We start from the raw sequence: 115710 nt of genomic DNA on the forward strand, positions 1-115710 counted from the left end.
CGCTACCCTCAGCCGCGTCTGCTGTTAATAACCCTTTGGATGCCATAGGCAGGCCCAGCGAGCTCCTTGGGGTGAGATCTGGGGTGTGAATCGCCCTGGGACTGTGGCTGCTCCCTTGGGACTGGGAGAGCCTGTTGGGAGGTGGGGGATGGGCTATAACCTCTCCCCTGTGTGAGGTGGGGCTTGGGGGGGCACAGGGAGCACTGGGGTGTGTGGGGGAGGTGGGGGATGGGTTAGAACCTCTCCCCTGTGGGGTGGGGGCTGGGGGGCACAGGGAGCACTGGGGTGTGTGAGGGGAGGTGGGGGATGGGTTATACCCTCTCCCCTGTGGGGTGGGGGCTGGGGGGCACAGGGAGCTCTGGGGTGTGTGAGGGGAGGTGGGGGATGGGTTATACCCTCTCCCCTGTGGGGTGGGGCTGGGGGGCACAGGGAGCTCTGGGGTGTCCGAGGGGATTTGCTGGGGAGGCTCCCTGCTGGCCGGGTGGCGGCTGAGGTGCTCGGTGCTGTACAGGGCAGGGCTCCGGGCGTGGGATGGAAGTAGCCCTGGGTCTGAGCAATTTGCCCTGCCTGGACCCTGCGGCCCCCCCGTTATTTTCCACGGCCCCTCCCAGCCCACGTGGGATCCAGGGACCCAGGCCTGGTGCGCTGGAGCTGGCGAGCCCCAGGAGCGGGGGCGATGAGGAGACCCCGGTCACCCTCTGGCAGCTCCAGGGGGTGGGAACAGCCTGGCAGTCGCCCTGGGCAAGGCAGGCGCTTGGCAGGCAAGGCCAGGAGGGACCCGCTGTCACGTTGCTGAATTGGAGGGAAGCAGCCAGATCGCTGCTGCACCCCTAGGTGGGGGTGTTGGCCCCAGAAATTGGTGTGGGGGGAGCCATGTGGGGTATTGAATGGGAGATTATTGTTTGTTGATCTTATGTACACTATTTATGTGAGTGTATAATGTCTGTGTGTGTAGGTAGGAATCTGTAATCTGTGTGGAAGCTGAATATTTCTGTGAATGTGGTTGAGCATGGCTATGGACAGGCTGATTAGTGAGGCCCTGTGGGACAATGGCACTTGATGGCCCAAGGACACACCTAAAGCAGGAGGGCGGAGACCCAAGAGCTGCCAGCAGAGAGAGGCTGAGGGCCAGGTGACCGGCTGAGACCAGAAGAGGCCAGGAAGGAGGTATAAAGAGGCCATGTGGTCGATGCCATTTTGTTCTCAGCTCAGCACTTCATCCCAGAGGCAGCACTGCAGGGATCGAAGAGCCCGGAAGACCTGTGAACCCATCCTGATGCTAGGATGTGCAACAAGAACTTTTAAACCAGCAGCTGTAACATCTCTGCTAGAGCCTGCATCGAGAACTGGGAGATTCGGTGCATGTAACGTACTGTACTTTAATAACCTTACTCTCAGGCTTTTCTTTCCTGTAATAATAACCCTTTAGATATAGATTGTAAAGGATTGGCCCAGCGTGATTTGTGGTAAGGTCCAGAGGGTAAATTGACCAGGGATCTGTGGCTGGTTTCTTGGAACCGGACAGGACTTGTTCGGGGTAGGTGGGATTGGGTGCTAGGACCCCTCACCTGTGTATGAGGCCCGGGGCCATCTGGGGCACGGATATTGCTGGGGTGTCGGAGGAGTTTTGCTCGTGAGGCTTCAGGCAGGCTGCTGAAGCGCTCTGTGGGACTGGTTTGTGGCCTGTGTGGAGAGGTCACCAGTCGGGGGCTGTAAGAAGCCCCGGATTTGAGCAATTCGCCCTGAGCGGACGCCCTCAGCTGTGCCCAGACACGGCCTGGTCCGTCACACCCGCAATGGCTGCTCCGCCTTCCCAGGGACCGGGTGGGCTGCTCTGAGCGGGACTGGGCCCGACGCCCGAGCCTCAAGTAGCTGCCAGCCTGCAGCTGCAGGCCCCCCACCGGGATCCTGTTCTACGCCCAAGGTGGCTGAGTCCCAGAGCCAAGAGAGGGACTCATGGGGCACAACCCAGCGCACAGCCGGGGGGCAGAGAGGGACACAACCCAGGGCACAGCCGGGGGGCAGAGAGGGACACAACCCAGGGCACAGCTGGGGGGCAGAGAGGGGCACAGCCGGGGGGCAGAGAGGGACACAACCCAGGGCACAGCCGGGGGGCAGAGAGGGACACAACCCAGGGCACAGCCGGGGGGCAGAGAGGGACACAACCCAGGGCACAGCCGGGGGGCAGAGAGGGGCACAGCCGGGGGGCAGAGAGGGACACAGCCTCTCCCCTGCCGCAGGCCCGGCAGACACAGCACCAGGAACACAACACAACGCTCAATAAATATGCAGCTTTATGTACACAGGCCGGTAGGCTGGGAACTGCAGGGTGAAGGAATCTGCCACGCGGCCCACGCCCCTTCCCACTCTCCGCCGTGCCAGCCCCGGCTGAGAGCAGGGAGCCCAGCCAGGACCAGCCCCCCGCTGCAGTGGGGCTCAGCTTGTTGCACTGGCCGCGGGGCGCGCGCTCTGCAGGAGCTGCCTGCTGCTGCTCCAGAGCCCGGCTTGGGCGCCACGTCTGTGCACAGCGTCCTGGCAGTGCCCCCTCCCCGCACAGCGTGCTCTGCCCAGCATGGGGGAGACACAGGACCCTCCCCTCCCGCGGGAACGCTGGCCAGCACAGGCCCCCCATGCGCCCTGGTCCACAGGGCTCCCTGGGTCCGCCCCACACCCGCCCCACAGCCTCCCAGAGCCCTGCCACATCTTCCTGCCAACAGGCCAGGCTGCTGGGAGTCGGGAGCCACGGGGCTGGCGGGCCCCTCCCTGCCCACATCCGACCACCCCCCGTCAGAGTGACGCCCCAGCTTCCCCACCTGCCTAGCCCTGCGACCCCGCCATGCCCACGACCGGCGGGCACAGCACCCACTGCCCCGCCTCTCCCTGCAGCCCTCCCGCTGCACCTCTGCCACCATTCTCCTCCCACCTCAGGACCCAGCGCACGTCCCTGGTGCCAGCCCCCATGTCCCCGCACAGCCTGGAGGCCAGGGGGCGGGCGCCTGGCTCGGGCCTTGCAGCCACTCCGGGGTAGCGCGGTGCTGCCGGACGGGGGCGTATGCTCTTGCGGGACGCTCGCCCGAGCAAGGATTTGTGGGCCACGGCTGCCACCTCCGGGAGAGCTGCTGGTGGGGCCAGGCCAGCAGAGGGGCGGGGGCGCGGGGCCTTAGAGGAAGGGACAAGCTTGGCTGCTCCCCTCGGCCCTTTGCGACGGGCTGGGCGGATGCAGCGTGCCCCTCGGCTCCCCCGCGCCGGGCCCTCGGGCAGGGCTGGCCCCGCTAGAGCCGGCTCCGCGCCGTGGGTCCCGGCCCGGGGAAGGTCGCTGCTCTCTGCTGCAGCCCCGCCCCGCTCACACGGCCCAGCCGGGGACCCAGCCCGCCCAGCAGGGCTCTCCGAGGGCTCGCTGCATCGTCCGGCCGGGACTCGCCATAGCCAGCGGCGCCAGAGCAGCAGGGGCCCATCAGACGTTCTCGGGCGCGGCGCCGGGGCCCCGTGCAACCTGGCGCCGGGGATTCAGAGGGCAAAGGAGCAAACGGGGCCAGCCCCAGGCGGGACAGTTCCCTGCCAGCCCCAGGTTCCTGCCTCCAGTGAGTCTGCCCCAGGCCCACGCACACCTCCCACAGCACACATGCTCTCACTCCCCAGGCGTGCACACTCACTCCCCAGGCGTGCACACTCACGCACACTCACTCCCCAGGCGTGCACACGCACGCACACTCACTCCCCAGGGGTGCACACTCACGCACACTCACTCCCCAGGGGTGCACACTCACTCCCCAGGGGTGCACACTCACGCACACTCACTCCCCAGGCGTGCACACTCACGCACACTCACTCCCCAGGCATGCACACTCACTCCCCAGGCATGCACACTCACGCACACTCACTCCCCAGGCGTGCACACTCACTCCCCAGGGGTGCACACTCTCGCACACTCACTCCCCAGGCGTGCACACACACTCCCCAGGCGTGCACACTCACTCCCCAGGCGTGCACACTCACACACACTCACTCCCCAGGCGTGCACACTCACTCCCCAGGCGTGCACACTCACGCACACTCACTCCCCAGGCGTGCACACGCACGCACACTCACTCCCCAGGGGTGCACACTCACGCACACTCACTCCCCAGGCGTGCACACTCACTCCCCAGGGGTGCGCACACACTCCCCAGGGGTGCACACTCACGCACACTCACTCCCCAGGCATGCACACTCACTCCCCAGGGGTGCACACTCACGCACACTCACTCCCCAGGCGTGCACACTCACTCCCCAGGCATGCATGCACACTCACGCACACTCACTCCCCAGGCATGCACACTCACTCCCCAGGCATGCACACTCACGCACACTCACTCCCCAGGCGTGCACACTCACTCCCCAGGGGTGCACACTCTCGCACACTCACTCCCCAGGCGTGCACACTCACTCCCCAGGCGTGCACACTCACGCACACTCACTCCCCAGGCGTGCACCCTCACTCCTAAGGTGTGCACATGCACACGCTCTCCATACGCCCACATGCACTCCCGATACGTGCACACACGCACATGCCCATATGTGTACATGCACAAACATGCACACGCTCCCCATATGTGCACACACGTGCACAAACGAACACTCCCCATGTGTGCGCACACGCTCCCCGTGGAGACGTGCACACTCCCTGCGCCGTCTCGCCCCTGTCCACACACAGCTGACAGGCTGCTGCCTTCGGGGCCTGCCCACTCGCCTCTCCCCGTGGGGCAGCCGCTCGGCTCCATGGTGGGGGCAGCAGCCCGGCCCGCCCTGGCAGCCCCGCTGCTGCTCTCAGACCTCCCTGCAAGAGAAGAGGGGCAGAGAGGCGCTCTGAACCGCGGGCCCTCGGGGCGCCCCCCGGCTCTCTCTGCGCAGGGACGGAGGGGAGGGGACTTGGGACTGGGCCCAGAGGCTGGCCGGCCCCCCGGCCCGGGGCACTCACGAGGCGGTCAGCGTGGAGTTGAGCAGCAGCGTGGTCCTGATCCTGTACAGCTGGGCCAGGGTCAGCTTGCGGTGCTGGGCCGCCTGCGGGTCCGACAGGGTCCGGTGGGCCAGGGGGGTGCCAGGAGCCTGGCTGGGGGGGGCCGGGGATGTCGCGCGGCTGTCGGCGGGGCGGGCAGAGCCCTTGGCACATCCCATCTCGCCGGGCGCTGAGAGCTCTGCGCTGGAGCCGCTGCTGCTGCTGCAGGTGCTGGCGCAGAGGCTGGCGCGGCGCGAGCGGGTGGCCCCGCGAGTCCTCGGCGAGCCGGCCCGGACGTCCCGCCGCGAGCGCCTGCGGCCGGGGGCCGAGACCAGGTCGCAGAGGCTCTTGCTCTGGGCGAGGGGGGGCGAGGCCGGGACCAGCTGCAGCAGGCTGGCCTCCGACTTGGACTTGAGCACTTTCGCCTTGCAGGGCAGGCGCTGCACGGGCGTCCTGCGGCGCAGCCGGGGTGAGGGGGGGCGCTGTGCGTGGGGGGGGCCCGCCTCCGCCGCCGGCTCCAGCTGCTGCCCCGCAGCAAACTCCTGGAGGGAGGTGGGGGAGAGGGTGCCGTAGGCGCTGTCGATGGACGCCGACCGGCAGCCGCTGGGGTCCAGCGTCAGGCCACTGGAGCCAAGTGGGGGGTGGGGCTCGGTCAGCTCCCCGCCCCCCTCCAGGAGCTCCCGGGTGGGGGTGCTGGAGGATGCGGTGGTGCTGACGGAGGTCTCGTCCGACTGCGAGCTGAACGGCCCCACCTCCAGGTCCGGGAAGGAGAGCTCCTCGCCCGCGTCCACCGCCACCGCGATGGTCTCCGTGGAGCTGTCTGAGGGGCTGCAAGAGGAGTGCGTCAGCGGGGGGCCAAAGGGTGGGAGCAGGGCAGGAGTGAGTCTGGGGGGAGGGAACGGGGCAGGAGTGAGTCGGGGGGCAGGGGGCAGGGCAGGAGTGAGTCTGGGGGGGAGGGAACGGGGCAGGAGTGAGTCGGGGGGCAGGGGGCAGGGCAGGAGTGAGTCTGGGGGGGAGGGAACGGGGCAGGAGTGAGTCGGGGGGGCAGGGAGCGGGGCAGGAGTGAGTCTGGGGGGGAGGGAACGGGGCAGGAGTGAGTCGGGGGGGCAGGGAGCGGGGCAGGAGTGAGTCGGGGGCAGGGGGCAGGGCAGGAGTGAGTCTGGGGGGGAGGGAACGGGGCAGGAGTGAGTCGGGGGGCAGGGAGCAGGGCAGGAGTGAGTTGGGGGGAGGGAACGGGGCAGGAGTGAGTCGGGGGGAGCGGGGCAGGAGTGAGTTGGGGGGAGGGAGCGGGGCAGGAGTGAGTCGGGGGCAGGGAGCAGGGCAGGAGTGAGTTGGGGGGAGGGAGCGGGGCAGGAGTGAGTTGGGGGGAGGGAGCGGGGCAGGAGTGAGTTGGGGGAGGGAACGGGGCAGGAGTGAGTCGGGGGGAGCGGGGCAGGAGTGAGTCGGGGGCAGGGGGCAGGGCAGGAGTGAGTTGGGGGGAGGGAGCGGGGCAGGAGTGAGTCGGGGGGGTGCAGGGAGCAGGGCAGGAGTGAGTTGGGGGGAGGGAGCGGGGCAGGAGTGAGTCGGGGGGGTGCAGGGAGCAGGGCAGGGCGAGCAGAGCGGCCTGGGGCCATGACGGCGCCATGTGCCATCGTGCCCCGCGAGCGGCCCCGTGCCGGCCAGGGCGGGGCCCGTACCAGCGCTGCGAGTCCAGGCTGTTGCTGCTCCGGCGCAGGACGGTGGGCGAGCTGGCAGTGGAGGCCCCGCTCTCCCCGCTCTCCCCGTCCTCCTCCGCCAGGCTCCGGTGCCGCTGGCTCCGCTGCCGCTCCTGCTCCTGGTCCCGCAGGCGCTGCAGCAGGTTCTGTGGGCAGGGGCAGGGCTCAGCGTCGCCCAGGTGCCCGGACAGGCAGCTCCCGTCCCCGCCCCGGCTCCAGGCGGGGCACTGCCCGGGCCACGGCCCAGGTCCAGGCAGCACGCGCTCAGCCCGAGACACGCTGCCCTCGCCCACCCGGCTCGCTGGCACCGGGGGAAGGGAGCCGTCTGCGTGGCTGACTGGTCAGATGGCAGCGAGAGGAGCGACTGCCCTAGCCTGCTCCGGGGGACACAGGCAGCGCGGGGGGGCCATGGGGGCCGTGCTCACACGGCCTGTGTCTCCCGTGCACCCGTCCCCACGCGCTGCAGGCAGAGCTAGGAGTGCCCGGGCGGGGGCATGATGCTGGGCTGTGCTGCCGCGTGGGCCCAGATCTGAGCAGGCTGGGCCAGGGGAGGCGTCTGGGGAAGGCCGGTGCCCTGCTCCGCGCTGGGGGCGTCCCGGAGGCGGGCGCCGGCCTGTCTGAAGGGGCTCCCGGCTGGAGGCAGCGCCAGGCCGCGCCCGTGGGGAGGGGCGACGTGGCAGGACCGTGGGGTTGCCAGGTGACACCTGAGCGATTCTCTGGGAGCCCCTGGCAGGTGGCCCCGGCCCCTGGCCTGAGCGGGACGTGGACAGGTCACGTCGCCATGTGACACTCCAGTTTGGGGGCCCATCCCACCGCAGGAGGGCGGGTTCCCCGCCGCGTGGGCCGGGGGCAAAAGGATCCTGAGGCGCCTCCATCGCTTCGCCCGCCCTCCGCGCCACACGCCCCTTTGCCGGGGACAGAGGCCGGTTCCAGGCATTTGGCCCCGACTGGACCCTCCGCGGTGCCCCCGGCCTTTGCTGCGTCTCCGCTTCCGCTCCTGGCCCATCTCTAAGCAGGCTCCGACCCTGAGCTGCTAGCGGAAGCCCCGGGCTGGTGCCTGCACCGGGATGGGCCGGCAGGCTCAGGCCGGTCTCAGCCCAGGCGCGGCGGAGGGGCCTGTCTGCTCACCTGGGCGTTGCAGAGGGCCTCGACCCAGCCGCGGCACAGGGCCTGCCCGCTGGCCTGGAAGGTGAAGGCGCCCACGGCGCTGCGCAGCTCGTTCAGATAGATCAGGAGGAAGGAGCCTGCGGGGACAGGAGGAGCAGCCAGTGTGAGCAAAGGCAGCAGCGGCCGCCCGGGAGCACGCGCTGACGCGGGGCCCAGCGCGGAGCCGTGCGCCTCAGGGGGGGCTGGGGCTCCGGACGCAGCCGGGAAGGCCCCGGAGCTGCAGAAGGAGCAGGACTCAGGCTCTGGCGCCGCCCCAGCAGAAGGGAGCCGGCGCCTGGGGCAAACGCAGCAGCGTCTGGCGGGGGGCAGGGGGGCAGGGCAGAGCGGTGGGGGCCAGCGGTGCTGAGGGAACCTGTGCAACTTCCTGAGGAGGCGCAGGCAGGAGCAGAGCACTTGGGGGCGAGTCCCTGTGGAGATGGAGGGAGAGCCCTGTGCCGGGCCTTAGTCTGCTGGCAGGGAGGGGCCGTGGGGCAGGCCGGCAGGGTGGGGAGGGGCTATGGGGCAGGCGGCAGGGCGGTGGGGGCGAGGAGCAGGCCGGCAGGGCAGGGAGGGGCCGAGGGGCAGGCGGCAGGGCAGGGAGGGGCCGAGGGGCAGGTGGCGTGGCAGGGCAGGGAGGGGCCGAGGGGCAGGCCGGCAGGGCAGGGAGGGGCCGAGGGGCAGGTGGCAGGGCAGGGAGGGGCCGAGGGGCAGGTGGCAGGACAGGGAGGGGCCGAGGGGCAGGCCAGCAGGGCAGGGAGGGGCCGAGGGGCAGGTGGCAGGGCAGGGAGGGGCCGAGGGGCAGGTGGCAGGGCAGGGAGGGGCTGAGGAGCAGGCCGGCAGGGCAGGGAGGGGCCGAGGGGCAGGCGGCAGGGCAGGGAGGGGCCGAGGGGCAGGCCGGCAGGGCAGGGAGGGGCCGAGGGGCAGGCCGGCAGGGCAGGGAGGGGCCGAGGGGCAGGTGGCAGGGCAGGGAGGGGCCGAGGGGCAGGTGGCAGGGCAGGGAGGGGCCGAGGAGCAGGCCGGCAGGGCAGGGAGGGGCCGAGGGGCAGGCGGCAGGGCAGGGAGGGGCCGAGGGGCAGGCCGGCAGGGCAGGGAAGGGCCGAGGGGCAGGCCGGCAGGGCAGGGAGGGGCCGAGGGGCAGGCGGCAGGGCAGGGAGGGGCCGAGGGGCAGGCCGGCAGGGCAGGGAGGGGCCGAGGGGCAGGTGGCAGGGCAGGGAGGGGCTGAGGAGCAGGCCGGCAGGGCAGGGAGGGGCCGAGGGGCAGGTGGTAGGGCAGGGAGGGGCCGAGGGGCAGGTGGCAGGGCAGGGAGGGGCCGAGGGGCAGGTGGCAGGGCAGGGAGGGGCCGAGGGGCAGGTGGCAGGGCAGGGAGGGGCTGAGGAGCAGGCCGGCAGGGCAGGGAGGGGCTGAGGGGCAGGTGGCAGGGCAGGGAGGGGCTGAGGAGCAGGCCGGCAGGGCAGGGAGGGGCCGAGGGGCAGGTGGCAGGGCAGGGAGGGGCTGAGGGGCAGGTGGCAGGGCAGGGAGGGGCTGAGGAGCAGGCCGGCAGGGCAGGGAGGGGCCGAGGGGCAGGTGGCAGGGCAGGGAGGGGCCGAGGGGCAGGTGGTAGGGCAGGGAGGGGCCGAGGGGCAGGCCGGCAGGGCAGGGAGGGGCCGAGGGGCAGGTGGCAGGGCAGGGAGGGGCTGAGGAGCAGGCCAGCAGGGCAGGGAGGGGCCGAGGGGCAGGCCAGCAGGGCAGGGAGGGGCCGAGGGGCAGGTGGCAGGGCAGGGAGGGGCTGAGGGGCAGGTGGCAGGGCAGGGAGGGGCTGAGGAGCAGGCCGGCAGGGCAGGGAGGGGCCGAGGGGCAGGTGGCAGGGCAGGGAGGGGCTGAGGGGCAGGTGGCAGGGCAGGGAGGGGCTGAGGGGCAGGCGGCAGGGCAGGGAGGGGCTGAGGAGCAGGCCGGCAGGGCAGGGAGGGGCCGAGGGGCAGGTGGCAGGGCAGGGAGGGGCCGAGGGGCAGGTGGCAGGGCAGGGAGGGGCTGAGGAGCAGGCCGGCAGGGCAGGGAGGGGCCGAGGGGCAGGCCGGCAGGGCAGGGAGGGGCCGAGGGGCAGGTGGCAGGGCAGGGAGGGGCTGAGGAGCAGGCCAGCAGGGCAGGGAGGGGCCGAGGGGCAGGCCAGCAGGGCAGGGAGGGGCCGAGGGGCAGGTGGCAGGGCAGGGAGGGGCTGAGGGGCAGGTGGCAGGGCAGGGAGGGGCTGAGGAGCAGGCCGGCAGGGCAGGGAGGGGCCGAGGGGCAGGTGGCAGGGCAGGGAGGGGCTGAGGGGCAGGTGGCAGGGCAGGGAGGGGCTGAGGAGCAGGCCGGCAGGGCAGGGAGGGGCCGAGGGGCAGGTGGCAGGGCAGGGAGGGGCCGAGGGGCAGGTGGCAGGGCAGGGAGGGGCTGAGGAGCAGGCCGGCAGGGCAGGGAGGGGCCGAGGGGCAGGTGGCAGGGCAGGGAGGGGCCGAGGGGCAGGTGGCAGGGCAGGGAGGGGCTGAGGGGCAGGTGGCAGGGCAGGGAGGGGCTGAGGAGCAGGCCGGCAGGGCAGGGAGGGGCCGAGGGGCAGGTGGCAGGGCAGGGAGGGGCCGAGGGGCAGGTGGCAGGGCAGGGAGGGGCCGAGGGGCAGGTGGCAGGGCAGGGAGGGGCCGAGGGGCAGGCCGGCAGGGCAGGGAGGGGCCGAGGGGCAGGTGGCAGGGCAGGGAGGGGCTGAGGAGCAGGCCGGCAGGGCAGGGAGGGGCCGAGGGGCAGGTGGCAGGGCAGGGAGGGGCCGAGGGGCAGGTGGCAGGGCAGGGAGGGGCCGAGGGGCAGGCCGGCAGGGCAGGGAGGGGCCGAGGGGCAGGTGGCAGGGCAGGGAGGGGCTGAGGAGCAGGCCGGCAGGGCAGGGAGGGGCCGAGGGGCAGGTGGCAGGGCAGGGAGGGGCCGAGGGGCAGGCCGGCAGGGCAGGGAGGGGCCGAGGGGCAGGTGGCAGGGCAGGGAGGGGCCGAGGGGCAGGTGGCAGGGCAGGGAGGGGCTGAGGAGCAGGCCGGCAGGGCAGGGAGGGGCCGTGGGGCAGGCTCTGAGGAGAGGAGTCCGGGGCCCGGCACGGCCAAGGCCCCGCGCTAGGAGCCAGGCCTGGGGGCTCCTCACCGGGGTCCTTGAGCTCCCGGCAGATGATCTTGTCCACGAGCAGGGGCTGCCGGACGACCTTGGCGCGCTCGGCCTTCTTCACCGGCTTGGTGATGAGGAACAGGTCCGTGAAGAGGAAGCAGTAAACGTCCATCTGGGGGGGCGAGAGCAGAGGCCGTGGGCCTGCCGGGCAGGGGGCGCTGGGCGGCTGCGAGGGGGCCAGGCCGGATGCCTGCCCGCCCCACCCCCGGCCAAGGAGGCCCAGCCGAGGGATCGGCAGCTGCCCCGGCTCTCCCCGGCCGTGCTGCTCACCTTGCTGTCCTTCCCTTCCTTCATCTTCAGGGCCCCCTCCAGGAGCAGCTGGCGCGTGTCCTCGGGGGAGGTGCCTGGGATGGGGGCCGTCAGGTCCAGGCGCAGGAACTCCTTCAGCAGCTGGGCAAGAGAACGGACACGGGCACGGCCAGGCCGGTCAGTGCACCCACTGCCCACCCCTCCTCCACCTGCTCCCTGCCGCTGCCAGCCCAGAGCCCCCATTATCCACCTCCTCCGTGCCACGGCCCCTACCTCCTCCACCTGCTCCGTGCCACGGCCCCTGCCTCCTCCACCTGCTCCGTGCCACGGCCCCTACCTCCTCCACCTGCTCCGTGCCACGGCCCCTACCTCCTCCACCTGCTCCGTGCCACGGCCCCTACCTCCTCCACCTGCTCCGTGCCACGGCCCCTGCCTCCTCCACCTCCTCCGTGCCACGGCCCCTACCTCCTCCACCTGCTCCGTGCCACGGCCCCTACCTCCTCCACCTGCTCCGTGCCACGGCCCCTACCTCCTCCACCTGCTCCGTGCCACGGCCCCTACCTCCTCCACCTCCTCCGTGCCACGGCCCCTACCTCCTCCACCTCCTCCGTGCCACGGCCCCTACCTCCTCCACCTGCTCCGTGCCACGGCCCCTACCTCCTCCACCTCCTCCGTGCCACGGCCCCTACCTCATCCACCTCTCCCTGCTACGGCCCCTACCTCCTCCACCTGCTCCGTGCCACGGCCCCTACCTCCTCCACCTCCTCCGTGCCACGGCCCCTACCTCCTCCACCTGCTCCGTGCCACGGCCCCTACCTCCTCCACCTCCTCCGTGCCACGGCCCCTACCTCCTCCACCTGCTCCGTGCCACGGCCCCTACCTCCTCCACCTCCTCCGTGCCACGGCCCCTACCTCATCCACCTCCTCCCTGCTACGGCCCCTACCTCCTCCACCTGCTCCGTGCCACGGCCCCTACCTCCTCCACCTGCTCCGTGCCACGGCCCCTACCTCCTCCACCTGCTCCGTGCCACGGACCCTACCTCCTCCACCTGCTCCGTGCCACGGCCCCTACCTCCTCCACCTCCTCCGTGCCACAGCCCCTACCTCCTCCACCTGCTCCGTGCCACGGCCCCTACCTTATCCACCTCCTCCGTGCCACGGCCCCTACCTCCTCCACCTCCTCCATGCCACGGCCCCTACCTCCTCCACCTGCTCCATGCCACGGCCCCTACCTCCTCCACCTGCTCCGTGCCACGGCCCCTACCTCCTCCACCTGCTCCGTGCCACGGCCCCTACCTCCTCCACCTGCTCCGTGCCACGGCCTCTACCTCCTCCACCTCCTCCGTGCCACGGCACCTGCCTCCTCCACCTCCTCCGTGCCATGGCACCTGCCTCCTCCACCTCCTCCGTGCCACGGCCCCTACCTCATCCACCTCCTCCGTTCCACGGCCCCTACCTCATCCACCTCCTCCGTGCCATGGCCTCTACCTCATCCACCTCCTCCGTTCCACGGCCCCTACCTCATCCACCTCCTCCGTGCCACGGCCCCTACCTCCTCCACCTGCTCCGTGCCACGGCCCCTACCTCCTCCACCTCCTCTGTGCCATGGCCCCTACCTCCTCCACCTGCTCCGTGCCACGGCCCCTACCTCCTCCACCTCCTCTGTGCCACGGCCTCTACCTCCTCCACCTCCTCCGTGCCACGGCACCTGCCTCCTCCACCTCCTCCGTGCCACAGCCCCTACCTCCTCCACCTCCTCCGTGCCACAGCCCCAACCTCCTCCACCTCCTCCGTGCCACGGCCCCTACCTCCTCCACCTCCTCTGTGCCACAGACCCTACCTCATCCACCTCCTCCGTTCCACAGCCCCTACCTCTTCCACCTCCTCCGTGCCATGGCCCCTACCTCCTCCACCTCCTCCGTGCCACGGCCCCTACCTCATCCACCTCCTCCATGCTACGGCCCCTACCTCCTCCACCTCCTCCGTGCCACAGCCCCTACCTCCTCCACCTCCTCCGTGCCACAGCCCCAACCTCCTCCACCTCCTCCGTGCCACGGCCCCTACCTCCTCCACCTCCTCCGTGCCACGGCCCCTACCTCATCCACCTCCTCCATGCTACGGCCCCAACCTCCTCCACCTCCTCCGTGCCACAGCCCCTACCTCCTCCACCTCCTCCGTGCCACGGCCCCTACCTCCTCCACCTCCTCTGTGCCACAGACCCTACCTCATCCACCTCCTCCATCCTGCTGCCCACGCAGCCCCTACCTTATCCACCTCCTCCGTGCCACCATCCACCACCTCATAGGAGTCGATCCGGCTGAGAATAGCCACCAGCCTCTGCTGCTCTTGCCGCTGGCGCATCCGCGAGTTCACGTGGTTAATAAACCGCTCCACGGAATTGATCTGCCATAAGGGGAGCTGTCAGAGGCGCCTCGGGGGAAGCCCCCGCCCAGTTGGCATGGTGCGGAACCACGCCCCGTGCCCTGGCCCAGCCGGCGCAGCGAGGAGCCGTGCCCTGTGCCCTGGCGAGGAGCCCCGTGGCAGTGGAGGCTGGAGACCCTGCCTGACCCGGCAGCCCCTCCGTGGGCACATTCGCCGTGGCACTGCATGCACCCAGCCCTGCGGGGGGCCCATGGGAGCCGGCGGCCAGCCCCGAGCCAGGGACAGGGCTGCACGGCCGGGATGGGGCTCACCCGGCTGCCCAAAGAAGCAAGGCCCCGCCCCCGCACGCCCGGGCAGGTTACCATGGTGATGATGGCGTCGCGGGTGCCAGGCTCGTCTGTTTTCTTCAGCACCGACTTGAGCAGCAGCGGGTACTTGGTGAGGCGCTGGTGCGGCTTCACTAGCATGTCGCTCAGCTTGAGGCGGCTGCACTGCTTGTGCCGCTCTGCCCACTGCAGGGAGACGGGCGGGGCACGCTGCTGGGTGGGGCTGGCACAGGCAGAGCCGGGTGGCCCCCGCGGCACATGCACCCCAGATCTGAGCAGGCTGGGCCAGGGGAGGCGTCTGGGGAAAGCCGGTGCCCTGCCTGCGCTGCCCGTGTCCTGCTCCGTGCTGGGGGCGTCCCGGAGGCGGGCGCCGGCCTGTTTGAAAGGGCTCCCGGCTGGAGGCAGCGCCAGGCCGCGCCCGTGGGGAGGGGCGGCTACGCGCTGAGGAGCGACGTGGCAGGACCGTGGGGTTGCCAGGTGACACCTGAGCGATTCTCTGGGAGCCCCCGGCAGGTGCCCCCGGCCCCTGGCCTGAGCAGGACGTGGACAGGTCACGTCGCCATGTGACACTCCAGTTTGGGGGCCCATCCCACCGCAGGAGGGCGGGTTCCCCGCCACGTGGGCCGGGCGCAAAAGGATCCTGAGGCGCCTCCATCCCTTCACCCGCCCTCCGCGCCACACGCCCCTTTGCCGGGGACAGAGGCCGGGAAGGATTCCCTGACCCGTCCCGCACCGGAGGGGCCCAGAGACTGCTCAGCCGGCAGCGTGTCCCCCCCCCCCCCCCCGCTCAGAGCCTGCGCCGAGCCCTGGGGACGGGGGGATGCGCTTTCCCCAGCCCGCTACCCTCAGCCACGTCTGCTGTTAATAACCCTTTGGATGCCATAGGCAGGCCCAGCGAGCTCCTTGGGGTGAGATCTGGGGTGTGAATCGCCCTGGGACTGTGGCTGCTCCCTTGGGACTGGGAGAGCCTGTTGGGAGGTGGGGGATGGGTTATAACCTCTCCCCTGTGTGAGGGGGCCTGGGGGGGGCACAGGGAGCATTGGGGTGTCTGATGAGAGGTGGGGGATGGGTTATAACCTCTCCCCTGTGTGAGGGGGGGCTGGGGGGGCACAGGGAACACTGAGGTGTGTGAGGGGAGGTGGGGGGATGGGTTATAACCTCTCCCCTGTGTGAGGGGGGCTGGGGGGGCACAGGGAGCATTGGGGTGTCTGAGGGGAGGTGGGGGATGGGTTAGAACCTCTCCCCTGTGTAAGGGGGGCTGGGGGGCACAGGGAGCACTGGGGTGTCTGAGGGGAGGTGGGGGATGGGTTATACCCTCTCCCCTGTGTGAGGGGGGGCAGGGGGGCACAGGGAGCACTGGGGTGTCTGAGGGGAGGTGGGGCATGGGTTAGAACCTCTCCCCTGTGTAAGGGGGCTGGGGGGGCACAGGGAGCACTGGGGTGTGTGAGGGAAGGTGGGGGATGGGTTAGAACCTCTCCCCTGTGTAAGGTGGGGCTGGGGGGCACAGGGAGCACTGGGGTGTCTGAGGGGAGGTGGGGGATGGGTTATGACCTCTCCCCTGTGTGAGGGGGGACTGGGGGGGCACAGGGAACACTGGGGTGTCTGATGAGAGGTGGGGGATGGGTTAGAACCTCTCCCCTCTGTAAGGAGGGCTGGGGGGCACAGGGACCACTGGGTGTGTGAGGGGAGGTGGGGGATGGGTTATAACCTCTCCCCTGTGTGAGGGAGGGTCTGGGGGGGCACAGGGAGCACTGGGGTGTGTGAGGGGAGGTGGGGGATGGGTTATAACCTCTCCCCTGTGTGAGGGGGGGCTGGGGGGGTACAGGGAGCACTGGGGTGTGTGAGGGGAGGTGGGGGATGGGGTATAACCTCTCCCCTGTGTGAGGGGGGGTTGGGGGGGTACAGGGAGCACTGGGGTGTGTGAGGGGATTTGCTTGTGTAACTTCTTGCTGTCCAGAGGGGCAAACAGCAGCGCTCGGTGGGGCTGGTTTGGGGCCGTACAGGGGGGACCCCAGTCCTGGGCTGTGCCCTGGTTCTAGGCAATTGGCCCTGATGTGCCCCCCCCCCCCCCAGCAGTGCCCCAGGCCACCCTGTTCTGTTGCCACGAGCAAGTGGGCGTGGCCCGGTCTGGCTCCGCCTACCGTCACGTAGGCCCGGAAGAGCTCGTTGTCCTGCAGCAGCGTGCGCATGTACTCCAGGCAGCCCTCCTCCTCCATGCAGTACCGGACGTAGGGCTGGAAGAGGGAGCCGAACTGCAAGGCAAGCCAAGGGCCAGTCAGAGCCGGGCGCCCCCCCGGCCCGGCCCGAGCCAGACACCGGGATCTCACACCCACCATTTTGAATCCCTTCAGGAAGCCCACAGGGTCCAGCAGCGCCTTGGTCTCCCTGGCCTTCTCCAGGACTGGGGCCATGACGCCGCCCCACAGGGCCCGGTGCAGCCGGATGATCTCCTGGATATTGCTGAACAGACGCTCCGCGTCCACCTGCAAGCACAGCGAGGAGTCACGTAGCTGGAATTAGAGAGCCTAGTCCGAACTACCTACTCCGTGCCGCGCGTAGCCGCGTGTAGCCGCGTGTAGCCGCGCGTAGCCGCGCGTAGCCGCGGGCCTGGAGTCCGCACTACCGGGGATTTAAAAATGGCGGCGCCCGGCAAGATGCAAATGAAGCCCGGGAAATTCAAATCCTGGGCTTCATTTGCAACTTCGACTGACCACATTAACCACCCTAGTTCGAACTAGGGGGTAGTGTAGACAGACCCTGAGTCTCTGCTGCAGCCCTGGGAGTCTCCCACCCCCCCACAGGACACCTCCCGCCCTGGGGCCCCACCTCAGCACCAGTCCCACAGCTGGGCAGAGCCTGCCAGCCAGGGAGCGCTTCCCAGCAGGCAGCGGGGGAGTCTGCCCCAGGGAGCTCCTCCCAGTGTGGGGTCAGGGAGGGGGGGTCCAGGGAGCTCCTCCCAGTGCAGGGGGATGGGGGGGTCCGGGGAGCTCCTCCCAGTGCAGGGGGGGGGTCTGGGGAGCTCTTCCTAGTGCGGGGGGGTGGGGGGGTCCAGGGAGCTCCTCCCACTGCGGGGGGGGGGCAGGGGGGGTCCGGGGAGCTCCTCCCAGTGCGGGGGGGGGGTGGGGGGGGGTCCGGGGAGCTCCTCCCAGTGCGGGGGGGTGGGGGGGGTCTGGGGAGCTCCCCGTAGCTCAGGGGATGCGGCTGGCTGGGGGGCGGGTTGTGCCCACGAGGGGCCTGCAGGCAGTGGGTAGCTGGGCCCTCACCTCCCAGAGCAGCCCCGACTCCTGCAGGTTCAGCAGGCAGCAGAGGAAGAGCTGTGAAGAGAGCAGAGAGCAGGCAGTGCAGAGCAGCCACGTCCCCCCACGCACCCTCCTGCCTGGCCCCGGCCCACGGCGCACGCAGGCAGCAGCCCCGTCCCTCCCAGACCGTGTCCCCACGAAGCGCAGGCTGACGGACGCCGGGCCCGCCGGGGCTCTCACATCCGGCTCCGCTGTGCAGCCGAGAGACTCAGCTAACGGCCCCGGCGCAGGCGTGGGCCCGGCTCGGTCTCCTGGAGGCGGGGTACCACCTGCGAGCCCCCCGCCCGCCACGGGGCCCTGGCAGGAGCCACTCACGTCTGCGATCACGGTCAGTTTCCGGATGTAGGTGGCTTCCGTGTGCAGCAGCTCCCAGACAGCCTCCTGCTGGTGGCACTGCCGGCGCGTCAGGGCCTGGAGAGGGCAGGAGGGTGGCACCACGGGCAGAGGCCTTGCCCCGAGAGCCGGGCAGGGAGCGCCCAGCGCCTCCCCCGCCAGACACGTCGCATGGGCTCGGGGATCCCAGTCCCACCAAGGCAACATCCCAATGGCAGCAGAGGCCAAGGGCGCCGAAATGGATCTGGAGGACGAGGTCTGGCTCCCCCCTCCTCTGCCGAGCCACCCACTGGGGGCCCAGGAGCAGGGGGCCCTGGCCCAACAGCCCATGGGTGGTATGGGGATCCCAGGAGCAGCGTAGCGCTCTGAGGGCTGCTCTACCCCAGGCTCCTGGGAAATCTCAGCCCTGGATCCCGAGCCCCACTGTCCCCAGCGTCACCTCCGTGCCCGGGACGATGTCCTGCCAGCTGCCTTCCAGGCACAGGCTGCTGTCGTCCTCCTCCTCCTCCCACGAGTCCTGGTGGAAGCGGAGCTGCTGCGGCAGCTTGGGGAGGCCGAAGAGGCTGTAGCTGTGCAGCTTGCTCTCCAGCTGCTCCATCTTGTCCAGTTCCTGGTGGGGAGGAGCAGCGCTGGCTAGGACGGCGCCCGGCGCCCAGAGCCCGGCGCCCAGAGCCCAGAGCCCAGAGCCCAGAGCCCAGAGCCCAGAGCCCGTCGCCCAGAGCCCAGAGCCCGGTGCCCAGAGCCCGGCGCCCGGCGCCCAGAGCCCAGAGCCCGTCGCCCGTCGCCCGTCGCCCAGAGCCCGTCGCCCGGCGCCCGGCGCCCGGCGCCCAGAGCCCGTCGCCCAGAGCCCGGCGCCCAGTGCCCGGCGCCCGGCGCACAGAGCCCAGAGCCCGTCGCCCAGAGCCCGGCGCCCAGTGCCCAGCGCCCAGAGCCCGTCGCCCGTCGCCCAGAGCCCGGCGCCCAGTGCCCAGCGCCCAGAGCCCGGCGCCCGGCGCCCAGAGCCCAGCGCCCAGAGCCCAGCGCCCGGCGCCCAGAGCCCAGCGCCCAGTGCCCAGCGCCCAGAGCCCGGCGCCCAGAGCCCAGCGCCCAGAGCCCGGCGCCCAGAGCCCAGAGCCCGGCGCCCAGAGCCCAGAGCCCGGCGCCCAGCGCCCAGAGCCCGGTGCCCAGCGCCCAGAGCCCAGCGCCCGGCGCCCAGAGCCCGGCGCCCAGAGCCCGGCGCCCAGAGCCCAGCGCCCAGAGCCCGGCGCCCAGAGCCCGGCGCCCAGCGCCCAGAGCCCGGTGCCCAGCGCCCAGAGCCCAGCGCCCGGCGCCCAGAGCCCGGCGCCCAGTGCCCGGCGCCCAGAGCCCGGCGCCCAGAGCCCGGCGCCCAGAGCCCAGCGCCCAGAGCCCGGCGCCCAGAGCCCGGCGCCCAGAGCCCAGCGCCCAGAGCCCGGCGCCCAGTGCCCAGCGCCCAGAGCCCGGCGCCCAGAGCCCAGAGCCCGGTGCCCAGCGCCCAGAGCCCGGTGCCCAGCGCCCAGAGCCCAGCGCCCGGCACCCAGAGCCCGGCGCCCAGAGCCCGGCGCCCAGAGCCCGGCGCCCAGTGCCCAGCGCCCAGAGCCCGGCGCCCAGCGCCCAGAGCCCGGTGCCCAGCGCCCAGCGCCCAGAGCCCGGCGCCCAGAGCCCGGCGCCCAGAGCCCGGCGCCCAGTGCCCAGCGCCGCAAGGGCTGCGGAGCTGCTGCCGGGCGGGAGAGGCGCTAAGGGGACGGGGCAGGTGGCTGAGGGGTGTTTTAGCTGTTACTGGGCCTGGTGCCGGGACGCTTGGCGCGGAGCCGGAGGCCAGGCCGTGGGCAGGCGGGGCAGGCCCCTGGGGAAGGCCTGATTGACTCCCTGTGGGGCCGGAGGCCAAGGGGCACTGGGAGCGGAGGGCCCTCTCCCCACCCGGCTCAGCTGCCTGCCCCAGCCGTAGGGAGGGGACTGAGCAGCCGCGTTACCTCGTGAGCTATCGTTAGTCCCCCGTTCTAGAGTCCCGGGGCGGGGCCCTGCCCTCCTGCTGCGTGGGGAGCCAGGTGGGCGTGGGTCTGCGAGGGGAACCGGGCCGGGCTGCCCCCCCCGGCTCCTAACACACTTTACATGCAGAGCCGCAGCGGGGGAGGGCCCAGACCCCTCGCAAGCCGGGACTGAGCCAGGCTGCTACAAAATGTCCCGGGGCGGGATGTGAGGAGCCTGGAGCAGTAACCTTGGAGCTACTGGCCTGCACTACTGCCCCCAGCCAGCCCCGGGGGCTGTGCCCCACTGCCGGTCTGCTGCCGAGAACAACTCCCCCGCCCCTTCCTGGGCCTCGGCAGCGCCCGGCCCGGCCCAGCTGAAGGAAGCTGGATCGAGAGCCACCAAAGCCTCCTGCCAAGCGGTGGAGCCAGCTCCGGAGGCTGGCAGGATGCCTGGGGGGAGGCTATTTCTGCCCCCTGACCAGCAGGCTGCGACCTCCTGCTCCAGCACAGAGCTCGGGTCAGCCCTGCCCAGCGCGAGGGGCACTGACCACGCCAGCGGGGGCCTGGCCTGATGCTGCCCCCAGACACAGGCGTGGCAGGTGGCATCCCCCCAACCCGACCTGGCAGCTGGGAACTCCTCCCCGGGCAGCCAGAGCGCTCGGAGCGCGCTGGGCAGTGGGCGGAGCCAGGCCCGGCAGCGACATACCCGGCCGAAGGGGCCAGTGCCAGCGCCGGAGCCAAAGAAGCCGCTGAAGCGGCTGGCGGCCCGGTTCTTCCACGTCTCGGTGCCGTTGCTGGGCAGAGAGCAGCTGCAGTGCTGCAAGGGGTCCTGGCCCGGGATGCTGGCGTCGCCCAGAAACTCGCTCATGTTCTTCCGCCGCCGCCCTGGGGCCTGCAAGTCCAACCACAGACACAGATGGCGGATGAGCGGGGTGCACCCAACCCGCTGCCCCCGGCCCGGCCCTGCACCCAACCCGCTGCCCCCGGCCCGGCCCTGCACCCAACCCGCTGCCCCCGGCCCGGCCCTGCACCCAACCCGCTGCCCCCGGCCCGGCCCTGCACCCAACCCGCTGCCCCCGGCCCGGCCCTGCACCCAACCCGCTGCCCCCGGCCCGGCCCTGCACCCAACCCGCTGCCCCCGGCCCGGCCCTGCACCCAACCCGCTGCCCCCGGCCCGGCCCTGCACCCAACCCGCTGCCCCCGGCCCGGCCCTGCACCCAACCCGCTGCCCCCGGCCTGGCCCGGCCCAGCCCTGCACCCAACCCGCTGCCCCCGGCCCGGCCCTGCACACAACCCGCTGCCCCCGGCCCGGCCCAGCCCTGCACCCAACCCGCTGCCCCCGGCCCGGCCCTGCACCCAACCCGCTGCCCCCGGCCCGGCCCAGCCCTGCACCCAACCCGCTGCCCCCGGCCCGGCCCTGCACCCAACCCGCTGCCCCCGGCCCGGCCCAGCCCTGCACCCAACCCGCTGCCCCCGGCCCGGCCCTGCACCCAACCCGCTGCCCCCGGCCCGGCCCTGCACACAACCCGCTGCCCCCGGCCCGGCCCAGCCCTGCACCCAACCCGCTGCCCCCGGCCCGGCCCTGCACCCAACCCGCTGCCCCCGGCCCGGCCCAGCCCTGCACCCAACCCGCTGCCCCCGGCCCGGCCCTGCACCCAACCCGCTGCCCCCGGCCCGGCCCAGCCCTGCACCCAACCCGCTGCCCCCGGCCCGGCCCTGCACCCAACCCGCTGCCCCCGGCCCGGCCCTGCACCCAACCCACTGCCCCTGCCCCTCCCCTAACACAGGCCAGGGTCAGACAGCCAGGCCAGCTGACCGGGAGCTGGGAAGAGCCAGCCGACGGGGAGCCGGGAAGAGCCAGCAACGGGGAGCTGGGAAGAGCCAGCCGACGGGGAGCTGGGCCAGGCGAGACCTGTGACTTCCTAAGTTCACAAGCATCTCTCTCCTCCCTCGCCCTGCAAAGCCAGCGCCCCCCTTGGCTGGTCTCTGCAGGGCTGACTCGAGTATGGCCACGGTGGGCAGTCACAGGGGTTCAGCCAAACTTCTCCCTGTGGGGGTCCGTTCACTCCCTCCTGGGGCTGCCCAAGCCTGCTCTCTGCCCCACTCCCATCTCCCCTTGCCAACCACAGGCCCGGCCCCAGGATGGCCAACCCAGGGCTAGCCTCCGACATGGGGCGTTCAGACCCCGGCGCTGCCCATCCAGGCGCTTTGCCCCACATGGCCCTGCAGCTGTAATGTGGCAGGGGCTCTGGGCTGCCGGCGAGGCCAGGCCCTGCCTGCTCCTGCTAGGCAGGGAGACGCCAGCGGCTGCATTTCCTCCCACTCCTGGGGCAGACACCCCCCCCCCCTTGGCCAGCCCCAGGCGTGTGGCCGAGTGTCACCACAGCCAGCGCTGGGGAGCCAAGGCCCTGAGAGGTGGGGGGCGCCCCAGGTCAGAGGGAGTCCGGGACGGAACCAGGAAGAGCCACATTGCGCGAGGGCCTGCCCCAGGCCCCACTGCCCCAGGCCCCACGCCCCACTGCCCCAGGCGCTGTACAGAGCCCCTCACCCAAGAGGTTCCAGTCTAGGCCACCCTGCCGTGCCGTACCCAGGCGCCCACCCTCCCTCCTGGCCGTCCCTGAGCAGCCAGGGGTCCCACCAGGCTCTCCGCCGGGGTCGGGGACACACCGCCCCACACCCCGCTGAACGCTGAGCAGAGACCCAGAGCTGCAGCCCTGCCCGCCTCCGCCCGCCACTCACCTGGAAGCCCGCGTCCGTGGGGCAGACGGAGAGGACAGCCACGCCTCTCTTGCTCCCCGAACACAGGGGGGGCCAGCTCCTCCCGGTGCCAGAGGCCATGCTGATGCCCGGGGCTATTCTGCGCCCTGAGCAGCATGGGGCAGGGGGCCAGGCAGCACAGGAGACGAGCCCCTCTGGGGCCAGGGCTCCCTCCAGAGCTCCCACTGAGGTGGACTAGGCAGGCTCAGGGCGAACGACACAGCCACAGGTCCCAGCGCGTCCCCAGCAGCCCAAAGCGCCCGAAAGCAGCTGCTGGCCAGGCCAGGGCTGTGTCTGACCTGGGCCCTCCCCCTGTGCAGGGGAGCTGAAGAGATGGGACATGCAGCTGCTGGGAGGGGTTCAGGAGCCTGCTGGGTCCTGTCAATCAGCCGGCCAGGCAGGCGGGAGCCAGGCGCAAGCCCGGGCCTGCAGCTCGGGGCTCTCCAGGTGCTGCAGGAGCAGGGGGCCGGCCAGGGAGCTCCGGAAGGGCCCCGGGCGCCCGGCGACGGCAGCGCTAGGGGCCTGGCTGCCTGCCAGCGACCGCCCGGGCTGGGGGAGGAAGGATGCAGAGGGGAGGAAGTGGGGAGGCCGGGGCTGCCTTGGCGGGTGGGCGGGGGAGTAGTGAGAGCACGGCGGGGGCGGGGGGAGCACCGGGCGGGGGCGGGGAAGCCCGCAGGGAGCCCCATGCTGACTCAGGGAGCTCCCTGCCCAACTCATTCGGGGCGTGGCCTGCACCCACCGGCTCCCACGTGCCCCTCCCACACGGGCGCCGGGCTTTGCCGATGCTCCAGCCTGAGCCCCCCACCCCGCCAGGCGCTGCATTGTAGGGCCAGATCCTCGCCGCCACGGGCCCCAGCGACACAGCCAGCTCGGGAGGGACTCCTCTCTGGCGGCTGGCACGTCCTGGCCGGGGGCAGGGGGCCCGGTGCCGTTAGCCAGCTGAGAGGGCGTTTCGCTCCTGTGCTCTCAGGGGGCAGGAGAGCCAGGCTGGGACGGGCGCTCGAGGGGCCTGCAGCCACCGGCCACGAGTGTCTGGCACGTGGGACCGGCGTCTCTGGGCGCGTCTCTGCGCCGGCGTCGGGGGCCGTTTCGCTGCCGGGCTGGGCCGGGGGCGCGCAGACTCAGTGCGCAAGACCCAACCCCTCAGTTCCTTCCCTGGACCGCGAGGGCCCCATAGCGTGGGGGGGGGCAGAGCACCAACCAGGCCTCATGCCCTCGCTGCCACGGCGAGGGACTTCTTCACGTGGTGCCCGGGAGCAGCAGGGCGCCGAGTCTAGAGGGGGAGGGGCTGGGGGCCCTGGCAGGGCCATCTTAGGGGACAGGACCGTCAGCAGCTGTTGCCGTTTCCCCCGGGCTGCGGGGAGGGTCTCTGGGCCTGGTGGCAGCTCGGCAGAAGAGCTCCCGGGACGGGGCAGGGCATCGGCCGGGGGCGGAGGCGAGCCCTGAAATTGGCCCCGGGGTCCCACTGCATGGGAGACGGAGCGGTGGCAGAGCCAAGGCTGCCATAGCAGGGTTGCCGGCAGGAGGCTCGGGGTCTCCTCTGTGCTGGGAGCAGGCAGCCGGCGAGTCCATCTGCTTGCCCAGCACGGGGTCTGGAGCCAGGAGCCGGAGACAAGGCCGCCCAGGCTGGACACGGGGATGGGTGGGTGCCGAGAAGCGGCCGTCGCGGTACCGAGGAAACTGCTGGGTCTGGCTGGCGGGGAACTTGCGCCGGTGCCCGGGTGCCCGGAGCCGCTGTTGAGCCGGGGGCACGGATGCGGGAGGCGGTGCTGGCGGCGGCGTCACTCTTGGCTGGGCTGTTTTCTGCACCAAGCTCCGCCTGGAGTTGCGGGCGCGGCGGCGGAGCGGGCGCCTGACTCCCAGCAGCGCTTGGGGCCGGCGAGGGGAGAGGCCGGAGGCGCCGGGGGCCTCGGCGAGTCAGCAGCGAGGCACAGACCTCACCGGGCAGGCGAGCCGGGGCCTGGCGGTGGCCGGGAGGTTCCTGAGGAGGCTGCCAGGACTTGTCCAGGAGCGTCGTTCTCAAGGGAGGCCCGCGTCCCCGCTTGCCCTGGCTCCGGCAGTGGGGCAGCGTCCCGGCTCCCTCGCGGTGCCGCTGTCCCGGGGGGCCCTGCCCCCATCCGCAGCCGGCAGGGAGAACGGGACACGGCCTAGGTCAGCCGTGTCCCAGGAACCGGGAGCAGTCAGTACAACCCAGCTTGGAGGTGGGGGGGGACAGAGCCCCAGCTCTGAGCCTCTGCCCCCCCCCACCTCCAGGCCAGCCAGGCTCCCTTCTCCCTCAGCCAGCAGAGAAACTAGCCCCCACTCCCAGCCACTGCTCCCAGCCCCCAGGCAGCCCCGCCCCCGCTTTGTCCTGCTCCCCGGACCAGGAGGTTTCTGCTGTCGCCTGGCCCTCAGGCCATGAGAGACTGAGCATACCTCCCCAGTGAGTCAGCCTGACCTTCCCTGCTAGTGCTGCAGTGCCCAGGGAAACTGAGGCACACACAGCGCTCCTCCAGAGCACAGGACAGTGGAATCTCACAGCACAGCAAGCAGGGCATGCAAAGCCAGAGAGCGCACGGCGACAGGAGTGGACGCATGCGCAGAGGGCTGTGCGGACGTGCACCACTGCCGGCTGGGGGCGCTCTGCTAATCAGCTGAGCGGCGCCTGAATCTCTCCCGGGCGGCCGCCCAAGCACCAGGCTTCCTGCCGCGCACACGGCCCTGGACGGGACAGGGAGGAGTGGCTGGCAGAGGCTGGCAGAGCTCACGGCAAGTCGAGCTCTTTAAAAGCAGGTGACTCTGGCCCAGCGCCCTCAGGGTCCCCGGGCCGAGGGACACAGTGCAGGAGTCGTCTCAAGAAGGGAGCCCTGCAATTGGCTGGACCCACTGAGGAGGACTGAGGGGTGGGGGCAGTTTGTTTTTGAAAAAGGCAGAACCAAGGAAACCAGGAAGCTGCCTGCCGGTCCCAGCCACCCTGCCAGCTCCATCCTGGCGGCGCTGCCCACCGTTCCGTCTGCAGCCGAACCGAGAGGCTCAGGTCGTGCGGGGCACCCAGGCACCCTGAGACAGCACGCACGGGCGCCCCGCCCAGCCCTGCTGAGAGAGGCCGAGAGCTCAGTGCAGCGCCCACGGGGACGCCACGCGAACCCGAAGATGCGTGGATGGGCAAAGGTGTCGCAGGGCCGAAGGCTGCACTGGGCCACTGTGTCCCAAGTCCGAGGGGCTGCCTGCTGACCCCTGCTGCTTCCCAGCCATGGCTGCCCCCCGTTCTCTCCTGGGACCCCGAGATCTCCCACGACACCCGTGGCTCTGTCACCGAACCCTGAGACAGGGCCTGGCCAGGCCGGCCAGAGAGGGACCAAGACGGCTCCCACTCGCGCCCCCGTACCCTGGGATCAGTGTCACTCCCAGCCCATCCTCGTGGAATGAGGAGTACAGCTAGTTCGGATTAGAAGCCTAGTCCGAACTAGCTACTCCGTGCCGCGTGTAGCCGCGCTGCACGAGGTTCGAACTAGCCGGGATTTAAAAATGGCGGCGCCGGCTTTATGCAAATGAAGCCTGGGAAATTCAAATCCCGGGCTTCATTTGCAAGTGCGGTATGCCTCCATTACCACCCTAGTTCGAACTAGGAGGGTAGTGTAGACAGACCCTGCCTTTTGCCAGCTCCGCCCCTTGGGCGCCCATGGGAGCCAGGAACAGCAAAGGCCCAGGCCACCGGAGGCTGGAGGGAGTTGGCCTGGGCGTGGGGCGGGGGAGCAGGCCGTGGGCTGGGCCGGTGGCTTCCCAGGATGGATCAGCCAGAGCCCGGAGCTGCGCTGGGCTTTTCCCTCCCCTCCCGCCCTGTCTGCTTGGTCTTGTCGGACACGGGACCAAACCTGAACGGCGCTGCCAGCCCAGCCCATCCCCCACAGCTTCTCTGGAGCCTGGCTCCTCCTGGGACTCCGGCACCTGCCCCTCTGGTCCAAGCCAGCTCTGGCCCAGGGTCCCCGCCCAAGGCCCAGGCCCCAGGCCCTGCACACGTCCGCAGACACCCCCACGCCCGCGTGGCTGTCGCTGGCGAAAGGACCCTGCCCAGCAGTGCTGCTGCAGCCCCGCCCAGGGCTCGTGGGCCGCATGCCAGGGCTCGTGGGCTGCGTGCCAGGGCTCGTGGGCTGTCCAGCACTAGAAAACAAGCCAGCGTCCTTGTGATGTAGTGGGGGGCGCTGTCCACCCTGGCTGGCCATTCCAAAGGCCCCCTTGTCGAAAAAACCACGTCGAATCTGCAGGGTCGGTTTTGAAATGGCGCTTGTTTGAAAGAGCGCCATGACGCCATTGTGCACGTGAAGCGCGGGGTATTTAAATCTCCACTGCATTTGCACTTTCAAAACGCTTCATTTACATCCCTCGGCTGACAGAGGGGTGTAGCTTAGACATAGCCACAGAGGCCCATTGCGATCCTCCCGGACACCCGCCTTCCTGAGCTGTGGGCTGGGCCACACCGGCGTTCCATGAGACCCTCCCCTCTCCACAGGCTGGGCCACGCCAGCGTTCCACGAGACCCTCCCCGCTCCACAGGCTGGGACACGCCGGCGTTCCACAAGACCCTCCCCTCTCCACAGGCTGGGCCACGCCGGCGTTCCACGAGACCCTCCCCTCTCCACAGGCTGGGCCATGCCGGCGTTCCACGAGACCCTCCCCTCTCCACAGGCTGGGCCACGCCGGCGTTCCACGAGACCCTCCCCTCTCCACAGGCTGGGCCACACCGGCGTTCCACGAGACCCTCCCCGCACCACAGGCTGGGCCACGCCGGCGTTCCACGAGACCCTCCCCTCTCCACAGGCTGGGCCACACCGGCGTTCCACGAGACCCTCCCCGCACCACAGGCTGGGCCACGCCGGCGTTCCACGAGACCCTCCCCGCACCACAGGCTGGGCCACGCCGGCGTTCTACGAGACCCTCCCCTCTCCACAAGCTGGGCCACACCGGCGTTCCACGAGACCCTCCCCACTCCACAGGCTGAGCCACACCGGCGTTCCACGAGACCCTCCCCTCTCCACAAGCTGGGCCATGCCGGCGTTCCACGAGACCCTCCCCGCACCACAGGCTGGGCCACGCCGGCGTTCCACGAGACCCTCCCCGCACCACAGGCTGGGCCACGCCGGCGTTCTACGAGACCCTCCCCTCTCCACAAGCTGGGCCACACCGGCGTTCCACGAGACCCTCCCCACTCCACAGGCTGAGCCACACCGGCGTTCCACGAGACCCTCCCCTCTCCACAAGCTGGGCCATGCCGGCGTTCCACGAGACCCTCCCCGCTCCACAGGCTGGGCCACGCCGGCGTTCCACGAGACCCTCCCCTCTCCACAGGCTGGGCCACGCCGGCGTTCCACGAGACCCTCCCCTCTCCACAGGCTGGGCCACGCCGGCGTTCCACGAGACCCTCCCCTCTCCACAAGCTGGGCCATGCCGGCGTTCCACGAGACCCTCCCCGCTCCACAGGCTGGGCCACGCCGGCGTTCCACGAGACCCTCCCCGCTCCACAGGCTGGGCCATGCCGGTGTTCCACGAGACCCGCCCCACTCTATAGAGGCCATGGTGCCCATCGTGCCCTGCAGTGTCAGCTCCCAGGAGGCGTGCCCAGGACGGTGCTGGCTCAGCACTGCTTGGCACCCACAGCCCTACCCACCCACACTGGCCGTCCTTGCTGCCCAGCGGCGCCCCAGCTCACCACGGGCTCCGTGCTCTCCCGACGGAAGGGCAGCTGCTCCGGTCTCTCCCCGGCGGGGGAGCACCGCAGGATGGGCAGACTCAGCGATTTGAAATCTTTCACCGCCTGCTCCACCTTGAGCTCGTCGCCGGGCTTGGCTGTGAAGGGAGCAAGTGCAGGGCCAGAGCTCAGCCGACGGGCACCAGCCCAGTTCCCCGGGGACGGCTCGGCTCAGCCAGGAGGCTGCCAGCTCTCCAGGGACAGACGCTGCTGCTCTGCTCCGAGGGTGACCCCTGCTGGCCACAGCAGGAACACTGGGCCCTGCCTCCTGCAGACGGACTGGAGCCACTTTGGGCAAACTCCCCCCACCCCCACCCAGCCAAGGGAGCTCAGCACCCTCGTCCTTGAACCACGGCAGCCCTGAATGGGACTAGGCGGCCTGAGAGGGGAAGGTCCCAACCGACCCATTCCCTAGGCAGCCCAGGACGCCACAGACCGAGGGGCCACAGCTGACACCCCCTCCCTCGAGCAACGTCCTGCAGGGCAGCAGGCAGGCTCTGTGCGGGGTGCGTCCCCTCCCGCCGAGCCATGGGGGGGGGCCGGCCAGGCGCACCTTTCACCCGCAGGTAGTGCCCCCCGAAGCGGTACGCCTCGAAGCCGAGCGACAGCGGCGTGTTGGACTGGTCCAGGTAAATATCCACCTTCGCCAGCTCGATGCCCTTCCTCTCAAACACCGGCAGCAGCACCTCCCTGCAGGGCAGAGGAGACGTCGGCCCGGCTCCCTCCCTGCCCGCTCGGAGTAGGGATGCTGGCCCGGCTCTGTGCCAGCCCGGAGCTCGGCGGGCAGCGCTGGAGACACACGCAGGGCTCCCGCCGCCACGGCCAGCCTGCTGCAGGCCGACCAAAGCACCCCACAGCCAGCTCCGCTGTGGCTGGGGAGCGGCCACGCCGGACAGGGCAGGGGCACGGCAGGGCAGCACGTCACTGCTCCCGGGCACGGGGCAGGGGAGAGGGCTCAGAGGTGATGCTTGGGGGCAGCAGGCAGGTGGCAGGGACCCGGGTGGGGCAGGCAGCTGGTGTCTCCGGGAGCACCCGGCAGAGTCACGTGCAGCAGCCTCCCCGGCGCTGGGTGACAGCTCTGGACACGCCCGGCAAAGCCCCATGCAGGGCAGTGTCAGTCCGGCCCCGCCAGGGCTGCCGTGCAGGGTGAGCCAGTGGGCACGGGGAAGGGCAGCCCAGGGAAGCAGGGAGGGGGAAGCGCCTGGGCACACCAGCTCTGAGTCTGGGTTGGAGCCCTCAGCAGCCCGCCCTGGGACCCGGCTGAGATGGCCTCTGTGGGGCGCCTGGAGTCCCTGGCAGGCTCCGTGCCCGCGCCCAGGAGCGGGCCCCACGCAAGCGCAGCCCAGTGCCAGCTCGGGGGCCATGACTCACCCCAGGGATCTCTTCTTCATGGCGGGGACGATCTCTGTTTCTACGTCCACGTTGAGATCGAACTTCAGGGTGAAGCACTCTTTGCTGGGGTCCTGGGGGAGGGGAGCACAGACATTCCCCATGTGCCTCGGCCAGGCGGCCAGCGCCCCACCTTCCCCCCCCGCCCCCCGCTCTCCCCACTGGCCCGCACGCCGCAGGGGCCTAGCCACACAGCAAGAGCCGCTGGGGCCGGCCGGGGCACAGAGCCCTGCTAGAACCGGGCAGCCACACTCTGCTCTCCTGGAGGAGCTGGGACAGATGGACAGACACGGGCAGCAGCGGAGCGAGGCCCCTGTGCTCCGGTCCCAGGCCCGTGCCCAGAGCCAGCTGCCAGGGCCGGCGCGTCACAAGGGGGGCTCCTTACATCAGTGTGTCTGCGCCGGGCTTTCTTCTTGGGGAGCTTCAGGGCCGGGCTCCTCTTGTCCCTGCAGGGAAAACATGGGTACAGGGTGCGCCGGGCACACGGGGGTCAGAGCCCCACCGGCCACCCGCCGGGCACGCGGGGGTCAGAGAGCCCCACCGGCCACCCGCCAGGACCCAGTGGCTGAGCAGACTCAAAGCCACAGGTAAAGCGGCAGCGGCTGCTCCCATTCCTGCCCCTGCCGAGTTATGGCAGCACGTCACCCGCCACTGCCAGAGGGAACGGACGCCCTCGCCGGAAGGAGCCCCCCCCCCCCCGGTGCCAGCGCGGGCTCTGCGGCTTCAGGGCTCCGTGGCAGCGAGGAGGGAGGGGGCGCGGGGCGGGTGGCAGTGGGGCTGGCGAAACGAGCCGAGGTCTCAGCCCCGCAGGGAGCCCGCCCGCAGCAACGGCTCATTCAGCCTTTTGCACGAGGCCCCGGAGCCCTAGAGCCAGTGTCACGATGGTGACGTGCAGCTGCCAGGCGCCTCCCCCCCCGGGACCCTGGGACACACTCACCCTTTCCCATCCGCCAGCCCCTCGTCCTCCTCCTCCACGTCGGAGGCAGGGCTGGTGCGGGGGGGGCAGGACCGCGTGGAGACGTTCCGAGCCAGAATGGAACCTGCAGCCAGCAGAGACGGAGGAGTCACCTCACCCAGCCACCGGGCCCAGATTGCCTCAGCGGCGCCGGGCTGGGAGCCGGGGGCCTTTGCAGCAGTGCAGGGCAGCCGCGCCGCCAACAGGCCCCTCAGCGTTCCCCCCACCCGCTGGCCATTTCCCTCCCGCCTGGCGCTCTGCTCCGAGCAGCCCGTGTGTCGTAGCGGGGGGGCCTTGCTGGTTGCTGTGCTGGGCAGTGGGTTGGGAGTGACCTCCACTGGCTGCAGCACGGCCCAGCAGGGCAGGGGATGAGTCAAGGGGCAAGGGGGCTCCGAACCTGTCTGACCAGTGATCTCCCAGGGAGTGGAACAATGGGGAGAAGGGGAGTGGAGCCCTGGCTGGGGGCAGGGCTGGAAGTGAGGGAATTTCTGTCTGGGATCATGGAGGAAGCAGCCTAGGCAATGGGCTGGATTTAGGGGCCCAGGCTCCCCCATCTCAAGGGGGGCTGAGGCATCCTAGGCCTGCCCTGGAACCAGATTCCATCTGTGCTGTGCTGTATCCCGGAGAAGCAATAAACTCCCTCTGTTCTACCGGCTGGGGGAGTCTGTTTGTGCCACTATGGGGGTGCAGGAGACGGGAAAACCCCAACGCGCCATCACACCCGGCAAGGGGCATTCGGCCTGGGGGGGCTCTGGAGGGGGGGTTCTGGGAGGCTGAGGGAACAGGCCCCCCGAGAGGAGAATGGGGCGAATCCCCACCTTCTGGGGCATAAGGCCCGAAGGCAGGACGGACGCAGCCCGTCCCGCCCCGCCCTGCCCTGGCAGGAGGCGAGCCTGAGGGAGGAGGCAGGCCGAGGCGGGAGCCCCATGCCGCAGAGGAGGAGGGCTGCGTCGCCAGCGGAGCGGCCGCTCGCTCACCTTGGGGGGGCAGGTCGAAGCGGATGTGCCCGTCGAAGTGCATGGTGCTGTGGAAGGTGCGGTCGCAGGCCTCACACAGGCTGAGGGGCTGGCTGTGGTTCAGCTGCTGGCACTCGGCATGGTGACACACCTGCCAGGGGGAGAGGCCATCAGAGCCAGTGGGCCGGAGACAGGGGCTGCAGAGACCCGGCTGCCTGTGGGCGACGTTGGGCCCCCTGGGGCAGCGGGGCCAGCCACTGGGCCTGCCAGCAGGCAGGGAGCCAGACTCCCCGGCGGGCCCAGGCTGTGACCACAAGGCCACTGCGCTGTGTCCCCGTGGCTGGGCAGGCGGCCAGGCTTCGCCCGCAGGGACAGGGCTGGGACAAAGCATCCAGCGCCGGGGCTGGCAGTGAGAGGGGCTAAAGGCCCCTCTGGCTGGCGACTGGGGAAGGAGCAGGGGGGCAGACCACGGCCAGCCTGCCCCGGGCACGAGGAGCCACGCCTGGGAGAGGGCCGGGGATTTCCCTCCACAGATGGCCAGGAGCTGCAGCGAAGGGGGCGTGCCGGGGATTGGGGCTGCCAGGAGCAGCAGCGCTAGCCGAATCTCCTGGGAGTTAGGGCCCCGGGAGACGCCTTCGTTTGCCTGGGCTCGTGGGACCCGTCCCAGGGGGGAAACTGAGGCAGGTTGCCTGTAGCGGGAGCCGAGGGGACATTCAGGAGGCCCGTTGACACCAAGCCACAGGAGCTTTCTGTGGGTCTGTGGTCTCACCCGTCTGTTCCCAGCCACAGGCCCCCTCCCCCACACAATGCCTCCCCCGGGGTCAGGGCTGGCCGGCCACACCAGGCCGCCCGCAGCCGGGCACAGCTCAGCCCCGGGCAAGGGAACTTTGCGCCCTGCAGTCCGATCCCCGGAGCCGTTAGACACTGCCCCTCCCTAGGTCTGGGCATGGCCCGGGTGCTGAGCCTGAGACCCACAGAGGAGCTGCCTCCTGCAGCCTCTGGGCTAGGAAAGAGCACCGCCCGGTGCCTGCCCCTCTCTCGGAGACCCTGCCCCGGCTCCGCGCCAGCGGGTCCCCAGCTAACAAAGGGCTCGTCCCCCAGGTGACTGACGGAGCCGCAGATGGGCGTGAAAACGTTGCCGGGCGCTCACTGGAGACGAGAGGAAAGCGCAGGAGCGAACAGGGACGTGCTCCAGGGAGCTGCCTTGGACCCCTGCTGTTAAACTCTCAGAAATGGGCGTGGACGAGGGGGAACCAGGGAGGCGGCAGCATTTGCAGATGACACAAAATTACTCAGAACTGTGCAGTCCAAAGCCGACTGCCGAGAGGTCCCCGGGGACCCCCCAGGACTGGGCCCGGCAGCTGGAATTCAGGGGTGAGAGGCGCAAAGCAAAGCACGTGGCAAAGTACAATCCCAGCTGCACATACAGCAACCATGGGGCTCAGGAAAGAGAGCGTGGAGTGTGGAGCGTTCCCTGAAAACACCCGCTCTGTGCGCAGCAGCAGCCCAAAGCTATCAGGCTGCTGGGAATCATTAGGAAAGGAATAGATACATAAGCACAGCCGGCTGGGTCAGACCAAGGCCCATCCAGCCCAGCGTCCTGGCTGCCCACAGTGGCTGATGCCAGGTGCCCCACAGGGAATCTTCCCGTGATCTGTCCCCCGTCGCCCATTCCCAGCCCTTGACACACAGAGACTAGGGACACCCTCCCTGCCCAGCCTGGCTAACGGCCATCGATGGACCCAACCTCCAGGAATCTCTCTAGCTCTTTTTGGAACCCTGTTAGAGTCCTGATCTTCACAACGTCCTCTGGCGAGGAGTTCCACAGGTTGACTGTGCGCTGAGGGAAAAAAAATTCCTTTTGTTTGTTTTAAACCTGCTGCCCATTAATTTCATTTGGTGACGTCCAGTTCTTATGTTGTGGGAACAAGTAAATAACTTTTCCTTAGTCACTTTCTCCATAGCTGTCATGATATTCTAGACCTCTATCACAGATAAGACAGAAAATATCATATTGCCTCTAGATAAAGTCATGGTGTGCCTATGTCTAAAGTACAATTTGCAGATCTGGTCACTCCATCTTAAAAAAGACATACTGAATTTGGAAAAGGTACAGACAGGGCAACAGAGATGACGAGGGGTAGGAACAGCTTCCATCTGAGGAGAGATTAACGAGACTGGGACTGTTCAGCTTGGAAAAGAAATGGTTAAAGGGTGGGGGCTATGTTAGAGGTCTGGACAACCAGGAACGGTGTGGGAAAATAGAATGAGGGAATGTCGTTCAGCCCTTCGCTACCTGAGCACAAGAAGCTGACCCAATGGAATTTATAGGCAGCAGATTTAACACAAACAAACCGAATTATCGCTTCACAGGCAGCTTGTGGAACTCGCCGGGAGATGGGGAAAGGCCCAAACTCTACCGGGCGGGTCCGTCAGCGGGGAGGGGTCCCTAGTCTCTCTGCCAGAGGCTGCGAGTGGGCGACAGGGGAGGGATCATGGGATGACTCCGTGTTCTGTTCCCTCCCTCCGGGGCTCCTGGCCCAGACCCCTGTCGGCAACAGGACCCTGGGCCAATGGACCTTTGGTCTGGCCCAGTCTGGCCGTTCTGATGTTCTTATACGGAGCGGAAATGGACCTGCCCCAGCTGCAGCCCACTAGGCCCCACCGCCCCCCCCGCCCTCCTGCCCCCTCCCTCTGCAGGTTAGTAACAAGCAGACACGACACTTGTCAGGGTAACTTGCCCCAGGCTGTCAGTCCGTGTTAGTGTCAGGGCTCAGGGAGTCCGACGTTATCGAATCGTCCGTCTCTTCTACAGGACTTGGATGCCGTGCGCCTGCCCGCTCACCCTACGCTCTCCGCCAAACCCAGCGTTTCCCGGTGCCTACGTAGCCCCTGGACAGCGGTGACTGGGACGTAGTGGGGGGGCTGTAACCCGGTGTCCCTGCCGGCTGCATCGTGCGCTGTGTAATTCCCACTGACTCACCCCACGTGTGCATTGGCCCGGACACCTAAGTGCCAGCCTGGGGAGATAACAACCCTGTTCCCAGAAGAGAGGCGGGGCCGGCCCCAGGCTGGGGGTAGGGCCGGGCGGTGAGTCAGTCCCGGCTGGGCTGGGGGGGGTGAGGATGTTTTACCCTCCCCCCAAGAGGAACAAGGCTCTGCCCTGGCTCCCGTGTGAGCATCGCTCCTACGCTGAGCTGTGTCTGAGAAGCAAGAACCCTTCTCCTCTGCTGGCCGGCGGAGTCACCTCTGGCTGCGGAGGGGTGCAGGGTCGGGGGCTCCCCGACGCGCCGTCACAGTGATGCGGGGGGGGGGGGGTCAGTCCTCCCAATTTGCTGGGTGGCTTGTTCTGAGCATGCTCAGTAACCCTGCTGAAGCCAGTGTCCTGTCTGCCCCCCATGCGCTCATTCTCCCCCCCAAAATCTGCAATGCTGCCCCGGCCCAGTGCTCTCCTGTACCCCGACTGCCCATCCGCATGACGCCAGGCCCTCCCTGCCCACAGCCCCTCGCGAGACCCACCCAGCCCTACTCACGGCCGCGGCAGGAGAGGCGCTCAGCCTCTGGTGGCCAGGCGCTGCCCCAGGCCGCTGGCTAGTGTATCCCCCGCCCGGAGCGGCTCTGGTTGGAAATAGCAGCGCCCCCATGGCTGGGCCACGGAAACAAGTGTCTGCAGTAAAACAATGCCCGCGCGCCGCTCCGTTTCCTGCCATTGTGCTGGGCCTGAGCCGCCGCGGGGGCCGCGTCACGGCGAGAGGGGCTATTTTTAACCCCCCCCCCCGAGCCCTGAGCCCCGGGGCCGGCGCTCACCTGGCCGCCCGCCGCAGAGAGAGGCTTCCCCTGAGGCCCAGGGGTCTCGGCAGCCCAGCCCCCCCGTCGGGAGGGCACCACACAGGGCTCAGGCCCAGGGACCCTCGGGGCGAGGTGCCTCCTGCCAGGGCCGGCCAGCAGTCCCCCAGCTGTCACGCTGCCTCAGGGAGCACTCCCCAGCCACAGGCAGCCTGGCCCAGCCCTACTGTCCCCCCCAAGCAGAGACCAGCCTGGGGGGTGGGAGCGCCCCCGGCCCTGCCCCCACAGTGGCTCTCATGGGCCCCCAGCTGCACGCCAGCCTCTCAGACCAGGGTACCCCCAGGAGAGAGGCGCAAGGCCGGGTGCCGTCTCGCCGCCCACTGCCAGCCCAGACAGCAGCCACGGCCCCCAGAGGCACCCGCTCGGAGTGTCAAACCCCCCAGCCCCTCGGCCATTGTGAATTAACACCCGGCAGAGGCCCCGTCCCAACCAGCTCTCTCCCCTTCCCCGGCGTAGCTCATCGGGGGCTCCCCGACAGGCCTCAGAGCCCCCCGGCTTTCACGCCACGAGGTTTCGCAGGCGCTGCCGTTTCCGCCCTTCGGACACCTGGGGCGAGGCCTCGGGGGCCAGGCGGCGCCTGCGACGGCTCATGCCCCTCGGGGCGTTTTCCACCTCAACTGGTCCCGCCGGGGCTGGCAGGCGGCTCGGGGCCATGGCCGGCGCAGCAGGACTGCTCGGTCCCCGGCCGGAGGCAGGACTCCTGCGGGGGGTCCTCTGGGTCTACGCGCTGAGGAAGGGGAAGGGTTCACCCCACACGCCTCCAGCCCCCCCACTTCCTGCCCCCGCCATGCACACGCTGACAGGGCTGCGTTCATCCTGTCCACTCCCTGCCGGCATGCTGGGGCAAGCCCAGGCCTTCCTGCACCCGCTGGGTGCGACTCAGGGCGGCCCCGCCCAGCGAGCCTCGGGCTGGGGGGTGCCAGGAAGAGCTGGGCCAGGCCAAAACCATCTTCCCCAGTCCGGGCGCACAGCCAGCTGGCTCCCTCCCCCCCAGGCTGGGTGAGGCGGTACCATACCAAGCCGAGCCCAGCAGGAGCTGCCTCCCTCCCCGTCTGGGTTGGGCGGTGGAGCCCTAGTGGACCAGACCGGACCGGGGGGAGCTGGGCTGCCTAGGAGCTGGGTTGGGCAGTGGAGCCCTAGTGGACCAGACCGGACCGAGGGGAGCTGGGCTGGCTAGGAGCTGGGTTGGGCGGTGGAGCCCTAGTGGACCAGACCGGACCGGGGGGAGCTGGGCTGGCTAGGAGCTGGGTTGGGCGGTGGAGCCCTAGTGGACCAGACCGGACCGGGGGGAGCTGGGCTGGCTAGGAGCTGGGTTGGGCGGTGGAGCCCTAGTGGACCAGACCGGACCGGGGGGAGCTGGGCTGGCTAGGAGCTGGGTTGGGCGGTGGAGCCCTAGTGGACCAGACCGGACCGGGGGGAGCTGGGCTGCCTAGGAGCTGGGTTGGGCGGTGGAGCCCTAGTGGACCAGACCGGACCGAGCGGAGCTGGGCTGCCTAGGAGCTGGGTTGGGCGGTGGAGCCCTAGGACCAGACCGGACCGAGCCTCTGGCCCCTCTCCCCGGGTCGCAGTGTTCGGACACACACGGCTCCGCAGCTGGGTTTCCTGAGCACCGTGTGGGGGCAGGGCCGGCAGGGAGCCCGACGGGGACCCGTTACCCGGAGGGTCCCTAGGAGAGCGGCTGGAAAGGGAGGGGGCGACGGGCCATGCAGTGCAGACCCCCGGCCCACTCAGAGCGCGAGGGGACAGCACCTCTGCTCACGCTGAACCCTTGCGAATGCCGCTGGGGGGGCGCGACGTGAGCACGGCAGCGCACTGGAACGCACAAGCACGGAGCTGCTTCACCCACCCCGGGGGGCACGGTGCACACGGCCCCTTTTCCTGGGGGCTGCGTCGTGCGCATCAGAGCACTGCATTCGCGCCTCAGGGTCGTGTACAAACCCCCCCAGCGGGACGTGAATGCAAACGCCCCCAGCCACGCATGCCAAAAGCCTGCTGGGGAGCTGCCTCAGGGTGCCCGCGTTCACTCTGGAGCCTAATGATGGCTGCCCAAGGTCGGCATTGCTAACTCCGTCTCTGCTGATCCGAGCCAGAAAGGACAATCCCTGTGAGGTGAACGGGGCAGGATGTTCTGCGCCTCCCCCACGCTGGCGCGCTCAGGGGTCTCCTGCCCCGGGTGGCACTGCAGGGTCGCAGTAGCAAGGTGGGTAGAGCGCAGGACTCCCGGGCGATAGTCTCAGCTTCGCCACAAATACCTTGTGTGCCCCAGGGAGGTGAGTCTGACTCCAGGGGACCGTCTCCTGGCGCCCTGAGCTCCTGCAGCGAAGGCGTCGCCCTGGCTACCTCCCCCTCCCTGCCCAGCCCAGTGCACTGCCAAGCACCCCCCTCCCGCCGGGCTCTCGGGCCAGCCCCCCCTCCCGCCGGGCTCTCGGGCCAGCCCCCCCCCTCCCGCCGGGCTCTCGGGCCAGCGCCCTCCTCCCGCCGGGCTCTCGGACCATGGTTCCCCGTCCTCCCCTCACCCCAGATGTCACCCAACACCAGGCCAGGCCTCTGGTGGGGGCAGCAGTCAAGGGATCGGATCAGCCCAGCCACCAGCTGGGAAGCCCCACAAGCCCGGATCTGGCTGACGGTTTGGCAGCCAGGGAGCCGGTCGCACTGCAGCGTACGAGATTCCATGCACAGCAAGGAGCCGGGCAGAGGGCTGGCTGGGTACGGGCACAAATATGGCCTCAGAGCAGCTGAGGGGGGCCCACACAGCTGCTGGGAGCTCACAGGCATCACCCCCCCCCCCAGCCACGTGAATACAGAGCACGGCACTGGCCCAGCTCACGGCTCTAGCTCATGGCACTGGCCCAGGTCACGGCTCCCACTCTAGGTGCTGGCCCGGCTCATGGCTCTAGCTCACGGTGCTGGCCCGGCTCACGGCTCCCACTCTAGGTGCTGGCCCGGCTCATGGCTCTAGCTCACGGTGCTGGCCCAGGTCACGGCTCCCACTCTAGGTGCTGGCCCAGGTCACGGCTCCCACTCTAGGTGCTGGCCCGGCTCACGGCTCTAGCTCACGGCACTGGCCCAGGTCACGGCTCTAGCTCTAGGTGCTGGCCCAGCTCACGGCTCTAGCTCACGGCACTGGCCCAGGTCACGGCTCCCACTCTAGGTGCTGGCCTGGCTCACGGCTCTAGCTCACGGCACTGGCCCAGGTCACGGCTCCCACTCTAGGTGCTGGCCCGGCTCACGGCTCTAGCTCACTGCACTGGCCCAGGTCACGGCTCTAGCTCTAGGTGCTGGCCCGGCTCACAGCTCTAGCTCACTGCACTGGCCCGGCTCACGGCTCTAGCTCACTGCACTGGCCCGACTCACGGCTCCCACTCTAGGTGCTGGCCCGGCTCACGGCTCTAGCTCACTGCACTGGCCCGGCTCACGGCTCTAGCTCACGGCACTGGCCCGACTCACGGCTCCCACTCTAGGTGCTGGCCCGGCTCACGGCTCTAGCTCACGGCACTGGCCCAGGTCATGGCTCTAGCTCTAGGTGGTGGCCCGGCTCATGGCTCCGGCTCACGGTGCTGGCATAGAGGCAAACCCAAACCCTGCCTGGCTGAAGCAGGGGAACGAGGCAGCAGCTCCAGCTTGTTTAATTTTTAAAGCCTGCAGCGACCAGGAAACCCAACACCGACTGCCCATGGCCCGAGCAGCGGAGCCGGCCCCAGGGCCCATGGAAACAACCACCTCCCCGGCGCCGGACTCACCTCTGCTCACAGCAGCCAACCAGGAAAGCAGCAGCTTCCGCTCAGCCAGCAGCCCAGGGTGGCTCCACGGGCCCCAGGGCCGCCGGCTTCTCCCACCCGGAGGCGCGCGAGCCAGCTGGCCTGTGTCCCGCGCAAACCCACCGGCTCATCGCGCGGGGGCTCCCAGCCGGGCCCCGCGGTGACTCAGCAGGTGAGGCCGCTCCGGGGCCGGTGCGAGTGAGGTTTGCAACGTGCTCCTCCTCCCTGGCGCCCAGCCCAGCCCCGGCGCGGGGTCTGCCGCTCCCTGCCCCCCGGCTCTTCCCTGCCTCCCACCCGAGAGGCAGCCGGGAGCTCAGCCTGCCGGGCTCCTGCCAGTCACAGCTCCCCGGCGAGCCGCGCCTCGGAGCGACCCCGGGAGCGTCGGGTTTCTGGCCACCCCTCAGCCCAGCCCCTGTGGCCACGTGTCTGGGGCGCGCCGGGCCGGAGCGTGGCCCCCGCCCGAGGGGCCATGGAGGGATCAGGTGACCCCAGGGCTCACGGCCTCGGTGCACGCGCAGCCGGGCGTCCAGGCCCCGAGGGAGCGTCGCGTGAGCCTCACTTTGCCCCGGCCTGAGCCTGCTCGGCAGCACAAGGGCACAAGCCGCCAGGGAAAGCAAATCTACCGGGGACCTCGCCTACCGGATTTCAGACAAAAACACCGCGTCTGCCGCGTCTCCGAGCCTGGCACGCGCTGTGCTGAGCAGCCGGGCCTCGCTGCCCCCGCCAGCCCCCGGCCGGCCCCTCTGCGCAGCCAGAGCTCGCTGTGCCCCCCGCCCGCCCCTCTGCGCCCCCGGCCGGCCCCTCTGCGCAGCCAGAGCTCGCTGTGCCCCCGCCCGCCCCTCTGTGCCCCCTGCCAGCCCCTCTGTGCCCCCAGCCAGCCCCTCTGCGCAGCCAGAGCTCGCTGTGCCCCCCGCCCGCCCCTCTGTGCCCCCTGCCAGCCCCTCTGCGCAGCCAGAGCTCGCTGTGCCCCCGCCAACCCCTCTGTGCCCCCGGCCGGCCCCTCTGCGCAGCCAGAGCTCACTGTGCCCCCCGCCCGCCCCTCTGCGCCCCCGGCCGGCCCCTCTGCGCAGCCAGAGCTCGCTGTGCCCCCCGCCCGCCCCTCTGCGCCCCCGGCCGGCCCCTCTGCGCAGCCAGAGCTCGCTGTGCCCCCCGCCCGCCCCTCTGTGCCCCCCGCCAACCCCTCTGTGCCCCCGGCCGGCCCCTCTGCGCAGCCAGAGCTCGCTGTGCCCCCCGCCCGCCCCTCTGCGCCCCCTGCCAGCCCCTCTGCGCAGCCAGAGCTCGCTGTGCCCCCCGCCCGCCCCTCTGTGCCCCCCGCCAACCCCTCTGCGCAGCCAGAGCTCGCTGTGCCCCCGCCAACCCCTCTGTGCCCCCGGCCGGCCCCTCTGCGCAGCCAGAGCTCGCTGTGCCCCCGCCAACCCCTCTGTGCCCCCGGCCGGCCCCTCTGCGCAGCCAGAGCTCGCTGTGCCCCCCGCCCGCCCCTCTGTGCCCCCCGCCAACTCCTCTGTGCCCCCAGCCGGCCCCTCTGCGCAGCCAGAGCTCACTGTGCCCCCCACCCGCCCCTCTGTGCCCCCTGCCAGCCCCTCTGCGCAGCCAGAGCTCGCTGTGCCCCCCGCCCGCCCCTCTGCGCCCCCGGCCGGCCCCTCTGCGCAGCCAGAGCTCGCTGTGCCCCCGCCAACCCCTCTGTGCCCCCGGCCGGCCCCTCTGCGCAGCCAGAGCTCGCTGTGCCCCCCGCCCGCCCCTCTGCGCCCCCGGCCGGCCCCTCTGCGCAGCCAGAGCTCGCTGTGCCCCCCGCCCGCCCCTCTGCGCCCCCGGCCAGCCCCTCTGCGCAGCCAGAGCTCGCTGTGCCCCCGCCAACCCCTCTGTGCCCCCTGCCAGCCCCTCTGCGCAGCCAGAGCTCGCTGTGCCCCCCGCCCGCCCCTCTGCGCCCCCGGCCGGCCCCTCTGCGCAGCCAGAGCTCGCTGTGCCCCCTGCCAGCCCCTCTGTGCCCCCTGCCAGCCCCTCTGCGCAGCCAGAGCTCGCTGTGCCCCCCGCCCGCCCCTCTGTGCCCCCCGCCAACCCCTCTGTGCCCCCTGCCAGCCCCTCTGCGCAGCCAGAGCTCGCTGTGCCCCCCGCCCGCCCCTCTGTGCCCCCTGCCCACCCCTCTGTGCCCCCTGCCAGCCCCTCTGCGCAGCCAGAGCTCGCTGTGCCCCCCGCCCACCCCTCTGTGCCCCCTGCCAGCCCCTCTGCGCAGCCAGAGCTCGCTGTGCCCCCTGCCAGCCCCTCTGTGCCCCCGCCCGCCCCTCTGTGCCCCCTGCCAGCCCCTCTGCGCAGCCAGAGCTCGCTGTGCCCCCCGCCCGCCCCTCTGTGCCCCCTGCCAGCCCCTCTGTGCCCCCCGCCCGCCCCTCTGCACAGTCAGAGCTCGCTGTGCCCCCCGCCTGCCCTCCACCAGCCCCTCTGCGCAGCCAGAGCTCGCTGTGCCCCCCGCCCGCCCCTCTGTGCCCCCCGCCAACCCCTCTGTGCACTCTGAGCTCGTGGTGCCCCCCGCCTGCCCTCCACCAGCCCCTCTGTGCAGTCAGGCCTCACTGCCCCCCGCCAGCCCCTCTGCGCAGCCAGAGCTCGCTGTGCCCCCCGCCCGCCTCTCTGCGCCCCCGGCCGGCCCCTCTGCGCAGCCAGAGCTCGCTGTGCCCCCCGCCCGCCCCTCTGTGCCCCCTGCCAGCCCCTCTGCGCAGCCAGAGCTCGCTGTGCCCCCGCCAACCCCTCTGTGCCCCCGGCCGGCCCCTCTGCGCAGCCAGAGCTCGCTGTGCCCCCGCCAACCCCTCTGTGCCCCTGGCCGGCCCCTCTGCACAGTCAGAGCTCAATGTGCCCCCCGCCCACCCCCTCTGTGCCCCCGGCCGGCCCCTCTGTGCCCCTGGCCGGCCCCTCTGCACAGTCAGAGCTCAATGTGCCCCCCGCCAACCCCTCTGTGCCCCTGGCCGGCCCCTCTGCACAGTCAGAGCTCAATGTGCCCCCCGCCCACCCCCTCTGCGCCCCCGGCCGGCCCCTCTGCGCAGCCAGAGCTCGCTGTGCCCCCCGCCAACTCCTCTGTGCCCCCTGCCAGCCCCTCTGCGCAGCCAGAGCTCGCTGTGCCCCCCACCCGCCCCTCTGTGCCCCCCGCCAGCCCCTCTGTGCACTCTGAGCTCGTGGTGCCCCCCGCCAGCCCTCCACCAGCCCCTCTGTGCAGTCAGGGCTCGCTGCTCACAGGTGACGCCCACCCCGAGCGCAGGGGCTCTGCTAACCCTGGGCTAGCGCCGTACGCCAGGCCCCCACCGTGGTACTAGAGCCCGCGTAGGTACCCCCCGCCTGCGGGAAACTGCCTCCCAGCGCCCCCACACCAGCGGGAACCTCCGCCCCGCCCCCCCAGAGCTCACCCAGCAAACCCTGCGCAGGGCAGTGTCACCCGCCCTTCCCGCGCACTCCCTGTGCGGCGCGCACACCCAGCCTGGCAGGGAGCCACAGCCCGGATTTCGGCCCCTCCTCACCAGGGGCCTTTCTCTCTCGGCTGTCGGCTTCCCTGCCCTGCACCAAGCTTTCCCCACGCCCCACAACCATGCCCAGCAGTGTCCCGTGGCAGCTGCCCTCTCGCCCCCAGCCCCCCCAGACGTGGGGTGTCCCCCCGCCAAGGCCCGAGCGTTCCCCCTTCGGCCCTGCGCAGCCAGCAGAGCGGCCCTCAGTCCGTGTGGACTCCCCCCCCCATCGCAATGCCCGGACCTGCCCCTCTGGCCACGGCGCAGCCACTGGAATTCAGCCTCGACCCCAGCGGGTGCCTGCACTAGCCACGGCCAGGCAGACGTGCGGGGTGCTAAGGCCTGGGCAGCCCTTGTGGGCCCAGCCAAACGGGGAGACGGAGACGGCCTCCCCAGGCAGCAATGCCCAGCTGTGCCCCACGTCTGCAGCCCCCTGGCCCCTGTGAGCTCGGGGAGGAGTGGGCGCTTCCCCGCCCCAGCCCCGGGGGGGTGATTTCACACTGCGGGCTGGAGGCCTGGCTAATGCCCCCCACGGACACGGCCGCAAGCTCCTCGGGGCCTCCCGGAGACTCACCCCGACCCTCGGTTGCTAGTAACCGTGTTCCCGGGGCCGGCAGGGCCTGAGCCCCCCAGCTTGCTGCAGCCACCAGCTCTCCTGGGCCCCACAGCCCCGGCTCCCATGGGGCTAGGCAGAGACCAAGCTCCGGGCCTGGGAGCTCCTGGGTTCTTGCCCAGGGCAGCCTGCTCGGCAGGGACGTCATGGTCTCCTGGCGTGCCGGGGCCTGCCCCACCGCCTCACATCCGGAGCGCCGAGGGGGCGGCCGGGGCAGGGAGCAGCAGCCCCTCCCTGGCCGGTGGGGGGGAAACGCGCTCCTGGAAGCAAAGCCCAGTCGGGGGGGGGGTCTCCCACAGGACAAGCCTCTCTGGCCGGCAGCGTGAGGAGAGAAGCCTGCGCCAGGGCGACACGGGGGCCTCGGGCGAGCGCGCCATGCGCCAGGGCGACACGGGGGCCTCGGGCGAGCGCGCCATGTGCCAGGGCGACACGGGGGCCTCGGGCGAGCGCGCCATGCGCCAGGGCGACACGGGGGCCTCGGGCGAGCGCGCCATGCGCCAGGGCGACACACGGGGGCCTCGGGCGAGCGCGCCATGCGCCAGGGCGACACGGGGACCTCGGGCGAGCGCGCCATGTGCCAGAGCGACACGGGGGCCTCGGGCGAGCGCGCCATGCGCCAGGGCAGCACGGGGGCCTCGGGCGAGCGCGCCATGCGCCAGGGCGACACGGGGACCTCGGGCGAGCGCGCCATGCGCCAGGGCAGCACGGGGGCCTCGGGCGAGCGCGCCATGCGCCAGGGCAGCACGGGGGCCTCGGGCGAGCGCGCCATGCGCCAGGGCGACACGGGGACCTCGGGCGAGCGCGCCATGCACCAGGGCGACACGGGGGCCTCGGGCGAGCGCGCCATGCGCCAGAGCGACACGGGGGCCTCGGGCGAGCGCGCCATGCGCCAGGGCGACACGGGGGCCTCGGGCGAGCGCGCCATGCGCCAGGGCGACACGGGGGCCTCGGGCGAGCGCGCCATGCGCCAGGGCGACACGGGGGCCTCGGGCGAGCGCGCCATGTGCCAGGGCGACACGGGGGCCTCGGGCGAGCACGCCCTGCGCCAGGGCAGCACAGGGACCTCGGGCGAGCGCGCCATGCGCCAGGGCGACACGGGGGCCTCGGGCGAGCGCGCCATGCGCCAGGGCAGCACAGGGACCTCGGGCGAGCGCGCCATGCGCCAGGGCGACACGGGGGCCTCGGGCGAGCGCGCCATGCGCCAGGGCGACACGGGGGCCTCGGGCGAGCGCGCCATGCGCCAGGGCGACACGGGGGCCTCGGGCGAGTGCGCCATGCGCCAGGGCGGCACACGGGGGCCTCGGGCGAGCGCGCCATGCGCCAGGGCGGCACACGGGGGCCTCGGGCGAGCGCGCCATGCGCCAGGGCGACACGGGGGCCTCAGGCGAGTGCGCCATGTGCCAGGGCGACACGGGGGCCTCGGGCAGAGGGGACGCACGAGGAGAGGGCGTGCAGGCAAAGGGGCACGGCTCCAGCTGGCGGAGGAAAGCGCTGCCCCAGGCCAAGACGAGGAATGTCCGGGCCGTGGAGAGCTGCACACGGGCCAGGCTCTCGTGCCCAATGGGCTGCTCTGCTTGAGGGTCGGCAGCCGCTGCCGTGCTCTCACTATACAGAACCACCCCGACTGCTCCCTCTGCCGCTGGGCTGGGCGCTCACCCGCATGCCCTCGGACCAGCCGGGACTAGCCCAGTGCCAGCCTGCCTTGCCCAGGCCAGCAGCTGGCACCTTTGGGCATGAACCCAGCACTCAGGAGCAGCTAAGGGGCCCACGCGATGGCCCCTGGGCAAGCTGGCGGGGGGGCACACGAGTGCCAAGGCCGAACCGTGGGCCAGGGCTGGGAACTAGTTGGCTGAGCCCTGCACAGGGGCAGAGGGATGCTGGGGGGGGGGGGTGGCTATCCCTCCCCATTGCTCTGGCGGCGCTGTCCCAGTCCCTTGGCTCCGGCTCTCCATCTCCGGCTTCTGTGCCAGCGGCAGAGACACGCAGCCCCCAGGCGCCGGAAGCAGGGGAGCGGCACACGCGGGTGCCAGGTGCTAGTGGAACCCACACACCTAGCGTGGATAGTGAGCAATGCAAGTGGTACCTAGACCACAGCAGACCTCTACAGCATGGGCTGGACACCGGCTGGCTTTGAGCTCGGAGGGTAGAGGCGCCTGTACTCCGCTGCAGAGAGCCCAGGGTCAATCCGCCTGGCGGTGGTTACACCAGGAACGTCCCAGCAACAAGCCCAGCCAGTCTCCCCGGGGGTGAAACACGCCACGGTTGGGCTGCATGGACAGTCGTGAACCCCAGGGAGCTGCAGGGCCCTTTGGGGAGCCCACCCCGGGCTGAATTCGGGGGGAACCAGCCATGGCACCGAGCAAGGTCCTGGTGGGACACCCCACACGCATTGCCCTGCTGCATCAGCCGCCCGGCAGCAGCCAGCACCAGCGGGCCAGAGCCACTTGGAAACGGGAGCTCGCCCGCCTCCAGAACGTGCTGGCAATCGGCTAAGAAAGGAGCCCCAGGAAACCTGACCAGGCACGCCCTGCCCGCGCCCGCCCGCCCCACGCAACGCGGGCCAGGCCCTGCCCTCCTGTCACGTTACTGGCTTTTAGGGAAGCAACCAGATCACATGGGGGGGTCCCCAGAAGTGGTACAAAGGGGGTCATGTGAGGTGTCAAATGAAAGCTTACTTGCTTCTGATTCTGTACGTGCTCTTCACAGACCTGTGCACTGTCTGGGTGTGACGTTATCAATATGGACTCTGTGTCAATATTGGAACCTTCTCTTTGTGGCTGAGCAATAGACGAAGAATGCTCAGCCTATGGACATGCTAACGAGCAAGTCTCCATGGAACAACGGCCCTCTATAGGGCAAGGACACACCTCAAGAATGGGGACTGATACCTAAGAGCTACCAGCAGGGGACACAGGGTTAGGCCACTAGGCAGGTGACCTGCTGCAGCCAAGAAGAGACCAGGAAGGAGGGATATAGGGGCCATGTGGCATCCTCCATTTGGTGCTCAGCTCAGCCCTTCATCCCAGATGCAGGACTGCAGGGAACGAAGAGCCAGAAAGAACTGTGGACCCATCTGGACAAGGATTTTTAAGCCAGCAGTTATAACATCTCTGCTGCAAGCCTGCATCGAGGACTGGGAGATTCGGTGCATGTAACGTATGATACTTTAGCAACCTCACTCTCCTGCTTTTCTTTCTAGCAGTAATAAACCTTCAGATTTTAGATTCTAAAGGACTGGCCCAGCGTGATTTGTGGGTAAGGTCCAGAGGGTAAATTGACCAGGGATCTGTGGCTGGTTTCTTGGAACCGGACAGGACTTGTTCGGGGTAGGTGGGATTGGGTGCTAGGACCCCCCACCTGTGTATGAGGCCCGGGGCCATCTGGGGCACGGATATTGCTGGGGTGTCGGAGGGGTTTTGCTCGGGAGACTTCAGGCAGGCAGCTGAAGCGCTCTGTGGGACTGGTTTGTGGCCTGTTTGGGAAGGTCTCCAGTCTGGGGGCTATAGAGAGCCCCGAATTTGAGCAATTCGCCCTGAGCGGACGCCCTCAGCTGTGCCCAGACACGGCCCGGTCCCTCACACCTCCCTCCGCCCGCACACAGCACGCCTTGCTAATGGCAGCGCGGCCTGCGAACCACGCACCCCGCCAGAGGCCCCTGGGGAGTCAGGGGCTGGGCCAGGCAGCTGGGGGCCTTGCAGACGGGTTCTTTCCCGCTAGCTGCCTTCCCAATGAACCGGTCTCTGCATGCGCTTGTTCCAGGAGAGCGCAATTGCCCAGCACACACCCGCTGCCTAGGCCGCAGGGGGTCCAGCCAGGGGTCCAGCCATGCCCATGGGAGCAGGGCGGAGCTGTACGGTTTGTGTCTGGAGGGCACCAGGGCTACGGCTCAGCTGTGACACACTCTGGGCCACAGGCCCCTCCGGCCACCTCACTGAGAACACCCTGGCATGCCCGCCTGCCTGCGCCGGAGTCGGCCTGCCTGGTAAACCCAAGCGCCACCACAAGTTAGAAGAACAAGGAGCCGGCTGGAGCCAGCCGCAGGCCCTTGGAGTTGTTGCTGATTAGCCTGGCATGGCTGCGGAGAGGAAGGGGCAGCCTGGGTGCCCTGCGGCAATGCAGCTCCTGAAGCCGGCCTGCTGCCCCGCTCGCTGGCCGTCGCTGGCTGCTGCCCTGTTCTCTGCACAGCCTGGAGTCCAGCTCTGGGCGCCGGCGAGAGAAGCCACCGAGACAGCAGCTCAGCTGGTGGCTGCCCTGAAGCCGCTCGACTGAGCCTGCTTCACCCTCCGGCACAGCGTCTAGCGTCAGCTCTCGCCCAGCCGGGCTCCCCGCCGGGGGACGGGGCATTGGCCCTGAGCCCGGGGACAGGGGCTGCCGCATGTCAGAAGAGCCAGAGAGCCGGGAGGTCCCCTGCGTGCTGCCGGCTGCCTTAGGAACGCCCGCGACCCGCTCTCTGCCCTTCCCACGCACCAGCCACGGGGACCCCCGGGAGCCCCTGCTCCAGCCCTGAGATGCCGGAGCAAGACCGGAGACTCACCGATCCACGGGGGTCCCAGGGGGGCTGCTCCGGCCTGTGCGCCACTCGCGCTCTGCCTCATGCCAGCGCTGTGCTGTGCAGCGCCGAGCTGGGGGGGCAGGCACAGGCGGGGCCTCAGCCCCAGGGGCCCCCTCGCCCGGGGCGAGCGCTGCACCCCCCTGCAGCCCCCCGTCCCACGCAGCCCGGCGGCCGGCAGGGACAAAGCCATGCGAACAGCACGGCCGGAATCTACCACCTCCGCCCGGGAAGAGGCAGCCAGCTGGAATGTACCATTCCTCCAGCAGCGTCTGCCTGCGGGAACGGGAAGAGCCGCAGGCCGGGGGAGGCGGCGCAGGGCAGCTCGGAGCAGCCGCAGCCCCGACCCCCCTGTGCCCAGCCCCCCGAGGGCCGGTGGAGAAGACAGGGCGGGTCGTTACAAACTCCTCACTCCGGGACCTGGGGCTTTAGGGACACCGAGCCGGGCAACACGCTCCAGAGCTGCCCCCAGCTCTGCAGGGGCCTGGCGCCTCGATTTCCCGGCTCCACGCCCTCCAGCCTGGCCAGCCAGGAGCCGCTGGGCCCCACTGGCCAGCAGGGGACGCACCAGCCAAGGCCCCTCCAGGCGGAATGGCAGCTCGACCCGGCACGTCCCGCTGCCCGAGCGCACAGCTCCCTGCCCCTAGCCCCATGGCACAACGGCCTTGTCTCCAGGCGGCAGCCAAAGCCCCCAGCTCCCAGCCCTGCACTCAGCCACAAGGCTGGGCTCCCCCTCTCCGGACCGTGGCCCCTGTCCCAGATGGGCCCCGGGCCCTTGCCACCCCCTGCGGGAGCCTGGGAGAGGCAGGAGCTGCAGCCCCCAGCGGAAACCCTCAGCACCGCTCCCGGGCTTAACAGCTGCCAGGCCCATCACCCCACGGAGCAGGAAGCAGCGGGACGGGGGACGGGCCTGGGGCAGGCAGCGCCACATGAGCCCAGAGGCCCCGGGACTGACCCAGGCCCAGGGAGCAGGAGTCAGGCTCACGCCCCATCGCGCTGCAGCCGCTATCTGGGGGGAAGTGCCCCGAAGGGGCTCTCTGCAGCCGGGCCCGGGCCGGATCCTGCCGCACTGAAGGGCTGGGAAAGCCAGGCCCCCGGCCCACAGCCCACAGTTTGGGAAACGCTGAGCTACAGGATCCAACCCACGTCCCCACCCCGGAGCAGAGACCCCCTAGGAGAGCATGGCAGCCCAGACGCCAGCGCCTCCCGCCCCGGGCACCACTTCCCGCCCCAGCCCGCAGCCCGAGCAGACCTGTCCCAGAGCCTTTGCCTGCTGCTGGGCCACGCACCATCGGGCCTCCGGCCGCCCCGGGACAGACACAGCAGCTGGTGACTGACAGAACCCGGCCTGCCGGCCCGACACCCCAATGCTGCCATCACCCCCGGGCACCACCCTCGGCCAGAGAAGAGCCGCCTGCTCCCTGTGGCCGGCTGCTTTGGGGGCTGTTTCGCAGCCTCCTGTGGGCAAAGGCTGTGCGGCGGAGCGGGGCTGGGCCGAGCGAGGGGCGTCCCGCACTGTGCGCCGACCGCCAGATCCAAGCGCAGCGCTGTCCAGTCACAGCCCGCTCTGGTCGCACCTACATCCCCTCCTGAGCCCCGCCGATGCAGCACTCACCCGGCACAGAGCGGCGAGCCGAGCGTGGGTCCGCCCGTGGCTCCCATTCCGGAGTACCTGAGCCCCTCAGACCCAGCGTGGGGGGAAGCCCTGATATCCCCATTATGCAGCTGGGAAACTGAGGCACAGACAAGCCGAACTGCGCCAAGTCCGTGGCGCAGCCAGGAATTGAACATAGTCTGCAAGGCCAAGTTCTCCCCCTAACCATTGGGCCATCCATCCTCTCGTTTCCCAGCCTGGGGCTCCACGCGCAGAAACAGCCAGGCCAGCCCCGGAGGCTGGGGCGAGGACAGAGGGGTCTGAAGCAAATGCTGGGGCGCGAAAGGCCAGGACCACCGGGCCCTCGTCCACATGCTGGGAGTGCAAACCTCAGAGATCGGCGCCCGGAGCCGTTCGGCTCGCCTGGCCCCTCGCAAGCCACGCAGCCAAGCCCAGCGACCGAGCCGCTCCGCCGCCTGTCTGGAAGCAGAGCTCCTAGTGGCGCTGCCCAGCCGCTAAGACTAAACAACAATCTCCCTTGTGGGGGGAGAATTCCCACCGCCCGGGCCAGGAGCCAGCGCACGGGAGAGCCAGCCCAGTGCCCGCCGCTCCCAGGCCTGGCTCTTCATTGTCTGAGCAGCCAACTCGCCCGTCGCCTTCGGGGGCGGCCGCCCACAATCCCTCCGCGGCCCCAGGCGATTTGGACGTGGAGCCCCGGGGGCGGCGCTCGTGCCCAGCAGGAGCAAGTGCTGCGGGTCGGCGGGAAGCATCCGCCAGGGCGATGAAACCTGCCCCGCTTACCTGGGCCACGGCCGGGGAAGAGCCAGCGCCTGGAAGGCCGGCAGAGTGCAGCTGCCTGCGGACTCAGCGCAGGGGCCCAGCGCTCCAGAGCAAGTCCCTGAACCAAGCCAGCTGCTTGATGAGCAGAGATAAGAGCCCTCAATCCACTCAAGCTTTACATTAAGGAGCAATTAGAGTAAGAGGAGAGCTCCTGGCAGACCTATTTCTGGGCTGGGCAGGTGGAGACAGAGGAGTGGCCGGGCCGGCCCCACCCGGCTGCGGGGTCCGTAACTCCCATGTGCCAGCAAGTGAACCATTCAATCAGCGACAGGCTCAGGGAGCCCAGCCCTGCCCGCCAGGCTGGGACCGGCGACCGCTCCCCCAAACGAGCCCCCAAGCGATGGCAGAGCTGCCGAGCCCTCGCCGCTCTGTGCCAGACACCCCCGCTAGCTCCGGCTCCCAGCATGCCCCGGCGCCCAGAGCCAGGACGGTCACACGTCCCAGACACGTGGGGAGAACTGCAATGGGGAGGACACGTGCTCGGGTCGTGCCCGCTGCCGCCCTTGGCCGCGGCCCTGCACCACACAGGCTGCCTGGGAGCGGCCAGGGAGCCAGGCCCAGCCCTGCAGCCCCTGCCTCTCCTGGCCCGCAGCTCTGGGGCCCTGCCTCCATGTGGCTGCACCTCGCACCCGGGGCCTGAAAACTCCCGGAGACTTTCCGGAGGCGTGGGGCAGGCGTGACAGACCCCGGGGCAGGGTGCGGCTGGCTCCAAGGCTGGTGCTGGGTTTGGGGGCTTTTCACTCCCAGGCGCCACCCTCTGACGCCCCTTTCCTTCTCCCCACTGGGCACAGAGCCCGGCACGGCCACGGGAATCCCGCCAGAGGAACGGGACACAAACGGGGAAAGCAACAGGCCTCCACAGGCCACGGAGAGCCCATCGGCCGCTCTCCCGGCTCCCAGCCCGGGCCCTGCATCTCCACGCGCCGGTGGGGGGACGGACATGGGGCTGCTTTCGGCTGCCAGGACACTCTGGCGAACGGGTGCCAGCTGGCGGGGGCCAGGGGGGCTGGTACAGGTGGCACAGCGGGGAACCCCGGCATGGGGAGGTTGTTGCTGCTTCGAGCCAGGGGCTGCGGCAGGGCGCCCCGCACCGTAGTGCCAGCACCGCGGGGGGCGGTGTGATACCGTGGAGCAGAGTCCTGCACCCCGTGGCTGGTGTCCAGGGGTACCCCCCTCCCGGACGTCCCTCCTTCGCAGCCCGCGGCAACACGCAGCTGATCCCCTTCCGCAGCTAACCCGGCTGAACAGGCCCAATTGGATTAGCTTGAACTCTATCGGCTCAGGAACAGCTGCCGGGGGGGATGAACTCCCAGCTGGGCTCCGGCGGAGCTCTCGCACGCCTGCCTGCCCTCCAGGGGCTGCTGCCCAGGCATCTCCCCGAGCACGGACACGGCACCCAGCGCCTGTCCCAGGACCCTGCCCGGCCTGGCCTGATCTCCGCCCTGGCCGGGGCGCTGGCAGCCCGCTGGGCCGGGCACCGTCGGGATAAAGGCAGGCTTCCAGCGCACGCCTGAGAGGAGCATTAGCTCATTGTCCGTCTCCTCGGGAGCACGGGAAGCAGCAGCCTCTTGGGAACGCTCCAGCCAGCCCGAGGAAGGGGCCTGGTGCTCAGTGGCCCCATGGGGCCTGGCCAGTCGCCTGTGGTCCGGGCACTGCTCCCCGCACGGGCCGGGCAGGGAGCTCCGCCCCCCGGCGCGTTCCCAGGCAGCTCTCCTGGGACTGGGAACAGGCTCCAGCCTCGCTGGTTTCCATGGCGGCCACAGAGCCAGAGGCCCGGGGCCGTGGCGACAGCAGGGACGTTAGATTTGATGACGTGGCTAATGGAAGAGCCAAGGCCATTTGCATCGACTGGTCGCCAGGCGCCTCTGCTGTGGGCTGTTCCTGCTCTTCAAAGGCGGAAGCGCTGCGGGAGCACGGGCCGGGGTCACTCAGGCAGCGCCCGCTGGCCCGTGCTCTGAGCGTTTCAGAGCGGCAGTGCCGCGTGGAGCCCGGGGTCCCCAGCTGCCGCTTTGAAGCCCCCTCCTCTTGGCCCCCCTTGAGAGAGGCAGCCGTGGGGGAGCAACTCGTCCACATCCCTAGTCAATAACCCGCCCGAGCCCGGGAACGTGGCCGCACTGCTATACCACGGAGGGCACGACCAGGCCTCGCTCCCCTGCCCGCTGCTCAGCCACAACGCTCACCCCAGCGCTGCTGCCCACAAGCCCCCTGCGCAGGGGGTCGGGGGCCTGCATCCCCAGAGCAGGGACCCGTTTCCCCACACTGCCATGCCCCTGCGGCGCGCTGGAAAACGCTCCTGCGGAGGGGCTAGCGGGCTGACCCAAACCGTGTGCCGAGGGAGGGGCCGACGGGCCCGGGGCATTCGAACTCTGCCCTGGGCAGCCCCCCACTCCCGCAGGGGAGGCGCGAGAGGCAGGGGTCTGCGGGCTGGAGGGGGCAGTGCTCCCGCGCAGAGCGCTGCTCCAGGCTGTCGCCCCGGCGCGTGGGAGGAAGGGACCACGAGCAGCCAAGAGCGCGCAGGCCTGCTCCTCGGGGCACTTCGCACGGCAGAGCGGCCGCCCGGCCCCAGACAGAGCAGCAGCCGGGCCAGCCCCTCTGGGCCCCAGGGAGGACGGCAGCGTCGTCCCAGCGCCTCCTGTCCTGCAACGTCCGCGCTGGAAGGGGGGCGCCAGGCTCGCGCTCCCCAGGTGCAGTCTGCACCCGGCTGTCAGCGGCACGACACGGGGCTGCTCACGCTGCCCTGGCCCCGCACCTGGCCTGCTGGCCGGTTCCAGTGCGAACGCGCCGCGAGCTGGGGGACGGGGCTGGCTGCGGCCTGCGCCTCGCGAGGGGCTGCACTTTGCACCCGGCCTGCTGGCCCCTGCCTGGCCCCTGCCTCCAAGGCAAGGTGCGGGAAGGCGGGCGGCGGCCTCAGCAGCCTGGGCCCCAGCCAAGAGCTGGCTTAATGCTTCCAGCTAACCGGCTCCTGGGGAGGGGCTGGCTGCTGGCAGCCTCACTGGCCGAGCGGGACTTCAAGGGGCCAGAAAGGAAGTGCAGGAATGAGTCGCTGCTGCCAAGCCCCTCTGGCCCCACCCGCGAGAGTTACGAACGGCCAAAGGCAGGGTTGCACCCCGGTCCCTGCAGCCGTCTGCCTAGCGAGTGCTCTGCAGACTCCGGCTCCCCCTGCCAGGCGCACGGAGGGCCACGCTCCACAGCCCTGGGCGTGGCACACGCACCCACCCAGCCAGCACCCAGGCTACGGCTGTCGACAGAGGGATGCAAATCAAGCACGTCAAAATTGCTAATGAAGCCAGGATTTAAATATCCCACGCCTCATTAGCATAAACATGGCCACCGCTTTTTTTCAAAACGGCTTTTTTCGAAATACAGCTGTGATCGACAGATCCTGTAAGCCTCATTTTTTGAGGAATACAGGATCTGTCGGGAAAGGGTTTATTTTTGACAGATCCACATCTAGACTGTGGGGTTTCTTTTAAAAAAAAAAAAAACAGTTTAAAAAAAAAGCAGCGGCCATGTTTATGCTAATGAGGCGTGGGATATTTAAATCCCGGCTTCATTAGCAATTTTGATTTGCCTAATCTACATCTCTCTGTCGACAGAGAGGTGTAATCTAGACGCACCCCCAGACGCCCTGAGCGCCTCCTGGCGCCCAGCCCCTCAGCAGCCTACTGCCCCCGGAGCCTGTCTCCTTGGCCACGGCCTGTCCCAGCAGAGAAGAGAGGCTGAAAAAATGGGGAAAACACGGTGGGAAAAAGTCCACGTTGTTGCTAGACTCGTTTTTCATTTTCCACATTTTCACAGTGTTTTAAGTGAATGTATCCAAAGGGTTTGAGATTGGATAAAGCAAAATGTCAGTTACAAAGTGCCCGATATCAGCAAATGAAACATTCCACAAGAGCTGAATAAAACAGAATGGAGAAACCACAGATGTGGCTGCCCACAGATATAAAGCACGTGGACAGCCGTGGATAGAAAGTGTGCAGACAGCCACGGATTTGCAAGGCTCTGTAGCCACCCTACAGCCACTGTCCTGCCCACATTCTCTGGGAGCCCTGGCTCTGCCCTCAGACCCAGCTACTCTCATGGGATCACAAAGCTCCATCAGGAATTTTGGAGATGGCCCCTTAAAAGCGAAAGCAAAGGGAACAGGCTGCCTGCCCCGGCAGGAACAGTCTCTGCTCGGCCGGCTCCAGCCAGAGGAGCCATCAAGCCCCTGCAACCAGTTTGAAATGAGTCATTTGCCAGCGGCCAGCGCCCGGCTCCTGTGCCGTTCTGTGGGCAGCGGCCCCAGGGGAGAAGCACGGGACGCGATGGAACCTTGATTTGCAAGGCCGGGAGGGGGTGGGAAAGGGAGACCCCCTCCAGCTGGGCCCGGGCTTCTCTTGGCTCCCTGGCTGGCTGGCGAGACAGACACGACCCTCCCTCACGCTGCCGAGCGCACGAGCGCTGTGGGAACCCACCGCAGGGTCTGGCAGCCCTAACTCCAGGGAGAAGCCTCGAGCCCGGCTCGCCCTTGGGAGCTGTTCAGCCAGACACCACGGCGGTGGTGCCACGGCTCCGGGAACCCGAGGGCTGGCCACATGCACAGCGCCCACCTCAGCCCACCTCCCCAGATGGCCTGCGGCTCCCCGCGCCCGGGGGCAGGAACAGGTGCCAGCCGTGTCCGTCACCCCCGTGAGCTAGAAATATCCCTGCCTCCCAGGGCCCCCCGTCCCCAGGGCCCCCCACTCCCCAGGGGCCCCCCCCTCCCCAGGGGCCCCCAGTCCCCAGGGCCCCCCGGTCCTCTGGCCCCCCCGTCCCCAGGGCCCCCCGGTCCCCAGGGCCCCCCGGTCCCCAGGGCCCCCCAGTCCTCTGGCCCCCCAGTCCTCGGGCCCCCCAGTCCTCGGGCCCCCCGTCCCCAGGGCCCCCCGGTCACCAGGGCCCCCCGGTCCTCTGGCCCCCCGTCCCCGGGCCCCCCGTCCCCAGGGCCCCCAGCCGTGGTACCTTGAGAGCCCTCCTGTGGGCAACGCAGCCGGGATTTTGGCAGCGCCGAGCCTCATCCTCGGTCAAGGTCGGATCGCCTGGAGGAGGGGGAGGGGGAGGGGGAGGGGGAGGGGGAGGTTAGCCGTGGCAGAGCGGGGGACGGGACGGCCAATGGGCAGCGCGGCGCCAGCACTCCGGCCCCCGAGCTGGACTAGAGCTGCCCCCCCCCCGGTCACTGTCCTTGGAGCCAGCCAGCCCCAGGCCACAGGGCCGTGTGCCCGCAGGGCTCCCTGGGAACAGCGGCAGCTTCGCCATGGGGCTCATCGAAAACCCAGCAAGAGCTGCTCCTACAGGGACAGAGCTCTGGGGGGTGGGGGTGGGGGTGGGGGTGGGGCCAGCTGGGAATCCCAGCTCCCCGGTTCCCGCAGGGACAGAGCTGTGGGGGGGGGGGGGGGGGGGGGGGGAGGCGCTGGCTGGGAATCCCAGCTCCCCGGTTCCCGCGGGGACAGAGCTCTGGGGGGGTGGGGGTGGGGCCAGCTGGGAATCCCCCCCCGGTTCCCGCAGGGACAGAGCTGTGGGGGGGGGGGGGGGGAGGCGCTGGCTGGGAATCCCAACTCCCTGGTTCCTGCGGGGACAGAGCTCTGGGGGGGTGGGGGTGGGGCCCGGCTGGGAATCCCCCCCCGGTTCCCGCAGGGACAGAGCTCTGGGGGGGTGGGGGTGGGGCCCGGCTGGGAATCCCAACTCCCTGGTTCCTGCGGGGACAGAGCTCTGGGGGGGTGGGGGTGGGGCCCGGCTGGGAATCCCCCCCCGGTTCCCGCAGGGACAGAGCTGTGGGGGGGGGGGGGGAGGCGCTGGCTGGGAATCCCAGGTCCCTGGTCCCCGCGGGGCAGACGGCTTTACGAGCAGGCCGAGAGCAGACCGAGCTCACACACGAGTTCCAGCGGAGCCCAGCTCGCCAGCCCCCGGCAGGGGGAAGTGCCTCAGGCAGTGGAGCCAGGGCCCCGCGTGGGAAGAGCTGGACGCGTCTCCCTCCCTCCCAGCTCGGAGCAAGCGACCCCCAGGCCCCGCAGGGAGCGTGGGAAGCAGGGAGCCGCAGCTGAGCTGGCTGAGCAGAGAGGCCCATAAAGTCGCCCCCCCCAGGCCCCACATCCGGGGCATGGCAGGCGGGGAGGCTCGCGGGGGTGGGGAACGGCCCAAGCACTTTGCCTCGTGGGGCTGGGCCATGGAAATGAGCCTACGTTGTGAAGAGCCGCTCCCCGCCGTGCGGCGACGCTGGAGCCTGCGGAAACGGCTGGGGCAGCGGCTCCGGCATGCGGCGCTCAGGAGCTTTGGCGCTCCTAAGGTGGCCCAGAAAGTGCCCCCAGACCGCACGTGAGCCCCCAGGCTGGGCAGCTGTAACGGGGGACAGGGCTGAGCCCGGCGCAGAGCCCACGGGGTGGGAGAGCTCAGCTAACCAGGTGCAGCCTGTGCCAGCCCCAGCCTCCCCCGCCGGCCCAGGGAACCCACGTGCCCAAAGCTGAGCTGCATGGTGCAGGGCTGGCAGGCTGCTCCCGGGCTGGGCCCTGGCGGCACCACCCAGTCCCGATTCAGAGCCTCTGGCTGCAGCCCTGCGCTCCGAACGAGCCGAGATCCGGAGGAGAGAGCGTGTAAAAGGCCGCTAGCCCGGCCCTCGGACAGCGCCAGGCCGCAGCCCAGCTGCTCCGCAGGACCGACTTGCTGCAGCCCCGCCCGTCTGCTCTGAGCGCCAGCTCCCCAGGGCCGGCCCAGGCGCCCCGCGCTCTCTGGTGCCCCCTCCTCGTCCCCCCCGCCCAGTGCCGGGCTGAGCCTGCCACGAGCCAGGCTGGGAGCAGCTTCCAGCAGACGCACGGGGCTCCCTGCTGGGCTTCCAGAAAGCCCTGGGTAGGGCCCGGCGGCTCGGCGCCCATCGGCTGTGCCCCCGTTAGCCCCGGCCCGGTGCCCTGCCGCCTGCCCCGCCCTCCGCTTGGCTCCTGCGTCAGGCAGGGCTGGCCCTCGCCCCGCCCCCGAGAGATCTCATCCTGGCCGTGCCTGAGTCCCTGCTCCCCCACCCCCAGCCGCCGGGTCCCTCTGGGACGCTGACCAGGGCTCGGAAACATGCTCAGCAGGTCTCGGGCTGGGAGGGAGGCTGCACAGCCAAGTGCTCCAGCCGCCCCCCACTCACCCCTGCCCCCAGCCCCTGCCCCTCTCTGCACACAGGGCTCCAGCGCAGCAAGGCCAGACCCCCGGGGCAGCCAGCGTCCCAGCCCAGCTGCAGACTGCTCGGGCCTGAGACTCGGGGCTGCATGGGCCTCAAACGGCCACATTTCCCAATGCCACATGCTAGGCCCATCAGCTCCTGGGAGCACAGGGGAGTCAGACTGTCCCCAGCCCTCCAGGTCACCCCGAGGGGCTAGCAGGCCGGGACGGATCCCGCACAGCCGCCAGGCGGTGCCGCGTCAGAGCCCCCCACACAGCCGCCGGGCGGTGCCGCGTCAGAGCCCCCCCCGCACAGCCGCCGGGCGGTGCCGCGTCAGAACCCCCCCGCACAGCCGCCGGGCGGTGCCGCGTCAGAGCCCCCCCCCCACAGCCGCCGGGCGGTGCCGCGTCAGAGCCCCCCCACACAGCCGCCGGGCGGTGCCGCGTCAGAGCCCCCCCCCCCACAGCCGCCGGGCGGTGCCGCGTCAGAGCCCCCCCCCCACAGCCGCCGGGCGGTGCCGCGTCAGAGCCCCCCCCCCCACAGCCGCCGGGCGGTGCCGCGTCAGAGCCCCCCCCCCCACAGCCGCCGGGCGGTGCCGCGTCAGAGCCCCCCCGTACAGCCGCCGGGCGGTGCCGCGTCAGAGCCCCCCCCCACAGCCGCCGGGCGGTGCCCGCGTCAGAGCCCCCCCCCACAGCCGCCGGGCGGTTGCCGCGTCAGAGCCCCCCCCCCACAGCCGCCGGGCGGTGCCGCGTCAGAACCCCCCCGCACAGCCGCCGGGCGGTGCCCGCGTCAGAGCCCCCCCGCACAGCCGCCGGGCGGTGCCGCGTCAGACCCCCCCGCACAGCCGCCGGGCGGTGCCGCGTCAGAACCCCCCCGCACAGCCGCCGGGCGGTGCCGCGTCAGAGCCCCCCCGCACAGCCGCCGGGCGGTGCCGCGTCAGACCCCCCCGCACAGCCGCCGGGCGGTGCCGCGTCAGAACCCCCCCGCACAGCCGCCGGGCGGTGCCGCGTCAGAGCCCCCCCGCACAGCCGCCGGGCGGTGCCGCGTCAGACCCCCCCGCACAGCCGCCGGGCGGTGCCGCGTCAGAGCCCCCCCGCACAGCCGCCGGGCGGTGCCGCGTCAGAGCCCCCCCGCACAGCCGCCGGGCGGTGCCGCGTCAGAGCCCCCCCGCACAGCCGCCGGGCGGTGCCGCGTCAGAGCCCCCCCCGCACAGCCGCCGGGCGGTGCCGCGTCAGAGCCCCCCCGCACAGCCGCCGGGCGGTGCCGCGTCAGAGCCCCCCCGCACAGCCGCCGGGCGGAGCCGCGTCAGAGCCCCCCCGCACAGCCGCCGGGCGGTGCCGCGTCAGAGCCCCCCCGCACAGCCGCCGGGCGGTGCCGCGTCAGAGCCCCCCCGCACAGCCGCCGGGCGGTGCCGCGTCAGAGCCCCCCCCCACAGCCGCCGGGCGGTGCCGCGTCAGAGCCCCCCCGCACAGCCGCCGGGCGGTGCCGCGTCAGAGCCCCCCCGCACAGCCGCCGGGCGGTGCCGCGTCAGAACCCCCCCGCACAGCCGCCGGGCGGTGCCGCGTCAGAGCCCCCCCGCACAGCCGCCGGGCGGTGCCGCGTCAGAGCCCCCCCGCACAGCCGCCGGGCGGTGCCGCGTCAGAACCCCCCCCGCACAGCCGCCGGGCGGTGCCGCGTCAGAACCCCCCCGCACAGCCGCCGGGCGGTGCCGCGTCAGAGCCCCCCCCGCACAGCCGCCGGGCGGTGCCGCGTCAGAGCCCCCCCGCACAGCCGCCGGGCGGTGCCGCGTCAGAGCCCCCCCGCACAGCCGCCGGGCGGTGCCGCGTCAGAACCCCCCCGCACAGCCGCCGGGCGGTGCCGCGTCAGAACCCCCCCCGCACAGCCGCCGGGCGGTGCCGCGTCAGAGCCCCCCCCGCACAGCCGCCGGGCGGTGCCGCGTTAGAGCCCCCCCCCGCACGGCCGCCGCGTCACAAAGCCCGTGATGTAGTGTTGGTACCTTGCTATTTGCTAGGCTTGGGCTGTGGGTGACCCCCACTGGTTACTGGCTGGACCACGGCCCAGCGGAGTAGCTGATGGGACAGGGAGGTGCCTGTCCGACCGGTTACCCCCCCAGGGAGAGGGACAAAGGAAGGTGCAATGCCGCCCCTGGCTGGGGGCAGGGCTGGAAGGGACGGTCTTGTAGTGTCTGTCTAGGAAGCAGGGGAGAAGGGGCTAGGGAGGGGGGCTGGGATTGTAGGGCCCAGCCACCCCCCATCTCAAGGGGGGGCACTGAGTCCTCCTAGCCCCAGCTGGGACATCGATCTCGTACCCCGGGGCTGCGCTGCTGGGCCAGCCCGTCAGCTGGGATATTAAATGTAGATGAAATAACTAATGCAACAGCTGATGGGATTTCCGCCGACTATTCGATTAGCTGATAAGGCACCTCACCTTTGAACTGTAGCAAGAGCCTGCTGGGCCCTGCCGGGCACTTGCTACAGTTCAAAAGCAGAAACTCCGCAGGGAGCGTCTGCAGGGAGCACGGGGCCGGCGGGGGACCGGCCCTGCAGGGGACACGGGGCCGGCGGGGGACCGGCCCTGCAGGGAGCCCGGGGCCGGCGGGGGACCGGCCCTGCAGGGAGCACGGAGCCGGCGGGGGACCGGCCCTGCAGGGAGCACGGGGCAGGCGGGGGACCGGCCCTGCAGGGAGCCCGGGGCCGGCGGGGGACCGGCCCTGCAGGGAGCACGGGGCCGGCGGGGGACCGGCCCTGCAGGGAGCACGGGGCAGGCGGGGGACCGGCCCTGCAGGGAGCACGGGGCAGGCGGGGGACCGGCCCTGCAGGGAGCCCGGGGCAGGCGGGGGACCGGCCCTGCAGGGAGCCCGGGGCCGGCGGGGGACCGGCCCTGCAGGGAGCCCGGGGCCGGCGGGGGACCGGCCCTGCAGGGAGCACGGGGCCGGCGGGGGACCGGCCCTGCAGGGAGCACGGGGCCGGCGGGGGACCGGCCCTGCAGGGAGCACGGGGCCGGCGGGGGACCGGCCCTGCAGGGAGCCCGGGGCCGGTGGGGGACCGGCCCTGCAGGGAGCCCGGGGCCGGCGGGGGACCGGCCCTGCAGGGAGCACGGAGCCGGCGGGGGACCGGCCCTGCTCTCCTTGCAGCGCCTCAGCCTTTGAAATGTACAAGAGCCCCAGCGGGGAACCCCCCACCGGCCCCGGGGGCTTCTGCTTTGGAAAGGCGCAAGAGCCCCTCTGGGGCTGTCCATTCTAGCAGCAGAATCGCAGCAGAGGCGGCTTCAGTCCCAGTCGCGCTGTTTCCCGCTACCCCTCCTACCCCCGCGGAGACTGCCAGGGGAACCGGCTTTTAAGCCAGCTCCCCCCAGCACCAGCTCCTGCTCCCCGCTTGCTGGCTTGCAGCAGGAGGGGAAGCGACTGGTCGCAGCACTAGACGACTATCCAATAAGGCTGGTGGACTAGTCCCTTCCACCCCTCCGGCCGGCCGGCAGGATGCGAGCGCTGGAGGCGGCTGGCGAGGGGCTGTGCTTTGGCCTGCGCTCTGGCACGGCTAAGCAGATGCAGACGGCGTCTCATTACTTGGCCAGACTGGGCTGCGCCTGCCCCGACTCCAGCCCGCAGCGCACACAGGCATGGCGGCGCTCAGGAAATACTCGGTGCTCACCTGCTGCCAAAGTCCTCGTTAAGTAAATAATGAAGCAGCCCCTTCCGAGGGCGGAAACAGCCGGTCTGGGCCTCCTTCCTTTCTCCCTCCGTCCCTTTCATCTCCCCCAGCCCGCGAACCTCCGCCCGGCAGGAATTAGGAGCCACCAAGCAATCGCCCAAGCCAGACAACTGCTGGTGCTGCTGGCTGAGCAGCCGCCGTTCGCTAGGTAACAGGCAAGGAAGAGGGTGGGGAGGCTGCAGCGGTTCGGTCTGGAAGACGCAGTAGGAATCAGCCCCCCCAGTGGAAATCTTTGTGGCGGGGAGATCCCAGGGGGCTCCCAGGTCCTTGGCTAGAACACACTTCCCAGCCACCGGCCCCGCGGCAGAGGACTGGCCCTGGAGGATGCCAGCACCCAAAGGTGACAGAGCCGGGTGCACGGGCCCTGCCAGGAAGGCTCAGCCCTAGGAGCTGGAGCGCGACCGGAGCAGGCGGTTGAATCGCCAGCCCAATTCACACACTGCATCGGCGCCGATGGCTCTGGCCACCCCTTCCCTGGCGCAGCCTTGGGGCAGGGAGGAGCCTCCTTGGGCATTTAGGTCCTGTTGTCATGGCCGCGTCCCAGGCAGGGGCTCCTCGCAGGCCGCTCCCGGACGGCACGGGACCAGCCAGCCCCTCACCTCAGCCAATGGCCCAGCGACCTCAGATCCTGGCACGGCGCCACCACCCAACTCCAGAGGCCTCGCAGCCCTCGAGGTCGGTCAGACTGGCCACCAGCTTCACGGTGGCCCAGCCCTGCCGGTGGCAGCCCAGCTCAGAAGGGAAGGAGGAATGGCGGATGCCCAGGGCCATTCCCAGGCTGCGCGGGCCAGGACTGCAGCGCCAGGAAGCCCCAGGCCAGCAGAGATGGGGCAAGCGGTACTCGGGCCAAAGGGGGCTGGGCGGAGCATGGCGCCGGTAGGGTTGCCAGATGGTTTGACAAAAAATACTGAACACTCCTCCCCCCCATAAAAAAAAACCCTGGGAAAAAATTCTGTTGAAAAAAAAGGGGGGGAGACCGAAGTTGTTGAGCAAAAATAAAAGGGCCCCACGCTCCTCACTCCCCCGCCAGACGCGGCAGGGAAAAGTCTCTGTGCTGGGCTGCCGGCCGAGGGAAACAGGAAATACCGGACATTTCACATGTCCGATATTTCCTGTTTGTTTATCGGACGGGGTGTCAAGATATTGGATTTTAAAGATCACTGCTGCACCCATGGGGGGGGTTGCCCCAAAAGTCTGTACAAAGGGGGCCATGTGCGGTGTCAAATGACAGCTCATGTTCTGCTGATTTTATGTGTGTGACTCTCGTACTTGTGCGATGTCTGCGTGTGGCGTTATAACTATGGACTCTGTGTCGACGCGGGACAATTCTCTGTCAGAGAGCACTGGGCCAGGAATGGTCAGTCAGTGACTGTGCTAATTAGCAAGGCTCCAGGGACAAGGCTCAGAGGCCAATACGCACCTGAGGAATGTGTCTGGGACCTGCAGACCAGCCAGAATATTGACTGCTGACTTGGGACACAGGGATAAGTCACTGGGCCATGCGACCCGCTCCAGGTTGGAAGAGACCAGGCTTGGATAGAAGATGCCATGAGGCAAACTCCATTTCATCTTCAATTTTGCTCCTGATTCCAGATGCAGCCTTGTGAGCAACAGAGAACTCATCCTGATGTAGGCTGTGCACCAGAGACTTTCAATAGAGCAGTTTGTAACACCTCCGCTAAGAGCCTGCATTGAGAACTGGGAGATTCGCTGCATGTAACGTGTTCTCCTTAACCTCACTCTCAGCCTTTTCTTTCTTTTGTTAATAAACCTTTAGGCTGTGTCTAGACTGGCAAGTTTTTCCGAAAAATCATCTGCTTCTCCGGAAAAACTTGCCAGCTGCCTACACTGGCCACTTGAATTTCCGGAAAAGCACTGACCATCTCATGTAAAATCATCAGTGCTTTTCCGGAAAAACTATGCTGCTCCCGTGTGGGCAGAAGTCTTTTTCCGAAAGACTTTTGCGCAAGAGGGCCAGTGTAGACAGCACAGGACTGTTTTCCACAAAAAAGCCCCGATCATGAAAATGGCGATTGGGGCTTTTTTGCAGAAAACCGCGTCTAGATCGGCCACGGACGCTTTTCCGCAAAAAGTGCTTTTGTGGAAAAGCATCCTGCCAATCTAGACGCGCTTTTCCAAAAATGCTTTTAACGGAAAACTTTTTGGACATATTCGGGGACCCGAATAACGGACAGTCCGAGCAGAAACTGGAACCTGGCAGCCCTAGGCACTGGCCCCAGCAGGTGCAGGGAGGCAGGCTCGGAGCACAGACCCAGGTGCTGTTGCTGGGAGAATTTCACCCCACACAAAGCCCGGGGGAGGCCTGAGCCCGCCGGCAGGCTGGCCCCAGACAGGTTAATCCCAAGCACAAGCCCTACTGCGACGCTCCGCTGATGCGCCATGTCCGTAGCGCTGCCGCAGCCGCCCTTGACCACTCGTTACAATCCAGGCAGCAGCGACGCCAAAGCACCGACCCGGCTCAACGGAGGCCTGGACCTGGCCACAGGCGGGCGGGGGCGGGGGATGCCTGGCGTCACTCAGACCCTACCGCTACGGAGCCCCAGTGCATTTGGCCGGCCGGTCAGGGCACCCGTCAGCAGCAGCCTCCCGGCTCCAGCTCAAGCGGAGGCTGGAAGAGCAGCACCGGCCGCTCACTCGACTCTCAAGGGAAGCGGCGCCCCCCGAGGCCGGGGCCTGAGCAGGGCCCATTCCCAGCGCCGCGGGCAGGGCAGGCTGAATTGGGAAGCAATGCCTGTGAGCTGAGCAGGCAGGGAATGAAGAGGCACGTCCCTGGGCCCGGCCCGTGTGCACGGAGTGCAGGGGGAGGCCCAGTGCGTGCAGCGCCACCGGCGGAGCCTGGCCACTAACCCCAGACAGAGCCCTGGCCGGGGGACCCAGCGAGGCCCATGGGCGCTCTGCTGGGACGCGCAAAGCAAGCGGGCACCACTGAATGTACCCGGGCCTGACGGGGCTCCCTGTGTATGTTGGGGGGTGGGGCTGGTGGGGGCACTAGCCCTGCACTTCGCTTCAGCTCTGCTCCGGGTGGCAGGCACCAATCTGACCGGCGTTTTCAGGGAGAGGCGCTGCCCGCGCGCCCGCCAGGGAAGAAAGGTGCCTGTCGCCTTCCACTGCTCCTCCCCGGACACAGGGCCCTCAGCGCTGGCCACTCGCTTCGCCCTCAAGGGACGTGCCGCCCCCCGAGGGCTGGGACTGGCCAGGGCCCCTGGCAGGGCAAGCTGACGCGGGTAGCAGTGTAGACGTTCCTTCTTGCGCAAGAGCCTCTTCTGAAAAAAATGGTGGCTCATTAGGTATGCAAATGATGCTCGGCGATATTCCACGCTTAGCCTCATTTGCATGTTACTTGCACAAGAAAGTTTGATTTATAACCGTGTGGGTATGTGGTGTGATTATAATCGGTCTGATGTTGTAACAGTCCCAAAGCAGGTATGGGGTTTATGAAGGAGGTACAGGCGACTCTGGGAAGTTTTCTGGGGCTAGTCAATCTTATTGCAACTGAAAAAAAAGTCTCTTAGGCTACGTCTAGACTACAGGCTTTTGTCGACAGATACTGTCGACAAGCTTCTGTTGGCAAAGAGTGTCTAGACCAGTGGTCCCCAACCTTTTGAGGTTGTCGGGCGCCAGGGGGGCGTGGCCGTTTGCCCGCCGGGCGCCAGGGGGCGGGGACACTTGCGCGCCCGGGGGGCAGGGCCCCCCCCAGCTGCGCGCCCGGGGGGCAGGGCCCCTTCCAAGGGCTGTGCGCCCAGGGCCGGCGCTCCCCTCCCCCCCTGGCCGAGTGCCGCGCGCCCAGGGCAGGCGCTCCCCCCCCCTCCCGCCGAGTGCCGCGCGCCCAGGGCATGCGCTCCCCCCCCCCCCCGCCGAGTGCCGCGCGCCCAGGGCAGGCGCTCCCCCCCACCCCTTCCCGCCAAGTGCTGCGCGCCCAGCGCTCCCCCCGCCAAGCGCGCTCCCCCCGCAAGCGCCCGTGCACCATGTGCCCGGGGCCAGGCCAGCCCCGAGCACCTGGCGGGCGCATTGAAATGGCGCCCGCGGGCACCGTGTTGGGGACCACGGGTCTAGACTACATCCAGTTCTGTCGACAAAGCAAGCAGCTTTGTTGACATAACAGTGTAGACGCAAAGGACAGTACAGATGCAATAAAGCCTTCTGGCGACAGACTTCTGTTGACAAAAGGTGTTATTCCTTGTAGAATGAGGTTTACAGCTGTTAACAAAACTGCTGAGTTCTGTCAACGTTCTGTCGACAGAACTCAGTGGCAGTGTAGACGCAGGTCTAGTTATCTCGACAAACGTCCACTTTTGTTGACAGAACCCTGTAGTCTAGACACACCCTAAATGTTTGCCTGTGGCAGACAGCCGTGTGTCTGAGTGAGGCTTTTAGGGGCCTGTCTAGTGCCTCAAAGGTGAGGCTGAAATCCAAAAACAGGGTGGAAAAAGCCCGGAAGTCAGAGAAATGTTTCTCAGGGGCAGTCTGGAGTGGCTGGCCAGAGTGAAGTTTTAGTTGAGGAAAAAGATAAAGTTCTGGGGGATGAGGAGTTGTTGGCTGGTGAGGTTTGTAGAATTGAACCTGCACAAGGTGAGGAGGAGTGGTGTGAAGCACAATGTGTGCAAGCTGGCAATTTGGCTGGTGGAAGTAGCTGTGGGGCAGTAAAGGAAGCTGTCTCAGTGTCTAGCTGTATGCCTGAGATTAGCCAGGGGTGTTGGGTCAAGGGAGAAACTCTCTCTCTGCTTGTCTGTGTGTGGGGAAGAGTTTCTTCCTTTGTCTGAGGAAGGTGCCCCACAGCCTGTGATGGCTGAGAGCAGGGCTGTTGTCCCAGAGTTGGGTCTGGATACAGCTAAGGCCCAGAAAGGAAGTGGCCCAAGGTGTGTGTCTGCTGGGGAGAAGGAGGCTGTGACCTGGGTAGATCCAGGCAGTGTTCTGCCAAGACCCCAGAGATCAGACAGTGGTGACACTGACACTGCTGTGTTGCTCGAAGAGGGGGGGAAGCGACTCTGTGGGACCAGGGTGACCCCTTAGCCCGGACACAAGGAGAGGATGATGGCATGTTAACTCTGGTGCCTAATGACGGCAGGGAAGTTTACAGCCATCTAGAGAACTGCAAAGAGAGAGAAGGTGTCTCTGCCCTTGTATCTTGTGAGTCTGTGTGCCTGAGAGGGGATTGTCTGTGAATCCACCTGAGGGGTCAGAGATGACCCAGGGAGTAAGGGAATTGCAGGAGGAGTTGGTTGTGGCTCAGCAGGGCAATGCTACTGCAGAGCCAGAGAAGGGTGAACTGCTGCTTAAGGAAGCTCATAGGGAAGAGAGTCCTGGCAGTGCTTGTAGCAAGCAGTTTGCAGTAACAGAGAGGTGACGATGCCTGGCTTGGAGAAGGCATTCAGGAGAAAGCTCTGCCTGAAAAGGCAACAGCTTGTTGTGTGAGGCACTTGTGCATTGGGAGGAGCAGCGGATTGTACGAGGCAGCTGTTTCTTCAGTGCCGCCCAGCTGATTGGCCAGGCAAGGACCCCACGTCCGTCCGTGTCCCTGAACAGAGGAGGAGCCAGCGGCAGCAGGAAGTGCCAGAATCCCACATTTGCCATTCCAGGAAATATGGGAGGCCCAAGAATCTCTGACTCTCAGCTTCCTCTCAGGCCACGCTCATCACTACGTGGAATCATAGAATAATAGGACTGGAAGGGACCTCGAGAGGTCATCGAGTCCAGCCCCCCGCCCTCAAGGCAGGACCAAGCTCCGTCTACACCATCCCTGACAGATGTCTATCTAACCTGTTCTTAAATATCTCCAGAGATGGAGATTCCACCACCTCTCTTGGCAATTTATTCCAATATTTGACCACCCTGACAGTTAGGAATTTTTTCCTAATGTCCAGTCTAAACCTCCCCTGCTGCACTTTAAGCCCATTACTCCTTGTCCTGTCCTCAGAAACCAAGAGGAACAAATTTTCTCCTTCCTCCTTGTGACACCCTTTTAGATATTTGAAAACCGCTATCATGTCCCCCCTTAATCTTCTTTTTTCCAAACTAAACAAGCCCAGTTCATGAAGCCTGGCTTCATAGGTCATGTTCTCTAGACCTTTAATCATTCTTGTCGCTCTTCTCTGGACCCTTTCCAATTTCTCCACATCTTTCTTGAAATGTGGCGCCCAGAACTGGACACAGTACTCCAGCTGAGGCCTAACTAGTGCAGAGTAGAGCGGCAGAATGACTTCACGAGTTTTGCTTACAACACACCTGTTGCTTACAATACATGCCCCCTTGTCCCCGGGCGCCCCTCTCTCACACATGCCCCGCCCCTGCACTTGCCGTCAGTACCCAGGGAACCACCTTAGCCTTTGCTCAGATCCTGCCGTGCTCATGCCTTGGGCGGTGGCTTCTCAGCTGCCAAGTGGCACTGAATTGCTCCTTCATTTAGCCTTCAGCGGAATAGCACTAAGGTCAGGGGAATCCCTGCTAAAGCAGAAGAAACAAGGAATGTGTCAACGTGAGAGAGAGACAGGACTGGAGTCTCTCCAGCACAGCCATGGGCGACCTAGTGACCGCACAAGTGGCCCTCCGACATCTCGGTGTCTGCACGATTGTCGTAAGCAACACTGCCTCCGGGACAGGGCCGTTTCACTAACGGCACTTGCCTACCTGGAGTTCGCGGGGGTGCCGAGTAAACAGTCGCCGCGCTGTGACTAGACGCAGAGGGAGCTCCCGGCTCTCACCGCCACCGCAGTGCGCAACCAACATGCGGCCCCCTGCACATGTGTGTCACTGACGAATACCGGCAGGGAAAACCGACATGCAGGGATGCCTGAGGAATCTGGCAACTCGGCATGTGAGCAACAGCAAACAAAGTCTGGCGGCCTCACCGAGACCCTCGCTGGGCCACAGGGGGCCCGCCCCTGCTCCAGAAGCTGCTTGGAAAAGGGAGTGTGAACTGAACACAGAAGAGGGCGACTAGGCGAGGGCAGGGCCAGCAGCTCAGAAGCCAGCCGGCTTCTCGCTCTCCGCTCGCCTCTGGCCATGGGAAGAGCTCGCTTAGGGGTTCCAGGCTGGACCGGCAGGTACCAGCTCAGGGAATCCTTCGGCTTGGTCTGGCTTTCAGGTTCCTTCCCCCCAGCCGAGAGGAGACGAATGCACACACACAACTAAGCACCACGTCTTCACGTCTTGTCAGAAGAGCAAAACCCAGATAAGGTGTCAGCTGCTGCCAGCAGAGGGGCTGAGGGCCCTGCCCCAGGTCACAGCCAGCCTGGCGGTTACGAGCCTTATAGAAACTGGAGAGGCAGCTAGGCCCAGGCTGGGGCGAGGTGAGTCACCAGGAAACACGTAAGGGCACGACGGGCCGTTTTCTGACAGCCCTGAGCAGCAGCAGGAAGCAGGGGCTGTGAACGGCACCGCACGGAGCCAGCGCTGCGCTGGAAGGCCGGTCCTGAGGGCCAGGGCAGACACGGTTCTGAAGGGGCTAGTGGCGGAGGCCTGGACTCCAGCAGGCGGGTTTGGGTCAGAGGCGCGGAAGCAGGGTGCTGAGCTGTAGCCCGCCCTGCAGTGGTTTCCATTACACGCCGGGGTCACAGCGCCACGAGCACCCCTCCACTAGCTGTCCCACGCTGGCGGGCGAGGGAGATTCTGCGCACAGGGAGGTGGGACTCCTTGTTTGGGGCAACGTGCCCGGGCCCACAACAGAGGCACAGCCTACAGGGAAGCTGCCCTGCTCCCTCCAGCCTCTAAGCTCCACCGCCTGGGAGCCGGGCCCAAACGTTCGTGCTGCCCCCAGGAGCCAGCGGCGGGAGGAGGGGACGCAACGTGCAGCGACAGGAAGCCGACAGGTGCCGCCGTGGCCAAGCCAAGAGCCCTGGGTCTCTGGAGTCAGGCCAGGGCCCAGCAGGTGCGAAGGCCTCGGCACCGAGCAGACGCCAGCGAGCACCAGATGGGCCAGTCCCACGACCGTGGCAAAGGGACCAGAGAATTGTGCCGGCTGCGAAGCTTTGCTGCCCACACGGTGCAGCCACCCCGGAGAACACAACGATGGCTCTGTGCACGCGGCCTCGCTGGGGCCCTGCCAGCCTAGTAACGGCCTCCCCATTGGCCGGCCCCCGGGTTGGCATTTCCCTCGCCGTTAGGAACAGCGATGGGAGCAAGGCCGGGAAGGGAACGTGGCTCGCACAGGGAGGGCTTGCGCTGGGATCTACTGGGAGACCCGGAGGCCTGTTTTAACCCAGCTCTGCCCTCTGAGCAGGAGAAAGGAAATGAAGGAACTTCCCCCCTGCATCCTGCCCTACGCTGCCCCAGGCTCCCTCCCGCTGCTCTACAGGGAGCAGAGGCGCTTGGGATCTGCTGCTTTGTTTCACGCTCCGGCCCCGGGAGCCGAGGCAGCCTGGCCGGCTCAGCATTGCCCCATGGGGCAGCGAGGGAGGGAGGGCCGAGGAGACGCAATCAGATGTGTTCTGTGGGCACCACGCACCAAGAGACCTGCCACGGAGCAACCCCAACCCTCACCAGTCACACAAGCCACGAGCGGGCAGCGATGACCCCCACCCACCTGGGCCCAGACGGGCTTTACAGACCCGCAGGCGAAAGGCTCCGTATGCAACCCTGCTGGGGTGGGGGGTTGCCTCCCCATAGACCCAAGGCAGCGTTGAGGGGCAGGACCTCCTGGGGACTCCACCAGCGGGGGTACAGCCAGCACTTGCTCCAGCTCATCCTTCATCATCACACGAGAGAATCCCTCCTCTGAGCAGCAACACCAGCCCAGCAACCCGCTTCCAGGACTCTCCACCCCACCAGCCCCGCGCAGAGCCCAGCCCAGAAGGGGAACGCAGCCTTACGGCCCCGCCCGCGGGGTGACCTCAGCCTGCCTCGCACGCGCCCTCCACACACACACACAGGGCTCTGACCTACCCCCAAGCTGCTTGGTGATGTCCAGAGTGGAGCTCCAGGAGAAGCGTTCCACCGCCCCATCCTCCAGCTCCCTCAGCGCCGCCGGCAGGGTTTCCAGCTCGTACGCCCCCCGCTTTTTCCAGTACAGGAACATCCTGGGGAGGACGCAGGAGGCCTGCCGCAGCCGCCGGGATTGCTGCCTTCACGGCTGGGCGGCCAGGCGAGGGGCAGCTCTCCCCGCCACACGGAGCCGAGCCCGCAGCCAGGCCATGGTGGGACTAGTAGGAGGAGACCAGACTTGGGCTCTTAGGCGCAGGGCCTGGTGGACGGACAAGTGCTGCATTCATGCTGAGCAATGGGAACTGTGGGGTGCTGCTAGAGACGGACCAATGCGCTGGGCAGCGGGCAGACAAAGGGCCTTTCTTCCGCCTCCCACAGACATTTCCCAAATTTCACTTTCCATCGTCTATGAAAGAAATTCGGCTGTGGAGACAAGACACATTTGTGAGGCTTTTAAGCCCTCGACAGAACGGGGCTGCTCAGCTATTTTGCTGTTATGAAAAGTTTCCAGAGAAGAATGCATCCCCCAACCCCGACAAGGCACCTTCCTTCCTCACAGGAGGCTCACTGTGCAAAGCCGAGGCTGGCGTCATCGGCCGGCGGGCACGGACAACGGGGGCTTTGACGTCCCCTGTGCTGGCCAAGAGGCTCAGCGGCCATGTGCAGCTCTTTGGAAGCGTGGCTGGGGCCCGGCTGGCGGACAGCAGGCAGTGCCGCCGGAAGGAGCAGTGACTGACGTGTGCAGATGCCCCGCCGAAGGAGCTTCCGCGTGGGGGCTGCCCGCTTGCCTCTGGAGAGAGAGGAAGGGACTCCAGCAGAATTCACCCTCTGGCTCATCCCCGAAGAGCCAGCCACCTGGGCTCCTGAGAGCTGCCCACCCTGGCTGCAAGGAGCGGCCAGAATCCAAGCTACGTGGCGAACGTGCCATAGCCACAGGCAGAGAGGCCACTGAGCAATCAATGTGACAGGGCCGCTTGGCCACTGTGGCAAGCTGGGTCCCGCTCTCCTAGCTAGGTCTCTTCACACGGCTGGTGGGAGTAGCTAACGCCCCCCGGCAGGGATCCTGGGGGAGACGGGAGTGCGCAGGCTCTTGCTTTCCTTTGGTTGTGAGTCTTCTGCTGGACCACGAAGCTCAGCCACACCCATCTCCTCATGGTGCGTGGGAGGACAGAGCCCCCGAGGCACAGTGGTCACAGCACTGCCATTTACACCTGCCACAAGGCAGGGCGTCCGAGGCTGGCACCCTGAAGTCTGGGCTCCGATACTGTGGACACGCGTGTGGCATGCACACGAAAGCTGGGCCCGGAGCCTGCCTCTCAGGAGCAGCCGTGAGGTGTCGGACAGCACACCGGTCCGAGCGCAACGACCCTGCGTGATCCGCGGACGGCTCACTGCAGCTGTGGCTCCCCTCCACTGTAGATACGGGCCATGCACAGGTGTCGGGAGAGCCCAAAGTTTAACTCTGTTTCTCCTTAACGAGGCTCTGACTTCCCAGACAGGCAATTAAGGAGTCCCACAGCCAGTATATGAGAGTACATACCACTGGCCAGTCCAGCAGCCTACTGCAAACTGCAGACAATTTGCATTTTGAAACCAGTCACTGGTCAGGCACGTGTTAAATATAAAATATAAAACACGTTGCCAAATGTTAATGACCGTCGCCCTTGCAGACGAGTCGCTCGTGTCCGCTGCATTCCCCGTGTGCCCCCACGTGCACAGCCGCTGAAGTTTTGCCCGAGCGAGACCCGCTGGCCTGGCAGGAGCACCTGCTAGCATGCTGCACACGTACCAAAGGATAGCGGGCGCCGCCAGCCCACACTTCCCCCGGCTGCAGCAGAGGGGCAGGAAAGCAGGCAATGGGATGCCACAAGCACACCCCTCGGACGAGGTACGAGCAGTAGCAGCTTGTTTTCTTCGAGGGCTTGGACATGCTGATTCCGTTCCCGGGGACTCCAGCGGTACCCACTGAGGTGGGCTTGGCAGGCTGTTTGCAGCACAGCTCTGCCACAGCCAGAGCTGTCTCGGCCTGCTGGGTCAGTGCCCACAGCCGCTTCCGCCAGCTCGCCACAATGACACACACAGGCTGTGACCCAAGACCAAACTCTGGGCTGAACGGAGGCAGCCCCTTCTCCTAGCTGGGGCAGCAACAGGCAGCTGCCTGGACTTGTGGAACAGCCGCACGGTAACCATGCAGCTGGCCAGTGCCACTCAGCGTCTGCAACCTGCTCTCCTCACCTAAGACGGGGGGTTTGGACAGAGGACCTGGCCCACATGGAACTGGGCAGAAAGGCAGGACACGGGCACAGCTGGACCATGTCCCTGTAAGGATGGTCTGGGGGCCCTGATCTCAGACACCCGCTGTGCCGACGGTATGGGCACCAAGCCAGACACAGGCCAGGAAAGGAGCAGGAGGAAGCAGGACGTGAGGGCCCGAGAGCTTCGAGTGCACCAGAGTCAGGTAGGTACAGGGGCTCCAGAGTTTCCAGGAGCTGCGCCGTCATGGGATGGGCAGAGACCTGCCCTGCAGCGGAGGGGAAGGCGGAAGGGCGGCCAGGCGCACTGAGCGACGAGCCCTGGAGCATGAGGTGCAGCGAGTAGTCGGGGTGGACCTGCAGCACGGCCTCCTCGGGACGAATGTTCCTGTCCAAGGTCCAAAGGGTGAAGCTCCTCCCCTTGGCAAGGAGGCTCCCCGGGAGGGGGTTCCCGTGGGCCCGCCCACGCACAGTGCCAGGGTCTGGGACAGCACCACCAAAAGACGCAGCAGTGTGCCGAGCCAGTGAGAATGAGCCACGCTGTCCTGCTCCCCTGCAGCAGAGCTCTGAGCACCGGCAGCAAGCCAGACAGCGGCTAACCAGGCAGCCAGCACGGTGCCCTCCAAGCCCTGCCTTGTCCCATAACCCGCCAGTCCCCAGCTCTGGCTCGGAGCCTCTCCTGGGGCATGTGCTTCACGTGCGCGGCACCGCACGATGGGCGCTGCTCCTAGACTGGGGGGCTCCGCGCTGGGCCACACCGGCAGCTGACAGAGACAAGGGCGCTTAGCACCACAAATCCCATGCCGCAAAGGAGCCCCATCCGCAGCCCCTCCTGGCGCTGCAGTGAGGGGACCGGAGGTCAGCGCAGGGAGCTCCCCCAGCTGGGTGAGAGCAAAGAACCCGGGGGGGTGCAGGGCCTGCAGACGGAGGGGGCACAGGGAGGAGGGGCCCCATTTAGCAATTTTATTGGCATGAGCACGGGGGAGGGAGAGGGGAGGGAAGGGCCGGGTGTGTACCTCCCAGATGCTGCCACAAGTTGCCTGCAATAGGAGCGTGCACCTGGCCTGCACCTGCCTCTCACAACAGCCCTGCCCCGTGGCAGCTCACACCAGGTTTCCCGGGCAGTGCAGATTTTAAACATTGCAAGAGGAAAGGGTTGGGGGCTCCCCCGCCTGGGTCCGAGCACGGCCAGGCCATCAGGACAGAGGGAACAGGCCCGCAGGGCTGCAAAGGGCTGGGTGAGACAAGCGCGTTTTGCACCCAAGGCCCCATCTATACTTACCATGCCGGAGATCGACCTTTGGGCGTTCGATTTAGCAGGCCTAATAAGGACCTGCTAAATCAAATACCGAGGGCGTCCCGGTCCGCGCTGGTGGTACTGAGTGAGAGAGGAGTAAGGGAAGCCGACATGGGCATTTGCTCCTCTCGACCTCCCGCCGCGGAGACAGCACCAAGCTTGGCTTATGGGCCATTGACCCCTGCTATGTCGTTTCCTAGCTGGAGCCACGTCCCTTCAGCCAACTGCCTGGAGGCTGTCGAGACCCACTTGATTCACTCAGCCTTCCCTCGTGTGCTCGAGGTCTGCCCGGCAGCAATGCAGAGGAGGCTCCTGCCCTGGGAAAGGGAAGAGCTGGAAGACCCTCCACTAGAGTACCAGCCGGCACATCGTCGGGAAGGGCGCCCAGGCATCAAGCAAGGGCTGACCAGAACTTGGCGCCCCCGCCAGGTGGCTACAACCCCAGGTGCTTCTTCAAGACGCCAACCCAGCCTCGGCTCCGTCCCGCAAGGCTCACTGCTCACGAGGAAGTCCTAGTGCAGCGGAAAGCCACCGTGCAGCGTGCGCACGTACGGTCTGTGGTGCACAGGCTGTGGAGCAAGGGGCGAGCGAGACATGTGCATGAGGACCACGCGGCCAGTGGAAGGGAATACTGTGCCGTAGTGAAGGAGGTGGCACTTCCTTGGTGAGCAGACACCGCGTGTGATGCTCAGAGGGCTTGTGCGCACATCCCAGGCCTCCGGGATGTACGTGTCATGCAGGTGTGTGCAAGGACCGCCTGCTACTGGATGGGGACCCGTCAGTCTTCAAACCGGAGCTCTGACAGCTTGAGCTAAAGGAGGCCGCCTGTAGGTGGGCGCTGTAGCATCCACACCCTGTGGATTGGCCGGCAGACGGAAGAACCCTGCCCTGACAGCCGCACACGCCGGCTGAGGGGGAAGTTGGTGCATTGCACACATAGCGTCTGTCAAGGCTCCACCTCAGCGCCAAGTCCCAGAGATGCTCCAAGCCCAGGGCTACCTGAAAATGCAGCTCACGGCCCAGATGAGGCCCACAACTCTCCCCTCCCCAAACACAGGCAAGTCCTGAGCCGGTTACGCTGTTGCTGAGCAGGGACCCGGCCAACAAGCAACTGCTATCCAGGAACAAGGAAGTGCCACATACAAGCAAAAGCAGTTGCAAACACTCAAGACAATTATGTAAATACATGCAAATTAGGCACAGACTTCGGGCAAGCGGCCAACGCAGCCCTCGGTGCCAAAGTCTGGACATCCCCGCTGTGGCCAACTGCATGGGAAGCCGGCCACAAACACAAGCCTCCTGCACTCTTGGTTGGGGAGCCTTTACCTGAGACATCAGCCCACCCTGCTAGGCCAGCTGGGCAGAGCTCCTGGCCCCTGCACCGCCTCGGGTGCTGGAACGCTTGCAGCCGAAGTCACACTCCCTGCCAGCAACGTGCTGCGGGATCCACGCCGTAGAGAAAGGCCGGGGGCCCAGGGCGAGAGCCCGCCTGCTGCCAGGCTGGAGGGAGCCAGCCACAAAAACCAACTGACGGCTGAAAGGAACTGAAGCGCCTCCCTTCCAGGTGCTGGCACGTGCGTGTTACACGGCTGCCCTGGCTTTGGGGCACGGCCTCCAGGCACCACAGGGTCACTCCCAGACAGCCGCGGACCAGCAGCTGTGACTTCCGTCCCAAGAGAGCACAAGGCGTCCACTTCAGTGAGGAATTAAACCGGGACTCAGCAGCTGATCAGCTCAGCCTAGTTAGCGTCCTCAGTGTTAACTCCTCCTGCACGCACTGCCCTTGCCAGCCCAGCCAAGGGCGAGGACACGCCCCACACCGCGAGCCCGACAGCACCCCGTGCGAGCAGAGCCAAGCCCCGTGTGCAACATACCAGCCCCGTGGAAAGTGCAACAGTCAGATGCCCTGGGTATCATGCGTAACACTCAGCCACTGCGACGGGCAGCCCATTCCCCCTGCCCACGGCCCACTCGGCCAACCTCTGAACCCTTACAAGGGTCCCGCCACCAGGCCCATTCTAGCGGGTTGGCCAGCTGCCTCTCCCGCATGCGCTCAGGCCAGAGGCTGCCCTGTGTCCTGGGGCCCAGCCAAGCCCAAGGAGGGTCTTGCCTACAGTCACTAGACAGGAAGAAGGGGCTTAGCAGAGCAGAGGTGACAGGGCAGTTGGTGGCACACTGGGAAGACCCCACCCCCCCAGGTCAGGGCCGGTATGGGAGTTCTGGGTAGCACGGCACAATGTCCCCGTCACCCCTAAGCAAACTGCTCCCCTTCCACTCCCTGTCCCTCCCGTCAGCTTCCTCGCAGCCTGGCTCTGTTTTCTGCCGCCCCGTGGCCTGGCTGCTTTGCCGGATTCTTGTGTCGCCATCGCCGGTCCCAATGCACTCAGCTGCTGGCTCCTTGCCCCAGACGTCTCCATCAGACCACATTTTCCATACACGGAGCCACAGGAAGGAGGCGAATCCCTCCCCAGGCATGCCAGCTGGGGGGCTGGACGAGTTTTTCTTTCAGCTTGGCGCTCCCTGCTGGGTAATTGTCAAGGCCAATCTACAGACCTATGGCTGGAGCGCCTCTTGCGTCAACTCCAACCCAGGCGAGTTCCTGGAGGGCTCTGAACGGAGGGGCACCGAGGCCCAGAAGGGCAGAACCCCAGGGCCGCTGGGCGGGGGCGGAGTAACGGGATGATCCGGAGCTAAGGAAGATGAAATGACAAGTTCAAAGGGCTGGGCAGGAGAGGACAAGAGGGCAGGGGTCTGCCGATACCTGGACAGCTGCCCTAACACTGGAGACCTGCTGTCCCCTTAGCCACAGACGCAGGACGAGAGCTGGGGTCAAACAACAGCTGGGCAGGAAAAGCTTCCCAGCCACGACGACGGCACGAGAACGGAACGGACGGCTGGAGAAGTGGGGGCAGGTCTTTGCCGGAGGGTTTGAAAAGGAAGCTGAGTCGCCACCTCTCTGGGGCAATTTAGACCCAGCACATTCTGCACCTTGCAGGGACTTAGGCTCCATGACCATGGGGGTCCCGTCCAAGCTTGTGGGTCTCCCCAGCACACTTGCTGCATTCGGGGAGGTAGCGCTCGGGCCTGGCCTGGCCCCTTGGCCACTGCCGCGGATCAGGCCGGAGATGTTCACAGCTAGATCCCCATTTCTAAGGTCTGGTCCAGAGTAGGAGCCTGATGCCACAGGTCGATGCTGCTGTGCTGGGGCACGAACCAAAAAATGGGCCGGGGGGAGGTTTGAAACGGTTCAAGAGGCGTTGCTCATGCCCATTCCACAGCAGGGGCACGGCCACACAGCAGGGCTAACGTCGAGTAAGATACACAACTCGACTGACCTCAATAGCGAGCTGAAGTCGAAATCGCTTCACTCGGTGCTTGGCACTGGCTGCGCTGCAGGGAGCAGAAGGAAGAGCTCTCCTCCTCCGACCGCCCTTCCTCCTCGTCAAAGGGGGGTTCGTGGAGACGCAAGAAGCAGCATTTCAAAATCAAGACTCATGTAGACGCACTCGTTATTTCGGAATAACGCTGCTGCGTAGACACAGCCTAGGTGTGTGCGCTCGCCACATGCACCAGAGCCGGAAGCTTTTACCCTCGGGGGGATCTTAGGCAGCCGGCTCTGGTACCCTCGGGAGTGGTGCATATATAGACTGGTAGAAGGGTGTCACTGGCCCCCTCCCTCGGTGGAACGCTGCCCCTGGGACCCAGGCAAGCCAAGGAAGCCCTAATGGCCAACAGCCCACCATGATTCAAAGGGACGGAGAGGACTTACCAGCCCCAAGGATGTGCCCTTCAGTGGTCCTCGCACTCTTTGCTCTGTCATAGTTGTAGTTAACAGCTAGTTAACAGCTGAGCGTGCTCTAGTGATAGACAGTCCCCCAGGGACTGAGCCCAGGGATGGAGCATGCCCCGTCCCTGGGCATCAAGCCCCGTGACCCCCTGCAGCGAGAAGCCCGAGCCGACCAGCAATCCACAGCGAGGTTGTGCGAAGTGTCTGGCTGAGTCCCACATTCGAGAACACAGTCGCATTTGTAAGGCCCTCAGGCCCGAGCTGGGCAGGAGACAGACTGTGCGCACTCCTCACGGAACCAGCGCTGGCACCGGCCTCAGCACATACCAAGCAGGGGTCCCTGTAAGATGGGCGGCCACTCAGGAGGGATTCCACTGCCACCCAGCTGATTAGCACAGCGCCAACAGGTGGCTTTTTGTTTCTCCTGGTGGTGCACATCTGCACATGCCTCAGTGCACAACAAAATTCATTCTGCACATGGATGGAAAAAAATCACACACAGAGGGAGAAGATTAGAGAACATTGGTACCGAGTACCTTGGCTTCAACAAGCAGCACACCCCCCTTCCCGGCACCGATCCCTGCCCCTCGGTACCAGCCAAAAGACACAAAACATGCAGGGAGAGGTTGTTCCCATCCTAGGCACCAGTCAAGGCAAGGACAAGGAGCCCAGCCTGGCTGGGGCTCTCTTGCTGTCCCCGGAACCCAGCCTCGGAGAAGGAAGCGAGTCCGCCCCGTGATCTGCCTCCTGCTCTGTGGCGAGCTAGAGGTGTGCGGTACCTCACGCTTTCAGGCAGCACAAGACAGCTACTCGTACGGGGCCACTAAGCAAAGACTCCCGTTGAGCAGACAGCCTGCCCAGCAGTCTGGGCCCCCATCTCCCAGCAGGGCAGCCCTGCTCTCGTTCACCGGGAACCGGCAACAGTTCGGAGTCTCCAATGGCTGGGAGTCCCACGAAGGGGCTGAGCCGGGAACTCGAATGCCAGACTATGCGAGTCTCGAGGAGAACACGGAGAGGCAGAACGTGTCCAAAGGATCGAAACTTCCCAGGAACGAGGCCAGCAGGGGCAGCAAGAGAGGACCACGGAGGAGGAAGAAAGTGTTAAATTCAGAGCACCTCACGCAGCCACAAGCCTTCTTCCTGCCAAAGACCTCCAGCTCCACTGTGAAGGACCGTCCCCGGAGCAGTTTCTGAGCAGCGTGCCCAGCACTGGCAGGGTAAACGAGCAGGGAACCAGGCTGGATCGCCCTGTTTAAGCCCAGACTCGAAATACGTGCCGTACCTGGCCCTTCCTTGAGGGGAGGCCTGTGAAGAACCAACTGCCTTATAGGCTGCGAGACTAGTCAGGACCGGCGCGGTGCTCCAGTCTGACCTCCCAGGTCAGGGTGATGAACGCCCCCAGAGCAGAGCTGTCAGAGACACCCCACTAAGTCAGGGCAGCAATCCACTCCCCCATGGGCTGAACACATTCACCGGGGAGTCACCCAGGAAACTGGAGCCAGCTGCACTGGGCAGACCGGGTCTGGCTGAAAAAGGCTCTCCCTACCACCCCCTCGAAGTAACCCTTCCCAGCCCCGGCAGCCTGGTCCCTCAGCGTGGGGCACAGAGGCGGCTAGCCTGGATTCCAGGACAGCACGAGGCCCACTGCCGATCATTCAAGTTCCTCCCTGTAGCAGAGTCTCTGTCGGAAGCTGGACATTGTGCCGATCGGTTCTTGTTTCTCACTCTCAAGCTGAAAAGGAAACAGAGAACCCCTCCCTGGGGAGCCTCGGTTCATATTCAAGCCACATGCTGACCCCTCCAAACCCAGCGGGCCGGCCCATCCGTACGCACAGAACTGACGCATTTCAAAGGGCACGAGGCACCAGGCCTCATCAAAGCCTCCGAGCCAGAGATGAATGTGTTGCAAAAGGCCAGCCGGCCCCGCAAATTTCTTATCTGCTCCCAGCAGGCTCCCGGCATTCAGGGCAGAGCCAAGTTTCTGGAGGCAGGCCCGGGCTGTATCCCAGGGACGATGCATTGGTTTGCATTTCAGCTCCAGGCCCCGCGCTCTGCCAAGAGTTCAAGCCAGTGGAAATGAGCAACCGGGAGCGTGGGGACCACAGGACCACGTCTAGACAAACAGTGCAGCAAGCTGGGCTGTAAGTCCAGCCCCCCAGGCCTGCTGGGCACGGTCTGGGATGCCAGCCACGGTGCACGACGAGCTCCTGGATACGTACTGCTCTCCGCTTTCAGACAGCGCATGGGGAGAACTCAGTGCTCACAGCAAGCGGCACAGCCAAGGCCCACAGATCTCCAGCCCATGGTGCCAGCACCACACCCTGTTCGTCAGGTGAGCCTCAAACTACACCCCAGAGAGCCCCAGACCCAGAGCGGGGCCCCATGCCACTGCCAGCCACAGGAGCTGGGTCTAGTGAGGCCAATTAGCATCCAGGCTGTGAGCGAGACAGGCCTGGGATGTGCCGGTCATCCCTGAGCAATCAAGGCAGAGACGTCCACAGCGCAAAGCGAAGGCATAAACCACGAGAGCTTCCCACCCCCCGGCCCAGCTAAGGTAGAATCGCTCCTGTCCCGGGATCCTGTCTGCAGAGAGCAGTGCCACTGAGGAGCAGGCCCACACAGCCGCCTGCAAGCTGGGGAGAGGGCTCTGGGCAGCAAGTGGAGGCAGCTGGAAGGAGAGATCTGTCCGCCTATGCCAGGCCCCAGAGACCACGAGAAGCGTCTTTTCATGCCACCCCGCAGGAGCCTCTGTCTTTTCCTGCCTGTTAAAGAAAAAGCAACTATTTCTAGCTTTCGCTAACAGATCAAATCCCATTCTCCCTGCTACCAGTTCAACTGCATCAAACAGCCCTGAGAACATAAGAACGGCCCTACTGGGTCAGACCAAAGGTCCATCTGGCCCAATACCAATGCCAGGTGCCCCCGAGGGAGTGAATCGAACAGGTAATGATCGCGTGATCTCCCTCCTGCCATCCATCTCCACCCTCTGACAAGCAGAGGCTGGGGACACCATTCCTTACCCATAGTGGCTAACAGCCAGTGATGGACCTAACCTCCATGAATTTATCTAGTTCTCTTTTAAACCCTGTTATACTCCTGGCCTTCACAGCCTCCTCTGGCAAGGAGTTCCACAGATTGACTGTGCGCTGTGTGAAGAACTTTCTTTTATTTGTTTTAAACCTGCTGCCCATTAGTTTCATTTGGTGGCCCCCTAGTTCTTATACTTGTTCCCACAATAAATAACTTTTCCTTATTCACTTTCTCCACACCACTCAGGATTTAAAGACCTCTATCACGTCCCCCCTCAGTTCCAAGCTGAAAAGTCCCAGTCTCTTTAACCTCTCCTCATATGGGACCCGTTCCAAACTGAGATACCAGAACACTGGCAGGGCGCTTCAAAAATGACAACCTGTAACTTGAAGTGCCTCAGGGTTGTTGCCCGGCAAAGGCCCAAATAGAAGGTTACTCTGTTCGTGTTCAAGGAACAACATTTGAAATTCTCTCCCCCTCCTCCCTCCATCAGGAAGAAAACAAAATCCCAGAGGCAGAGCGTCACAACACCGAAATGATTCTTTCCACAAGGACCCTAGAAACAAGTTCAAGCAACATCTTTCTCTCCTTGGCAAAATTCTGCCCCAGTGTCAACACCACTGGCTGCTGGCACTTTGTGCTAATAGAAGGTAAAACACACACACGAACTAAGGGAAAATTTCATTTTTTCCAATTTTTAAGAAACTAGAAGAGACACAATTAAGGCAGATGAATTCCTGAGTTGCATAAAAACATTGCAGCTCCCTAAAATGGGAAAAAAGAAAAAAAAGAAAGGGATGAAAAGTAAGACAGGCTAAGAACGTTCCAGTCCAATAATTTATCAGTGTCTTCACTATTTTCTTTGAAAACGCCACGCTTGTGGAGTAGCTTTGTTTTGTCTGTACCCTTTGACAGAAAGGTAGCCCAATCCTTATCTGCTTCTATAGGAAAACCCCGCACTTACAAAAATGGTTGTAAGTGTGGAAGGGGCTGAAAACCCCCAACTTACATCCTCGGCCCGTATTTACGACGGCACACGATGCCTATCGTAAATGAGGGTTCGAGTTACGACTCCCCCGACTTGCACCGCTTCCCCAGGAACTGATTGTGTCGCAAGTCGGGGGCTGCCTGTATTTGCCAACTGTCTAACCTCCATGGGAAAAGAAGTCACACCACTAACTGATTAGTCAACTGCACCAAAAAAGTTTTTGAAGTTCTAATTGATCTTTGTTTTATTACAGGTTGAACCTTTTTTAGGCCGGCAACCTTGGGACATGACCGGTGCCAAACCAGAGAACTTGCCAGTCCATGGGAGGTCCATATTGTCTAGCAGCATCGCCACTTCACTGCTTGCTGGGCTCTTAGAGGATATTTAGGGGTAAATTAGAGCTAAATAACAGCACAGAACACTGAGAGCCAGGACTGGGGAGCTGTAAAAAACTTTATGGAAACTTGGACACACCCATGCTAAGTGGACACCCAGCTAACCAACATAACCGACCAGAGAGGTTCAACCTGTATAACTGTAAAAGCTTAAACAATGAATAGCCTAGCAGCACCTTGAAGACTAACAAGACATGTCGATGGGATCATGAACTTTCGTGGACACAGCCCACTTCTTCAGATGACCGGAGTGTTAGAAGTCCAGATCCAAGAATAAATAAGGGAAGGGGGGAGAGGGGTAGTGTGGGACCAAAACCTAACAGGCAGCCTGACTGAGGTGCCTAAGACTTAGTTTTTTAAATACAATGAATGAATAAATGATGCCGAAGAAAATGCAGAGCTCGCTAAGTGACTAAGTTACACTGGTGCAAGCTCTCCCCATTTCCCTGGCTCCTGCACACACCTCTCCTGCTCTCGTAGCAGCAGGAAGGTGCAGAGGGAGACTAACACCTGCTCAGTGTCATCTTCCAGCCTCACGAAGGGAGATGAGTAACAGACTGTTACGCACACGGAAGAAACGCACCTGAACGTTTCAGTTAGGCACGGAAAAGGCCCGAGTCAAGCAAAGGCAATTTATGGCTCAAACCACATAATCTTACGGAACAGCTAGAGCGTGTGCAGCCATTTCTGCCTCCTGTCACCTTCAAACCAGCCAGGCCAACGAGAGAGCTCCCAACTGCGGATTATTCCAGTAACCTGGCCCTGTATTTTATCCATGCACACATGTGAGTTTGCATGTACTCACCACAGCATCCGGCAGGGAAAGCGAGTCTGCAGCAGATTCATATTGTTGCATCAGCATTTTTTAAAGTTCTTCTTTTAACCTTGACTATAACCACAAGCTTCCATAAGCCAGTGTCCAGTGTTTCAGGTTTCTCAGCTTTGGATGTCAAGGCCACAGAATAGCCTATCTTTGCATTCCTGTTCATAGATCTGCTGGCTAACGATTCAGGGAGAAGGATATGGTGAATTAAATGCACAGGCTTTAACCAAGCCGTGTCATCAGACGCAAAGTTATTGCATGAAGGAACTTGGAGATAAACTCAGAGGACAGAGGAATTACTTGAGGTGGACACAAACAATAAGCATTGTAATAGGTAGAACCTCGATATTACAAACCCTGGGGAACAGAAGTCATCTGTAAGTCTGAAATTTTTGCAAAACTGAACAGAACATTATGGTTCCTTCAGAAGTTTAGAACTGAATGTTGATTTAACACAGCTTTGAAATTTTACTATGAAGAAGGAAAATGATGCTTTTAGCCATCTTAATTTAAATGAAACAAGTTGAGTGCCCTTAGCTTGTCCATGTTTTTAAAACTTTCCCTCTTAGTAGTTTATGCTTAACACAGTACTGTAGAATATCTGCTTTGGGGTTTTTTGGGGGTCTGCTGCCTGGCTGCACACTTCTGGTTCCAAATGAGGTGACGTATCTGTTTGTAATGGAGATTCTACTGTTCAGCTAAGTGTAGACGCATACATCTGGAACCAAAGAATGCAGGCCGGACTTTAAGAACTGACAGCTTTCTCTTGGGAAGCACAGGCTCTGAGAATGAGGTCACCTGCAGTTAATCAGCTGAACACAAGATCCCAATGTGACATGCTAGCCAAAAGGGCTAACTCAGTTCTGGGATGCATGACCAGGGAAATGTGGAGTACAGAGCATGCAATGGTGTTGCAGCCATGCTGATCCCAGGATAGTAGTGAGACAAGGTAGGTAGGGACAAGATTTTATTGGACCAACTTTTGTTGGGGAAAGAGAGCAGCTTTCAAGAAGTTAGTTTACCTCTGCACTTAGCTCTGTTGCAAACCCTGCTGGAATCATAGAAATTAGGTTGGAGAAGACCTCAGGAGGTCAACTAGTCCAACCTCCTGCTCAAAGCAGGACTGAGCCCAGCTAAATCAACTGTGTTCAGTTTGGAGAGCCGCAATCCAGAAAGGATAACTAGAAAGAGCTCAGAAAATGGCCACAAGAACAATTAAAGGATTAGAAAACCTGCCTTACAGAGAGTGATTTCCTTGAGTCCATCTACTCAGCTTAACAAAGCAAAGGTTAAAGGGTGGCTTGATTAGAGTCTATAAGTATCTGCTTGGAAAACAAAACCTTAAAAATAGGCTCTGCAGACTAGAAGAGAAAGGTGCAACAATCCAAAGGCTGGAAATTGAAGGCATGGATTTTTAACCTAGAGAGCAAGTAAGAATTGGAACAATTTACCAAGGGTCCATGGTGGATTCTCCATCACTGGCAAGTTGGAAATCAAGATTGGACATTTTTCTAAGAGACCTGCTCTGGGAGTTCCTTCCCTGGCCTGTTACACCCAGGTCAGACTAGACGGTCCCTTGCGGCGTTGGAATCTATGAAATATAGACAGTGCATCTAAGAGGGTACAACTAGGAGCAGAGAGGAGGTGAGCAACAGAAAATTCAGGCTCTGTCTCCCGAGCGTCCCATGAGCCCTGCTACACTGCATTCGGATCAAGCCCCAGGGAAAGCGGAGGATGCCGCATTGTTCAATCCAGTTAGAAACAGAGGTGGCATCTTCTTCGAGCAACCCTTGGGAAGTGAATGGAAAGAAGATCTAGCGCACGTCTCACCAGTGGGATAGGAACCCCAGATCATGGATATCCACGGAGGTCAATGCGGATACCTGCAGCTCATTTCTGCAGATATACAGATATACAAAAATGCAGTTTTGCTCCTTGCTCCCCACCTAAAAACCGGCCCCTTCACCTCCTTAAAATCCGAGGCGGCTTCATTGATGTAACGTGCTCTTTTTATGGAAACGGGGCTCATGGATTAGGTTACGGCTAAGGCCCAGCACATGCTGCAATGATTTCAGGTTTAGTTTTCACAGACTGATTCTTAAAGAAAAATGTTCTCAGATAAAAATCAAGGTTTGAAATCTGTTTTTATCCATCCTGGTGGGGATGATGCTCCCTGCTGTCCCCATGGATTGAGTTCCCCTCCTCCGAAATTCACAGCCCCTTATTCAGGGGTAAGAATCAGATACCAGAGATTAATGTTCTGCCTTGGGCCTTTGCAAAATGAGATGTGGTGCAAGAAAGAGAGAGAGGTGCCTACAGCAGCAGCCACAGAAGTGAGATTATAGCTCCACTAGCCCAGGGGCTTCCGAGCCCGAAGCGTTTCCTCATCCTGCGAGGCCCGTCTCCTTTTCTCCCTTGCTGTGTTGTGAGCTAAAAGTTCTTTGCTGCAGCCTGTTGTTAATGCAGGACACACACACACACCCTCCCTCCCCTAGGCTGTAGAGAAACCCCCCATGACTCAGAATCCTAGGGCTGGAAGAGCCTCAGGTCAAACCCAAGGCCTTTGGGAGTATTGCAGACAGCTCTCCAAGCTATGCAGAAGGAACCCCTTTGACAAGCCAGATACCTCAGCTTCAGTGCAGCCCCACGGCCTCAGGATATCACTCCGTCCATTTAAGTGCTGCCTGTGTGTTCCCAGTGCCATGGGCTAGGATGAGCCTCCCAATGAATGGGCAAGTAGGTGAGACGGATCCGCAGGCCTGCCCCACAGAGCCCTTCCATCAATGGCGCTGTGGCTTTGTGAAGGTGCAAGCATACTGAAACCAGCTTTGCCTCACTCGCTCACCCAACCAGAATGCCACTTGCTCCCGCGTGCCCCTCCCTGGAAGTCTGCCGCACGACACAGGCCGGGCAAGGACAGAACTAACCAAGCCACCTGAACAGCAGACACAAGTCAGCCTGCTCCTGTTCCAATGACCTTGCGCTGAATCCAGAGGGGGTCCAAGTTCCCGACTTGCTTACGGCAAACGACTGCCACCCATGCCAAGAGACCTGGAGCCGGGTGCATCAGTAGTGAACAGGGTACCCCGCCCCACCCTTTCCTAGGGGGCCACCATGTGGCTCGTGCTCACGCTGGGCCGGGCCCAGGACTCCCTTACGCAGCGCAGCATCCGAGAAGGCTGCAGCGCAAGGTTGGTCGTTCAAGAGACAGGCCAAGAGAACGTGAAACATTTTGACAGACGTTACGTATCAAAGGCTCCAAGTCTCATCTCCCACCCTCTTGCCTGGCTTCCCCTTGGCATGTGCACAGGGGGCTGCTGTCCGTGGAGGCCAGGGATTTGGGTCTTCCCCGACCAGTCCTGCACTAACTGAAGGGGCAGCACCTGCCTTTAAGCATCAGTTAGGGCTTGCTTTGTTCTCTCCCTAGGGATGCCAGGGAGCCAGCTGCCCTGCGCCGCGCCTTCCCGCTGGAGAAGCGCTCCGTAATTTAGAGCCAGACCATCTCTCACTAGTACATCCCTGCTAATTCCCTGCAGAGCTCTCCGCTCCCACACCATTAACTCATTACCACGCCAATTAACGAGCACACCTTTGGAGCAACACAGTGAGATGCCAAGTGAGCGATTAGAAGCTATCAGAAAGCAGGCAGCTGACGGGTCAGTTCCTATCTGTCCCGAGCCCAGCGTTACAGAGAATGGCAGCTGCCTGCCTTGCGCGGGTTTTCAGTGCGGAAGAGAATTTACTCACTCGTCCCCAGGCGCAGACTGAGCCAGCTCCGAGGAGGGGAACCATACTTGGTGAAGCCCGAGTTCATAGCTGTCAGTGTGGGAGCCTGGCCTCACAGCACCAGGCCCTGCAGGAGAAGGGCCCCCGTTAACACCACGGCGCAGGGATCTGCTTGCTGCAGGAAGGAGCTCGCTGCACTGCACTGCTCTCCTCTAACAGCCACACCGGAGAGTGCGGACTTGAGCTGCTCCACTGACCCGAAAAGCAGCACGTGCTTGGCCTCCGCAGCGGGGCTCTTCCCAGACAGAGCCCCTTGGGTGCGGTCGAGTCTAGAGCTGCGCACTTCCCTCGCCTTCCCATTTGGGTTTCCGTATTTCCCCTCTCCGCCAGTCGTAACGCCTCCCTCCCCCCGCAGCTCAGCCCCACCAGCCTCCAGGCCGCAGCCTCTCACCCTGTGCCAGGCAGGGAGGCTCTGACGTTTTGTGGCAGCACCAAATTTGCTCCCCCCAGATATTTTCCTTCTCCACTGAACCAGAGCCCCTGTCCCTTTGAAAACTCAAAGCACAGGCCACTGGGCATCACCACGGCAGCAGGACGGGTTGCCACAGCAACCCAGCTGCTCAGAGGCAAAGCAGCAGCTTAGTCCCCTTGTCCCGCCCCCTCCATTCAGCGCTGACGTCACAGACAGACAGCAGACGGCCCTTTCACAACTGGCCCGTGTTTCCTTTCTGCTCCCCCGCCTTGCCTGCAAGCCTTGGCTACACCTTGAACTTGGCAGGACCCGTCTGAGGCGGCCCCGTGGTTCACAGGCGGGATTTTTCCCCTTGCTGCACAGATGGCCCCCATATTTATTTTAGCCACTGTTCAGGCGAGTTTGTCAGCCAAGTCTTTCCTGTGCTGCCAGACCCAGCCATATGGAGAGAATTAAGACTGGATTAAGTTAAAGCCTTAACTCTTTCCAAGGCAGCAGTGCAGCACGTCTTCCCGTAAAAGCAGTCCCCGTTCCATTCGCTGGCGCACACATCTCCGCATGTGACGGGGATACGGGACTCTCTTAAAGAACCGGAAAAAAGCATTTCTTGGGGGTTGGTGGGTTCTTCAGAGCAGTGTTAGTGCAGCCCAAGAGCCTGACACTCCGGACAATGCTGCAGCCTTCCTCCTCTTACAGCCTAGTGTTAGCTGTGTCAGGACGCCTGCAAACAGGACCCAAGTTCCAAAGATTCCAGAGTCTCTTTCGCAGGAAGGCAACTTCGCCTCACTCAGGACTGGAAAGCTTTTCTTGGGTCTAGTTCAGTCCGCTGCTATTTCCTATACGCCCCCTCCCCCCGGCCGCCACTAGAGTCCGTGTATTACCTCCCAGCTCCCCAAACACTGAACCAGAAGCTGAGTGGACTAGGGCCTGGCCCACACAGGTACGTTTACTGTTGTTACAAATAGGATTAAGTCAAACCAGGCTTAAAAACAACTTCACTGCAAATGTAGACAGAGCCAAGCTGTCTTCAGTGCCTTTTGAGGAACTGCAGTCAAAAGCCAGAAGTCATTTTTAGCACAGACACATTAAGAGCCCATTTCCCAAAGATTGTTCCTTAGATACTATTTCTGGCTCCAAACTGAGATGAGAACAGCCAACAAGTCTACTCACCAACTGGAAAGAATTAGCACCCCAAATTGAAGACCATGAAGTATTTTCTCTACTACCAAACCAGATCATATGCCACTAAATGTACAGGCCAGCTCTTCTCAAAGGAAGCAGAACTTAGTGAGACAGTCGTTACTGCTAGTGACACAGGTACGTCACAAACGTAGTCTCCTTCTATTAACATTTTAGTCTCCATCACCAGCATAGCTGATTTAGGAAGATGTGGGTAGTTAGATGGAGAGAGACAAATCGCTTCCTCAAACATGGATACTTTCAGACTGAAGTAAAAGAAAGATCCAGGAATCAAAGACAGACCAAACCAAGATGAATGTTGTAGTTAAACAGCATGCTTTAGAAGTAACAAGTCTATTGCCATTCCCTATTGCCAACAGAACAGCTCCAGCTTCATTCTGGAGTTGCACTGGGTTGCAGACACAAGCGGTCTACGCTTTTAGCAAGCTTAGATAAAGTCTATTAGTCACTTCTCTTCTCATGCGGGTTTTTCACAGCACTCACACCTAAGTGCCATCTCAATCAATCAGATACAACTCAAGGTCACAACACTGACAAGTGACCGGTTTCCCTCTAGCGACCCTATTTGGAAAGTTATAGATCTTGAAAAACTATAGAAATATTTACAAGATGTTACTGGTTTTCAGAAAGAAATGATCCAGCTGAACAAAAGACATGAAATGAGGATCAATCCAGCGGCAGTTAAATCACTGAAGATTGAGATTATCAATACACTGAAATTAGCCAGAGAGGTTTAAAAGTATCTTTCCATGGCATCCCCTTCCTATGGTTCAAAGCACAATGGAGCCTTTACTCAGGGTACATCACCTTCAGGATAAGTGGGACAGAGTGATCCCCGCTATATGTGGGTCAATGGGGGATTTGAAAGAGAAACAAACTGAAGTTTAATAGATTTTACTATAACACACAATGGTAAATAAACAGAAGTATAAAACCTGGCTGGCAGGTAAGCACTGCACAATCTGCACTGGATGCTAACTGTTCCTCCTCTCACAGTTCTTGGAACCAGCAAAGGCCACAGAATGTGCCAAGTTCTCTGGGAAGCTCCCCGGACCCTTAGGAACAAGCCTGGTAATTCATTCTCTCACAAGGCTTTAAATAGAGCTTATGGTCTACTGTGTTCTCTTCTCTTGAGATGCTTCTTCATTTTCAACTTCCCAGCTCCGGAAATGTCATAACTGTATTCGGATGTCACATAAGGGATCTCTCCCTCAGGTCCCTGCTGAGACACACCAAGACAAATGAAAGACACTGCCCATCTGAACATTACTTTGTTCCGCTTCATCTATGCAGACTGACAGAATTGGGCAGCTCTGACCATCCTGTACTGCAACACACAAGATTTTAAAAAGCAAATTTAATACTGAAAACAGAAATCTCAACTTACTGGGTTACATATGTTAACTAGCTTAATACACTCAATACAAACTGTTCCTTTCTCGGGAGCCCTAAACCACAGCTAATACCCATAAGCCTCCCAGCTCATGCATGCCTCCACATAGATGATTTAATACAAAAATAGATTTTATACTTTATAACTAAAATACATGTCACCTTGCTGTGTAGGGAGAAGCCGTTGTAAAATCCTCAGAAGTTGCCCTTACCTGGTTTGTAAAGACACAATCTGGAATGGTGATGCTTCCCAGAAGCAGACAGTTGACAAGTCTTAAGTTTTCTGGAGGTACTGGGGTCAGAATATGGTAAAGCTTCCTCTCCGTGTCAACCGCTCGGATAATGCCTTTAAAATATATTTACAATTCAGTCTTAAATCCTCTGAACTACCGTGGGATGCACAATCACCGTACAGCTCAAAATCCTTACACAGCCTGGTCATTTCTTATATAGTGTGTTAGGCATAAATAGGAATCATGCTCCTAAAGACAAGAGGCCAAAATCAGAGTCTCCTGGCACTCCTGTTGGTCTTTCTCCCCAACTCTCCATCCTTCTTCAGTCATGAAAAACCCAAATACCCCAGATGTCAACACCTGGCTAGTTCTTTCTAGGAGCAGCAACAGACTCCTCAGATTTGCCACACAGAATGCTGTGTGCGTTTTCAAAACAGGAGTCAAGGCACACGTCAAAGCAATGCTGAAGTTGCATAACTACAAATCATTGGAGGAAATGCAAATATTTACAGTCCAATAGCAACATACACTGCGATGGTTTGTAATAAAAGGTATTTGCCATTAAATGCAGATTAAACAAGGAACATGTAGACAGCAGGGTCACGTTAAAGCTATAAGGGAAGCCTCTTCTTTGCACTTCTGGACTGATTTCCCATGTGCTAACATTGCTTCAACCGTTTCCCTCCCTGCCCTCCACTGCCAAGTTAAACTTTTTTGTGGCTATGTCCCTGCAGAGTTGGAGGGAACCCTGTATACTCCTGATATCAAACAGCTGAGAATTGTTGCATCAAAACCAGACAGATTAATCCTATGGTAAGACTCAGATTTCAGGCCACTTTTGCTGTAGCCCTGTTCAGAGAAGTGTGCTTATTTTTTCCCCTCCTATTTTTCAAGTCACATTTGAAAGAGTGATTAAAACATTAGTTAGAACAGAGGATTCCTTTATGCTGCTGTTTCAATATATGATAAGAAGTGGCAGTTTAGTTTAAGATATGCTCGAGTCTACCCAGGATTCACTCACCGAAGCCCAAGCAATCACAGACTGGTGTCTGTGTAAGCAAGATTGGCCCATCAGTCTGACACCTGACCTCGTCCAATATCCTGCAGAGACCGACCCAGCTGGCATTTACTGAATACATGATTTGTGTAGGAGCAACATCGGTGTGAATAACTCTGAGCGCAACAGCATTGAAAGGTACCTAGAAAATAAGCCATGAATCATTAGTTCAATTAGTCCGCTATTTATTTGTATCATGATAACTACATGCAATGTTGTTGTAGCCACAAATGCACATATGCTGCACTGCACTGTGTCCCGTACCTACACTAGAGACGACACAGGTTTGTAATCGCAAATGACTGACCAAGACAGGAACAGTATTTACCACAGACAGAGCTAGCATAAATATTAACCTGAGAGATGTTTTACAAGTTGGTAATTACTTTTCTGACATTGGGACGGTATTTTTGCTGACTGTTCCGTAAAACCCAGTAATCTAGATTATTAACAATCAGCCTTATGAGTCCAGGCACCAAAATGGCATCTTCAGTGTGTTCACAAATGCTTACGTTACCTGATAGGGAATCAGACTGTGTAAGGGAAGTACTGATCTCGTTTCCAGAGGCTGAAGCTGGCCAAGATAACCTAACATTGCCATGTCCCGGAGGATACTGCTATGGACCCGTCTGGAGAAATAAGACAACAAATGACACAGATGAAACAGTCATATTCCAGTTCAAACACAGGCACTCCCGCATTTCAGAACTGGAGTGTGCTATTTGTTTTAGTTAATATTTTAAACAGCTTTATTTTAAAAATTCTGCTGTTTGGCTCTATTTCAGTAAGACCAGCCATACAGGATCAGACCAGTATCCTGCCAATGCCACATGCCCCAGAGGGAGTGAACAGAACAGGTGATCCATCCCCTGTGGCCCACTCCCGGCTTCAAACAGAGGATAGGGACATCATTCCTGCCCATCCTGGCTAATGGCCATAGATGGACCGAACCTCCATGGCCTCTCCTAGGTGAGTCTGAGGGTCCCCGAGTTCAGTTACAGAATGGAGTTAGAAGGCGGTTTGCCTTAGGCAGCAGTCACTTTTCAGGATTCTGACTCTCTGCTCCTGTCCTGACAGCCAGGAGAATTTTCTAGTAGCCAATTGCGAGCAAGGAGAAAAAAAAAACCCACGGTCTTAGCCAGTGACCCCAGTCATGCTTTATTAAATAGTCCTTCAGTGAAGATTTCTGCAGAGCCAAGTCACACACCCAGGACATGTCCAGTTGCCAAGAACCAGGAAGCAAGCGACAGGATGAGCGCAAAGGAGAGGCTATTCCTGATGCATTCAATCTTTGGATGAAGATCAGCTATTCAAGCTTGCCCTTAGACCAGAGTAGCTAAACGGCGTATTGAAGAGGTGTTGGGCTTCTTTCTGTCTGCAGCTTTACTACATCAAAACTAGGAGCACTGCTTGGCCATTACAGACTTTCAGCACAGTAACTGCAGTTCCCCAACTGTGACTCACTAGTGAAGTTGCGATTGGCTTGTGCCTGGTACGTAAGCCTGCCATTCAGCCATAACCATCTTACATGAACTGATCAGAAGAACATGACAATGCTTGTCATCCAAAAATGGCTTTTAAAATGGACTTTGAAAACAAATTGGCAACACTCCGCATTTTCCATTAAAAATGTAAAACTCAGTGTTTTCATTTTTTAAAATCAATTTATCCAAATCATGAATGAAAGACTGATTCTAAGGTCATTAATGAATGTTTTGAATATTAAAAAGTACATAAAAAGCAAAAGTGTGTAAATATTAAGGCCAAAAGAGAACATTATGACAGTCTAATCTAATCTGCACAAAACATGCCACAGAACCACGCCAAGTAACCTGTGCGCGACAGCTACAATTTCTGTTTAAGCTATGGATAGCTAACGAGATTCTAGTCTTCATTTAAAGATGTCAAGTGATGACAAATCCATCCCATCCCTGCTTACGTTATTCACAATTGTTAAAAATGTGGTTTCTTGTCTGAATTTGTCTAACGTCCATTTCCAAACATTGGATTTTGCTATGCCTTTTCCCATTAGATTCAAGAGCCATCTACCATCAAATCTCTTAATCTAGCTACAGTGTGGCGCTATGAAAGTAACATCAAATAGAGAATTCTGCATTCTGCATTTACAGTTTAGTGATTGGGAATGACCAGTGCTTTTTTTGTGATGGTACGGCCCAGAACAGCATACCATCACCTATTTTCCCAGCACACAGTAAAGGAATAGCATTTCTCCCATGCGTACCAGCACCTGTTTTTCTGGGTCAGCTTGTCTCCTGACAGAATCCTGCTAGGGATGTGATGAGTTTTTTTCCAGCTCCCAATGCAACGTTTTGGCTCTTAAAGGGGCCATGACTGTATTTCGGCCCCCAACGTGGCTTTTTTTTGGATGAGGGAAGGGTGCTCAACAAGTTTTCCTTTTTTTTTTGGTTACCAAGTTTGAGTCTCACAAAAAAAAAAAAAGCACTGGGAAGGACATGCTGAAATGCAAACTACTGGAAACACTACTTCAAGGCTAGAGCGGCGGCTTTTTTACTTACGCTTCACCAGCATTCCCCGCTCCAGGGAATTCAGGTTGTACGCACAGCAGTTTATGTCCTGTAGTCAGTGTCTGAAAGTCGCTTTCCCCTTCATACTGCTTCCAATCCTCCATTCCACTCACATCCATATTCTTACACTTGCCCTGTAATTTGGCTTTTGTATGTAGGCCAGTAGCAAGATTAATATATTCTGGGGTAAAGTGAGGCATATCCTTAAAGCCTTCCCCTCTGATTTGAACAACGTGACTGGGTGCCAGCAGTCGAATGATATCAATCAGGAGCAGCAATCCAACACCTTTGGGAATCAGGGGAGGGAGAGAGAAAACAGTTTGCAAAAGGTAGTGCAGTCACACCAGCTAAGCAGCTTGCAGATCTGAACCTTAGTTATGAGAGACTCAGGAGCAATGTTCCCTCTAATATTTCCATCCATTTGCAGAATAATGTTACGTGCACGAAGGCACATGTGTTCCACCAGTAAAACTAACACACAACTAACTGTGGGCACACAGCTAATCAGCTGGGTGGCATTAGAATCTCTCGAGGGGCCGCACAAGCGCCCAGCTTACAGGGACCCCTGATGGTCCTAACGAGACTTCAGATAAACTCACATAGAATTAGAGTCATATTTTCCAGTCTCAGCATAGCTGCAAAATATGCGTTATGGCATGTATAATGTTACGGTGCATGCTGGCATACCTTTCACCCATCCCATTGTATTGATGACCAAAGGCACTTCTCTCTTGTAGGCGTTAAACACACACTTTACTGTGTCAATATATCTTTCGGTATCCTGATCACAACTAGCTTCTCCATAATACACCATTTTACGTGGCATTCGCTGATGAGTGAACGGTGGACCTGAAAGGGACACACTGAAGATAAATAGAAACACTTGGGAGTTGTTCAGTAATTCAAAGAAATCTGCCATAAAAGGTTACCAAAAATCCCTATTCCTGAAGCACGCACGCGCCATCCTTTTCTATACTGATGGAAGTTACTCATATTCAGTCGTTCCACTTATTCCAACAAACCCTTCCTCCTCTATTAGGGGTGTCATAGTGCAGTCGATTAACCGATAAGCAAAAGCTTATAGGTTAATGCTATAAAACTACATGCATCCCCCCAGCCCTGCAGACCAGCTCCCGCCTGGCACCCTGCACTGCTGCCTCTGATACAGCATTGACCACGCTGGCTCCTGGCCCCACCTCCAGGGACTACAGACTAGTGGAGTAACCAGTAAGAATTCATTATATTAATCGATTATTCAATTAACTGATATTTAACACCCTTATCCTCTACCCTGCAGATTACTTCTTTTCAATTCATTGTATACAGCCAAAGGTAGCCTTGATGCCCGGTATCAGAAACCTGATCAATCCACTCATGTATGAAAATGGACAATTCTTAAACACACGAGTTTATCAACGAATGCAGATGAACTACTACTCTAGAGCAATGTTTCTCAACCTTTTTTTATAAAGCTTTAAAAAAATAAGTACCGACCCCAGTACCTTCAGTTTTCAGACAATTTTTTTTCCTACCATTGCAACACATTTGTTTAAACAACTTAATCGTAGCCGGGCAGATAATGAAATTTCTGGATGAAAAAAGTACAAAAATAAAGCGCTGTAAAAATTAAACAAAAATTCAGTTTTTTTCCAAATTTCAGTTATACTGACGTACGTACCCCCCAGACTTTTCTTGAGTATCCCTAAGGGTACTCATACCACTAGTTGAGAAACACTGGTCTAGAGGACAGTTTGAGCTGGGTAGCAGTTTTTGGTCTGGAAGTAAAAAGGAACACTACATTGGAATGACAAATGGACTGTGTGCATGACTGTAAACATGTTACTTTCCTCCATTCGTAAGGACAGAGCAGCCCCAAGGCAAACAGCTGATCCAAAGAGTAAACCAACTTGAACCAAACGATGTGGTAGCTGGAAACTAAAGTTCTTTGGAAATACCCAAGGCCATACCTACTAGCAGCCTTTCTACTTACAAAGTTTCACTACTTCCAATATTCTTCCCTCTTTCTCACTCCAAGCTTAACAACTTCACAATTTAAAACTGGGATGAGAAATGTTACAAGCCCAATGTCCTAGGGCCTTTTACATTTAAAAACATGTATTTCTATGACCCACACCACTACCTGCACATCTCAGACATGAATAAACAGATCCAAAAGCTTCAGTGACGTATGCAAATATTATTCCCACTTCTAGAGCTCTGTGCAGGCCGCATCCACATCTGTATCCACAAAAATGAACTGTGACTATCCACATCCACAGATTTGCAGGGCTCTACCCACTTACTCAGATGGAAAACTGAAGCAGAGAGATTAAATGACTTGCCCTCGGAGTCAAATGAAGTAACTTTGGTATACCCTAGGCCAACATCATACCAAAAAAGATCATCCACTCCCATACGTATGCAAAAACCGAGAAAGGAGAGTAACTTGTCTTGTAGTTCTGATTTCCTAGAGATATCAATTGGGAGGATTTCACTCCTGGGCCTCAGCTCATTAGCACAAGACTGGCAGGCCTCCTTCACTTCTAAGGTTTTTTGAACCTTGAATAGAGGTAACATGGCTCTGTTAAGACACAGGAGTGAGAATCCTGCATAGATAGTACCTTTATTATCTTTATTATTATTTTTTAATAGTAAAAAAATATTTGTGGTGATGCGAATATAGCAAAAATACATACCAAGACAGGGCTCTGACACATTAATTAAGGACACACAGCCAGGTGGTGTAAACTCTGTCTGTCCCAGATCACATTCCAAATACTCAACACAAGGAAGGCTATAAGAAAAGAAGATACATATTTTAAGAAGTCCTGCATATTAGCATATCAGTAAACAAAACATGGTAGCATTTTGTCTAGAATGTGTCAGGAAAAGACTGCCAGCCCTGAACACAATTAGAAACTCAGACATTGAATAAGAAAACTAGCTTTCTCCCTCCTCCCGGTCTGGGGGACTGTTATGCTATAGCTAAAAGCTATAACCGCCAACACCACCAGGCAGAGTGCACGGTGTGGACCAGCGACAGCCCAATACCATTCCAGCCTTGAGCAGAGAGAGTGCCAATCAAAGCCAAATCGCACAAGTAATACAGGCAGATGGGGACTATACAACCAAAATCATTTAAGAAAATGAAATAATCTTGTATTAGGACTGCCAATTAATTGCAGATAATTTGTTCATGTTAATATATGCTAACTAGATAAAACTGCAATTAATCACAATTGCTTTTCAATCACACTGTTATATACTCTTATCTTTTATGCAGTGAAAATATTTGTAATAAAATTATAAAGTGAGCATTATATGTTTTGTATTCTGTATAACTGAAATCATTTGAAACTGTAGAAAAACATCCAAAATACTTATTATACATGTAAATTATTATTTTATTATTAAAACTGGTTGTAATCTTTTTAAATCTTGTGATTATTTAATTAACGGCCCTAATTTTAACCACAGGACAGAGTAGGGAGACCTGGATTCTACTCCCAGCTCTGGCAAGAAACATGGGAGACTTTGGATGAGTCAAAAACTTCTACTTAAATTTCTCTCCTGCAAAATAGGAGTGGTCATATTCCCTCCTTGTATTTCACTCTCTCATGCCCAAAAAGCTTGTAAATACTCAAAAGACATAGTTGTCGTCAAATTACAATAGAATATTAGTCTAAGAGTCTATTCTACAAACAACATGAAGCAAATCTTATGTTGTCAAAAATCTCCAAATCCGCGCTAATTATTTATAAATAATTGCCTCAATTTTCCTTGCCCAGATCATAACACATTTGAAAATTTGAGTCTTATGGGATGAAAAAAAAACTCACTGATTCAGCAACAGGTTAATAAGATATCTGTTAAATGTTGATTTTCCAGTACTTTTTGGGCCACACACCAGAATGACAGGGCAACCATCATCTTCCTCTGGAAAAATAAACATACCCTGATATAGATCATTACTATAAATTAGTATGATGTGTCCCTATGCCACAGAATCTCAGGATTTGCACATTTGCATTGATAAAGCAGTTTACACAAAACAGGTTTATACTTGCACTTGGGAACCAGAACAATATAGCTTTATATAAAGGGGAGAAGGGAATCGATTTACAAGCACAAAATAAAAAGCTTTCTAAAAAGCAGACTCCAAAATCTATAGACACAGAACCAGCCTTGCAAAATTCTACTTGCCCTAGGGGAAACTGCTTTTGGGAGGACGAACAAGAAAACTGCCTCCACACCACGCAACACACACACTGAAAAGTGGGCATCATAAAAGCAGGCACCTTAGTCTTGGTGGCAGACCAGTAAGGCTGCAAAAAGTCTTATGGGAGATATAAACACTCTCTCCTCCTTCTAACTCAAAATGAGGTGATTCAGATTCAGCTGGGTTCAGAATCAGTTCAAGGCTTGAAATGAGAGGATATGACCCCAGCTTTTCACTATTGTCAAGGCACAAGCATGAACTTAAGACACAAAATCTCTCTCTCTTTTTTTTTTTTTTTAAATAAAAAAGGAGCTTTTGCTCCCTTTCGATCACAGCGAAGTTTAATATTCTGGTCCATCAATTTCGGATACCCACCACAACATGCTTGGATTAACTCTTCAACTGCCAAAACTGAACTTTCAGACAAAAGCAGGCCACTTTCAGAATCGCGTTTCCCAATACCAGTAGAAGCTAGAGCTGCATCTTCAGGTGTGAAGCAAGGACCCTTTTGTCTCTAGAGATCAGCAAGCAGATAGCAGAAAAAGGTCATCACTGCAAATCATACAAAATAACTCCTATTGTGTTATTGGACTGGACAATGGTACTAGCCTAGAATGATCTAGTCACATGAATTGTCTTTTTTCTAGGACAGAAGTCTTAAATCCAGGTAATAGGAAGGAAATGCATAGGAACATGGTCTCATCTTCACTGACAACACAGCCCCTACTTACCACAGCAAATGGCACCTTATAAATACCATAAATGTGTCTAAAATGGGGAAAATGAGACTTCCTTTTTAAAGAACATGGAGATCTACTGATGAAAAACTGTAAGAGCTATGTATTATTATATATAAATCTACAGTGATCAGATCAGTGCAATCCATGAGAAGCCAGCCTTATAATTCAAAGGCATGGCAGCGCACCTGAAAGTCACATGACAACACAGGAAGACAACATGACTGAAGCATGAACCAAGTGCTCTGTAAACAATAAGGGGGCTAGGCCAGTCAAGCTGCACTACCACCAGCTGCAGCTAGAATAGGAAATACTAGAAGGCAGGGGAGTGTAGGGAGAAAAGTATGTTAAAACAGTAGGAAAAAACTGACCAGAACAAAAGTAGTAAAAGAGAAGTTCTGGCAAAGGACACTCCCATGCATCATAGCCCCCCCCCCCCCCCCCAATTATAACTAATTTATAGGATTATAATTCTATCACTGCTTCAGCAAATAGATTAATGTAATATCTCTTAAATGTGCTTTTAATGACTACTAGTTCAACCACTCTAGTCCAGCGCCCTTGGGACCTGACTGGTGCTGAACCAGAGAATTTGTCGAACCATGGTAGATAAATATTGTCTAGCAGCATTACCACTTCCAATGCTTACAGGGTTCTTAGAAAAAATTTAAGGGTAAATTAGAGCTACATAACAGCCCAGAACCACAGACCCAGGACTCATGGGTATAAACAAACTTTACGGGACCACAGGTAGCTTGCCACACTCATGATAAGTGAACAAGTGACTAACTAAAATCATACCGGACCACGGATGTTGCAGGACTAGATAGTGCTGGACTAGAGAGGTTCTACCAGTACACGACTCAAGCTTTGGTTTTATGGTAAATAACCCAGAATACCTTCATAGACCTTAGCCCCTTAATCACACTTCCCTGGAAATTAGTCTGAATTACACACACACACACACACACGCAATACAGTAAAACTCCGATGGTCCGGCATCTGACGGTTTGGCACTCCTGATGGTCCAGAACCATCAGGAACCCGGAAGTGCTCTGGGCAGCTGGACCATTGGAGCTGCTTTGCCCCCAGCTTCCCCGATTCAGCCGCTGCTAAAACTGACCAGTGCTGAATCCGGGAAGCAGGGGGCAGAACAGCTGGAGTGCTGCCGGGTAGGTCCAGTAGCGCTGCCCCTCAGGGCTGCGGGACCAACCCGGTAGCACCCCAGCTGTCCCGGATTCAGCCGCTGCTGAAATTGACCAGGGCTGACTCCAGGAAGCCCGGGGCAGAGCAGCTCTACCTTTCTGGAGTCAGCCGCTGATAAGTTTCTGCAGCGGCTGACTTGGGGACACCTGGGGCAGAGCAGCTGAGGTGCTGCCAGGTTGGTCCAGTAGCGCCAAGGAGCGGCACTGCGGGACCAACCCGTCAGCACCCCAGCTGCTCTGCCCCAGGCGTCCCCAAGAGCAGCTGGGGTGCTGATGGGTTGGTCTCACAGTGCCAAGGGTCGGCACTACTGGACCAACCCGGCAGCACTCCAGCTGCTCTGCTGCAGGCGTCCCCGATTCAGCCGCTGCTGAAACTGACCAGCAGCGGCTGAATCAGGGACTCCTGGGGCAGAGCCGGACTATCAGAAGGGAGGGCTATGAGGGGGTCTGGGGTAGCATCCCCCCACCCCAACCCTCTCATAGCCCCCCTTCTGATAGTCTGGCATATCTGATAATCCGGCACCCCCTGGGTCCTAAAGGTGCTGGATTATCGGAAGTTTACTGTACATGGTTTTCTGACCCTATTTTTATTGTTCCATTTACAACTGACCATATCCTGAAATGATGCAATTTTTTTCTGCCTCTTAAAACAATTTCCACAATGAACAAATGCAACATTTCTAATAAATAATCAAATGAAAAATGCATTTCACCTTTACTCGGAAGATATGGGAGAACTCTGGGTGATTAAGAATGAATCTTGTAACTGAGGTATCGAGACTTTCCAAAAGCACCACGGAACACAAAGGGGCAAAATTTTTCAGCAGTTTAATTCTAGCATCTGTAATGTGACAAAAGTTAGTCTTAAAACACTGTATTTCATGCAAATTAGAATTTGTCCAAAAATGGTACACTGGGGCAAATACTTTCTATATTATCTTTCATAATACTTGTATGGCAGATAGCACCCTCATGTGGACAAATGTGGAAAGAGAAACATTTTATGAGATTTGCCAAAGAAATCAGTGATGTGCAGAATTCGAATTCATGAGTTCCTATTTTCCAATCCTGTACTTGAAGGAATAAACTACAGTGCTCCATAGAAAATGAGGTAGAATATTGCATCCTAAAGTAAAGCAACTACAGTCAGTCATTTTCCCTGCCAAAAAATGGTAAAGGCAATCTTTACCTTGAGAGTTTGCCAATGGTTGCCAAGGATGTGAAAAGTTAACAGCATGAGTTCCGGTTAACTAGTAGGGGCTGGAGCAGCTCCCCAGCCACTGTGGGAAGAGAGTTTCATTGGTTAACCAGTTAAACATCAAGTTTAACCATTTAACCAATTAAATGGGACTTTACATTCCTCATGATTACATGTACAACTATATGCGAAATGTTTGTCTGTATAAACGTAGTGTGAGAAAGATGCTGTCTGCACAGCTTGATAGGCTATAGTGCCCACTGGACAGACACTGCATGGAACACAAAGTTCCAACATGCCTCAGTCCAGGTGAGCTATTATGGTTATGTAGTCTGACCCCTTAAGTTCCAACAGGCCACAGAATTTCAACCAGGGATTCCTGCATTTAGCTCAACAATTCATGGTTGAATAAAGCACATATTTTAGAAAACCATCCCGTATTGATATAAGGAGTAATGGAAAAATTACCATCAATGGAAAAATTACTACAGCATTTGTTAATCTATACCAATGGTTAATTACACTCATTGTTAAAAATGTTATTCTAATGGGAACTTATTCTGCTTTGCCTCTACAAAGACAGCTAGAAAAGGCATCAGCAGCAGTAGTGGATATGTAGCTAGGCTCAGACCACCCTAACTCATTTCAGAGGCCACTGAGTAGTGTCATGTGACTTTGAATCACTACTCTAGTCCTCATTCAGAATGGTGACAGATAAAAAGGCTTCTTTCACTACAAGGCCTCTGGAATTCTTAAATCCCCCCTAAAGCAATTGGTTAAGGGCAGCCCTATATGTAAGCAGCTCTAATAGCATGGCTCTTCACACGCCCCAATAGGAGACTCCAAGGCACATTGCTCAGTCCAACATACCACGGGGCACGTGATGGGCTCTGAGCATTGCCCTAGCTGACATCCTCATCTCCTTCTTGGATTTCTCCAATGTCTCGTAGGTCACCGCTTCTATGGTCAGGGCGCAGTGGGTCTGCGGGGAGAAGAGGTTGTAGGGAGGCTGCTCCTGAGTGATGGTAAATCCAAACACCCGAACTGCACCGTAGAGGCAGGTCAGGCGGCATTTCCCAGTGAACGTCAGTTTCTGCAGCGAGAACAGGAAAGGATGAGATGCTGAGTGAGCCTGAGACAAGGCAGCGTCTGGCAGACAATGAGACAGCCCCTGTCATGGCAATTCACACATGGGGGAGCAGGTGTGCCAGGCTTATGCCCCCTCCTGCTCTACCCAGGAGTGGCCACAGCACCTCCACCCTGCTCCTGCATCGCCTGGAACCGACACAATGCCCCCGCGCATCTCCAGCTCGCCCCGCCCCCGCCCCCACAGACCCCGCCCCTGCCATAGCCCCCCACAGACCCCACAACCGCCCCCGCCCCCACAGACCCCGCCCCCGCCATAGCCCCCCACAGACCCCACAACCGCCCCCGCCCCCGCCATAGCCCCCTCCAGACCCCACAACCGCCCCCGCAGACCCCGCCCCCGCCATAGCCCCCCACAGACCCCGCCCCCGCCATAGCCCCCCACAGACCCCACAACCGCCCCCGCCCCCGGCCCCACAGACCCTGCCCCCGCCATAGCCCCCCACAGATCCCACCCCCACCATAGCCCCCACAGACCCCACAACCGCCCCCGCCCCCGCAACCGGCCCCACAGACCCTGCCCCCGCCATAGCCCCCCACAGATCCCACCCCCGCCATAGCCCCCACAGACCCCACAACCGCCCCCGCCCCCACAGACCCCGCCCCCGCCATAGCCCCCCGCCCCCCCCAGACCCCACAACCGCCCCCGCAGACCCCGCCCCCGCCATAGCCCCCCACAGACCCCGCCCCCGCCATAGCCCCCCACAGACCCCACAACCGCCCCCGCCCCCGCAACCGGCCCCACAGACCCTGCCCCCGCCATAGCCCCCCACAGACCCCGCCCCCGCCATAGCCCCCACAGACCCCACAACCGCCCCCGCCCCCACAGACCCCGCCCCCGCCATAGCCCCCCGCCCCTCCCAGACCCCACAACCGCCCCCGCCATAGCCCCCCGCCCCCGCCATGGCCCCCCCGCCGAACCTGGGCGTGCGGGAGGAGCAGCACCGCGGCGCCCTCCGTGGCCCCCACCGCGGCGCAGGGGGGCGGGGCCGGGGCCGGGGGAGGGGGCGGCGCCCGCAGCAGCCCCGCGCGCTCGAAGGAGGCGGCGAACTCGCGCCACCCGTCCCGCTGCCGCCCCTTGCGGGTCGCGGGGCCCGGGGCTCCCTGGCGGCGGGCGCGGCCCAGGCGCTTCCGCGGGGGCGGGGCCCAGCGGGCCGCGGGGAAGCGGCGGGCGGCGGGGAGCCGGGGCATGGCAGCCTCCCCCGCCAGTCTCGCGAGAATTGGGACGGGCCGCGCAGCCGCGCGAGACTGGCTCCACCCGCCCCAGGCGGGGGGGGGGGCACGGACCTATCGCGAGATCTCCCTGAAGCCGCGGCGGGAGCCGGCAGGGGTCGCGGGTTCGGTTCCCGGGTCCGCTTGGCGCGGGGCCGCGAGCCCTTTTCAGTGCAGAGCGCACCGTGACCCCACGTGGGTCAGGACACAGGCCCCGCCCCTCCCCCGCGTGGGTCCGTGCACGTTCCCCCCGCCCCTCCCGGTGGTCAGGACACGTGCCCATCCCCCTCCCCTGCGTGGGTCCGGGACACGAGGGCCCACCCCTCGTGGAATAGTGATAAGAGATGTAGCCTGTTAGTCTGGTGCAGCTGAAACAAAATGCAGGACAATGCAGCACTGTAAAGACTAACAAGATGGTTTATTAGATGATGAGCTTTCGTGGGCCAGACCCACTTCCTCAGATCAAATAGTGGAAGAAAGTAGTCACAATCATATATACCAAAGGATACAATTAAAAAAATGAACAAATATGAAAAGGACAAATCACATTGCAGAACAGAAGGGGGATGGGGGGGGAGGAAGGTGAATGCCAGTGAGTTAATGATATTAGAGGTGGGGAAGGGGAGATGTCTGTGAGTTAATAGCAGGTGCAGGCAGGCGCTGGCGAGCGCCCCATGGGATGGCGCTGGCCTCGCCCTGCTCCTAGGGCTGCCAGGGGTCCGGTTTTGAAGCTTTCTGCTGGGGAAACGAATTGAGACGCTAGAGCTGTCGGGTATTTTCTAACTCCGGTGCAATGTCAAGTGTGGCCGCTATCCTGGCAATCCTGCAGCTCCCGGCTGGCACAGAGCCACTCGATCTGCGGTCCACAGACCACATCTGAGGGGTGTGCAAAAGACAGACTGAAAACTGACTGAAAACTGACGGAGCAGGATTCAATGAGAATGTTTCCAAAAACACCTGCTGCCGTACCTCGGCGTTCTGTGCCTTGGTACCTTCGGTGGTCTGAACTGTCAGTGTCAGCGTCGTCTGGTCAGGGTCTTTCCATTGTTGATTTGTACTGTGGTGTCCAGGAAGTGGATCTCTCGTGTAGAATGGTCCAGGCTGAGGTTGATGGTGGGGTGTAGGTTGTTGAAATCTCTGTGGAATGTCTCCAGTGTTTCTTGGCCATGCGTCCAGATCATAAAGATGTCATCGATGTAGCGTAAGTAGAGAAGGGGTGAGAGGGGACGGGAGTTGAGGAAACGTTGTTCTAGGTCAGCCATAAAGATGTTAGCATACTGTGGGGCCTGCGTGTACCCATGGCTGTGCCGCTGATCTGGAGGTATAAGTTGTTCTCAAACTGGAAATAATGGAAAATTAGACACCACTCTCTACAGAAAACCCACTGACTCATACAGTTACCTACATGCTTCCAGCTCCCATCCAGAACACACCATACGATCTATCGTCTATAGCCAAGCCCTTCGATACAACCGCATCTGCTCTAATCCCACTGACAGAGACCAGAAGCTTCAGGATCTCTACCAAGCATTTATAAACCTCAACTACCCACCCGGAGAAATAAAAAAGCAAATTGAAAGAGCCAGACGAATACCTAGAAACCATCTACTTCAAGACAGACCCAAGAAAACCAACAATAGAACACCACTTGTCAACACCTACAACCCCCAACTTAAACCTGTCCAACACATTATCAATAAACTACAGCCTATACTGGAACAGGATACCATACTCCAAGAGGCTCTGGGAGACAGACCCATAGTCTCCTATAGACAACCACCTAACCTCAAGATGATTCTTACCAACAACCACAGGACATACCATACTAATACCAACCCTGGTACCTTCCCTTGCAACAAACCCCGTTGCCAGCTTTGTCTGCATATTCATTCTGCTGATACCATTATTGGACCTAACCAAGTGAGTTATAAGATCAAGAACACATATTCCTGCGCATCCAGAAATATAATTTATGCTATCATGTGCCGAAAGTGTCCGTTTGCTATGTACATTGGACAAACGTCTCAGACACTTCGCCAAAGGATTAATGCCCACAAAACAGATATCAGACAAGATCACAAAGAAAAAACCATTTCTTGCCATTTCAACCAGAAAGGACACTGTCTCAACGACTTCACCACCTGCGTTCTTCTACAAAGACCTTTTACATCTGCACTTGAAAGGGAATCCTCTGAACTGTCATTCATGTTAAAATTCGACACTCTCTGGGGGGGGGGGGCGGATTGAACAAAGACCCCAACTATCTTACCCATTACCAGGATAGCTTCCCCAATTATCACCTCTAATACCATTAGCTCACAGACATCTAACTTTCCCCACCTCTAATATCATTAACTCACAGATACTTACCTTCCTTCCTTCCCCACCCCCCATTCCCCTTCTGTTCTGAAATGTGATTTGACTGTTTCATATGTGTTCATTTTTTTTAATTGTATCCTTTGGTATATATGGTTGTGACTATTTTCTTCCACTATTTGATCTGAGGAAGTGGGTCTGGCCCACGAAAGCTCATCATCTAATAAACCATCTTGTTAGTCTTTAAAGTGCTACATAATCCTGCATTTTGCTTCAGCTACACCAGACTAACACAGCTACATTTCTATTACTTTATCTAGAGTGTTAGACCCCGTGCACTTGGGTCAACACAGGAGATCTCTGAGAGGCTCCGGAAACGACAGATGCAGGCAAAGTTTGAAATCAATCGAGCAGGTTTATTGTCAAATGCGAAGCTCTACCAGTTGGTAACAGAGATCAGTGCAATGTGACACCACTGGGCACTATGGCCCGCGTTGACAAGGTACCAACACCGGGCAGGCCTATTGCCATAGAACAGATATTAACAGCAGTTACTCAGAGTTAAGCTACTGTGCATTCTGTAAGTTTAGGCAATGACACCTGCCGTTCAGGCGCCTAGTGCGCCCCCCCCCCCCCAAGGTCAGCCGAGAGCACCCTCTGCGGTGTCCTTTTATAGACAGGTACAAACAACTTACATCACTTCTTTACGTACCAGGTTGCCACCCTCTGTTGCTTAGTTACCACCCCTCACCTTATGCAAGGGGAGGCTTACCTTGTATTTGTCATCCTGTCAGTTCCGACCTGGTCCTGAACCTAGGTTGGTACGTGCCTAACTCCTAGGGAGTTCTTGTCACGTTACTGGATTTTGAGGGGAGCAACCAGATCACTGCTGCACCCATGGAGGGTGTGGCCCCAAAAGTGGCACAAAGGGGGGCCATGTGAGGTGTCCAGTAGAAGCCTACTTTCTTCTGATTCCATATATGCTATTCATGTGATTGTATAATGTCGGTTTGTGAAGTTACAAGCATGTATTTTGTGTGGATACCAAATGTTTCTCTATATGTGGTTGAACTATGGGCAAAGCAGCTGTGCCCAGACTCGGCCCGGTCCGTCACAGTTCTTGTACCAGGACATTCCTTAAGATGTTCCGTTACTCCCTTTTGGCTTACAGTCTGTACTTGGTGCTTCCCTGTGTCCTTCCATGCTTCACTAACTTACACAGTGACACAGTTATCAGTAGGGCCTCTTTCGTGGCTCCTGTGTTACTGAACCAAAGTCTTGCTCACTAGGTTGCAGGCCTGTTGCTGTTTTCATGTTACAGGCTTCTATCTAGGCCTGCTGACTCCATGTTACTGACCCTCAACTTACTACACCTGCACCTCCATTTGGAATAGTTAAGGGTGTGCAAAGGAACAGACATTGAGAACCACCGACAGAGCAGGACAGAGCGGAGTATCACCTGTACTAGGCCTAGCCTAGCTGAGCCTGGCCTTGACCTTTTCCCTAGTGTAGATGCAAAAGAACATCTTGTTGCTCCATTTAGTTGGATCACGGGGTTGCCTCAGCGCAAACACAGGCCTAGTGCCACAGGCCAGGGAAGGGGCGCATGAGGTCTGGGAGATGTGTGTTCACCAGGTCACTGACCCCACGTAGGGGAAGGCGGTTGTGGGCACTGGGACATTAGCCCCACATGGGGAGGGGACTGTCACTGACCCTACGTGGGAGAAGGGGGTTGTCATGATAATTTATCTTTTATGACCTTTGTGAGCCTTGGTGAAGACATAGTTCATTAGCAGAGATGCTGATGTGCATCCCATCCTGGCTTTCTTCTCCCTTGTCTCCCTATTACATGCAGAACACAATGCAACATGTCACAACACTGCAAAATGCCTGTAAGAAAAGCCCAGGCAACCCACTTTACCTCCTGAAACACTCTGACATGTCTGACCTTGTTGGATGAAACAAACTGCTAAAGTGAGGGCAGTGGACCAGAATAACCCAGAGAGAGCCCCCTCCATGAAGATCATGACTTAGTTACCGGTAATTTGTCTGACCACGGGTTTGGCAGAGCAGCACAATAGATACAGCCCTGGTTGGTTTGTTATTTTTACCTCAAACCAAAACTTCCTCCCTTCTAGGGAAAGTGTGAAGTTCTAGTTCCTGAGTGTATGTTGTATCGGTGATATTTGCAGATGCGTAGGCTGGTTATGTAAATAATCTAAGGTACTTTAGAGTCTGAGATTCTCTCAACTGAGAGGCAGTAAGAGTCCATTATATACTTCCCTTCTCTGAGAGCTTTGTTCCAACAGTGTCATGCATTCTCCTCCATTCCTTTTATATTGGTATCTCTTGGCTTCATGTTATGGGGCTTTCAGATGCCAGAACACGGATCTGTCTTCGGAATTCAGGATGGACGGGGATTACACAATTGCAGGGTTTTTCCAAATGCACAGCTACTCAGCAACAGCGAAACCTAGACCAGAAGTTGACATATGTGACAGGTAAGTCAGAAGGGTAGGACTTGGGGCTGCAACAGATTCTATCTATTGCTACCTCAGTACTCCAATTAATATGCTTTGGGGGTGTGCTGTCATTGCTTAATATGCTTAGAGTCTTGCAAATCCACAGATATCTGCTTTATATCTATAGGTATCCATGTTATGCTTATAAGAAGCACATGAGATTTTTTTCGGGGGAAAGGTAACGTGACATTTATTGAAAACACAGTCTGAAAAGCAGCGCACGCACGCACGCAAGTCCTGCAGATGTTCTTATACTTTGCAGTCTGTTGTGGCTTCAGTCAGTCTGGTGGCCAGTTATATCGAAGACGAGTGAGGAGCCGGCTCTGTCACTCATCAGCCAACGCTCCGGGGTAGTATGACCCAACCCAGAAAACATGGCAAAAGTTCCCTATTTATATACTGGCAAGATCCTATTTGGGTCTATGGGGTTTGCAGTGTCATGCTGCAGTCCTTGATCTTTCAGTGGTGTGATATTGGGGTTTTCCCACAGTTATCCTTTGATGGTTACTGTGGGGCTTCCCATCCGTATCTCTTGTTTGTGTCACTTTTGGGAGGGTCTGCCTGTCTCCACGGTTCGCTTCAGGTACAATGCATGTTCTCCAATCATCTCCAGGTTTTTGCATCTGCTTAGCTATCTGGCCATTCGCGATGGCTTCCACACACATTCTTCACTCAAACCAAACAATTCTTAGAGAGGTAGCCATGTTAGTCTAATCTTGGTAAAACAAAAAAAGCAGTCATGTAGCACTTTAAAGACTAACATTATTCATTGCCTAATAAACTATCTTGTTAGTCTTTAAAGTGCTACACGGCTGCTTTTTTTGTTTTACCAAACAATTCTTACAGAGAATTTCAGACAAAGGATACATAGTTACTGAAGAAATAACAAAAGACTTTTACATGACTTAGTTTGCAATGTAGACAAGATGACAATTTGTGGTGTTAACAAGAAGCAAGGGTGACTTGCAGGGTGAAACAGAATCATACAGGACTTAGAAACAAATCATTGTACAGGACTTAGTACCATTGTTATAGTTGTCATCTTATACCAGCTCTAAACCACTACGTGTTGGCTACATCCCCGTCTGTGGACGTCAGTAGCAGTGGCTCATTTTTGCAGATATGGATGTGGATACAAATTTTGTATGTAGGACCCTACAAATGTGCAGCTACTCATGGATGTGAATGCAGATATCAGTGGCTCATTTTTGCGGGTGCAAATTTGCAGCTATTCATGGCTCATTTTTGCAGACACTACTCATAGCTCTATAGATGATGCGCAGGATTATCTCCTTACTTCCTCATGTTCATGGTCTTGTGTACTTGATCCCCCGGTTGCCCCTCATCCTTAGATTTTCAACTCTTGTAGCCGGGACCATTCTGTGTTTGTACAGCAGCTAGCACAGCGGGGGGTCATGCAGCCGAACGCCAACAATCGCAATACAAACCAGACTAGCTGTTGGACACACAGAAGGAACTCGGGCTCAGCAGGACTAGAAACAGGAGGGGAAGGAAGCTGGAAAAGGAGGTGGAACAAGCTGTAGGAAAGCAGGTCTGGGACGAGACCCACCGCAAATAGGAAGCTGAGCAGAGAAGACACACGGTGGGCTGGGGACTGGGGCAGGCAGGGCTCCCCTCTCCTTAATAAAATTGACAATAGTCCATAATCACAGCTTAGCTAGAGCAATTGCAGCTGTTTGCTGAAGAAAACCTCTGCTGCAGCCAGATGCGCTATGTTCAGCAGCGGGGGCAGCCGCGAGCGAGGGAGATGCAGGCGGTTTCTCTTCCTCTTGTGCCACCGGGGCAGAGCGAGGCAGTGACTCTGCCCCCAGCACATCGCATACGCGGTTGCTGACTAGGAGGAGAGCAGTGGGGATCTGAGTCAAGATCAGACCCAGCGTGTGATGTGCAACAAGGAAGATCAGCAGCCTCGAAGCAGCCACACAGAAAGGGGGGTGTTTATGGTGCTGGCCTCCTCACGAATCGCCTGTGAGCCACTGCACTTGTGGCAGAGGGGGGCACAGGCGGGCCCGTGACTTATCTAAGGTCACCCAGTGCAAGAACATGAGGTGGCCTGGCTCCGGGACCACATTGTTCTTGGGCCGGGCAGTGCCCAGGGTGCACGTCCCAGGTGCTGCACAGCCATCACACCTCTCTGTTTCTGCAGCGCGGGCTCTGTAAACAGCCACGGCTACCACCTGTTCCAGGCCATGCGCTTTGCCATTGAGCAGATAAACAACTCCAGCAGCCTCCTCCCCAACGTCACGCTGGGCTACGAGATGTTCGACACGTGCTCAGAATCTGCCAACCTGCACGCCACGCTGAGCATCCTGGCCCCGAGCGGGCAGCACCCAGTGGAAGTGCTCAGCGACTTCACCCGCTACCAGCCCAAGGCCGTGGCTTTGATAGGGCCAGATAGCAGCCAATTCACCCTCACCACCGCAGCGATCCTGAGCATCTTCCTCATGCCCGAGGTAACCGGGCATGCGGGGCAATGGCAGATAGATTGCAAGCCGGCGCGAAGACGGGCGAGAACGCTGATCGATCAGAAGGGAGGGCGGGCCCGTGGTTCAGGCCAGCAGTGGTGGGAGGCTCAGTGCTGAGCAGATGACACAAACCCCATGGTCTTTGTGGCATGGTGGTCCCAGCCTCAGTCTGACTCCACGCTGGACAGGCTTGTTCCTGGCGCCGAGAACATGACTGTTTACTTGGCTCTTTTTCCACAGCTAGCACTTCCCTGTCCCTCCAGCTCCCAGGTCCCCTCGTGCCCACCAGAGTCAGGGCTGAGGTTGGTTCCCCCCCCCCGTGTGGCTGCTCGGTGCCCTCCCCCATGTGTAATCACTGCTCAGCACTGACCCCCAGGGGGTGCCAGTAATGCCCATCCCCCACAGGAAACACTGTCTTTCCTCGCTTCCCTGTTGCAGATCAGTTACGAAGCCTCCAACGAGATGCTGAGCCTGAAGCGGACCTACCCCTCGTTCCTGCGCACCATCCCCAGCGACAGGCTGCAGGTCGAGGCGCTCGTGCTCCTGCTGCAGGAGTTCGGGTGGAACTGGATTGCGGTGGTGGGCAGTGATGATGCCTATGGCAGGAACGGGATAAAGACCCTGCAGGAGGTGATGGGGAAGCACGACATCTGTGCTGCCTTCCAAGGAGTCATCCCCGCAAAGAGGGGCACCAGCCGCCAGGAGCTGAAGGAGATGGTTAGAGTCCTCTTGGGGACCGGGGTCAATGTCACCATCGTCTTCTCCAACGAGTACAGCGCTAAAGACTTCTTCGAGGTGGTGGGGCAGGCGAACGTGACGGACAAGGTGTGGCTGGGCACCGAGGCCTGGTCTCTAGCCTCGGTTGTCTGGGGCATCCCCGGCATCCACAGGATCGGCTCAGTGATCGGCTTGTCGGTCAAGCAGGCGAAGCTTCCAGGCCTGGAGGAATTTGAATCTGCCCACGGGAACGCCGAGCAGCCGCAGGCAGCCACATGTGCCCCTGCCCCGGATGCTACCGGGAGCAGCCGCACTGACAGCACCCACCAAAGCTGCAATCGGGTCTGCACCAGCTGCAGCTTCCAGGTGGATGCACCTCAGGCGTTCGACATTTGGGCCTCCTTTAACGTGTATTCGGCAGCGTTCGCCGTGGCCCACGGCCTGCACGACCTGCTGGGCTGCGGCATGGGAGCGTGCAGCAAAGACAAAGTCTACCCCTGGCAGGTGAGTGGGCCCATGGGAAAGGGCCCCTCTCCCTCCTGCAGTGCCCTTGTGTGAGGCTGCTGGGGGACTGACCATATAGTGAGAGGCAAGAACAGACGGGTAAGGAGCTAGCGGGAGGACAAGCAGGTGCCCAGCAGCTCCAAGGGCTGCCGGCCGTCAAAGCAGCAAGTAGGTTTCAAAGCTGATGGAGTCAGTCTCAGAACAGGCCAGGGGCCGGGCCCTGCCCTGGAGAGGCCCCTCTCAAGCGAAGAGAGGGCGGACAGTACGCGGGGGGTAGGGCACCTGGGTTCGACTCCCTGCTTCCCTGTAGGCACCACGTCCCTGGAGATGTCAGTTATGGCCAAATGCTCAAAAGCCCCTCAGTGACTCCGGTGCCTCAATCTCTTCACTGTCAATGGGACTTAGGCACCAGGTGTCTGGGCATCTGTCACGGGGTAACAGACCCGCCCTGCCCCCGGAGCGGGACACTCCCAAGGAAGAGGCGAGCAGCACAGACACGGACCCTCCCAGCTCAAGGCCCTAGCTGCCGCCTGACGGGTCTTTGCCCACGTGGTTGACGCTGCGTGTAGGAATCGCGGGTCTTTTCTGTCTCGCGCTTTCCTGTTTTCCAGCTGCTGGAAAAGATCAAGCGGGTGAATTTCAGCCTGCAGGACAGCCAGGTGCAGTTTGATGCCAGTGGGGACCCACTGACAGGCTACGACCTCATCGCGTGGAAGTGGACTGGCCAGACCTGGGCTTTTGATGTCATTGGGTCTTTCCTGCGAGAGCCAGACAGACTGATCATCGCCCGAGAGGGCATCCTGTGGCACGCAGCGGGGAATCAGGTACCACCGTGGCTACGGGGTAGGTGGGGCCTGAGGCGGTAGGGCCGTGGCCACTGTGGTAGCGTCACAAACAAGAACCTCCCTTGATTCCTGAACCTCAGCCCCGCAGGAAGCTTTGTGTCCCCAGGCTTAGGGGAGCAGAATCCTACAGGCTGGGAAGGGCCTGCCCGCCCCCCCACTGCTGCACCAAGTCACCTTTTCTGGCCATGCTCAGGTCGCCGCACCGCAGGGGGACGCTGGGGTGTCCAGCATGCCGGGCCTGGCTGCGGGCTCTCACAACCGGGCTGGCAGGACGGGCAGAGAGCTGAGAGGCTCCTGCTGCTCGCATCTTAGTTCTTAGAAAAATCTCCCTCTGGAAGAAGCCCCCGCAGGCTCTTGAGCTGCCCCTGGCCAGGGGCTACCGGTCCCTGCATCCCACCTGCAACCCGACCCCTTTCCTGGGCACGGAAGGAGCAGCCTGTGCCGGCGCGGGGGCTCCGCTCGCTGAGCCGGCCGGGAGAGGCTCCCTGCAGCCCTGCCCCTCGCTGTGCTTCTGCCCAGGTGCCGGTGTCTACGTGCTCCCAGCTGTGCGCCGAAGGGGAGAAGAGGCTGCAGGTGGGGTTTCACCAGTGCTGCTTTGACTGTGCGGCCTGCCCCGCGGGAACCTTCCTGAACAGCAGCGGTAGGTGGCTCCTCAGAGTGTGGGGAGGGGTCACAGCCAGGGCAGGCTGGCTCCCTTCCCTGCCATCCCTGCCCTCGGTCCCTGGCTCCAGGCACTCCCTGTGCACGCTCACTCCAGCCCCCTCAGTGCTCCTTGCCTTCTTTCCCCCCCCCCCCCAGCCTTTCCCTGCCTCTTGCACTCCTGGGGCGATGCAAATGGCCCAGTGTGGCTCGCTCTCTGTGGAGCTGGCCGGAGGGCAGCAGTGGGTATGGAAATGCCGGATCCCCCCCGCAGCAGGTGCCGGCTCTGTGGTTTCACAGGGCTCCCGGCTGGGACTCACACGGCCAGGTGAGCTGAAGCTGCCCGACTCCCCCCGTGTAAGCTTTGGCGGGGGGCGACGGGGGTGCCAGCTGCTGCCTGCCTGGGGGAAGATCCTGGCAGGCAAAGCCTGACCACAGGAGCAGCCCCGGGGAAGCGCTCACCGCAGCGGGACTGGCTGGATATGGAAATGCCTGGACGCCAGCTGGCCGCCAGGGATCAGCTGATCCCTCCTGTGCCAGCTCCACATGCAAACCTGTGGCAAGGGACCCTCCTAGGCCCTGGCACTCAGATGCCGACAGCCCCTGCAGCCTGCTAGAGCAGCCTTGGGCCATCGCAAGGGCAAGGAGCCTCAGGAGTAAGCTACTCAGCGGCCTGGCCAGGCTGAACTCCCCCGCAGGGAGAGGGGCGAGCCGCTGCTGCAGACATCCCGGCTTCTGTGGGGCTGCAGGCTGGAGCCCCCGCACACGCCCCCTCCAGAGGCGTCTGGCTGCCTGAGCTGTGCTGCAGAGGGACCTGGCCCTCTCTGAGCTTAGCTCCTCCAGCTAAGCCAACAGCAGCTGAGCGGAGCTCACTCTACGGACTCCAGCTCTCTCATTTCGACTCCTTTCCATATCCCCCCACGGCCTCCCAGCGGGCTCGTAGGACCATCACTGTCCTCAGAGCCGCACCAGGGCCGAGGCCTCAGGGTCTGTCCCTGTCGCGCTGTCTCCCTGAGCCTCGTTTGCAGGCGGCGTGTCCGTCCCGGGTCATTAGAGACCCAAAGCACCAGCAGAAGGACTGGCTTGTCTGCAGCAGCTCCCTCCGGGTGGGGTGATCCTTGCATGTCACTTGTTAGGGGCTCTGGGATTCTTCCCATCAAGAGGTGCTAGAAGGCAGCAAGTCATTCTTACCGTCCTGAGAGGGGGTGCGAGTGGCCTCAGCTCCTCCGTTCCCTTCTTCTGCAGACCTCTACAATTGCCAGCCCTGTGGGACAGACCAGTGGGCCCCCGTGGGGAGTGAAATCTGCTTCAATCGGACCACGGAATTCCTGTCCTGGGACGAGCCCGTCTCCTGGGCCCTGCTGGCGGCCATCACGCTGCTGCTGCTGCTGCTGGCTGGGACGGCTGTCCTCTTCGCCCAGAACCTCCCCACACCGGTGGTCAAGTCGGCAGGCGGCAGGTCGTGCTTCCTCATGCTGGGCACGCTCATCTGTGCCTGCTGCAGCCTTTACTGCTACTTCGGGGAGCCCACCCGGCCCGCGTGCCTCCTGCGGCTGCCTGTCTACTCCATCAGCTTCACCGTCTGCCTCTCGTGCATCGCGACCCGCTCCTTCCAGATCGTCTGCGTCTTCAAACTGGCTTCCAAGTGGCCTGCCTTCTATGGCGCCTGGGTAAGGCACAGCGGGCCCAGCCTGTTCATCGCAGCCTGCACAGCCACCCAGCTGGTCGTGTGCCTGGTCTCGCTCAGCACCAGCCCCTCCGTGCCCAGGAAGGACTACACAACGGAGGATACCCTGATCATCCTGCAGTGCTCAGAAGACAGCTCTTCGTGGGGCCTGCTGTACAACACACTGCTCAGCATCTGCTGCTTTGTCATCAGCTACCTGGGGAAAGACCTGCCCGAGAACTACAACGAGGCCAAGTGCGTCACCTTCAGCCTGCTCATCAATTTCGTCTGCTTCATCTGCTACCTCGCCACATGGGTCTTCTACCAGGGCAAGTACCTGGCGGCCATCACCGTGCTGTCCAACCTGTGCACCCTGGCCGGGCTCTTCGGGGGCTACTTCCTCCCCAAGGGCTACATCATCCTCTTCCGCACGGAGCTCAACACCACCGAGCACTTCCAGCTTTCCATCCAGAGCTACACCCAGAAGAAGAACTCGGACTGAGCCTGGGGAGGTGAGGGGGAAGGGAGACCCTGGGAGGGCAGGAGTGGGTTACTCCCAGCTATTCATCTCTGTGCTCTTGGCCTCCCAGGGTGGGGGCAAGGGGTGTAGTAGAGAGCTGTGCAGAGGGAGAGATGGGGGGAGGGTGCGGGAGGCAGAGTGAGATGAGCTCAGGCCTGCGATCCTGCTAGGGTTGCCAGATGGTTGAAACAAAAATACCGAACACACACACCCCAAAAAGGGGGGGGGGGACGACACCAAAGTTGTTGAGCAAAAAAAAAGGACTCCAAGACTTAATTAAGCAAATAAATAAATAAATAAAATAAAACAGCATGTCCCCTTTAAGAGTTAGTGCAGGAATAGGAACAGGGAAGAGGTTGAGCACTAAGACCCAGGGGTGGCATTGCTTCCCTTTGGTCTTTTTGCTAGCAGCCATTTTGTGCCAGCAGCCTTGCGGAACCAGTTAAGTATGGGGCCTGGAGTCGGGGGGGGTCTGGGGAGGCCGGGGGGGAGGCTTGGCACTGAGTGTTTGTAGGGTTGCCAGGTGCCCAGCATTTTTGCCTCCTAGCCAGGGAAAAAAAACAGAAAATATCGGCCATTTCAGGTGTCCGGTATTCTCTGAATTTTTTTTACCGGACAGGAGGTGAAAATACTGGACTATCCGGGTGACTACCAGATACCTGGCAACCCTAAATCCTGCTGGGCTGTGGGAAGGGGCGGGGGCAGATGGGAGCACACTGGCCACATGGGAGGTGGCTGCAAGACCGTGTGGCCAGGGCCAATGGGCACGTTCCCACATTGCAGCTAGAACCAGCGCTG

At 62.4% G+C, this 115710-nt stretch overlaps 3 protein-coding genes across 14 annotated transcripts; 1 reads left to right on the top strand and 2 right to left on the bottom strand.

Moving 5' to 3' along the window:
- Nucleotides 1-2276: 2276 nt before the first annotated feature.
- PLEKHG5 (pleckstrin homology and RhoGEF domain containing G5) lies at nt 2277-88480 on the bottom strand. 11 transcript variants are annotated; one of them, XM_075906547.1, is made up of 22 exons: nt 86102-88480; nt 54963-55039; nt 31322-31451; nt 30327-30429; nt 29775-29835; nt 29372-29463; nt 28554-28690; nt 27962-28098; nt 20225-20410; nt 17991-18161; nt 17534-17629; nt 17183-17233; nt 16253-16402; nt 16061-16171; nt 13956-14105; nt 13477-13614; nt 11233-11352; nt 10942-11074; nt 7798-7913; nt 6652-6815; nt 4958-5803; nt 2277-4816 (listed from the first exon to the last, which is right to left on the bottom strand). In XM_075906547.1, exons 1-22 carry the CDS (start codon nt 86166-86168, stop codon nt 4807-4809), a joined length of 3246 nt encoding a protein of 1081 aa, XP_075762662.1. In that variant the 5' UTR covers nt 86169-88480; the 3' UTR covers nt 2277-4806. The 11 variants fall into 11 exon arrangements, with proteins under 11 accessions (XP_075762662.1, XP_075762670.1, XP_075762660.1 ...); XM_075906555.1 differs by having other exon boundaries at nt 86532-86548; XM_075906545.1 differs by lacking the exon at nt 86102-88480 and adding an exon at nt 69744-70456.
- A 150-nt stretch (nt 88481-88630) lies between these two features.
- On the bottom strand, nt 88631-102699 carry NOL9 (nucleolar protein 9). 2 transcript variants are annotated; one of them, XM_075906557.1, is made up of 12 exons: nt 102407-102699; nt 101210-101432; nt 99855-99982; nt 97575-97713; nt 96820-96916; nt 95677-95774; nt 93668-93829; nt 92972-93266; nt 90952-91063; nt 90399-90576; nt 89357-89490; nt 88631-88971 (listed from the first exon to the last, which is right to left on the bottom strand). In XM_075906557.1, exons 1-12 carry the CDS (start codon nt 102674-102676, stop codon nt 88858-88860), a joined length of 1950 nt encoding a protein of 649 aa, XP_075762672.1. In that variant the 5' UTR covers nt 102677-102699; the 3' UTR covers nt 88631-88857. The 2 variants fall into 2 exon arrangements, with proteins under 2 accessions (XP_075762672.1, XP_075762671.1); XM_075906556.1 differs by having other exon boundaries at nt 88631-88974.
- Nucleotides 102700-107326: 4627 nt separating this feature from the next.
- On the top strand, nt 107327-115332 carry TAS1R1 (taste 1 receptor member 1). Its single transcript, XM_006123118.4, has 6 exons — nt 107327-107514; nt 109703-110009; nt 110460-111242; nt 111854-112066; nt 112607-112727; nt 113972-115332. The coding sequence occupies exons 1-6, from the start codon at nt 107327-107329 to the stop codon at nt 114892-114894; spliced, it is 2535 nt and encodes an 844-aa protein (XP_006123180.2). The 3' UTR covers nt 114895-115332.
- Nucleotides 115333-115710: the final 378 nt, after the last annotated feature.

Source organism: Pelodiscus sinensis, chromosome 23 (assembly GCF_049634645.1).
Source record: "Pelodiscus sinensis isolate JC-2024 chromosome 23, ASM4963464v1, whole genome shotgun sequence".
NCBI classification, from domain to species: Eukaryota; Metazoa; Chordata; order Testudines; family Trionychidae; genus Pelodiscus; species Pelodiscus sinensis.

What these genes read in the sequence shown, in the direction of transcription:
- PLEKHG5 (XM_075906545.1), bottom strand. Translation starts at nt 69,876, where the DNA reads ATGTTCCTGTACTGGAAAAAGCGGGGGGCGTACGAGCTGGAAACCCTG. An exon ending in CCCGGCGCAGACACACTGAT is followed by an intron (nt 29,464 to 29,774) that starts GTAAGGAGCCCC and finishes CCCCTCCCCCAG; the next exon opens with GACCCCAGCAAAGAGTGCTT. An exon ending in AGCCTGGACTCGCAGCGCTG is followed by an intron (nt 5,804 to 6,651) that starts GTACGGGCCCCG and finishes CTCCTCTTGCAG; the next exon opens with CCCCTCAGACAGCTCCACGG.
- NOL9 (XM_075906556.1), bottom strand. Translation starts at nt 102,676, where the DNA reads ATGCCCCGGCTCCCCGCCGCCCGCCGCTTCCCCGCGGCCCGCTGGGCC. An exon ending in TGTGTCAGAGCCCTGTCTTG is followed by an intron (nt 93,830 to 95,676) that starts GTATGTATTTTT and finishes TGTCCCTTTCAG; the next exon opens with GTCCACCGTTCACTCATCAG. An exon ending in CTGTGATTGCTTGGGCTTCG is followed by an intron (nt 89,491 to 90,398) that starts GTGAGTGAATCC and finishes TATATTTTAAAG; the next exon opens with GCATTATCCGAGCGGTTGAC.
- TAS1R1 (XM_006123118.4), top strand. Translation starts at nt 107,327, where the DNA reads ATGCATTCTCCTCCATTCCTTTTATATTGGTATCTCTTGGCTTCATGT. An exon ending in GCATCTTCCTCATGCCCGAG is followed by an intron (nt 110,010 to 110,459) that starts GTAACCGGGCAT and finishes TCCCTGTTGCAG; the next exon opens with ATCAGTTACGAAGCCTCCAA. An exon ending in GGCACGCAGCGGGGAATCAG is followed by an intron (nt 112,067 to 112,606) that starts GTACCACCGTGG and finishes GCTTCTGCCCAG; the next exon opens with GTGCCGGTGTCTACGTGCTC.